The sequence below is a fragment of the Motacilla alba genome, chromosome 14, assembly GCF_015832195.1.
Source record: "Motacilla alba alba isolate MOTALB_02 chromosome 14, Motacilla_alba_V1.0_pri, whole genome shotgun sequence".
NCBI classification, from domain to species: domain Eukaryota; kingdom Metazoa; phylum Chordata; class Aves; order Passeriformes; family Motacillidae; genus Motacilla; species Motacilla alba.
Window position 1 is genome coordinate 12,329,941 of NC_052029.1, and position 119,604 is coordinate 12,449,544.

Here is a 119,604-nt window from a genome sequence, read left to right on the forward strand (position 1 = left end):
TGCTAACACACCCTTAGCTCTTGAAAGGGTTTTCTACCTCTGCTGTTTAAAAAGCAGGATTCAGTAGCCAAATGGTTGGTGGAATAGAAATAATGTCCCCATTCTCACTCAACACCCATCTTCTCCCTGGCTGTGATTCCTGTCTGACACACATCATGTTCAGAGGCAGGATTTTCCATGGCTGCCTATTTTAAAGTCTGTGGGTTGTATTTGTAACAAGATACGAGCAGAATGAGAAAGGAGATGCCTCTGGTTTCATTCAGCATGGAATCAGATACACAGAAGCATGCAAAGACTGTGGGGAAACACACACTTTTTTTGTGGTTTTCCTACTTGTCTGTGCTGCTGCCAGACCCTTCTCTGACTCTGTGGCTGTTTGGTCCCTATTCCTGTCTGAGAAGTGTCTAAATTGCCCAGACCACCAGAAGATTCTGCTCAAATAAAGCAGATAAATTCTGCTTTATTTAAACACCAGCCTGTCAGCATCCAGCCAGTGCTTTCTTGAAGAGAATGGCCACCTGCATTAATCTTTTCTAGAAGTATTTTTGCCTTTACACCTGCAGCAAATACTGTAATTGGCTCAGCATCCTCTGGTGACAGGAACACAAACCTTAAGGGATGATGCACTTGCCAAATGTCACATCTGCTTTCTTGAGAAGGCAAAGCTCAACTAAATACAGTATAAGCTGGTGTAAAAGAGCTGTGATAATCTCTGTAAGAGGCTTTACCATAGTGTTGAGAGGAGACATAAATGCCAGAGATGAATTAAATAGTTAAGGAACAGGACAGAAGAGGGCAGAAAGCATTTTGAGACGGTAAGAGAGAGCAAAGTTAACTTGTCAAGCATGTTAATTGTTAAGTCTGAAGTCACATTTCCTCTTGGAAACAATCACAGATCCCCACCTGCCACAAAACAGCTTCAGACACTCCTAATAACCACAGGAAATGCCAGAACCAAGCTGTGCCTCAGCAGCAACAGGTAACACTGCTCAGATCTGCAACTGAGACATGGTTTGGGGCAGAGGAGCACACGAGGCAGGAAACCAGTCCTTACGCAGCAGAAAGAGCTCCTCAACTTATTTATCTGAGTTGTACTCAGAACTACACTCCATTTTTTATTCCAGCATGAGTCATCTTGAAAACTGAAAGCAAGTTAATTGTCCTGGTGTTTCCCCACCATAATCAACATTTCCACATTTCCACCTGCTGCTTGTGCAGCATCCCAGGCTGTCCTCACACACGGTGGCTGGATGAGTTTGCAGTGGCCACACACACACAGACAGCAGGTCTTAGTGACATCCTCGGGGTGGACATCCACTTCAGCTGCTCTTGCCTGCAGGTAAACAAAACCCACACAGAGCTCATCCCTTCCTGGCCAAACAGGAGAACATGAGAGGCTGCAGCCCTTTGAACCCACCCAAAGTTCAAACAAAAAAGCCATCCAAAGGATGAGAGATTGAAAAGACTCTGGGAATGCAGGCAGTGATCCTGAGTTGATTATCCCCCTTTTTTTTTGTCTTGAACAGCCCAAATATACTGTTGGAAAATCCACATCACAGCTTTTTTTATTCCTGGGAATTGGGCTAAGCAGCAATTGGGATTCCTTCCTAGATTCACTATTCTTGGGAATTTAGAGCCATTACAAAACCATGGGCTGCTTGCAGCTTTCCAGGAGCTTGGCTGTCCCCTTCACTAGCCCAGCTCCCACTGCAGCTTCTGGCACTGCCTTTGTTGGATAAACCCAGAGGGAGGGAAGGGCCACTGGAGGTGGGACCAGGCAGGAGAAAAGTTGTCCCTTTGCAATTTTTCTTGCCCCAGAGGGAGGGGGCAGGGTGGATTAGCTAAGCTGAAAGAGTCCATTTTATTCCTGTAGGAAATTCTTCCCTGAGGCTCCATGCTCAGACTGAAATGAGAAGCAAGGCTGATTTCTCCCACCCACTCAATTTGAGCTCTTTATCCTTTCTGTCACTTGCCTGAAGAGAGAGCAATAGAGGAGGAAAAGAGGAGGGAGAATGGGGGGCTGTGAGAGAAGGGAGCTCCACAGGGCTGGGAATCTCCTGCCTGCTCCTCAAACACTGCAGCTCTCCCTGAGCTGAGCAGGGACAGATCCAGCTCCGTGCCTGGCACACTTGGGGACAGCCCAGGCTAATCCTGTCACTGCTGAGCAACTGGGGGCTTTGCAGATGGATCACTGGGAGCTACAGAAAGTAAAGGAGAAGAAATAGGCCACAGGAGTGTGAAAAACTGAAAAACACACACGAAAACCCCTCAACACTGGGAGCAGGGCAGACGAGATCACCTTCTACCCAGGGATGACTGGAGTACTGTGGTTCATTCCCTAAAGCATAAGGAGCAAATGTGCCAGGAGCAACCTGTTATATGCCTCATTGTGGCATTTAATATTTAAAAAGGAAATAGTCTCAGACATTTTCCTTTCATTAATTCTTTCCTAGAGCCAGCCTTCCCACTTGTTCATTTCAGCTGGGGAGGAGAAGAGCTATTCTTGGGAATAAAACACACTTTACCACAGGCATTAACAACATGATGAAACACAATTCTTCACCACTATCTGAGGAGTTTCTATAATGACACAGTTTCCTCTGGAGAGGCGTTGGTTTGCCTCTCCTGGAGATCACATTCACACAGCAGGGAATGATCTGGTGCAGTTTTCTCCTACCACCTTCAATAACAGGGCAGATAAAGTTCACATCTGACTGGAGGCAGCTCTGCCACAGTCCAAGAAGATGGGACAAGAGAAAGCTCCTGCTTTGCAGGGTCGCCAGGAGCTGTCTGAACCCACTGTCTGGCAGAGAGGACTGTGGCCAGCTGCAGCTGAGCCACCCAAGATAAATAGGTTTACCTGGCAAACACGGGGGAAGGTGTAATGGGCGTCTCTCATCCTCCACAACGAAACCTTTCTTCTCTCACCACAGAGGCTCTATGCTTGGACACAGACCGTGCTGTCCACGTGGCCAAGGCAGGAGTCAGCAGAGCTGTCTGCCTCAGAGGACATCCTCCCATTCAGCTCTGACTCTGGGATGTGCTGCGAGAACGACTCCGAGGCCGTGACCTCCTTGTCCGAGCCGCTGAGCCCCGACACCTGCAGCCAGGGCCTGTCCCTGGGGCTGGAGCTGGAGCAGGACGAGCAGCCCAGCTCCCTGCAGGAGGGGCAGGCCCAGCCCCGGCCCCCTGGGCACACCAAGGCCACGGACACCATCAAGGATTACGAGCTGTGGCTGGAGATGTGCATTGCTGCCCTGGAGAGGAACGTCTCTGAGGAGGAACTGGCTCAAGTGGACAAGACCGTGGACGCCCTGGCTAAGTGGGAAATGTTTACAGGCCAGCTGCCTGCTATGAGGAAGGACCTGCCCTTTGCTAGGGACAGCACTGGGCTACGCAAAGTTCTTGGAGACAAATTTTCCTCCTTGCGGAGGAAGCTGAGCTCCAGAAAACTGTCCAAAGGGGAATCATCCCCTCATCGCTGGCGGTGGGAGGACAATTAGGCTGGGGCTGCCTCGGGCCAGCTTTGCTCACGTCACTGGTTCCAGCCTTCCTCACCCCAAGCTGTTGCTGTCTCAGAGAAACAGCAACTTCCCCCGGGAATAAAAGGTGTTTTGTTTTCTGAGATTGCTAACACAGTTTTGATGTGATTGGTTCTTCTCTAAGGGTTTTTCCTGCGTTGGTCTAAATGACACCACCAGTCCACACCCACTTCAAGTCCCATGTAGGTGCTTTTATTTTCTTGGTCTGAAGTTGGCCAGGAAGAGGTCAGCCAGGTCCCCACTAAAGACTGAACATGCTCACACAGGAGCTTGGGCCATCTGAACAAACAGATGCAAATCAAACCAGGGCAGCTCCCCCACACAGAGCTCTTCTCTGCTTAGCACGTCAGTCCCAGGCACAGATGAGATTTCCCCCTCTCCTCTCCCCCTCACAAACGCTCAGAGTGCTCTGCTTGCTGTCCCAACAGCTGGAGGTTGTGCTGAGCACAGGAGCACAATCCAGGCTGATGGACTCTCATTGTGAGCTGGGGGAGATGGAGGAGATGGGCACAGAGTAAAGCAGAACAATCCCTGGCAGCTCTGCCCCAAAGACCAGCATTAGCCTGACTGTTGTCTCTTGGCAGACTCTCAGATGATCTCCTGAGATGCCTCAGTTCAAACAAAGCCAGGCTTGGAGCGTGAGCTGGATCTCCCCACATCCTCTGTAGATTGGCATAGGAGAGGAAACCTTTACAAACATTCACAGACTCATTGATTATTAATGTAAAAGGGGGAACCACACGTGTGCTCGTCTTCCTGCCTTGTGGAGTTACCACCCTGGCCCTTCCCTGTTCCCACTGAGCAGGACTGGGTGCTGTGCTGGCACTGAGAGAGCAGAGCCTCCCTTCCCATGGCCAGGGCATGCTGCTCCTCTCTGCTCCTCCTGGCTGTTTATAGCCAGAGCTCAGGAGGCCGATGGGTTTTTGCTCCTGCCAGGGGAAGGCTGACCCCTCTCCATCCCTGCTCCCTCAGCCCTGAGCACTGATAACGCTCCCACAGCTCATGGCAACGTGGCTGAGCTCCACATTTCTCCTGACCAGCAGGCAGGATCAGATTCAGCGCAGCTGGGAGAAAGGAGAGGATGTTTCCCTCCGAGGAGGCAGCAGCTTCGTCTTTCCGGAGCGCTTGCCCCGGGCACTTGGAGGCTCCCACCCCATCAGCGCTGCAGCAGGAGGCAAGAGGACCGCTGGAAGACACTGGAAAAACGCCGGAGATTTACACACGCAGGTGAGTAGCAAAGATGGTCTTGCAGTAAATTCAGCTGGATTCCGGAAACACAAGCGTTTCACATCCGCATGATTCATAGCGGGACAGAAAGGGAGTTTGGCTCCGGGGCTGATGACGGCAATTCCTGGAAACATTTTCCAGGCTGCGCGCCTGGAGCGGCACAGCCGCTGCTGCCGCCCTCTCCTGGCAGCCTCAAAGGTGACGGTTCTCATCCAAGGGTTCTCATCCAAGACATTCTTCCCAGCAGCAGAAACTTTCCAAACAAACCCTGCTTGAATTACAAACCCCAGTTCTGCCCCCGAACTCGCTCAGTTGTTGCCCGAACACATTTACTATTTTAAGCAAGAGATTACTCTCTGTTCAGCCTTGTTTGATTCTGTGCTGAGTTATTAGGCTGAACTTTAGAAACTTTCCAGAAGGAGGCTCAGGATGACAATCCTGCCTACAGGAACAGGGGCAGCTTCCCATCATAAAATTCCAGAGACAGCAGAGCAGTGGGGTGGCACAGAAGGGCTGGCAGAAGTCACAGATGGAGACTCCTTGTGACACCTGGCACATGTGAGTGCTGCTGTGAGAGCAGGAATTCCTGCCGAGAGCTCTTGTGACTGCAGACAGGTATTCCTGACACCATCACTGCCAGCATCAGCACTTACCTGCTCGTCTGGTCCACAAGTGCTGCAGCTAAGACATAAATGAGATGGCAACTCAGCTTTCACCTGGGCAGCTCAGCAGTGCCCACAGGCAAGAGGCAGCTTCGTAGTGAGAGGCAGAAAGTGGCTGAAAACATTTGGAAGTTCTTCAGCAGCTGGAGGAGAGGGTCCCTGCAATATTCCACTGCAGGGTTTGGTCATGTGAAGACATTACTCCTCTCCACAGCAAAAAAGTTTCCGTGCTGCAGCAGCACGTTGAGCACAGGGTCTGTGAGCAGCACTTTGCCTCAGCCCACATCAGTGAAAGGCCTGGAGGCAGCCTGGGTCACAGAGGAACAAAAACACTGGCCAAGGGTACACTGAAAATGAAGATTCTAACCAGAACTAAAGCACAAAGGCACAGTTCCTACTCCTCTCTGCATGTACCAGAGTTGCAGGGGGGCAGAAAACAGCTGGCACAGCAATAAGAAGTAGGCCAATCTGAAGGTAAGACCCTAAATGAGATTTCCTGCACGTTAAGCAGCAGAGTCCTGGGGAGATCCTTCTACTTGGAAAGGTATGGGAACACAACTTGCAGCTAATAAGCTGCTGAGTAAGCTGTGAAACAGAAATCCAGATGAGATAATTAGGAGTCACTTTAGAAGGTCAAGCTGTGGATCAACCATCAGCAAGGAGCAGGATGCTCTGTATATAAATCCAACATGCAGAAGTCACTTGCAATGCAGCAGCCAGGATTGGGGCTGGTTACAGACGGTCCAGGAACAGCTCCTCTGTGTGGCAGGCAGTGGGCAGGAGACCTGGGTGCTCCCTGTGCAGCACCTCAGCCACAGCCTGGAGAGCCTCTGGCAGAAGAGAGGCAGGGGAAGGAACTGGGCACTCAGATGGGCAGGGCCAGCAGGTCCCAGAGGGACACAGTGCCAGCAGCCTGCCCCAAGCTCCCCGGGCATGGCCCAGGGCTCTGGCTGGCAGCCCTGGAAGGCACTGCTTGTGCTCCTCTGGCTCGTGGTGACAGGCAGACGATGAATCCTGCACCTGACCCACCTTCAGGAGATCCCCCAGCAGAACCAGCACCTCCTCCCTGCAGCTGCTGTTGGTTCCCATGTAACAACCCCTAAAGCCCAACACAGACATGGCTGGTTCCCATGTAACAACCCCTAAAACCCAACACAGACCCATGTTGGACTCCTCTGGCTCAGAGCATCTCCCAAACCACACCATCCTGTGGCTACCTGCAGCACCCTCCCCACCAAAGCAGCTCAGCCACACCCTTTCTGCCCCAAGCTCAAGGACACTTGTTTTGAAGCAACTTCTAAAGCCTAATCCTGAACATAGTAAAAAGCAGTCTTTTAATAGCTTTACGAGCTCATAAAGACAAATATCTTCTCCCAAGAATAAACAGGCAGAACATTCCACTGCCACTCTGAAAACAAGGACTGGCTGTAGCTGAAGGGAGAGGGGAGACAAAGCAACTGTCCAGAGGGGAAAAAAAACAACACAACAAAAGATTCCATGCTCTTCACTAGTTAGGGGTGCAATTGCCTCCAACAGCTTGCAAGGGTGGGAGAGGAACAAGCAGCACCTTCCAAAGACATTTCATTAGCATGACCCAGCACTTTGTGATTTAACAGTGGCTGTGACCACTCTGCCCTAAAAATGGAACTTCTCACTGAAATCTGCTTCTGCTGTGCAAAACTGAGGCTTTAAGGGAAAGCTGCTTTTGGTAAAAATCCCCGAGCACTCGTCCTAATTAACTCTTCCTGCCTCAACACCATGCAGCTTCCCAAGATGCCAGTCAGCCCTGGGAAGAGTGGCAAGAAATTTGGGATTAGTAACTGAGTAAACTTCCTCCCAGGTCTGTAAGGATAATGAGACACCAGGCTGGAGCTAGAAACCACAAGGATTTATTTGATTTCTCTCCTCAAAGAGTTCTAACAAATACTTTAATGTTACTATAACCACCCCAAACCTTACACTTGAGCAAAAATACAAGCTATACTTTGCATTTTAGAGCAGCCTCTCCCTGGGGAAACAGACATGTTTTCCCTTTTATCTTCAGTGTTGGATTACAGAAAAGATACTCTGGTTCTGAACAGGGAGTTGTGCTGCTCCTGGGAAGGTAATTCCAAGATAATATTGGCAGTTTAGGCTCTCCCTGGGGCACAAGCACTCACTGGCACTGAACAGACAAACCCACCTGCAGAACCAACTGCTGCAGCTCTGCTCTTATGGAGCAACATCTGCACAGCTGAGCTAGGAAAGGGCATCTCACAGCAACACCTGGGCCCCAAAAGGGCCACTCTGCTCCAGAGCTCACCAAAGAGATCCCCTGGAGCTGCTGCTGTTGCTGAGAGCTTTTCACACTACAGCGATCACACCTGGGCACCTTCCACAGGAGCACACTGGATTTGCAAGTGCTGTTCAGCAGAGATGCTGACCACTGGCAATACACCTCCCCTGAAAGGGCTCACAGCTCCAGGACAGAGCCAGCCACCCCCAAAGAGCTGAGGCAGCTGAGGAGCTGCATTTCCAATTGTTAGTAGAAAGGACCAAAAAAGCTCCATGAAGTGTTTCAAGCTGTGCACTGGCAGTGGAATTGACTTGGGACTAACAGGTTACACAAGACACAGTCAAGACTGGCCACAAAAATCTGCCAGATGTGACCTTTGGAAGTGAGGGACTGTGAGGTAAGGTTAATGGCATTCCCAAGGACTGCAGCCCGAGTCCTGGCAGCACAGGATGGCAATGCTGTGTGCCAGGGACACTGGTGACCCTCCAAAGGTTCTGCTGTGCTCCCAGCCAGGGGCCTGGCCTCGGGGAAGGCCAGGCACAGCCCCATGGCTATTTATTACCAGATCCTCCACAGCACTGAGGAATCTCCAACAGGTGCTCCCATCTCAGGCCCAATTCTCTTCCCTTGCTGAGCCCAAAATACACCAGCAAACTCCAGCTGTGCCTCCCCTCCCACTTCCCAGCAGTGCTAATGCCCCAGCCAGCCCCAGAATGCCCCAGATGAACGAGCTCCACGTTGCACACAGGTTAATGTGTCACCAGCCTGAGCTCCTGGACACACTCAGGAAGAATGGCTCCAGCCAGGACTGGAGGAGTGGGAGATACCTAAAGGTTACAGGCTGAGATTTCATGGCATGACAGCTGCACTTCCATACAGCCCACGCTGCTGTTTGTTCAAAAGGCAACTCCCTCACAGAAAAAAAGGTAATAAATAAGAAAAGTCACCTCAAACTCTGCTGAAAGATAAAACCCATAAAGGACAGTATAACAAGTCAAGTTTTAATAGATTTATAAAATTCATATATACAAAACAGTAAACTAAGTCACCAAAGCTATAAAATACACTTTTTACACATCACAATATAATTTTATCTAGTACACAGTTTTCATAAGTTGAAACTATTACAGCAAGTAGCTGCTTCTATCACAGATGCTGTTTTGGTGCTAGAAAGACACTTGTGTGAGCAGTCTGGGACTGTGCTTTTACTTTATGCATTTTCCACCTTCTTTTAGTTTGTCACTGTTTTTAAAGTACTTTCCTGTGAATTGTTAAGAAAATTAAGGCTAAACTCAGGCCTTTCTTGCCCAATGTAGTGAACTGGTTTAAAAAAAGACTGATATTGCATAGTATGTGTGTTAATGCATAGGCACCAGAGAGCAAGTACATTGCAGAATAAAAGATAACATCACTTGGCTTCCTAAGCTACGTGGTTGTGCCACAGATAACCTGGTGTTTTGTCAGTTTGTTTTGTACATTTTGATTCCACAAACAAGACAAGTCACTAGAGCAGGAAACACCAGCACTGTTGTTCAGTGGAGTCTCCAAAAATACCTTTTAACCTGTATCATCAATTCAAGCCCATTCCACATTCCAGACAGCACAACTGCAGGAACCCTCCCTATCCTACAGAGGGTTAATGGCTCCAATGCAGACAGGACTCTGAACACTCCTCTCCAAACCTAAGTCCACCAAGCACCTTCCCAAGTCTCGTGAGCTCCCAGCAGATCCTTTCTCCCCCCAGCCCCTGCTCCCTGCCACCTCCTCTCAGCCTCTGTGCCCAACCACCTGCACTAGAGATCGGTGGCAAGTGACAGCAGAGAAGTTGTGCTACTCAAAACCTGCCACTTCCCTCAAAAGATGCTCTCTCAGGTCCTACTTATTAAAAAAATTGTTGCTCTCCATCAGTTGTAGTTGTTATTCAAAGAATGAAAACAGCCTCTTACCTTCTCATGCTCTGGTATCTTGAAGAAAGTTTAAGCAGCTGTCAGGAAGGAGTAAGATGCACTGTCTGGCCAGAGATCTGCATACTGTATTTCATCAAAATTGAGTTTTAGCACCCAGTGAAGAACAGATGAAGAGATTTACAAAGGCAGGGCCAGCCTTGCCAGCCTGCTGCTCTTAATTCACAGCCAATGGCTCTCTGGAGTCACTCAAAGCTTTTGGGTCAGTGCGGATGGCGTTTCACTTCAATACAGCCTTCAAGCACCATCAGCTTTTGGCATCTGTTCAGACACTAGTTCCCCTCTCCTGCTCCCCTCCAACATACTTTGGCTTTTTTTTTTTTTTTTTTAAACCAGAATGCCCACCTTGGAAGTTAGTGCTGCTCTTTTTCCCTCCTCTATTTTCACACCAGACAGGATCCGACCCTCAGTCACAGGCCAAGAGCTGGGCTGGGACAGCTCCTCAAGCCAGGCACAGAACCACCAGCACTGACAATCTAGAACCTCCACACTCCCCACCCAGTAAGAACACAAGCAAATCAACACACAGACAAACTTGAACACTGCTTTCCAAATGCCATTGTCAAGATAAACATGTCAAGGATCAAGCTGAACTGCCCAACCACCAAGGGGAGCAAAGAGGCAGCATCACCTGCTTAGCAGAGAGGCAGTTTCAGCTCCAAATCTCCTGGCTTTACTCATTTCCATCTATGCAAAAAAAAGATTAGTGTTAAAACAAAGAAGTGCCCACGTCACAGCACAAAGCAGAGATCACCCCAGCTAATTACAAAACAGGTATTATTAAAAAGCACTAGGTCTTGCATTACCAATTATTCCTCACTAGGCTAGACAGTCCTCACCTAGAACTGTGTGGAGTCAGCATTAACTCAGGCCAAGGCTGGCCCAGACCACGCCAGTCTTCCTGATCCATAATGGATGCTCCCTAAAAAACTGTTAAAAGCTCATTTACAAAAGCAGGCACAGATGTTTTATAGTTGCTACTGAAACACCCCACCCACCACTTTGTGTTACAGAATTACAGAGTATGAGGTAAAGAGTTGGCAGTGCTATATTAAACCCCTGACTACACCACGTGATTTTATACCAGAAAGAGAACACAGAAAGGAGGGTACTGCTAAACTTACAGTTCTCATCATGAGCTCAGTGTTTGGTTTACATGACAAACTGCACTGTGTGGAGGTGTTGTTGCATATCGTGTTTGTCTCTCAAGCTGGCACACATCAAATCATCCATCAATGCAGCAGGTACTCCTGAAAATCTGATGACAGAAGGCAAGCTAAGTCAGGTGTCAAAACTCACTGCTTGAAAATCAGAGGGGCCTTTTAGAGAAATTCTCTAGGTCCATGCACAAGAGGATTTCCCCCCAGAAATAAAGAAGTACACACATAGAAAGGACTCCAAAACATAAGTTAATATAAGTTAAAACACAGTTAATACAAAGACAGCCATCTAAAGGCAGCAGAGGACCTGTTTTCTAAAATGCTGTTCTGGAAGGCAGCTGTCTGTCACTAAAGAAAGCTGCTGGTCTCTTCAGTGGTACCACATCTGTTCTTTTAACTGCTTTAATTCTACATTTCTCTGCAGATCACAGTAACCAGGATGGGTGAATTCCCAGAGGGAATGAGGCCATGGGGATGGGGGGGCAACACACTTACAGCATGGGACCCACTCCAAATGCACCACTTTTCACACCAAATGCCACTTCAGCTGTCCTAGGGGAATCACATTTTTGTCTCCAGTGCCATGTACAAATGAGCTCTTCCTACTCCATTTCCCTATGGTTTATTTGCCATTACTTTCTCTACTCTGCCTGCTTGGCTGCAGCTCAGCTTCACCTGCCTCAGAAGGCCTGGGAATGGTCATCTTCAGGAGCTTCCTTCTTGTAACATGTAACTTCTACACCAGTAACATGCCTAGTTCTAGGCTCTACACAGCAGCAATCAAAAAAATTAAATATATTATCAAGTTAATAAGTCAAAGCAAATAATCTAGGCTGCCATATTAAATAAGATCCATTCTCTGCATGCAACTCCGAGTTGTAAAACTGAGTGGCCAGTAATCTCAATTCCATAACCACCATTAGGTAATTTTCAACATTAAGAACTATTTCATTCCTTCAAAGTGACAAGTGCCTATTGAATATGTCACTTGCAGAAAATCACTCATCCTTTTTAACTCCACCAAGTCACCTTGCAATGCATCTAAGGACTGCTGAGAGCCTGCCAGCACTGCAATCTGCAGGAGGGCTACTGACACACTCTATTAGCTTAACACTTGTTTTGAGGACAACAAACACAAAGCAGTGTTGGGAAAATGACTCCCATTTAGTTTTTCTACTTAAACTCCAGGTTTATGCAAGTCTCTGCCCCAAGCCCAGGCTGCAAGAGCTTCCTCTCTTTGTCCTCAGGAGAGACAACCCCTCTGCAACATTCTGTCACTGACCCCGGGTGTCAGAGGAGGGACAGCAAAAAGCTGGTTTTTTCTTTAAAAAAAAAAAATGTACTCGTTCAAGGTCTCCATCAGATCATCATCCTGCCTGTGACCCATTTCCTGACCAGCCAAATGAACAATAAGCCTATAAAACTAACAAAAAAAGATGTTCTCTCCAGCTGTGTTTACCTGCAAAGTTCTCCAGGATGTCACTTAAAATAAAGTTTTCTATTTGTTTCTGGTGAAAGGACTAAGCAACCGACCAGGCCTGTCCCTAGAAGTGTGAACAACCTCGTCTACCTAAGCTCTGCTTTAGTAATTCACTGATTTACCACAACATGATTTTCTGGCTTTACTATACTACAACCTTCCTTGGAAAAAACCCCAAGCCCCCTCAGCTGTGGCAAGACAAGTATTTTGCTGAGAAAACTGACAGTTCAAAAAGACCCCCACGTCCTTTTTACTCACAGGCCAGCTCCTCTGCAAACTTGGGAAGTGCTTGACTTTTGCAAGGAGAGTTTCCTGACCTGGGGTTCCTGGTGTGATCCATCACTATCCAAACCTGACAGAACTCTGAGCCCACAGAGCCAAAACATGGATTTTCTCCTGCAGCTGCAGCCCCACACACAGGCCCATTTCATCAACTAAAACAAGAAAGGCAATAATGGGCCCAAGGTGGGCAAACTGGTTCCCTAAAACTGACTTAGTGTGCAAAACTGCCATATCATACAAAAAAAAACAAAACAGCTTGAGAGCTCAGTGTGAGACCTCTCGTGCTGTTTCTTTTCTAGGTGCAGATTTTAAGTTATTTAAAATATAAGTTGCATCATTAGCTCTGTTGAGGGTAAATCCATAAGGTGACTAAGGATACAAACCCATGGATGAGTGTCAAGAGAAAAACAGAACAGAAATTCCATGCTATGCCTCCCAGGTAAAACTACAGTAGATTCAGACACCAAACTGAGGTAATTCTTGAGAAAAAATACAGTTGAAAGGGAATGTTTAACTAATTTGAGAAATCAAGCATAACATTAACTCATCTGGAAAATTCAGTGAAAGAATAACGCTCACAGCAAACTAAGAACTAAAGTCAAGTGAACCTAGAAGTCAGGTGAGCCCACAACTGCCTCCTCTTTCCCAGTGTCTTGTGTGAAGTGAAAACCACTACCAAGAACTCAGAAAACATCTGAAAGCTTTGAAAGCAGCCTCAGTCTTCAGCCATACAAATGGGCTCAGAGAAACCAACCTTATGTGATGAGTAAACTTGTTTGCATCACGCTGTGGTGAAACATTTTCCTTTTCAAATGTAATAATCTGAAGATTTTCCCCCATCTGAATATTAGTCACATAACATTCTTCCCCTTCAAGGCTAAAAATTAATAAATATTTAAAAGACAGAGTTGGTCCTGGCAAAATAAGACTTGTTACAAGGAAGCTAATTCCTGTTTGCTGAAATTTAAGTTAGGTTTTCCCATCTGCAATTTCTCAGTTGCTTCTTACGTCGATGCTGTGCCTGTTACAGGCACTGAAACAGCCACAGCTTTTCCACTCTGGAGCCTGCACAAGGAAAGCCAGGAGGCTGCTACATCAGGAAACTACACAAAAATACTGATATGAACATCTGCAAGCTTCAGAGGGGAAGAAAGATTCCAGATTTTATCCAAATTAACATGAAAGGACAACGGAACAGGACTTTTCTTTGACCACATTTCCCATGGGATCACCAGCTGAAGTAAAACTTTGCTTGTTTTGACATGCCATTACAGGCTCAAAGGGGATAAGAACTCCAGGGAATCTGCTGACTTTTTACGGGTACAAACAGCCCTTCAGGTTTTATCCTTGGATAAAAACGATGACAAAAATTGCACAGTAAACTATGTTTGAGTTACCTAAAGGAGAGCACTACAATATCTTCGGTTTGTCCGTGTACCCCACTGCAGTAGAAAAGATTCAATGTCGGTACACAGAAAAGGCACCTGGCAGAGATTGAGAGCACAAGGAAATTTGGAGTTCACACCCAAATTATTCACAGCCTCTTGCCATTTTACACCCAAACCACTGCCCAAAAGGGGCGACTCCAAACCCAACTGTGCTCTGAGTTCCATGTGCATCACTACAGGCTGAAGATCCCATTAAGACACAGATTAAAGGCTAATTTTACAGCAAGGTCTTGCTGTCCAAATCCATCAGTGCAGCTGGAAAGCTGGGATCTCCAGGGTGTTCAGTCTTCCTACAAGGTCAGCTGTTGGGAACTAATCAAGCAGCTGCTGTGCTACCAAAACCTTTGCTTAAAGAGTTTAATCAGCTTCCAAACTTTTGAGCTCAGATGAAGCCCTGTCACATGAGATACTGAACCTTCACAAATGCTGCCCACTGTGGGTGTGAGGACAGTGCTAGCTGGCCATGGAGCACATCTCCCTTGAGCAACCACTGTGCAGATACATGGCTGGGTGCTCCAGCACAGGCTGCTGCACCAAGGAAATCAGTTTTCTCATGATGTAACACCCTCCAAGCATAGTGCAAAATAAACCCTTCTCCGAATCAGCGAGGCCTCAAGTCCCCATCCCATTTACTCCAACATGAGTTTCCTCACACAGTTTTAGACTTCTCCCTCAGGAGACTCATGCAAAACCTTCAGACAAGAGCTGTGCGTCCACCTTGGGAGGTGGATTCTAGACCCCTGGCAAAGCTGAACACACACACACAAGACCTGGTTATACTCCTAAGGGTTAAGAATGGAACCTCCATTAACATTCTCCAATACAGCTGCCAATCTCATCGTGTTTAGGTTAGTTTGATCGATTCAGCACCTCCAAACTACAAAAAAAAAAAAAGGCAGTTTGTACAATTAGTGTCTCTGAAAAATGAGCGTGTTCATTTGAAACGTGTCTTCCATCCACGGTTTGTCAGAGATTTCTGTTCTCGAAGAAGGCAGACGGTGGTTGTGTCATTCAGCGTTCCAAACTCGGTACAGAACCTACCACGGCCAGGTTTCAGTAGTGTTTGAGTCCAAATGATTCAGTAGCTAACATCAACACGACTCCTCCGGCCTAGAGCTCCTCTGTTTGGACTGGCTAGTGTACAGCATTCCTGAGCCAAGGAATTCGCACGGGCCCTGCGCCGCATGCAAGGGCCATAAAGAAAGGACAAAAACTTCGATGGAACCCTCCAGCGAAATTTCAACAGAGCAGGGGCCGCTCTCCTTCACTGCAGCATGATGTCCTTGAGGTTCTCCTGCAGGATGGTGTCCTTGACGGCGTGGAACACGAAGCGGATGTTCTCCGTGTCGATGGCCGTGGTGAAGTGGTGGAAGAGGGGCTTGCTGCGGTTCCGCCTCTTCCTGTCGAAGCACTGCACCAGGTAACGCTGCACGTCCTCCAGGCGGTGAGGGTCGCCCTTGAAGTCCGAGAAATATTTCTTAATGCTGACAGTCTTTACCTTCTCCACGAGAAGGTCCATCTTGTTGAGGAATAGGATAATGGAAACGTTAAAGAAAAGCTTGTTATTGACTATTGTCTCAAAGATATTCATGGACTCCACGAGTCTGTTTGTGCGCCTGTCTTCCATGAGGACCTGGTCGTATTCACTGGAGGAGACCATGAACAAAATTGAAGTTATTCCATCAAAGCACTGGAACCATTTTTGACGCTGAGATCTCTGTCCCCCTACATCCACCATCTTGAAAGGAATTTTTTTAATGATGAAATCATGCTCTACTATCCCCTTCGTGGCTTTTCTGGCCAGCAAAATATCTTGTTTGCTGGGGAAATAGTTCTGCAAGAGAAAGGAGAGAAATGCCAAAAAAAAGTCCTTCAAAAATTCTGGCTAATGCCTGAATACTGAAGGAATGGGTAAAATCACCAAGAGCTGCTTTTAAATTTAAAAATTATCAGATGAAGAATGAATACTCAACTTTAAAACACTGGCCTCTTGACCATTTAGCTCAACACTTTGGTAAACAGCTACAGAAGATCCTGAGACATATGAGAACAGAAATAAAGGACTAATTCACTTTCATCCAGCAAACCTCTTGGTTTAAGGTTGAAGGGTATTTTTTCATCATGAAATTCTTAACTACAGTGTTACTGCCACTGAGGTAGCATTCAATAAAGCAGATCAAATCATCACTACAAGGTTTTTTTTTTTTTTTAAATCTAGCTTTTCCACATTACTCTTACAAGGACCATGTTGAAAGCTTTAGTGGAAACTCTTCTTCCAGGTTCACACTCTATGACCAGCAAGTACAGCAACAAGTTCTATCACAGGCTGTGGCCCAATCTAGTGCTGTAGAAAAATTTGGTCTTCAGAATCTTATCATTGTTACTGTTTAGGAAAATCCCCTCCCTTCTTTCTCCTCCAAGTGTCCTGACAGATGTTTTCATTACAGATTTTGAATCCTACAAGTGCTAGGAATGGTTTTTATTTTGCTAAGGTTTCATTCTTTTCATTCTGCTACCTTAAGTAGCAGCAGCCATCAGAACATCAGGAAAAGCGAATGAGGTCCAGAGACTGCACAGAAGGGCTGATAAAATATGTGCACAAAACCAATTTCCATTTGTTGTCTGTCAAAAAAGATTAAACAAATGCTAAGCTTCAGTTTCAGAAAAGAGTTTACTGTTTCTAGAGTTTACTGTTTCTACAGAAAGAACACTGAATGTAATGCGTAATTATTTTATAAACAAACAAAAAACCCCAAGCAAACCCCACTAATCACAGCACACTCGGGCTCTCCTTGTCTCTTGGAGCTTCAGAAGGAGAAGGTTTCTTACCAGCTGCCCGATCCGATCCAGGTTATCCAGGAAGTATTTCACTGATTCACCCTGTGGAAAAGGAAAGACATGGGAACTGAGCTTGTTTCTAGGACAGCAAATCCAACACAACCAAGGCTTTCTTCCCAACATGCACTGAGGTCTAACTGATTTTTCCAGACCTGGTGATATTGCTCTAAGTTGAGAAGACATTTGCACAAATGCTCAGATCTATCCAGTAAATCTCTACAATAAAAAGAAGTGTTGTTAAAGTCAGTTCTTTGACTTAAAGAATTTGGCCTTTTTCTCCTTGTAAGATAAGTGCAGTTAACTGACACTGAGTGGGAGTAAAAAATGAAACACATTTATAAGAAACCAGTGTAGTTTGTTTAAAATTCATAACAGTGAACAAAAGCATATCCTAGAAAAGTGGAAGATTTAAGTCCCCCACAATTTATGATGATTTAAGCTAGACTTGCTTGTCACAAACAAAGGAAAAAAGGAGCATTTTCAAGGACTTGCTCTTCTACAGACAGCTCCCTTTCCAGGCTCAAGACTTTTAATAATAGACTTGCTCATCTCGTAAAAAGTCCTTTAGCAAATATATTGAGAAGAAAATAGGAATGTTTACAGGGAAAATTCATTCTTGTGTGAAAATTTATTCTTGTGTAAGAGGATTTGGTCTTTTATGAAACAAGCTTGGCTGTGTGTCCCACCCAAACCAAGGGTCCCTTTGCATTAAGTGGGGACAAGAAACCCTGCAAGAAACTACTCTGGACTGAAATCCTCCAGCAATGATTCCCTTCATGAACAAGTAATTCAGTAAGTCTTCATTGTTCAGGATGTGTATTGGAGTTTTAGCCACGTCATGAGAATGATAAAGTGGAAAATCCTGCTGCCTTCTAGTGATTTTAGGCAGGAAAACCCATTCCTTATCACAGAGCAGGGCTGTCAGTCATGACCAAACGACAGTAGGTGCCCTCACCAAGGCACTAACTCAGAATGGAACTTCCTCCAAGTACTCCAGCTGCAATAGAAACTCAAACCACACATCCTCCTCTACACCATAGGCCTGAGACAGAAGAACAGAATTGCTGCCCCCAGTACATCTCTAAACAGATGAACACAACAGTTCATTGTGAGGAATCAGACTGGAGATCAGAGCATTCAGTGTTGGACAAGTACAGACTCCCAGCATAAGGCACACACAAAAGGAGCTGGAGCTTATTATTTCCTAACATTTCAAACTGGAAGTGTCTTTTCATAAAGGAGAGAGAACACACGGATTTGCAAAAAAGACTACATGTATCAACAAAAGATTTACAATGGATTGCTGGCAGAAAAAAAAACACTTATTTTTTGGGGGGGTGGGGTGGGGGAGAGGGGAAGTTTCCAAAGAACAATTGCTCTAAGAGCTTCCTTACAATCATGAATTTTCATAAGGTGAAAGTAATTTCCTGTATTTTTTGGCACTCTGTGGATCAGAAGAGATATCACAGACTGCATGAATAAGAGAAAAGGGCTTCCTGTACAGCATTAGTCATATTCAGGAGATGGGAGAGCCCAGAGAGAAAAGATCACTGAAGCCACAAAAAAACCCCTTCTCTATCTGTTGTGCTCCTTCCCACACAGCTCCTTCAGACGTGCAAAAACACTGCAAAGGGGCCATTTCTGATGGAGATTCTTCCAATTTTCTACCCAGTTGCTTCAAGAGTCCCTGCCTGTCTGTTCCCCTCCCTGGCTGGAGCAGGGAATAGCCATGTGCCTGTGAAATGCAGGGACACACAGGCAGGATCACCAGATTTACAGCTTCTGCCTCCCCTAACTCCCAGCCCACACATCCATCACTCTGACATTCTGCACACTGATAGGGAGGTAAGAAAATAAACTGATTAATGGAAAAAATACACGTTCATTTCTGCGGTGATTTAAGGAAAACAGGCTTCTCTAGATTCTTACCCAGCTCTTATTAACGTTGCAATTAAGCCACATAATTTGTTCAGGGAAATTTTAATCAGCAATGGCAAAGCACTGGGAGAGCTGGGTAACCAAGTCAGGTGGCTGGAACAGGTGTGAGCAGCATATGCATGGTCTGACAGAGCTGAGGGAATCTGAATATTCCCTTCTAGCACAGAATCCAAAGGCATCCAGTACTTAAGTCAAAATATCTGTTTCCAGCCAAAACAACAAATCCTCAACAAGCTCCAGAGGGTTTGAAGTTTAAAAACCCTCAAAACATTAAAGAACACAAACATGAAGGGAGGAAAAACGCCCACCAAAAACGTGCCAGAGTAATAAGCCCAAACCCAATGCACACACTCCAAACCTCCCGCTTTAATGACTCCCTGATTAATGATTATTTATTAAGTCCTAGGGAAGTGTGAACTCAGTTCCTGCTCCAAAGGCTTCTGGAATAACCTTGTCCTACATCTTAGTCAGATTTACAGCAAACTGGGATGTTCTGGGAAGCACATTCAGCTGCTCCAGGCAGCAGCAGACATGTGCACTGGGCATTGACTGACGTGATGAGTAACATGTAACGTATTAAATGAGGAAAATATGGAAAACTCCAGGTTTCACAACTGTTTGCAATTAGTGTTTCTAATTAGAACAATTATGCTGACTGAACATTCCTTTCCATATTCATTTTTCCTAGTCATTCAGACAGCAATATTAATTAGATCTAGAAGTCAAATTCATTGAGTTTTATATCAAGCTGCACTTCAATGGATTTTTGAATTCCACTAATAAATTATTATTTATGCAAAGCTGTCTCATGCTTTGGGTATTACACACACATACAAACAAATGCTTATGTATATAAACATATGTATATAAAAATACACACACAGTTTCTAAATCAAAGTAGATTTTCCATTCAAAGCAAGTAATTATCAAAATAAATATCAGCTGCCCCTTTTGTGTTGAATTATTTTTTTCTCTTCATGACACTGGCCATAAAGAAGCTGGTTTGGCTTTTTCAGTGCAAATATTTAGTGTTTCCCCAATATCCATCTGGCCATTCAGCTCCATTCAAAGCTGGCTTAGCAGTTCCAGTGCTCTCCTCCTCCAGATCTTAGCCAGTTATTTCAGGTCCATGACCATGCCTTCCTATAAAAGTGTCAGCAAATATTTGCAATTGATTCATCAGATACTAAAAATAACTTTATGCAGATTGATGACTTCAATTTCAGTACTTTAATGGTTCTGTTGGGGAAAAAGAAAGCTTATTTTAACATCACAATCTATTTCAAGCTATGCTCGCAAAGTAGAAATGAAAGCTGAAGTTATTTACAATATATGTATATTTATACCCTCTATGTGTATTTATACTACGTGTAACTACCTAAATATAATCACATCGTGGTGTGCTCACTTAGAAAACAAACAAAAAAAGATCCAGATCAGATCTTTCACAGGTTGATGCTGCAAGAAAAACTGTGGCAGCTCCAGAAACTTCCCCAGATCAATAGTGCTCATAGAAGGCTGCTGAGCTTCTGCCTTTCAGATTTAAAAAGACTCACGTTTTGCACTGTCCTAATAGTACACTATTTCCTTTAAAAATATTCTAACAATGTTCATAAATAACGCTTTTAAAATATGAAAGACTATTTAATTTGAAGCAGCACAATACTGAGATAGGAAGCCCTGTTCTGTCACAGTCCCAGCAGAGTTTGTCAGTGAAGCATTTAGGCACTGACATTTCTTATTTATTTTTAACTAGTGCTCGACTGGTACATTTCATATTGGAAAGTTACAAACCAGTTTGCTATTTTTAAGGATTTTCATCCTCCTTGATAATAAATCAAGATGTTTCAGTGGTGTCTCCTGCACCCACGCCCCGTGTTTTACGGGACAGCCGTGGGGGAGGGAACGGTGACCTCTGAGTTATGAATTTTATGGAGCTCAGATGATCCTTTTTTAGTGCCCCAGGGTACAGCAGTGACCATTGGTGTTCCACTCCTTGCTCCCCACACAAGAGTGACCACAAAGCTGGGCTGACTCATTCTGTCACTGCTGAGCTCCCCTCCCTCTGCAGTCCAGACCCTCTGAGTAACAGCTCTGCAACTGGGACCAAGAGAAGGAGTTGGAGATGCTGTTCCCATTGTTCAGGAGGATGAGTCACTGCACATCTGGGAACTGGGGGAATCAAGAAACACAAACAGAAGGCCTCAAATGAGCCCACAATGCAGTATCGCTATTGGATTATTTTTTTTTAAACTGTTATTCTTTTAAACTGGCCTATCTGCAGTGTAACGTTTGGTGAAGCCAGAGAAAATAGTGCAATTTGTTTAAAAAGTGACTGGTGGAAGAGAAAGGGAGGAAAGTTGAAATGTAAACATATACTCCTGCTTCCTGAAATAGTCCTCTAAAACTCTTTTTATATGCTGGATTATTTTGACCACAGCATTCTCAAGGGGCAAAAGCCACAAAATAAAAAAATTTTTAATCTACATACTTTGTGCAATGTGAATGCCATCTTAACATGAGCTCCAAATAAGTCACCACGAAAATAATGATTGAACTCAACATCCCTGTCCCCTCAGGCTACGTTCAGAGCACATAGGAAATCTCCACACAGAAATATTGTAACTAATCTGAAATCACTTCCTTTGCCATTGATAGCCTCATTTTGGGCAGGGTTCCCAAGCAGTACTTAATGCATGAAAATATTGCACAGCAATCATATGCAGATTACTTTAAATACCCCCAGAAACTCAGCAGACATGCTCTGGAAGGCCAGAATGTCTCAAGCTGTCACTGTAACCCTCAGTTATTCAGAGTGAGCCTTGGTCAGATCACAAAGGACAGTTACACATCCCATTGTCCAGCTCCTTAAAATACTGGCTCATTTCAAACTTTTCCTGCTGGAAAGCAGTTCCTCTAAATTCTGCTCTGAACTAGAAGACTTGAAAGGGGACCCTCTGTTCCAAATTGGCTTTTTTCCTTCCCTTGTCCCAAGGCCTTTTTGACATAATATTAATTTAGCCCTTCCTGATCATTCTGTCTCTGGCTGCTAAATTTAGAGTGCACAATTTAAGGTAGACCTGTCAGTCTCAGCTTGTTTCAGATGATGGATTAAACCACAGAGGAAGGAAATGTTGTACTTCAAGGAAGCATCTAACACAGATCAAACAGAAACACAAAATACAGATCTAACAGAATTCCCACACCACAGAGAACAGATACTGCAAATAACTACCATGACCTGCAGCAGAGTCTGCAAGGTGAGAGAACACTGATCCAGATAAAACACCAGTGTTGGGCACCCACCCTATGCTCAGGAGCTGGAAAACATGCAGCAGCAGGCTGAGAAACACAGAGGGAATCCAGGAGACCCTAGGAAGACGTTTGGGAATCTCCCAGCTCTGAGATCTTGGATCCATAAATGGGATGGACTGAAAGCACTGACACAATTTCATCCAAAGCTGGCCTTTATTTAAGGAACTATTCCATGAGGGCTGCTTGAGACACAGAGACAGAAAGCAAACCTGCAAGCAAAATCTTTGTTTGCAAACACTGAGATCTCCCCTTTTCCAGGTTTCCTGGGATGTCAATCACCTCTTGACTGTAAGGGGTCTGAATGTCACCACTCCAGATGTTTTAGAAAAGCAAGAGGCCCAAGGGACAAGCAAGGTTACAAAATATCCCAGTACTTGAAAATGTTCAGGAGTTAGATCAGCCAAGTTTTTGGGTACTGAAATTAGAACCAAAACCTCACCATCAAAGAGTGATACAGAAAATGCTTTCCTTAGTGAGAGGTACTGGACACAAGCAGCAGGTTGACAGCCTGCCACCACAACACAAATCCTTTGGAAGTGAAGGGGCTCAGGCTTGCACCCTGCTTCTGCCCAAGGGCTAAAACTCTCCTGAGGGACAACTACAAACAAACAACTCCTCCTCCCCGAGCCCAGGGGCTCCTTCAAGAGATAACTGCTAAATCTGCACCTCCATTCAGCCTCACTGCTAACAGGGCATGGAGTTACTGCAGCCAGAAAGGTGCTCTCTCCTCTCTGACAGCTGATGAATTCAGTATTATTTTCCAAGGAGGTGAGCAAGTCTGTGCTTGTTAAGAATTCCCCCAGAGGATGCTGAAGTAACCTAAATTGCCCTGAAATGCTGATGCCCATTGGACACTGCAATTCTGTTCTACAGATATTCTACATCCTGTCTGGGCATCGAAATTTATTGACACAAGACAAACATTACTTTTTTATTCAATCACCAGCTCCAGTGCAGAGACCAACCACTTCTCCTTATTTAAGCTGTACAGAATTCCAGCTATCAAATCTCTGCAGTGTTCTTTAACTTCCTCCTTAACAAAGACTGAGCTCCTGGCTCCCATCCAGCAACTGCAGTGCTTATCCAAGTTGCTGCTATCTGGACCCTACAAACATACCAACTACAAAAAAAGTACCATATGGTTCCAAACTTCTAAAAATTACCTCTCCTTTCTCTTGCCTGCTCACACACGGTAGATATCAGATGTTAAGGTCTGAAAAATATTTTAAAAATTCATTATTTGTCAGCCCAGTCCAAACAGACAATGGAAAAATTTGTTTGTCCACGACAGGGTGGGTTCATATTAACTCATCCTCCATGACACATGGCCTAACTCTGCTTTGCAGCATATGGAAAATAATAGGTGATAAATATTTATTTAATTCTCCAGAAAAACTTAAGGTTAATCAGAGCTTCCACATCAGTACTAAGATTTGTGGAATCCTGTGACTGAAATTCCAGCCCTGCAGCTGAGAAACACTCATACAGGAGCAGGGTTCTTTGCTGAAGGGCAACTCTTAACATGTGTTAGCTTTTTCCAGCAATCAAATACAGCAATTCTTTCTCCCAAGTGCTGCAAGGGAAAATTAGAGTTACATTTTTTCCTGAAATTCTAGATATTACTACATCAACAGGATGTAGATGAGATAAATTACTTTTGGACTAGGTTAACAATTCTGTCCAGTTGTCTCAAATATGCACACCAGCAGCAGTGCCTCCAGGAAGAAAGGAATTTTCTGTTAATAGACTAAGGCAGGCTCCAACCTACACTAAAAGCTTCAAGCAACCTTAACAAAAAACCCCTGTAATTTTGATTTTATTCATACTTACTGTCTTAATCACTGCTGTTTCTGCTTCACAGATTTGCAGTGGCTGGAAGAAAAACAGGTGCAAACAGCAGAGAAAACTGTACTGGCCACAAACAAAACACAAAGTGTAACACAAATATGCTAAATGTTAGCTTTCTAAAAAATAAATCTAGAAAAATCCTTAACCAGACAGATCAGGGATTCACCATGTCCTACCCCTCACTGACCAGCAGCTAGCAAGAGTTGAGGAGTGGATGCAAAGGGGATATAGACCAAATTCATGTGGAAGAATCACAGCTATGTTTAAACAACTAAAATAGTCCAACAACTGCATCCAACATCAGCAGCGAGCCCGGCTCAGACCTGGCACGAGAGGCTGCCAGACCTACTCCTAAGCATCCCATGGAAGGATTCCTTCCTGTTTCCCTGCCAACTGTCCAAGGGAATTCATTGTCTGCAAGTGCTGCCAGAGCCCTTTCATCTCCACTCCGGAGGTTCTCCGTGGAGCCCAGCGAGTGCACGCCAGGCTCAGCCTCTCATTCCAGGCACAGCCAGCTCAACAGCCCAAAAGCAACTGAACCAGCACTCCTGCCACAGCTGGAACCAAGTCCTGAGCTGCACAAGGAGGGATGGATCCAAGATTCTGGCCCATCACCAGCAAATTATCCCATTTATTCTCAGTGGGCAGCTGCCACGGAAAAACGGGCATTTTCAACCACCAGAGCAGAATTTAGGAGCAACTGGAGGTTTTTGCATCCCCTGGAATAGATGCACAATCCCTGACCCCAGGCCCATGCTTTGTTCCCAGCAGGTCAGAATGCAAACCCGAAACTTGCTTTGTTTACAGGAGACATCTGCAGAACTAGAACAGACACTGACAAAAAAAAAGTACCTCCTGAATTAATCTAGTCAGCAGTACTGACTATCTGATCAAGACTAAATCACAAGTTTACCAGCGAGTTTCCCTTTCAAATCTTATCAGATCAAGGGATGGGAAATAAATATCTTAGATCTTGTGGGCTGAAAAAGCAGCTAACACCAGCCATGAGAGAATGTTGAGTTTGGACTTTTCCATGGCAGGTGGCCAGCTGGAAAGCTCAGCAACTTGGATGCACTTACAAGAGGCATAACCTTGAGTATCTTGCAGAACGATGCTTCCTGCTCCACTTACACACCAAAGATTTGCTGCAGTGTCCTAATGCTCCACTTTCTGGGGAATATCAGCTCAGACATGTCATACTGAAATTTGTCTGTTGTTAAATGGTGACTTATAAGGATTGCAAAGTGTCATCCATCCCTCATACATCTCTAAAATTTTGTTCAGAATAAGATTCCCATTTTCTGTATATACACAACTGAGATGTTTTTAGATGGGCAGAATAAAACGATGGCCTTGCAAAACTCAGAAAGCTGCTCAGTATCTGAAAGTAAGGTTTTAGGTAAAACTCAACTAAAATGCAACCTAAGTCTTAGCTGCACTCAGGTGTACTATTTAACAGTTTGATTCCTATAAAATCAAGTGTGTAGAGAACAGAGTGCAGAAAGCAATTAAATTCCACCTTGCTTGCATTACTCTGAAGTTGTGCCCCATGCCCATTACCTCAGTGCTTGGCAGGCTCAACCACAGACAACACAAGGCTTGCAGGTCTGAGGGACTCCTCCAGGCAGCTTCACAGCTGAGTCTCAAAAATCATTTGCCCCAGAAACAAAAATCTCCTTTTTCAATAAAAGTTTGGTAATTTTTAATTCTAAGAGACTTAAAATCGACCAGCCCTGAGGTGAAGTTTCTACCTGTTGTTACCCTGCCTGCCTCCCCAATCAGTGCCTTTCCAATCAGTGGGAATTCTCATCCTGCATTACCTTGCAAGGTTTTTTTATCTATTCACATCAAAACATACCAACTACTCTAAATATTCTCTCCCTTTGTGACGTCTGTTTTGGCATGAGGAGAAGCAATTCCTCAAATCTGCACTTAAACCTTCCCCCTATTGATACTTCAGTATGAAGATTTCATCCAACCTGGACTACTTTCAACATAACTTCAGAATTTTTTCTCTTTCAGGTCTGGAAACAAATCCAAAGATGAAATCTGTGATTAGAAATAGGTGACAGCTTCTATCCTTAAGGCCTCAGCTACACACAGAAATTTAACAAGCCATGGTAGAAAACGAAGTGAGTTTCACAAACTTTTCCAAGCTGTTGAGCAGACTAGCCTATTAAAAAAATCCTAATTAAAGCCTCAGTCACATCCTACTGAACTGGAGAGAGGGCAGCAGTCCAGCCACGTGGATGGCCAGCTGAACTCCCTGCAACCAGGAGTGCATGTGCTGGGCTGGAAGAAAGGACAGAAAAAGAGAATACAGTAGTTATTCTTTTGTCTCCTGCCCACATCCAACACCATGACTGATCCACTGCTGTACTCTGACCAGACTGAAACCACATGGATCAAAGCCTTGAATCCAGAGGTGGAATTAAATGGGAAAGAATTCCATCAATAAACCAGTGCTTTTTCAGTTTGAGATTCTACTGAGTTTTCCAAAGTAGAATTAAGGGAGTATCAAGGAAAGCAAGTCAAATTAAGAGCTTTGGGGGCGGGGTGCAGAGCAGACCTTCTAAGGACAAACAGCAACAGTTTGTTCAGGAGCAAAGCCAAGTGAAGCACAAGTCTGCCTCAGTCTGACTGCAGGAATCTGTGTTGTATACAGAGGAGACATTTGAAAGGTGTCAATAAATTACTTCTCAGAGCAACATGTTTTCCACTTTCTCAAACAGAAAATCTTGCATGATGTTTCCAAGAAGTTTTCCTGCCCTCCCCCAAATCCTGAGTCAATGATTGAGAGAAACAGGTTTACTCCTCAGAGCTGCTTTAGGGGTAGCTGCAAACTAGAGAAGGTGGGGACCACGCTGCCTCCTGCCTTTGTGACAGGAGCTTTTCCAGCAGAGCAGCTGAGAAAGGAGAAGCGAAACACTGAGCTAAGCTGACCCTTCTCCTTCGGGAAGGGCACTCAACAGCTCTGCTCCCTCCACTAGTGTTTGCTTATCAGCTGCTTGGTTTGTAGCACTTTGGAGCACTGAGATATTTCCTGGAACAGCATCACATTCAGATGCATCTTAAGTCATCTGATCTATGAAACCCTCCCCTGTTGCACAGCTACCACTGCACATAAACCCAGAAGTCAAGAGTCAAACACTGTTTCTTCCCTTCCTCTGCCAGCCTCCTCTTCCTCCTCCACACTCAACACCTGTGAAACAGAGCCTGCATTTGAGCTGTGTGACCACTTCAGATACTCCAGTAACTCAAAGCATAAACACTGAAAAAACTGCTCTGTGAGGTGCAGGGGTCTTAGTTTGGCATCAGGAAAGGAACCACTGCTTGGGAGAAGGATCAGTGAGATAAAGACACTGTCATCACTCCTAGGCAAGCACCAGGTTAGGGCAATTTGTGCCCATTTGGGATGCCCACGGCTTGTTCCTTCCCCAGCAGCTCAGCCTGTCACCCCCTCACCTGTGCTCAGTCACCCCCAGGCTGCATCTGCCCCTTCTCCAAGAGCAGCTCCCAAAAAACCCACCCAGCATAACCAAGAGCTCAGTGCAAAGCAGAACTGCCCAAGCCACCATTTCCTACTGCTCACTGGCATCACTCTGTCCAGAGCTACAGCCCAAGGGAAGCTGAAGGCAAGAGTGGTTTGCACTCAGTGAAACTCTCCATGTTTTAAGGCAAGCCAGGCTTGTTTAGGGGACAGCAGGAGTAGGGGAAAAAACCGAAGTAGCTTAAAGACATTACAATCTTTTTGGGAAGTCATTGCAAAAAGGTCAGGATTTGCATAGGTAGCAAGGGTACAACATCACCACCTGAGCAGGTTACTGCTGCCTCACCATCCTACCTGCATTTTCCTTTTCAGCTTTCTGTCAGGTCCCATCTCTTCAAGAACATGGGCTCACTAAACATAATTCACTCTCATTGTGATAAGTAAAGAACAACTTCAAATATCTGCTAAATATAAAAACACAGAAGATATGCCAATAGGACTTTTCTCATAAAAACAGACCTAGTTTTTAATGATTTGCTTATTTGTTCATCTGTTCTTGTTACTTGTTCTTGATCCTACATAGCTTACAATAAACTAGGATATTCAGGAAAGCCTGAAAGCATTCATTACCCATTATCCTATTAAATTCAGTGGCTCCTTTGAAAAATCCAAGCCTTAACCTCTTACTGTTTTTTCTCAAGGGAACCTTTTAGAACATTTTTAAAGGAACTGAAAACACCCTTTCTCGCTGTCCCAGTTCTAGGTGAAAAGTGCAAGGTTTGGTACCAATAAAAAGCTGAATGGGTACCAAAAGCAAGCTGAATCACTACAAAGAACATATAAATGAGGTACAAAAGGCTGACTTGTAAAACTGGAACTTTCTGAAGTGCACTGTCAGCACTGCTGCTCTGAGCAGAGAGAGCCATGTCAGGGAGACAGGCTTAACAAAACCAGTCACCTCTTCTTGGGCAGTGCCTGTTTTTCCCCTCCAATTTCCTGAAACCAACCACAGGGTCAGAAAACTGCTAATAGAGCACACAGCAAGTAGCAGGAGCTCTCTCCTTCCCTTCACACAGCTAAGCCAGCCTTTGCTGGATCTTCAAGTAGGGCATGTAGCTTTCATACACCAAGAACTCTGAACTCCTGTATCACGGGAATAAAAATATAAAAGTCTCCTTTTCAATTGTATCTTTGAGACTGAATGGATGAAACCAGTCTGACAAGTGGAGTCCTTCCACTAGAAACAGCATTCTTTGTTTTTAGGCAGATAAACATTAACATATATGTCTCTGCATAATGAAGGATTTTTGTAGCAACTCAAATAAAAGTTTTCCCTGAGCTACCATGACTTTAACCTATGCAGATGCTCATTACTGAATATGTGAGTTCTCTCCTGCTTCCATCAAATTTCAGAAGGAACTCTTCATTAGACTCCCTCTGTCACCCCAAGGGTGCACCTTTAAATGTGCCTAACCTCTCAGATTTCTGGAATACATTTTCATGACTGGGAATCTCTAAGCTGATAACAGTTGCCAATTTTAAAGTCTCCTGAATGATTGAGGTCCATTAGAAACTTTCTGAGTGTGAAATTAAACAGCACAATCAAAGCTAAAGGCTGCTCACTGGGCTGGATTTGTCTCTGCCCAGACCTTTCCTGCACACTAGAAAGGGATAAAGAGATTACTCCAGTGGTTTGTAGCTGCAGTTGGGTACTGGCTCAGACAGCCTGAACTGAAAGTTTCCTTCCTTGTTTCTCACAGCATGTGCCAGCATTTCTTGATGGGAATGCAAAGATTAATTACAGCTGTACTTGCTCTGAACAAATCCTCATATTCAATACAGTCCTGCAAGATTTAGAGTAGCACTAATTAGGGCTTAGAACAACAATCCTGCAAAGACAAACATACAGAGTATTTTTTCTAATTATTTTATGCATAATAAAATTAAAGCTTCTTTCCACAACCAAGGTGGCATTTATTCTCCAGAGCTGGGAGCCAAAAGGACTTTTCCAGCCTAAGAACATTAGATTTAGTATTTCAGTGCTGTTGTTGAAGGTAAGACAGCAAACAATAACCACTTCCATATGCACACAGAAAGGTAAGGATGAGTAAATAACCTTTTGGGACACACAGACAGTTCTCCAAGGGGCCCAATTACTAAGAGGTAAAGAAAAAAAAAAGTCTGTACACTTAATAAAATACACATAAGAAAAAATAAATCTTACAACCAGAAAAATGGCAATCATTAGGCAAGAGGCAAATGCTTGCAATGAATTTTCACCATGGGAGCTGTAAATATGAAGTTGTTTCTCTTATTTATCTTAACCACACCAAAAACACAGTCAGTATATATCAGCTTCCAAGGGCCAGCAGCCAAAAGCTCTGACAGGAAGCCTTACATAGTACCAGACTTTTTAATCTGCCTTCAAGAATCTGTAAATCAAAGATAGGTCCACACCAAGTCTGAATTTCAGCTTTTTGGTACCCATAGACAGCAGAGCATTAATGAAGTGCATTAATTACACATCTTACAGACTTTGGAGATGATTTTGCCCAAAGTTTTTGATCTTTAAATAATGTAAAAATTAAAAAAATTGTTGAGTGCTGGGAATTCACTACACAGAATGCAGGACAGCCAGTAGCACAGCTCTCTTTATTCAGATCCATCTCAGCTCCCATATGGTAGGCATATCAATTTCTTGTTATCCACTTATTTATTATGTATGATCTGCTCATTACTTTCCAACTTATCCTCCCAATTCCATGCAGGCCACATTTCACCCAGCTGTTGCACTTTGTCATAACCTAAGGTCAGGAGAAATTCATGGCAAGAATCCTTCTATTTTCCCACACAGCATTTAGCACTCAATGCTTGGTTGAGGTTTCAGGTAGGTACAGTCACAAACTGCTGTTCTCCAAGACTTCTACACTTGCACTGCTTAAAAAAAAATCATAATTCATGACCTTTCTGGTTCTTCTTATTTCTTTTCAATAGCAGAAAGTATTTAAGAATGGCTAATAACTGTTTTACCCATCACAGCTTTCTTAGGTTGGTTCTGCTTCAGAGAACAGCACTTGTCACTGAGAAAAGATTTTGCAAGAGCAGATTTTGCTAGAATTCAAAGTGATTTGCAGTGATTCCCCAAATGGTTGTGAATCCAGCCTTACTTTAAATGCAAGTCCTTCTCACCTCTTGTTCAATGGCACTTAAAGCAGAACTGAGAGTACCAAGAGCAGCATTCCTTGCTGTGGGTGACAGCCAACATCTGCAGCTCTGCCTCCTGCTCAGGCTGAACCCCCGAGTGTCAAGACAAACTGGCACAGCCAAACCCTGCACTGCTCCAGGAGCTATCTGGTGGCAGCAGACCCATGAACATATCTCATTTAAACATAAATTTGCAATATTCTAAAAATGAAAGACTGAGGATTGAACTGCAGATGCAAACTGGCAAACTCTACAGCCTTAGCCATTACCCACAGAACTTTGCATGAAGGCTTCCAGCTGCGTTTTGCTTTGCTATCTCTCAATTTTTAATAAAACCTAAACTATAGCTCACTAACTTTCACCTCCTTTAACAAAATACCACTTCTGTTTGAGGGTTCTTACTTGAGACCTTGCTCTGAAAAAAAATTTTCCTATTTGGTCATAGAGGCAGGATTGGAAGCCAGGGACTCCAGCTGCTAATCCTTCCTGCTGCAGAGCAGCCACCACACTTTGCAGAATTACACTTAAACAAGCAATTAACTTCCCCTGCTGTACAAAGATGAGTCAGACTCCATAACCTGACCATAAACTTTGGAGGTCTGGGGATTTGAAACAGAACTAGAACTTAAATCTGGATCTCTGGCACTTAATTGCTGTGACACTGGCTCAGATATTTAACTAAGAAACATCTTCATAACTCTCCCTTCCATACAAGTCCAGAGTAAGTCAGTGATCTTTTGGTAAAGTCTGCAAATCAGTGATCTTTTGGGTTAATATGACATCTTGTGTCAGATAAGACCACTCTTTCAGAATTCTAACATAACAAAACTAAATTATCATTGACTATTATTGTGTTTTTTATATAAATTACAGCATTATCATTCCTTGCATGTACTAGCTGTGATTGAGACAAGCCAATTTACCCTCCACAATTAGTTTCAAAAAGAAAGAAAGAATATAATATGGTTAGATACAGATGCACTTGACTTTCAGCACTAACAGTGTGCAAATACAAAAAATTAAGGCTCGACAACAGCAAACATGAATTTCTGCTTTGTAGCTCTACTGTCAATCCCTTGTTTTGTAAAAAATGTTGTGGGTTAGAGTGGTATGTCCCATCCAGATCTAGAAAAGAAAACAAAAAACCATGTAACTTCCCAGAAATAATTTAGTTTCACAGGAGTTCTGCAAGCTAGGAAATACCCATGCAGAGCTCAAAAGTAATTTGGCAGAGTTGCTGCCTAGTCCCAATTACATGCATTAAATTGTAACAAGATTTCCCAGGCTGGCACTTTGAACAGTGTGGTTATTGCCTTTGTACATCTCACCAGCATTGGTCAAGCCTCAATGGATTTCACTGATGAAATATGAGAATTTCACAGCTCTGGGAAAAAAAAAAAATCATCCTTGCAGAATGGGCAACATTCAGAGTCTCTCGTGTAAGCTCATGTTCAAACAGTAGTTTGCAAAGAGAAGAGCTCATTTTTGTGTTACAGCCAATTGTATAAGCTGGGCTTGATTTGACACTCGGTATTTCCTCAAGTGCAAAGTGATTTACAGCGATGCCAGGCACAAGCATCCCTGCATTTCAGGGCTCTGCCATATGTGCTGAGAGAGCAAATTGCCCAGAAACATGCTTTTAGGGCTGCCTCTACTCTGCCATTGCATCTTACAGAGAAATCCTCAGTTGGAAACTTTGTGCTTCAGGAAATCTCTGTTAAAGTGCACTGAAGAATTCTGACTGAATAGAGCCCACTGCTGTAGATTTCATTGAAAATGTCACTTCAAAGTCACCTACTCCTCACGTTAAGCCAGTTTTCTGCTGCCCCATCTCTCAATTCACTTGGCTTCAGCCAAATGCTGCCACAAAATCTCCCAGTGCCTCAGGGGCTGATGTACAGCCCAACTCCTGATTACATCACTGCTGTACTGAGCATTTCTGTGCAAAAATAAAGACATTTAAGCCACAGTTTGTTCACCCTGAACCAAGAATTAGTGTGAATAACTGGTGCCTCCTCTGCACACTGGCCAGAGCACACAGCTCTGCCTGTGAGGCTCTGAAGCCATCAGCTCCTTGCACAGGGAGAAGGCAGCAACAAAGCTCTCCTGCCCCAAGGAGCAGGCTCCAGCACACTGCCTGTCCTGGCAGGCAGAATTCAACCAATTCCAGGGGCTGCTTAAACACAGCAAACCCCATAGTTAATTCTCAGAGGGGTGACCCATGTGCTATTGCAAGTATCCCCCAATTCCCCCTCACTCTCACCCAGAGAATGGAGAATGAATATAAAAGAAAGGGTCTTTAAAACATTTTCCAGAGTCTTCCCACAACCAGGGCTTCAGAGGCTCTCAGTATTTGAAGTATTAATGGAAGCGTTCCATACAATTCCCTGTGCACACAGCTAAAAATAGCTATGGACACAGTACTAAGGTTTTTGTCTATATTTGCAAGAGTCTTACTTCCCTCTCAGGAACCACAACTTCCCATTAATGCTGACATTTCTTTTTTCTTTTAAAAAGAGCTATTAAAACACCAGAAAGTCTTTTAACACAGCAGGGAACATCAGTAATAATATTAATTCATAATAACAACAATCTCAATTGATATTCTGGTGATGGATCATGAACATATTTTCTACAGCAACAATGTCAATTTTGCTCTAAGAACTGATAAAGACACATGATGGCCTTGGCAGATCTGCTCATCACTATCCATCTGTTCTGCCTGTGACAAAAATTTATCTTTTTTTTCCCTGACAAGCCCTATTTGTCCCATCTTTACCCACAATGACATCAAGCATGCCAAGCTGCAAGAAGTCAAAAGAAAGAGTATCTAACCTTGTGTCAGACTTTTTGCTCTGGGCACATTAAAGAGAAGCAAATGGCTTCTCACATTCTCACAGTAAAGACCTGAGAGGATGGAAAAAACCAAAAAACCCCCCAAACCACAAACCAAAACAGAAACTACATGACCAAAGCAATTCCCATCTTGGCCTTGGTCACCATGGTTTATAGAATAAAAGGAAATGGCACTACAGGGTGAAAAAGAGCCTGCAGATACATGCACCCAACTCCCAAATACACCCAAGCAGCTGCCATTAGGCTCAAACTGCAGAAGCTCCCAGCCCTGCAGCTAAATCCTGCAGGAAACCCCACTGCCTGCTCTCCAGGAACATTCCTAGTGGGATTTGTCTCCTCCTGGGGGATTTGCAGCCCCTTGACCAATCTACCACAGGCACCCTCCAAGAACAAACATGCCAGGACATTTGGAGACTCGTGGCCAATGTATTCCTCTCTAACACACAGACAGAAAATGGGTGGGGGGATAATGAGGGCAGGGGAGAAGGGAAAAGAATCCCATTCTGATTACAAAGGAATTCCTATTCCAGTAGTTAAAAAACGAGGACAGACGTGACAATGGAAGCAATCATACAATGGAGCTTTTGTCCCCAAAATACTTGGCTCACGTACAAGGAACAGAGGAACTTGGGTTGGTGGGGACTGGCTGGGGTAGGGGAAGAGAGAGAGGCTGATGTTTGTAAAAAGAAAGCAAAATTGGTTCGTCTGCTTTAAGAAAGGCTGGGAAGACAAAAGCAAAAAAAAAAAAAAAAAAAAAAGCAGCCTGCTATTGTAGAATCCACCCACTCACTCCTGAAATGCTCAAAGAGCCAGACAGGGATTTACAACCAGCACTTGTAGGCACTGAGTATGAAGCAGAAAACACTCAAATGCCCAGAGGCAGCTTCTGCAGTGCCAGAGCAGCAGCTTTTAGATTGCACAGGGTTATGGTCAGAGCTGTTTTCTTTCAACAAGTTTGTTACTGCTGAGTCAGTCACTGAGCTGGGCATTGCAGACCATAGGAAGACACCTGCACACTGCAATTTTCAGCTCTAGTCAACCAAGCAAGCGACCAACCACTGTGTTCTACCTTTGAACAGTGCCACAGCTTCCTGGAGAAACACAGCATTCACGAGCAGAGCAACAATCCTACAGCTCTGAAGCCAAAATAACAACAATGATTTTAAAAAAATGCTGGTGTTCAGTTGACTGCAAGATGAGGGTGAAGAAAAATGCCAGTGCTGAGTGGGGCTGTTTTTTTAAACAGTGTCAAGGCACATTCAGAAAGATCACAGTAATGTAAAGCTGCAAAATTTTGGTGATGATTTAAGAACTATTTTAAAGATAATAAATTCAGTTTAAATCAAGCATATTCCATTTAATAGCTCGCTTATACTAGGGAAGAAAGAGAGTGCTGATGCAGAGGTTTTCTTTAGCCTGAGTTAAAATCAGTTCAGAAAAGATTTATTTTCTCAGAGTCCACTATATCTGGCTTCTATTTATTTACACAAGTCTATATCCAGCAAGGGTTTAAACTAAATGAAGGTATGGGTTTATACATATCATATGCAATTACAAATTAGGCATCTCCTTAAACCACCTCTTTCTTTAAAACATTATGTAGTTTTAAACTTTTTTAAAGGAATTGTACAGTTGCTTATTCCCATATATTGAGGGAATCAGACTTCTGCTGAACTTAGAAGCAAGATATGGAAACTTGCTCAAAGTATTAAGGTGTTAATAATTTGTTTAATTGGGAAGTAGCATTTAAAAACCTTTTATGCAGCCAAGTGCTTTTTTTTAGTTACAAGTGAGGCACTTTCTGATCCCCTGGGGCTGCAGCCTGCATGATAAAATAACAGCACCCAGATTTTCATGTTGTCAGTGCCACAGGTGCAGGACTGGGATGGATCAGAGTTTTTGTGACACAGGGGACTGCAGTATTGACAGGGCAACATCCCTGGTGCCTGCAGCAGTTCCAGGTGCCCCAGTGACATCACCCAGGTGACAGCAGTGGCATCCAAAAGGATGCACCGTGGAACTGCAGCACGATGTTGAAGATGACAGCATCTCAAATGATCCCTTGCATGCCTCTCTGCTTTATTTCCGTGGGGTTTTTTTATTTTTTTGGTATTTCCTGTTTAATCCTCTAAGCCAGGGAATGCAGAGGTAGGCCTGCTACTTTTGGAACACAATTTATTCAACAAATGAGACTTTTTCCCCCCCAGTTTGATACTACTTTATTGCTAACCAGCACAGGAATAAACCTCCCACATGATCCCCATCTGAATCTCCCTCTACAAACAAAACTCATGCCTGACCATAGCATTTCCCAGGGAAAAAAACAAACAATCTTAGCAGGCTGCTGATGCAACTATTGCTCACTATACTGGATTCTCTTAGCAGTTGTTTCATGGCAAATTCAATTTCCCTGTGGCACGAACCATCTTTTTATTCCACATTTGAACAGTGCTTAGAACAGCAAAGCCTGTGTCTACAGATGCAAGGAATAACAGAACAATTAATCCATCCTCTCTCCCCCTGCACATCCTTCCCCCCATCCCCAGTGCTGTAACATGGAAATGGTTTCATTTTTAGCCTAAGGAAGTGAGGCTTAGCCCATCATCCTGTGACAGCTTTACTTCATTTCATTTATTCTTCACCTATCTGGCAGTCTCATGATACTTCAGAGACAGATTTCAAAGATATGCAACAACAAGACTCAAACAGGCATCTTATTAGTGGAGACAGATGAGTAGCTAAGGGCTGCAGCATGAGTTTAACTACAGTTCCAGACACCAGAGAACCTACACAGAGAAGCAGCATGAAGGAACAATCAGAATTTCACTGTCCAATTTCTCTAGCTCTCCTTCTCCTTCAGCTGTATCGACTTCCTTTGTAAAAGAATCTAAAGGAGACTATGCAAAGCCCTTTAACCCCTCTAATTCAACAATGACAACACAGCAGTTGTGGTACCAGGTTGTCTGGATCAGTACCTTGCTCCACAGAACAGGGAAGAAAAAGAGAAGGAAAAAAATCCTCTCCATCTTGTGCACATGAAGAAAAAGGAGTGGATTATGAACAGCTGTCAGAAACACATCCCATAGCAGAAGTGCAGCTATTTTGGCACAAGAGCATGAAGACCTAACAACAAGAAAGCAGGGAAGAGAGCACATTTTTATGCTCACTGTCATCTTTCAGTTGCTTATCCAAGTTTCACTTGCAGACGTCAGGATGAAAAGGAACAGTCAGGGAGCAGCAGCCTGAATGGGTGTTGCATTCACTTCAAAAGAGCTGCATGCAGGAAGAGTTTGCCAGTATCAATACAGTGCAAGCTGGCAGGACTGGAAAGTTACAAATTAAGTGTGCCTTCATCAGTGACCTACTATGAACAGACCTACTGAGCTGCTAAAATATTTTTAGTTCAACCAATTCCTGCCTTTTTTGGTTCCTCTTGCTCTTCCAGTTTATCCAGTCATGTGCACTTTTCCACTCCCTCTTACTGCCATGTAGTTTTTCAAGTTTGGCTCCAATTACCACTTGTTTCTGCTGCTGAAGCGCTCAGATTTACAGCACTCCTACGAACAGCTAACAGGGTGGCTCCATCTTGCACGTAGCAAGCTGTGTTTGAGCTGGAGAGAGAGTTATAGTGCAGCACTTCTCTCCTCCCACCGAGGAGCTGGATGTACTCACCAGCTGGTACTCGCTGCGGCGGCTGAAGGCTTCCTTGATCCCCGAATCCCTCCAGAGCGCGCCCAGCGCGGGGACGTAGAGCTGGAAGGTGGCAGGCTCGATGGGCATCCCAGCTTTGTTCTCAAAGGCCATCAGGAACATTCCATGCTTCTCATTCTCTGTGTACTGCCAAGGGATCCCCAGCTTGTCCCGTGCGTCAACCAGAACCCTGCAGCCCTAAGGAATGATTCAGAGAAGAAAGTCGGTGAATAAAGATTGAAGTGTAAAAGAATAGGGACTTGAAGGTGCTTGAAGATTATTTTTTTGACACTGCTCTGGTGAGACTGAACTCAGGAGAGAAGCAAGAACATTGTTTATTGCAACATGTCCAACAGAAGTAAGATAGAGCCTGCTTGTGTAAGCAATTTAGCCACAAAATATTTCCCCAGGTGGAAAAAGTATTAGTGGCAACAGCTAATGGCAACAAGCAGTGCTACCAACAGATAATGAAAGTAAACATCAGTGAGAGTATGAAAAGTGTCTGGGAATTAAGAAAAGTGTCTGGGAACTAATGTGTGATCATCACAGCTGTAGTTTTAAAAGTAACACCATGCCTGAAACCATATTCTTCCATCTTTTTCTTTGCATTTGGGTTTCTCACACCAAAAAAGACATCCCAGCTTTCTCAAGCATCAGGGAGATCAGAAGAGCACCACAGGACTGAAGACATTGCATAGATTCCAAGCTGCCAGGCTCAGGAAAGCAGATCCAGTTTTCCCTGAGAATCAGCTTACTTTTTGAACTTGCCACCCATTTGCTAAGCAATGTGGGACAGGAAGGTTTTGTTACTCTAATGCTGGAAAAGAAATCTAGAAGCAAAGAGATCTAGTTCCCAAATTCAATTCAGGATTACTGAGCTGGATCCTTTCACATTTTGCAGTTTTTATGGAAACCTAATTTCATATTCATGGCAACAAACCAAACACATGAGGTTCAAGAAATTTGAAACTTCAGTCTTGACTCTAACTTCACCTGCAATAAATAGCTTCCAGTGGCCAATATTTATTACTCAATAGTGAGCCCCATTTTAGAAATTGATAGACCTGCTAATGGTGACTCAGCATCTCAAGTACCATTGAATTCACAAGTAAAATCTCTGGGTTATACTGGATTACTTTTCTCATTATGTTGATCTTTGGTTCTAGAGACACAAAAATAAATAAAATTAAAAAATCTCCAAAAGTGAAGTTCTGTTTCCACAGCTAGTCACATAAGCCTCCACACTACTGGACTGATCTCTTTTTTTGCATACTTTAAGCTATCAAGACTGCATGTATGTTTTATTAACACTTGAACCTTTCTGCTCTCCAGTCCTTTAGCAGCACCACACAACAACAACAACAGTAACTTCCCAACAGCAACCAAGATTAGAGAGAGAAGTGAGAAGCAACTTAGTGGAGTGTCACAGAATAGGAAAAGTGAAGTGTCATGGCTGTCACTATCCACCAGTGCTCCTGAAGAGCAGCTTGCCAAAAATGTAAATATTTATGATTTTCTCCTGATTGTTACTTCTTTTCATGAAGTAGAGAATGTATCTCCACAATACCATGAAAATACTAAAATCAAATATATTTGCCAACTGATGCTTTAAATTCCAGACATAACTATTTAGTAACTGTCATACAGACTAAAAGCCAACTCTCATTCCCAGTGGCAGAGTTTATCCCTTTATTAACAGAAGTCTTTCAATGGTTATATGAAGGGCACTAGCAAACAGAAGCATGAAAAATCCACTTATAAGGCTCTGTCTCTGAATTGCAGATGCCTCCATGACATCTCACAGCTTCACACACTTTTGCAAACCATCCCTTGCACACACTCCCATCTTGGCTGCAACTGGAAGGCAGGGGCAGCTCCCCACCATGCCCAGTTAAGAACTTGGGAGAATTTTCCAGAGGATTGTGACTGAGACCAGCAGGACACGGTTATTTCCAGTGTCTCATGCCAGGTTTGTCTCTGCTCAGTGAGACCTGCTGTGTGTGAAATGGTTAACCAGTACTGTGAGTGGGACAGTGATCACCATCTCCCCATGGGCCACCACCTCCCCAGCCACTTCCATCCCCCGTGGTCACCACGTCCCCTCGCTGTCCTGGGCCCTGCACAGAGCTCCAGCCCACGCAGCTCTGACCTTTCTCCTGCCTGGGCCCTGCAGGATCTCCCCTGGCTCCAGCTCTGGGGCTGGTTTAACCCTTCTCCAGCTCACAGCCACTGCACAGCATCTCAAAGGAGTGGCTGCAGGTCTGCACAACTCCTGCTCAGATGAAAAAGCACTGGGACTGAGCTGCTCTTCTGACTTTCCCTGCTCCTGCTGGAGACACAGAGGATCTCAAGAGGCTGTTTGTTGTTAGGGAAAGTTTCATTATTTGTGTGGAGAAAACCACAGAGCAGTTTCAATCAAGGGCATACAGACTGCTGCAGTCCTGGAATAATCACTTATCTGCTGGCTGCTGCTTGTTGGAAACGCAGGTTTGACCCTCCCTGAGGGAAAAAAAAAAAAAAGGAACTAAACTTAGGTCCCACAGACCCTGTGGGAGTGGATTAAGCACTGTAAGGTCACCCATGGGGAGCACATGGCATCAGCATTGCTCTGACTGTTCCAGAGACAGATGCTGCCACCAAGTCACATGTAGAGCCCAATCTGGGACAAAGTGATTCAGTAGTGGGACACCAGCATCAGCACTGACAAACAGACACACACTGCATGAAGAAAATAAAAACACAGGATAGAGACTAGCAGGAATGCTGTCCTGTGCACACCCACAGCGCCTCTCAAAATTTTCAGAACACATCTGCTTCAACATGTGTCTCTAAAACACATCAGGAATAAAAACTTCACATAATGAGCAAAATAGTCAATGTTTCTTCCACCCAACTCTTTGCAGTCAAAAGTGTGACTCAGCAAAGTCCCCAGTAAAGTGAATCTGAGCTTAACATTTCTCCATCTCCACAAAACAGTTCCATAAATGCTACAAACAGATGTCAGAAAGATGAGGAGAAACAGAGAAACTACTAAATTTAGATCTTGTGTACTTCTTTTCTCACATCTCAGACTTACTGGTAACACTGCATTTTGCAACCTCACTGAGCATTTGATAATCCCTGCCTCATTAATCTGCAGAGCAAGTCACCATAGGAAAGGTTTCCACTTACTGGAAATACAAGCAAGACACTTTTCCTACCCCTTTCCCGACAGTTTTTCTGATTTTCTGTGACTATAGAAAATGTCAATTCACCCTTTCATTCACAAGGCTGAACACCATCAATTACCATTCTGTTTTCAAATATGGACTACAGAAAAAAAAACGAAGCAACAAGTTTAGATGGGAAACAAACTTCTGAACACTTCAACTGTAGCTTTGTGCTGCAGTTAAAGCAGGACCCAGAATAAGCATAGATAGAAAGAATTAAAATTCACAGATAAGGATAGTGTCAAGCATTAGAAAATCCAAAACCAGCAGCATAATGGAAGCACCAGCTAGGAAGGAAAAAATAGGAAATTCTCTGTTCCATTCCTTTCTTAATAATTTTTAATATATTCAAGTCACTGCATAAATCCCTGGCAATCACAAAACCTGAATGGAATCAGGGTAGAAGAAGAAAAAGGTGTAACAAGAGTGTGATGAGATCTACCTCATGAAGCAGCATATCTTATACAGAAGAAAATGCTAAGTATAGAAATCCACAGATATGAAAAGACAGCTAAGGCATAACACACAAGAAATCTAAAGAAATCTCAAACCACTTGCAGAAAGGGAATAGACAAAGACTATTTTTCTCCTTCCCCTTGCTAGACAAATATGAGTTATCAAACAGCTCAAACTCAAAACCCACACACCCCCAGCCAGCCAAATGCATTTACACAGGATGTTGGCCAAAAGCATAAATGGACTCCAAAAGCCATGAAGAAGAATAGATGGAAGCAAAGTCCAGAGAGGACTATTCGATTACATTCCAGATGCAAATCCTGGCTCAGGGAGTTTCCGAAACCAAAGGCTGCCAATAACTGGAAGAGCAGCACACCAAAGGATCACATTGCCTTGAGCTCGTACCCCATTTTGGTTGTGGGTTGTTTTTTCATGTCACAGACAAAGGCTGAGCTCCTCAGCCTGACACAGCACAGCTGTTTGGAGCACGTTTGCTACTCACCAGCAGGAAGGTTTTATGAGCATTTACACAAATGCTCATTACTAGGACTGGCTGAAATACAGTTTTTCTCCTTTATTTTTGAAAGCATTCTAGCTTTGAAAAAAATCCAGGTTCTCGTGTATTTTTAAATAATAATTAAATGAATTTGTGGGAATTATTAGAAAGGTTATCATGAGCTAATGTCACTTGAAGCCAGAGATGTTTGCAGTATTTAAAGAGCAGTGTGATTTAAGCACATCTTACATCTGTAGTTACACTGCTACATAAAACACAACACTCACTTTTTAAATTATTCATATGCTCCAGTACTTGAAGGATTCATTATCCCTAAAACCTCACACCTTTCACCAGATGGAGCAACTCAGAGGCCAAGTGAACACCCCTCAGTTAAGCACCAAACGTGAAATTGGCACAACAGCTTTGGGGAGCACTTGCTCATGGGCAAGGCCAGGTTGCTCCATGCACACACCAGCAGTCGAGTGACCAAAAAACCTGATTCAGTGTCTAGAGAGAACCTGCAAAGCTGCTCGGAGTTTGTATACAAATAGAAGAGACTCCTACAGCACATTTTATCAAAATAATTTTAGAGAACTAATATTGGGTGTGAGATCACAGACAACAGAGCAGCTGTTGCACATGAGATACTACAGCAGCTCCTTTTTACACTTTTACCATTAATACACTGCTCAGCCCCCAGCAATGCCCGAAATCTCCGGTACCTACGGATCAGTTATGGACCCTACTGTCCTGAGAGAAGTGCTGAGCACTGCCTGGGGACTCCAGGTCACAGCTAACAGGCACTGCTGTCTTCTCCTACGGCTGCAAAGTGACAGGAACACCGCAGGCACAGGGAGGTTCCAGCGTGTTCCTACTGCGTGTTTTTCCTCTCTGTTGTTGACAAGGAACTGGCAGAAGTCTGGGGATCTCATCTCACAGAGACCAATCTATATCAGAGCTACTGCCAGCAGGATTGCTCCCACCTCAGCCCACAGATATTCTCTGGAGTCAGAGGAACAATACAAGGTGATGAGGAACACAGGTCCAGCTGCACGGTTTTTAAAAATAAAGTTGTCAGTGTTAGCAAATATAATCATCTGCACTGTTTGTGAATTGCTGTCTGAGCACTGCAGAGAAGGTGACCTACTACAGAGCCACAGCAAGACAATCAGATTTTTACAGCACGCTATCATAAAAGCATTAACAGAGTTTCTCTTTGATCTATGTCCTTGGAGCATTATGGCCAAGCTGCAGCAGAGAACCCAATGCCATTCAGGATAAGGTTTCACATTACAGAACAGCCAAAAATTGAGGTACCATCAAAAGGGGCATCTTTCCTGGCAGTGGAATTCCACCCTCTTCTGTTTGTCATTTGCCTGGGCCCACAATCCAGTGAGCAAACATCACCAAGAACCTGGCTATTCATACAAAAAGTGATTTCCACTGGCTTTATTAGTTTGCTGTGAGGCGAGACACACACAAGGGTAGGGGTGGGAGCAGCACCAGTTGGCCCAGTTAGACAACAAAAAGGCTCCCCAGTTCTGCGTGTCCTTTCACCACTCACATATTCCAGTACCACCCAGGTGAGAGCAGGGTAAACAGCAAAGATGACCTACCTTCCAGGCCAGCACACAAATAAAAACGGCAACAAAGGGGAAGTGTCATTTACCTAGTCCACAGGAACACAAATATTAAAAAACATTTGGATTAGCCACCGAGTCTCTGGATTGGGAGCAGCAGTGATGTCTGCTTGTCTGGAAACTCTGAAAAGAGTCCTTGTCTTTGAGTGAACCCAGCGCAATGACGATAAATGCAGCAGAAGGAAAATACTCACTGCAAACTTTACTGGTAACCCAGCACAGGGTCTGAGAGAGATGATGACCTCAGAGATGACGTTCAGGACCTCACAAAAAGTTCTCAGTTAATGCTTTCAGACTCGTATTAGCAGCTTTCTCCTCGCCCTGAGACCATCCCACCAATATCAGTTCACAGTTAGTTCATGCTTTCAGTGCAGGAGACACAGCATCTGCAGCTGCAAAGGTATCCCTGCCAGGCTGCCCTCGTGGGCTCAGCACCCAGCACATGTGCGCATTCAATGCCAGGATGGGACCAGCTCCTGACCTTCACCAGGCTGAAAAATCCCAGGCAAGGGGTGGAAACTCATTTGGAAACTCTGCAGCCTCCAATTCCTTTCAGCTTTTTCCTTGTTGCAATTTGCATTGAACTTACTTTTCCAGACAATGTAAACCAGAGCTTGCTCCCAAGTTTTCCTGTAAACATTTTTACAGGACAATTTGCTAATTTTTGTTTTTACCAATACCGTTTCCAAGCTAATTATAAAACTACATGTATAGTTAATCAAGTGAATAAGTTGGGAGTAAGCTCCCAAATTTAGTCACTTCAGTGACTAAACTTTTGTCTGGAAGACATCAAAGTATGTGCCTGCAGTCTCCAGGGACTAAGTCATGTTCTGCAATACTAATGACTACATCACAAGAGCATTGTGAGCTCCATTTTGGAACTACTATGAATATTTATCATTTACCACTGACCATTACTCTTCTTCCAGTATCTGCTATGATGAAGAGAGATTGCTGCCTCCCAGCCCAACCAAGAGACACCCCAAATGCAAAGGGACCTCCAGAGTTGATGGAATTTACATTTAAGACATAGAAAATACACCAACTGGAAGTTAGTGAGAGGTCCATTGATGAAATGAACCTGGAACAACAAGATCAGCCAGACTCATCAGGGTTTTTAGTCTTTTCTACATAAACTAGTGAATATTGTCTTTCTTAATAAAATAAGCTCAGAGTAAAGATAATCAGAATGAAAAGACTATTCTAGTACAGAACTTGAGCATTTCTATATTGAATTTAAAGATTCTAATTAAACACAGTTCCTCTACTCTCCTTGTCATTCCTCTGAAAAGGAGCTGTTCCAGCAGAAGGAGACTGACACTGTCCTGAGACCAACTACTCCAACAGCTGGATCTCAGCTCTGAAGCAACAGATGGAGTGTGACCATCACCACCTCCTAATGGGTTTCCAAACTCATTTGCATGCAAACCCAGGGAAGTGTGGAGTCAAGACAATTTAAAGAGTAACTGGGGTTTACCTGATGTATTTCCCCTGAGTTTGTAGGCCACTAAAAGAAACATGCTTACATTATAAATGAGTAGTAACTTGGTCACTTGCAAGTGTAGCTCCCAAACAAAGTGAGGAATAATCTGTTTCCACACGCCAGAGTTTGTATGTGTACCTGGCTGCAACTTGAAAGCTGCAAAAGAGTTTTCTTGGTTTGTTTGTTGGTGACAGGAGGTACAACGAACTGACTTCAGCCACCATAAATACAATTTAGGTACATTCAGGGTACACAGAGTGCCAGCAACAGTCCAGGTTTAGTATTAATTGCAGAAGTCTAAAGTTCTTAAAGCTGCCTTCAGCACAAGCCACTTATTCTGCTCAGCTGCCACTCATATTCCTGCTGTCAAGGAGAAATGCTCTCAGGTATCCCCTCGTGTATTGCAGCTGCACTCAAAAGTCCCAAAGGACTGCTCCTCAAAGATTTTACACGTTCAGAATCTTTCCTTGTTTCTTCCCCACTCAGAGCTCACAAATGAACACGCATAATTTCCTGTGCAGGCCTTCCCTCTGCAATTCCAGGCTTTTCAATTCCTTAGTCAATCATTACACTCCAGGCCACAAACAAGGAGAAAACACTCATGGATGTACTGAAACCTTGAGCTGGTATTTCCATTCTCAACAGGAAAACTAACATTACCAAAAGAGCTCAACAGATTATACTTCAGGCTTCTAAAAGCTGAACTTTTTCTCTCTTCAGATTAAAATCTCCTAAACAAGCTGGTGCAAGTACCACTCTGGTGCTTGTAGATTGCTGTAATTATTTTCTTATGCAACTAAACCGGGTTTTTTTAAGCAGCATGATATTCACATACTTGAAACAAAAAAACATTTAGACAAGGAACATCAGAGTTGTGACCCGTTGAGCGTCTGAGCTCTTTAACTTTTATCAAAGGAAGCAAATAGAGTAGCAAGGCCAACCCATCTGTTTTGGATGGAAGGCATCATAAAATTCCTGTAGCTACAGTTGAAAAGCATCAAAATACTCTGTAATACCACCAGACTTTGCTTAGAGTTGAAACTTAAGGTACATGACAGTTTTCCAACATAGCCAGGAGTCACCTTAAAATTCAGGCCTCAGCGGCCAGACAGCCCTGTCCTGAGCACTTTCCTTTTCCAGGTGGGTGTGCTGAAGTCCTGAAGCCTGTGTACTCATACCAGAACATTAACACTACTGCTTTTCACTTCAATCATCAAAAAGTTCCAAAAAGTTACTTTGAAACTTAGCCTCGATTAACAAGCAAAACCCGAGTTAACCGATGACTATTTACCTTAAACCAAAGCAAAACTCCTGTATTTGAATACCATCCCACAAATGCCAGAAAAAGCTAGCAAGGCCCTGAACCATCACCTGTACTAAATGGAAAAGTAAATTCTGTACCATAGGTTTATTTTGCTTCAGCATTTTGTTTCTGACTAGGGCTTCCCCAAAATGGGAGATGAGAACCAGAGAGAACAGGGTAAGCAAAGAACTCAGCATCAAGAAGATATCAGAAAGGCAAGAAGGTGAAAACTCAAAATAAACTGGAAGCTGACACTAATGTCAATTCATACTTAGCACTGTTATTTTCAGAGAGGTTTCACATTGTGTTCTCTGAAGCAGTTTCTTCATTCTCCATAAGCTGTACAGTTGCCTAAACACTACTGCAACAAGCATTTCAGAAATATCCAGCCCTGTTACAAGAGTAGGAATGCTCCTCCTTCAGAGAGGAGTTTAGTCATGGCTGGAAAATGAAAATTGACCATTTAATCCCAGAGATTTACACTGCATTTCTAACTCAGATCTCAGTGCTGCAGAAGCTTAGGAGGACCATTGTCTGACCACGCTGAGGACTGTGTGGAAAACCGGGCTAAGGTTGCTGCAGCTGTACTTGACAATGTCACACAGATTTAAATGCTATTTGAGAGGATCATTTCCACTTCATTGTCCACATAGAGTACTAAAAATTCATCTGAGATCTTTTATTGCCTGTTAAACACATGGGGATCTTGGCTTCATTAAGTCTTAGCCAGTGATCACTGAACTTCCTGAAAAAGTGAAAAGGACCTGTAGTCTAAACACCCTGTTACAGAAAGAGCAGCAATCACGTGCACCTGACAATTTACACTGTCAAAGAAGCTAAATAAGTTTACTTTAAACACTGGATGTCTATCCACGTTTAATGCAAAAGAGTATTACACAAGTCCCCTAAAACAGAAGCACTGACAGACAATCACTCTATTTTGAAAGCTGTTATTCTGTCCTGGTATTTGATTTCTTCCTGATGATTATGGCAGAATATCGAGGTGTTATCAGGTTTCTCTCTGATGAGCAAAAATGCAAACAAAACATCTACTGCCTTCCCACCAGAAAACTCTTCTAGCTCTCTTTGTTTGCTCTTCCTCCTTCTGCCTACTTTTTCCAGAGTGGCTATTCCCAAGCCTTTCCCCAAAAACATATGGGGGGAGTATAAATTGTATTCTTGTATACAAGAGCCACCTATGTTATCTGGAGAAGCAAGGGAAGGAAGAGTCTGACACGTACCCAAAGGAGAACCCTAACTTAACACTCCCAAATCACCATCTGCAAGGCCAAAACGGCAATCAATCTGCTGAACCATATTATAATACCCACTTTAAAGTTACTTCCAAATTTTATTTTCAGGATCAGCAAAGTTTAAAAGGTTCAACTGACATAGTCCAAGAAGTGCTGTTAACTATCAGAACGCCTGACTGCTACCTTGAGGACCAGGATTCTACTTTGAATTCTGCAAATCTACTCAGAGCCATCCAGCAAACAAGTGTTTCAAGTGTGTGACTCTGCCTCCCCTACTACAAGGAGGAGACACTTTTCTTTCCACAGCACACCAAGTTCTACTGCTGAAAGCTCTACACCTTCTGCATAAATAAAATATTACATCATTTTACCAGAACTGCTGCTGCTTAGACAATTTAAAGAGGAAGGAGTCTCAGATTTTTCCGTTTTCACAAACTGCTTCCCTAAAAGCTTCTCCTACTACTTGAAATTAGCAGCAGCAAAAAAATAAATCACTGACAGGACCACAATAAGCATTAAGAGCTAAAATAAGACTCCTTATTTCTAGGCATACAGATTTAAAAAATCGTAACACTCTTTGCTCACATAACTACAATCAGAGAGAAGCTTCTGAATTTCAGCTTTCTTGCAGTTAATGGCTCCAGCCTGAAAATGAACAAAAAAAAAGGAAAAGAAAATTAGACAGCAATTTTCCTGTTCATTAATAGAAGTGAAAGCCCTTTATGGAATAGCAGCATTCTAAAAGCAAGAGTCATTGTATGCATGCACTTATTAAATGCACATAAAGCTTCTATTTAAACAAGAATCTGGAAACTCAAAAGTAACTCGTTATCTTTAACTTGCACAGTTCCCTTTTCTTTAACTTTCTATGAAATCTCACAAAGCCTCACAAATCCAGGCCCACAAAAGAATGGTGGCAGTCCTACAGAAAAATATGGGCAGGAAAGCAGCATTTCTTTTAGGGAAAGATGATGAAGAGAGAAACACTCCTGAGTGAGCTTTTTATGTATCTTCAGGTATTTTCTAAAATGTGATCACTTCTACCTGCACAGGGCATCAAGGCTTGTATCCTTGAAAGGAACAGTATTAGTCAAGGTTGGTTTTCCCTAGTTAGAGAAATATTAGTCTGTAGACCAAAGGTTCTACCAGCAGCTTTTACAGTCTCCAGTCAATAGAGTAACACACTGCCAGCACTATAAAACCTGCACACACACTGAAAGAAAACTTTCCTGCAAAGGCACCAAAGCGGAGTGATTTCCATTTCAGCTCCAGGTTTGGTAACACCCCATACGCCCAACTCTGCGGGCCTACAGCCCCGCATTTCTAAAGATGCACCGAGTAACAACCACTTGCAGCCATAACATCTGTCCGAGGACCCCTTTCTTGTCCCATCTCGAGGTGCACAGACTGGGGACTCTTTGCAAAAGCAGAGAAATTCCCCCTCGCTTCTTCAAGCCTTGAAGTTTCTCCGATTCCGACTTCGAGGATGCTCTCATAATGTTTTTTCCAGAAGGCAGGCCACACCTATATCCTCTTTCCTCTGCGTTTCTACAAAGCTTTTCTCAATCCTCTCTGCAGGGAAATTTCCTTTGAGCCTTTTTCCCGGAAGCCTTCAGCCGGGAAACGCCGGAACCCACATTCCCCGGGCACAAAGGTGCCCGCCCTCCCGAACACCTGCCCGAGACCCCTTCCCGGGAGCGGCGAGCACCGAGAGCCGCGGCGGGGCAAGCGGGGGGCGCCGCCGCCGCCCCGGCCGAGCTCTCACATCCTTTTCCGACGGCGACTCCGGGCACGGCCCGAGCTCCCGGCGCCGCGGGACGCGCCGGCCTCCAACCCCCCTCGGCCGCCCCTCACCTTGAGGATGTTCTCGTAGATGGTGGCCCGGAACTCCAGCAGCGCCTTCTGGTCGAACTCGCGGCCGTGGATGATCCGCATCTGCTTGAGGAAGGTGGACTTGCCGCTCTCGCCGGCGCCCAGCAGCAGGATCTTGACGAGGCGGCGCACGGCGCGCCGCTCCCGGGCCAGCATCGCGTCGATCTCCCGGCTGCGCCGCCGCGCCTCCCGCTCGGCATCGCGGCTCCGCTCCTTGCCGTCCCTGCGCGGCTGCTCCCCGGCGCGGCCCGCGGCCTCGGCCGGCAGCAGGCAGCGGCTCAGGGTGCGCACCACGCCGGACATGGCGGCGGCGGCCCGGCCGGAGCGCTCACAACGCCGCCGCCGAGACCCCGAGCTCCGCCAGCATCGGGCGGAGGCCGCCGAGACGCCGCGACCGGGAGGAGGAGCAGCCGCAAGCCGGGGGCTACGGGCCGGGACCGCCCATTCCTCGCTCCGGCTCGGCGGAGGGAGGGAGCGGCCGGCCGGGGGAGGGGTGCGGGCGGCGGGGCGCGGCCCGCAGGCCCTGCCCGGGGAGGGGGCGCGGCCGCTCCGAGGGGGCTGCGCGGGCCCGGGGGCGGCGGGAGGCGCCCGGAGCCCTCGGCGCGGGGTCGCGGCGGTGCCGCGGCGGGCGGGGGACACGCGGCCCCGGCCCCTTGCCCTGAGCGCCGCCGCCCGCGCGGGGAGGAGCCCGCGCCGCCCTCATTGGGCGACAGCGCTGTCGCTCAAAAGATCTGTTCTCCAATTGGATGAACCGGCATGCGGGGCGGGACCAAGCGGGCGACGCGGCTCAGGGCAAGGCAGGGCGGGCAGTGCCGGGAGGGGGCGGGGACAGGGACGCGAGGACCAATCAGCAGTGAGGGGGCGCGGCCTCTCTATCGGGGGCGGGACCTGGTTGGCTTAACGAGAAGGCGGGCGCACCGTCCGTGGCGTGACGTCACGCCAACAACACGGGACAGCGCGTGACGTCAACACCGTATGACGTCACGGTGCATCCGGGATGACGTCAGGCGGAGCCGCTGCGGCGGGTCCCGAGCCGGCGGTAGCCGGGCGCCGTTGGGAACGTGTGGGTCAGAACCCAGGGGGGTTTGTTCTCACCAGAGAACATGCGGTGACGTAAAGAAACGTGTCATTGCTGACGTCATCAGGGGACACACGTCCATAGCACTGCAGCATCCGTAGATCCTTGCTCAGCCCGATGAAACGTGCAGGGATTTGTCTCCCCACAGCCCCGGCTGCCCCAGGCGCTGATCCCAGTGGATCCGGCCTCCTCTGGCACCCACCGCAGCGCCAGGGTGAGCGCACGGCCCTGGGCGCCGCAGGCCCGGCTGGCATCGGCTGTAACTCCTCACAAACACCGCAGCAATCCAGTGCCGGGCTGCTGCGAGGTGGGGATTAAAGTATCAAAGCACACGTTTGAAAGAAAATCCCCCTCGGTCTCGTGATTAGGTACTGGAGGGAAAAAAACATTTTGGGAAGCAGCTGGTGTGTGATCACTGTGCAGTGGCTGGGATCCCAGACCTTCTGGCTGCAGAATGAAATCATAAAAGACAGGCACATGTCCTCAGTTCTATGAGATTATTTGTCCTTTCTGCATTACTTCTGTCTGGGCTTCCAAGTATTTACGGCATAAACATCTATTCCAGTTTAAGTTTCAGATTGTTTATCCTCCCCAGGCCTGTTCCAAACATGGCACACAAGTATAGAGAGCTGAGGGAAACTACTAGAATGATTGGGATTTCATAAATATGAAGGATGCTAAGAGTCCCAGGCTGGTTTGGGTTGGAAAGGACCTTAAAGCACATCTTGTTCCACCCCCTGCCCTGGGCAGGGACACCTTCCACTATGCCCAGGTTGCTCCAAGCCTCGTCTAATCTGACCTTGGACACTTTCAGGGCTGGAGCAGCCACAGCTTCTCTGGGCAGCCTGTGCCAGGGCCTCCCCACCCTCACAGGGAAGAATTTCTTCCTAATATCCAATTTAAATCCACCTCTCTTCAGTTTAAGGCCATTCCCCCTTGTCCTGTCACCACCCTGTCAAAAGTTCCTCTCCAGCCTCCTTGTAGGCATTGAGACATCTCAGAAGGTCAGGGAATCACAGATTTTAAACAAAAATAATTAAAGAAAACTTTTCATGGCAGCGAAAAACCTGTGTGAGGATTAATCCCACTGAGATGTCAACTCTTCCCCAAGAACAAGTGTTTTTCTCCCTGGCAAGAAGAGACATTCCAAACCACATTTAGATATTCGAGATTTCAGGAGACCAGCCCAAAACTCTTAGTCCTGAGCCATTCGCTACAGAAGCTGTCTTGAGCAGTTTCCCTTCCACGGTCTTACCCTTCGGTTGCAGTTTGAGCCTCGGGAGCGGCTCATTCCCCCCATAAGAAGCTGCTGTAGTTCAGGAGTTTCCCACTGGATGTCATGATTGCCCCGCCAGAACCCAGCCACAGCGGTGGGATGGAGACAAACAAGCCAACCCCGAGCCCCCGTCCTCTGATTTTCGCAACAGCTGAGCGCTCAGGGCTCCCGCTGGCACCCACAGATGTTCAACTGCCTGGAAATCAGGAACTGTGCAGGGCCCAGATCGGCCTTCTCTGATTAGCTCGGTTTCTCCTGCCCCCCTGGCTTTGTCTGTGCCCTACTTGAGATCCTCTGCAGACTTCTGAGGTGCTGAGGGGTTTTGGCAGAGTTCAGGAACTGCCAAGTCCCACTCCATTGACAGATCTGCTTCATCTGGGAGAGGGAACTTGCGGTATACAATAAACTAATCAAATAAATCAGTTGCCAGACGTCCTTAGTTCTCCATGCATTCATCCATGAAAGCAGCTTTCAACAGCTCCCATCTAATTGCCAAAAGGAAAAGGCCCAGCCCTGCCTCCATCCCCCGCAGCCCTGTGGTTCCCCATGGAATCCCTGGGAAGCTGCTCCCGGAGCAGCACAAAGCAGAATTCTGTTTGCTCCTGCAGCAGCCGGGGCTGGGGCTGTGCCCAGGGCCAGGCAGGGCTCACAGCCATGTGACAATCCCTATTGACAGCCCTGCAGAGGCTTTGTCATGAGCCTAGGCAGGAGGGGAAAGTGTTCCTGGTGAGAGTCAGGTTTGATCTCAGCCTCAGCAGTTCCCTTTCCCCTTTTCTTGTTACCTGTCCAGCTCCATGCTTCAGAATTTCCAGTTCATCTGAAATTAAAACAACTTGTGTTGATGCAAAATAAAACAAAGCAATATCAATTACTTCATTTTTCTATTCTTTTACCTTCTCAGTTTTCCTTTTTAATTTTTTTCCCTATTTCTACTCTGTTTTCCTCTTTCCCATCTCTGTTTCTTCCTATAACTCCTGTTCTCTTTCTGCTGATTGTGCAGCTGCTTCTATTCCTTCTTCTTTAATCTCCCATAGAGAGAGGGAAAAGACTAAAAGATGGAAGAGAACAGTGAACTGTAGGACAGAAAGAAAGGGCCAATGAGGGAAGCATAATTGCCATTCCCCCTCTTGGCTGTGAAGCAACTGAATTATGGGCAGAAAGATGGGGGCTCTTGGGGGAAAGGCTGGGGAATAAACTTTGGGGCTCTGGCCCTGAGAACACGTGCAGATGAAAGCTGGAAAGGTGTCTGGCAGCTGGAGGAGGCAGTGGGCTGCTTGTGCATGAGGACCTGGCTGCAGATGGGAGTGACAGCAGGAGGCCCAGGGGAAGGAGCTGCTGCCATTCTAGCTGAGGGTGCAGCTGATGGACCCTGCATTAAAAACGGACTGTTTGCCACACCTGGGACATGGCTGCTGTGCCCCTGAGTGCCACCACGCACCGGCACTGCCACAGAGAGCATTTTGCTCCGTGAAACTGGGAAGCAAATTAGCCACAAGGAGGATTTGCTCCTGTTGCAGTAGTAGCACATTGCAGCAATGCCAGAGCTGCTGCAAATGCAATCAAAACTCCAGAGTTTAGGCACAGATCTGAGGATCTTAACAGCATGGCAAGGAAAGGTGTGCAGTGATGGAATCACCCAAAGGATAAATCACCCACCCCGTGCTGGTGAGCAAACTGAGTCAGAAAATTGAGCTGTTGCTCCCACAGGGCAGGTGAACTCCTGGCTTAGCCTGGGTGATTTGAAGATATCTGGGCCCTTGAATTGCTCATTGTGCATTCAGGCAGCAAAGCCTGTAGTTCTGAAGAGCATTTATGATCTAAACTCCTTTTGCTGCTTCTCTGTTGAGACTGTGACTCTCTTTGCCTGAGGAGGTGCTGGAGTTTATGTGCACTTCAAGCCTTACCTAAGCTGGTAGTTTTGTCGTGTTAAAAGTGCCATGTTCTGCTTATTGCATTCTCGAGGTTTTATATGGCTTTTTCAATGGCCTTCTCTCTGCACACTCCCCATGGCAGAATGAAAAAGTGCAGAGAGGCAAAGGGAATAACATTCTCCTGCACAGGAATGAACAAGAGCAGTTCAAACAGATCAACCATTTTCTAGCAACATCATTAAGTATATGGGAACCTTCTGGTACTAAAGTATTAGTTTTTTGCTGCAGGTATTGAACCCTTGGCTGGTTGTTATCTGCAAGACTTTATGATCCCTATTCTATTCTCTTTCTGAGAGATCCCAATTTTTTGAAGTGCTTGCAGTCTTAACACTTGTGCAGCCAAAGAAAACGGAAGTAGTTTGGCATCTCTCAAGAAAAAAAACCCCACTTATTAGTGAATTTGTATCTCAGTATTTGCCTTGTCCCTTTTAATGCCACTGGAAGGGCTGAGAGAATGGGGTTTGTTCAGCCTGCAGAAAAGGTTGAGGGGAGACCTTATCTATCTCAGTATTTCAAGGATGGCTGCAAAGAAGATGGAGTCTCCCTCTTTACCAGGAGTCACATGCAAAGGACAGGGGGAATGGGTACAAGTTATTCCTGGGGAGATTCTGACTGGACACAAGAGGAAAATTTTTCACAATGAGAACAATTTGTCATTGGAATAATCTCCCCAGAGAAGTGTTGGATTCCCTAATATTGGACACTTTTAAGGTTCAGCTGGGTGAACCTTAAAAGGGTGCTGGGACATCGTGTCTAGACCAGTTTTTTGCCAAGAAAGGCTTGACTGGATGATCCTTCCAGCATGGTGAGGAACTCTATGATTTCAGTGTATTCTGATTTTTAGTTATATTTTCTTTCCCCTTTGATAGCTCTGTCAATACAGAGGCTGCAGAACCTTTGGTTCGTACTGTCTGGGAGTTCTCTTGCAATGGATTCTCTTGCAGTGGCCCAGCCCAGCTGCCACTAAGCAGTCAAAACTCCAAATTATGTCAAAGCAATTACTCCTGCTTCTCTTATTAAATTGGCAGCCACTATTTTTTCTTTTCCATGTGGTATTTTCATCTTCTGTCCCACAGAAGACACATTACTCATATACATAAAATATGTGAGTCGTGACACTTCATGGAGTTAATTTTCACTATTTTCAGACTGCTTGACAGCAGCCTGTTCTCCTTCATTAAACACCAGCCAGTGAGTGGATTAGTTTACTTTCAAAACACAAAACCTCATATTAATCCACAAACAATTAATTATTGAGAGAAGACAAGCATATTTTGAACCCAGCCTGTGACTTTCCTACTTATTTCATGCAACGAGGCATGATCTGTGTAATTCCAGGCATGTCCTGCCAAGCATCCTGCAGTTCTTAGTGAAGATTGGATATTAGGAAACAATCCTTTCCTGTGAGGCCCTGGCACAGTTTCCCAGAGAAGCTGTGGCTGCCCCGTCTCTGGAAGTGTTCCAGGCCAGGCTGACAGGGCTTGGAGCAACCTGGGATAGGGGAAGGTGTCCCTGCCCAGGGCAGGGGGTTGGAACCCAATGGTCTTTAAGGTCCCTTCCAACCCAAACCCTTCTGGGATTCTGTGAAGTTACTGTGATTACCCCTCAGTATGATGAACCTTGGTTCTGAGAGTGAAGAAAGATCAGAAGTTGAGGTTCTGCTCCAAGGTGTTTCTTCAGAGGGCCTGGGGCTGTGGGACCTCAGTGGGGCTTTCTCAGGTTCTGAGTTTGAAATCTGGGGACACGTTCCTGCAGCAAAAGGGGCAGAACAGGCTCGTGCTGGCTCGAGTGCTCTTGGGGTCCAGAAAAACTTGGCATTGCAGAAACAACTTGAAAGCAGAGCTAAGTTCTGAAAGTATTTGGACCTCTGGTTTTGAGTACAAAAGGCTCCAGCAATAAGTAGCTTTGTCAGTTTAGGTGCATTTTGTTTAGTCATCTATGTCATAAAAAGTCATCAGAAAACAAGAGGAGTGACATTAAGAGGGGAAAAAAAGGGCACAAATCTATAAATTGCACAAACAAAGCCAAAGCCCTGGGAGCAGAACCTCACACATTTGCTGCCAAGCTATGTCCATTTTTTCTGCATTGTTTTAAAAATGACTTTTCATCTGGTGATGCAGAGCCAAATATCTGCACTGGTAGCATGTATCTCCCCAAACTCGTCAGAAATTAGCAAGCCTTAATAAAATTTATGCATGGCTTGCTATTGCAGTTCCACATCTAAAGGGAAAACAGATGTTCTCTTTAGTTATTCTCTTCATGTCTGAAGGAAAGCTGTTGGTTACAGTTTGTGTTTAAAAATCTGGTGCTGAAAAGGTTACAAATGATGCAATTTTTGCAATCCTACTCCAAGGCTCTCCGTGAACCTGAATTGCTGAGGTGACACTTGCAGATGCCTGTCACCCACTTACCAGCCTCATATTTCTTAACACCTCCACTTCAGGATGAATAAATGGAACAGAGTTCCCGGGATTTGCCTGAGATCACTAACAGGGTGGCTGGCCAGGCTCCGAGCCCTGGCTGCATCCACGGGGAGGTTCCTCAGCCTGGGCTGCTTTCAGAGGTGAGGCAGAAGGGATGGATGGTGTATCTGAAAGGTGTCATTAGACATGTCACTGAATGGGCCTCTCAAGGCTTCAGCAGGAAGAAGGGAAGCCTCGATTCTTCACCTCCCTTCACTGAGCACATGTGCACGCTGCCCACAGAGTTCCCCACTCACATTGCAGATGGGCAATCTCTCTCTTTCCATTTTTACACAAATATTTCCAAGATGTACAAAAAATGTTGGCACTTACAGTGAGTGTTTGCCCTCTGAAAGAGTTTGCCCCTGCAAACATGGATGCACGCGTGCACATCCATCTGAAATTCATATTTTACTTTGCAGATGCGTGTCAAACACAGAGCCTTTCAAAATGCTAATATTTGTTTGTTTCTACAACATATTTATTCACTGCTCCCTGAACGAAGGATCCCAAGCCTTCTTTATTCCTCTGCAGCTACCAAGTGGACATTGGTATAAAAAGCTGCTCCCTATCCACAAAAAATGTCCCAAAAGAACAGCAAATGCAGTAAATTGTAGACATTGGTTTAATACCCTTTCTAAGCGTTTATTCAAACAATCCTTTTTAGCCTGTGAATATTCATGGTCTTACAATTAATATGAAAGATAAACACTCACTCCACACCTAAATGCAACAACCAGCTAATTTAGGAATTATTGCTCTCCCAAAAATGGAGAAGGAATAGGCTCTGTCACTTAAAGAAACGATAGCAAATGATGCAAAACCCAGGTGGCAGGAATGCAGAGAAGAGCTGGCAGGAGCTAACCAGATGAGTGATCAGCATTTTATTCAGACAGTGTTTCAGCGTCCACCCAGAGGAGATTAAGTATCCTGTCCTCTCAGCGCAGAGAAGGAGAAATAAATCAGGTTTTACCACAAGTAGGGTGGCAGGGAGTTAATTAGGAATGGAAAAAATATATTTCAGTTTGAAAAGGAATAAAAAAATGGTCAAAAGAAGGAACAAAAATACACTGAAAACATGTTGGAACCCACCTGGGAGGCTGACTGAGAATCCTGCCCGGGGATCTGCAGCCACAGGGGACTGACACAACAGGTGATGCCGACAGCTCTCTGAAAGCTGCAGTCCAGCAGCCAAATGCTGCTGCTCTGAGATGTTATATGAAAGCAGACATTTCCCATAGCCTGTCTCATGTCATAGTCTCTCCAACCACAAAGTGTATAAAAAAGGCAAGGTTGCATAAAGAAATAAAAGAATCTTCATTTTCTCCTTACTGTAGTTTTTAAAAACCACAACCCTCCTGAAAGTCAACAGGAATTTGCTCCACATCTCTTCTAATTTGCCTCCCAGGATTTGTGCAAAACTAGAAGATGACAGATTCTGCTATTAGAGCAAGCAAAACTACACCAGAAAATTAGCAGAAGCCATAAGCAGCAGAACAGTGGCGAAACCACCTTATTGCCTCATGTTCAGTGATTTCCATTAATGATTTAACAGCAAAGGTCAATTAAATGAGTGGTGGATACTGATACCCGCTGGCTGGGGCTCTGCTCTGTGCACATGGACACAGATATGGCAAAGCAGGAGAAGCTTCCAAGGGCAGTGCACCATTCTCCCCAGCCTGATCCGAGGTTAGATGTGCCTGGGGCATTTCCTCTGCTCCTAACCAGGATCAGTTCCAGACTAAGGCTGCCAGTCCCTTTCTGTCAGCTGAAGGACAGTGTTTCTAGGAGGGGTAAAGGCTTCTGTATCCCTCCGGGATTAGACCTGGCTGCCAGGGGTTTGGGGCAATGCTGCCTTGCAGGAGGCAAAGTCCTAGCTGACAGCTGAGGGGTGCCACTCACCTCTGTGGAAAATGGCACAGGGCCTGCTCCGTGCCATTCCAGAGCCCTTCATGCCAGGAATGCCGTGGGCTGCAGGTCACTGCTCAAGAGGAAAGGCTTGGATGTGAATGAATGCATGAACATGGCTTCTGGCTGAAATATTTAATCAATGTGCAAGTGACTTTGTGCCACCAGTGAATATCAGCATTCCTCATTTTGGGTAAAAGCTGGGAGTCACATTCCAACAATATATTCAGAAAGCATCAATATATTCAGATTGCATCCGCTGATGCAGGAGCACAGGCTGTGGTCAATCACCATCCTGGTAATTTAGGAGAGTGCAGAAGAAGGAGTGCTGGCTTTTGAGTGTCTCCATGTTTGTTATTTATACACCATGTCATCTGGAGCTGGTTGTTTGCTTGTAGCTTTGGGCTGACAGTTCCCTGATTCCAAAGGCAATCCAGCCCCTGACATAAAGCAGAGGAACAATGCAGAGTTCCTGTAAAACAACAGTGCTCCCCCCACTGCTGTCAGAATGCAGGGATTAGATGCAGAATAATGCAGTCCCTGATCAAACCTGCAGCTGTAATTCAACCTCTGGACAGTGCTGATGCCATAAATTTGGGAAGAAAGTGCAGCTCAAGCGATTTGTGAACAAGAGCTGATGAGTCCAATTGAATTACAGTTGTGGGAGCAGCCGGGATCCCCCTGCACCGAATCATTACTAATGAGAGCCAGGGAGTGATTACTTACAACTTTAATGAAATTGAATTTCAATTTATACCTTGGCTAGAAGAAGGAAGAAACACACACTGAATATTTGGGGGTGACAGGCAAAAGTACAAACAGAAACCCAAAATACACGGATGGACAATGCATTCTCCTGGAAGAGACAAGATAAAATTTTATCTTCAAAAATAAATTCATATTTAAGGAAACAGTTGTGATATAGTGAGGACTGAATAAAGCTATTCTATATCACAGTTCTGATGACGAAAAAGCTCAGAAAGAAAATGTTTGTATGTGTTTTCTCTAAACCATTTACCATGTTCAGAAGAAGGGGAACTGTTTAGCTGATTCTCAAGCCATCACTGCCCATTCTGTTGGCATGAAATCAGGAGAATGGTAACCACAAACACCACTGACATATTCCAATCAAATAATCCCATGGAACCCTTTCTGAGCAAGTCTTCCAATTCCAGCAGTCATTCACCACTGGAAGGGAAAACATAATTAACATTAAATACTGGTTTCAATAGAATTTCTCGGCGCTTCCCATCACTCTGGAGGTATCACTCTGCTATTTTAATACCTTTTTTAATATTGCACCTTTTCTGCTGGTGCTACAGTAAGGCCTAGGGAGGTTAAGAAAAGTGGTTTATGAAGTTCGCTTCAGATATGGAAATGTGAGGAGAGAGAGAGGAAAAATGGAAAACTTGAGTGAGGAACACAAAATGGATGAGTAAGGGAGCATTTGTGGCTTACAACACAGATAACACAAGTTTTGCAACTCAGAATATGAATCTGCAATTGGAAGATGATTAGGAAGGTGTGGGGTGTGGAGTGGAAGGTCTGAGCCATGGGGCTTGCAGCCAGGGTCACACCAATCAGGCAGAGTATGGAGAGGTGCTGAAAAATGCTCCGACTTTTGACTTTACATTCATTTTACAGAAGGTAAATCAATATCTCTTCACCCCAGTGCACTTGTGTCATATGGCTTTCTGTTACAAGGTGACCAGGGCTCGGACATGTCTCTTCTGAACTGAAAACAGCTTAATCCAAAGGGATTTTTTTTCCTGCAAAATGTCTAAAGCACTTTATTACCTCATGCCATGGGGTGATGGGATCCAGCCCAGTATTTCATGTGCAACTTGACAATCAGCAATAGGAACTATTACTACTGCAACAGTAAAAGAGGCAAATTGAGTGGGAATTCCGTGCTATTGGCACATAGTAAACTATTTTGTTAAAGGGGTAGTATTAAAAGGAGATTTTCCAGACAAGAGAAGATTTTCAAAGACACTGGGGGTTCTACTGGGAGCAATGTTATAAGAAGAGGTGGCTAATAGCAAAGGGTCTTCAAAATCCTTCAAAAATTATTTCCCATCGAAGTCTATTGTGGTGCACACTCATTTTCCCAGCCTCACATGCCCTCCTTGATTTAGGGAGCCAAAGCTGTTTCCTGCCACCACTGGAGGGAGACCTTATTCCTTCAAAGAGCTGTAAAACTTCTGCTGCCAGTCTGCACTTCAGAAAGGAAGAGTGCAAAATAATCTGGAGAAATACAGCTGCTGAATTTGATCCAGGCTGGACACGGTAAATCACAGGTTCTAATAACAATAATAATGCAGCACGAATGAAACAGTGCCAGATTAAGAGTTTAATGTTTCCACTCTGATCAATACTGCTCAAGTGAGTCTGCTCCAGGTGTCTGAACTCAGTCCTGGTTAAATCTACCACCAATGCCTGTACATTCCCCTCCATCCTTCCTCACCCCCTCCCCGCCCTCTCAGGATGTGCTGGCAGAAGCCATTGGTGATGTTAAATTCTCAGGCTGATATTTCCTAACCCTTTATCTCACTGTGACCTTAAATGTGACCAAAAAATATTCCCATCCATGGCATTATTTTCATTTTTACTTAACCCCTATTGGCCCAGTGGCCTATTTTACAATCATTCAATTACCCCCACTGATGCTGAAAAAAAAAACAGGGAGAAAATAATGATTTGGTGCAGCTCAAGGTCATTGACAACAGGAGGACAGGGAGCCATCAAGCAAGGTCCAAGTCACTGAGGCACTGTTGGCCCAGTGACAAGTGCGTGGATGTACTTCAGAGAGGGGCCAGGACATACAGCTCAGCTCTAAAACCCCAAAGCTTCTGCTGGTGGAACAAAAGAAGCAGTTCTGCTAGGAAAAAAAAAAAAAAAAAGAAAAAAGGAAAAAAAAAGAGCAATTCTCCCCAATGTCATGTGGCATGCTCCCACAAAGGATAATGCTGCACATGTCTGCACAGACTCATTCTGCTGGGTGGTGACACAGGCATGTGTTTGCACATGTACACACTCACCCACTCTGCCCAAGTTACGAAACAGTTTCTCAGCAAGATAAAACTCGTGATAAGAAAGAAATTCCTGTCTGAAGGACTCTCACGTTTCCAGTAAGAGTGAAGAGCCCACGGAAGCTTTCAGCTCAGCTGACTGTCTGTGGTTTGTGTTTTGAACTTTATTAATGCCACGTGCTACCACCTGAGAGCTGCCTCCTCACTCCTCAACTAGGCTAATTCTAAAATTAGTGTAGAAAACAAAGCCTTTGTTAAACATATATTCTCATCACCTCCCCACGCAACTGCATCTGACACCTACAGCTGCAGCCAACCATGAGTTTCCTGTGGTACTCACTGAATGGGGCAATTTCAGAGTAAATATAGTTCAAACACTTATAAATCTCTAGAGTGAAATCCCTGCTGTGCTGAAAATAGGAGCTTTGCCACAGATTTTTATAGTTTTTCAGTCAGTTTTAAAGTTGCTTTTGGTTCTCAGTGAGCCCTGGTAGTGGCAAGGGGATGATTAATGTGATCTTACAGCGTGTGCCACCCTGTGTCTTCCTGCTGACCCACACGTCAGCTTCCATAAAGCACCACGCACCTCCTGACAGGAATCATCTGCTCAGCCCTCATGGCTTAGATGTGCTGGCTGGACTCTGCGAGATCCAGCTTGTGAACAGTGACCTAAGACAGAGAAGAGAGGAAGGAGCAGGGGAAAAACCCATCATCACCATCAGCTCCATTAATTTTACTGCAGGACAAAAGCTCCCTCTGGTACGAGCTGCTCGTCCCAGCCTGAGGCAGGTGCCTGTTCTGTACCTTCCAGCTGCTTCAGCTCCAGCTCAGCTCTTGCCAGTGCTGAGCATTTGTAAGGTGTCATCTTGGAGAGATAATTTGTGCTCAGTATCCATGACTCTCATGGATTTCCCTAGGACTCCACCTGCAGGACTTCACACACTGGTGGAGTCTCATTATCACAGCATTTCCATATGCTGTTTTATAGCAGAGAAGGTCATGGCTTAGTTGCTGGAAGAACCCATTGTTCTGACTATCACCACAGAAATAGAGCTAAAGAGAAGAGAAATTCAAATCCCTACCCCTACTGCACAGTGCAGTTCAATCTTCCTGAGGCACACAAAGTAAATAGTAGTAATAAAATGTGATAGGAAAATCAATTGGAACAAATGAAGCACTGGCTGTGCTGTATTCCAGCTCCTCTGTCCCATTGTTACTGCTCTGATTAATAAACAGCAATCTGATAATGAGCAAATCACCTCAGCACCAGGATATGGGGAAGCAAATGCTGCAGACAGGCTGCAATGACAAAGCTGAATATTCCCAGTGTGTTTGGAAGGTGCTGGGCTGGTCCAGGAGGCTGGGTCAGAGACACCATGAGCACCACAGGACGGCTCAGAGGGCAGAGCTCTTTGGGAGAGGAGCTGCTGTAAGGCACTGGATTTGATGTTATATTTATAAATGTGCACTCAGAACCAGGCAGCAATTTTTCACATTCATTTAATAGAAGTTTACCCCACTAGCTTTCTCTAGGGTGCAAAAATGGAGGCAACAGCCCAAAATTGGCTCTTAAAAGAGTATTTTAACAATACAGTAATGTTAGGATAAAGAACTCCAACTAGGTCAGAGTCGATATCCAGCTTAGCTTCTTTCTGGTGTGTATTTAGATGGAACTGAAAGTTAATGGAATTGTGTCCATTTCTGCCAGGAATAAATCAGTTTAATTATGAGTTATTCTTTATTTCTTACTGTGTTTGTTTCTTTCCTGGTCTTTCCAAATGTTCCCATGATCATGGTTGGAGAGTGCCTTGTGCAGCCCTTCCTGAGCAGTGTCCTGATGTGCCCTGGTGCCTCCCTAGACTCTCTGTTAGGAATTCTCTGACTGCTGCTGTTTGAGCAGGGGGCTGAACTTCAGCAAGTGTCAGTGCCCGTTTCTGTCTCCTTGCTGTTTTGCTAATGCCTTGGTAGATGCAATCACTGCAGGCTGTGCCAGAGATCCTTGTTGGTTCCCCACCTCTGTGAGCAAAAATTATCAGATTCACTGACATTTCAGACACAGAGATGAGGAGCAGTGTACATAATTGACGTGAGACCACTGGTTGCAGGGAATTTAAATCAGAAGTAAGGAGCTGTTGTCCAAAGAACTGGATGAACCCAACTCTTGTCATCAAGAAATAGTTCCAAGAGCCAACTGCTGACCACGAGGAGGCTTTTCTACCAATGTGTGAAAAAGAAATTAATGGGACAAGGGATAAAGGAGAAATCTCAGTTCTAAAGTGGAATTATTCCAGATGTTAAGGTGTTAAAATGGCTATTTTGGCAGTGCCCTGAAAAGTCAGGATGGCTGCTGTATCCACGGGAGAGACAGAAGGACTGGTAGCTATTACTGCTCAGATTACTTTGCAGTAATTAATTCACATATCCTCTAAAAACAAGGGAAGCAAGCTACATGCCCTGTCTCTTCCACCTTCCATCCCAGCTCCACTACTTTGCTCTGCTTCCCATTCTCCCTGGTGGAAGCAGCCTGGTCCTGCCCCAGCCCCAGCCCCAGTTCCTCATCCCTGGGAGGTGCCCTCCATTCTGCACAGGCTCCTGACAAGGCTGCAGTGGATCTCTCCTGTGGTTCCCTCCAGAACCTCTCACCTGCAGGCTGCTCCTGCCCTGCTGATGGGACTGGGGGCTGCAGGTCCTTTCCTGCCTTGTCTTTGCCAGGCATAATGGGGATCCTCTGAAAACGCCACCTCTCCATCTGTGTCTTTCTGCATCTGCACTTTGGAAGAAAATCAATATTGCTGTTTGTTGCTAAATTATCAGACAGCTTTTGATGCTAATATCTGATGAAGCAGACATGCTGTTGTAGATAGTTACTCTCAGGCAGGTTCTCTATCATCTACCATCTGCTTTTAAAAGGTCTTTTTTTCCCTTTTTCCCAGTGACTAATGGTGCATTTAACCCCGGAGAGCCTCTGATCTGAACATCAGACAGTTTCTGCAGCAGAGGAACAGAAAAAAGGAGGTGGGGGAGGGAGGGTGGATGAGCTTCCTGTTGTTCTAACTTGGCTTACTGGTAGGGTTCTCAAATCAAACTAGAAATCTCACCACTTAAGGCAAGCCCCACTCAAACCCTTGATCCAGCTGCCAGCTGGCACCACCCCCCGTGCAGAGCCTTGAGACAGAGCAGTGCAGCCCAGAGGGAGCCAGGCTGTGCCACTGGCCCGTGTGGACAGGTGCCCTCAGCTCTCTGTCACCTCCTGCATCCGTACAGAGACAGTGACAGCACCTTCTTAAAGAAACATCAGATCTACAGGTGAAATCTGCAGGGATGCCAGGCTTTCTGTTTGCTTCTGCAGCCTCAACATTTACATTCATTTACAAGGAATCAATGAAAAGTCTGTAAGAACGGCACAGATTCCTCAGAGTTTGGGTCTGGGATTGTCCCTGAGGGTCAGACAGAGTTTTACAGAGATAGCAAGTGTGATTTCTGGGAGCATGGCAGAATTCTGCCGTGCCTGAAATACATGGATGAAATCTCATGCCACGGTCTTTCAGCACTGCCTTGGCTGGATCAGGTTTTCTTCTGGGGCAGAATGCTCACCCCAGTAGCTGCAGGTACTGTGTGGGCAGGACTGGCACGGCAGGGTCACTGTCACTCCTGCTATACCTGGAGGGTGTCCCAGACAATGACTGTACTGCCACCCCAGCTGCCAGCACTCAAGAGCCCCTATTCACTGTGCCTGAACCAAAATTCACGCTGGATTTGGTCTCCAAAACCAAAGGCACATGACCTTGATCCATGGGAGAGCCTCCTTTTTCTTCTACAGATGAGACTGGAAAAGCAGGTTTTCCTGGAATTACTGCTTCGATTGACAGCCATCCCTGAATCTGGTGGTGCCCTGGTGAGGGACCTCAGGGCTGCACACTCGGAATCAGCCCCTGTGGGACACAGGGTGCAGAGCAAGCAACTCTGGAAACTGAGCAAGCTAAGGAGAAAGGGGGGAGACAAAGTCCCTTACAAAAGCAGTGAATCACAATCTCCTGTTTGATATTGTGTGTCTCTTTGTGAGCTACTGTTCAATTCTCAGAGCTGAACAAGAGCAAAGGAGATGGAAACAGCACCAAAGGGGAACACATTGTCACGGTCTAAGCTGATTAAGGCTGAATGACTTGGAATACACAATACAAATAACTGCAAAATCCTAGAATGTTGCTCTCCCAGAAGCCCAAAACTCCTGTGTCTTGCTTTTCCAGTCTCCAGGGAACAGTTTAACAAGTGTTGCTTAGGCAGCCCAGCCCAGGCAGGGCTGAAGAAGCTGCGAGCAGCTCCAGGGCTCAGCAGTGCCCAACTGCAGCCTTGTACTGAGCTCTCAAACCCTGGGCCATGAAAATAGCTTGGCACAAAGAATACAGAAACCTCTAACAGGTTTACAGGCATTTTTCCAGCTTTGGCATCTATCCCCACTTTAAGTTTGTAGGCACAAGTCTGCTTTGTGTGTGTTCCTACCCCCCTGCAAATTGTGCTGCCAGAGCTGTCTGTGCTGCAGCCGGACCGATTGACAGCTTTGCCTCCAGCCAGAATTCTGATTCAAAGGAATATCCAATTCTGTGTAATAAAGTTTGCATGAAATTTTTACCTGCAACAATTCCCCAATGTGCTGAACTGCATGATACTGACTTATACAATACATCATTTTAGCAGCAGAGTTAAACAAAACGCAAAGCCAGACTCAGTTGGATTTTTCTCTTGTGATCACAGGTATTATACCACATGTGAGAGCTGTAAGCCATTACTTCCATTATTTTGTAATATGTAAACATCAAATACAAGTGTTTCAATAAAATCAAATGTTTAAATGTAGATTTTAAAAAATATTTCACCTAAAAAATTAAAAATTAACCCAAAAATGTTTTCAGATAAAAGATTAAAAGTATGTGAAATATTGAAAATTACTGTTTCAATATTATTGAAATACTTTAAATTTTTTAAAAAATGAAATATTAGAATGAAAGAATTTCCATAGACATTTAATTTAGATGAAAACATATTTTCTAACAGAACAATATTCCATTGAAAAATTTTCCAATTGCATTTTCTAGTGGGCAATTTTTCAATGACATTTTCAGAAGAACAATTTGCATGTGAAAAATTTTCCAACAATCTCTTGTGAGCTCTTAAAGGCAAGAAGTAGTTTTCAAATAATCCATTTTGAAAGGCAGTTATTATTCTATGTTTTCCACCTCTCACAGTAAAAGCAGCAGACCAAACACAGGGCAATTTCCAGGCTTTCTGTTACCTCCTTTCTAACTTAAAATACAAATTGCTGAGAAATGTTCCCAGACTTCAATTAAAAACCATGAGTGATTTTAAAATGGGTTGTGCTGTGAATGTTGCTTACCTCAGGTAGGGATCCACCCCTGGGATTCACACATGGTGGCTGGGCCTGAGCTCTGGTGTCCAAGCACGGCCTCCAGTTCCAAATCAGGTCTGCAGCTTGAATTTCCCTCTTTAGATTGAATTAGAGAATGTATTGAATTTTGGTGATACCTGCAAGTCCAGTTATTGACCCCAATATAGTTATTGACCCAATTATCAAGTGCTGTCTAAAATACAGAAACAACCAAAGAAAAAATCAACATCAAAATTGTCCCATTCTAACCATTTGATGAGATCAGGTGGAGAATCTCCTTGAGATTCCATTGTGACACTGTTTACAGGGAACATTTACAACATTTCCAATTCCCATTTTGTTTTCTTAATTGTTATTCCCAGTTTTTTGACCACACAACCCCTCCTGAAGCTTGCTGTGCCTGCTGGGCTTTTGTGCATGTGCTGAGCCCAGGTTTGTGTAACTGGGATGTGCATGTGAGGAGGGATGTGGCCTAAGGTGATGCCTCACAAGGGAGATTTAGCAGAATGGAAAATACCACAATGATCTACGGCCCAAATTCCAAGTCTGCACTTCAAATCTGCTGGTTCAGAACTTGGAAACCACACTGATTCAAGCACTCTGACATTCAGGGAAATTCATGGCCTCTTTTCAAGATCTGAATGTGTTTCCAAAGGTGCAGGGGTAATTTCCTTCAGTTGAGAGGGACAGCTCTTGGCTCCAGAGCAGAGGCACCTCCCAGCCAGTGTAAATGACAGTGGCCCCTTTTGCTCCGTGGCTGCTTTGCAGCTCCACTCCAGCTACAGATCTGCTCTTGGAGTTCACACTCAGAAGTCAAGAGGGGACAGAGTTTTCAGTCCTCCTCCACCAAGTCACAGAGAGATGAGGCTTGTGCAGGGTACAGCACACAGCTGTGCCATGAACTGCACTGGACAGGGTCTGGCTGTTTTGCATCACTCGAGCAGACAACCACAATGAGTCTGCAGAGCTGGGAATTTACAGATGCACTTGGATATGAGAAGAAAGGTCTGCTCCATGTATCCATTCCTCTCTTGTTTCACAGAAATAATTACGTCTCTTGTTCTCTGCCTCAATCTCTACTTCCACTTTTCCCATAAGGTGGTTTAGCTGCCCTAAATTACAGACCAAAGAGCTAAATGCTAAAGGCCAGGCTAATTCTCTGGTTTCTTGCTGTAGTCTATGAAAACCCCAGACAGTTCAGAGGGCAATTCATCTCACCCTTAGATAGCCATCTCCAGTAAGTCAAAGAAACAGCTCTTTGGAGGTGAATCTCTTCTCACTGCAAAGAAACCTCCTCCAGAGTTTGGCATATGCCTTTCCTGTGCTGAAAGTGGAGCGGGACAAATCACATCTGCGGCTTTGTCCATGCAAGGAGACATAAAGCTGTGGGGAGAGGAGATCACTGCAGAAACAACCATGGCATTGTGAGACAGTCCATCCCCTCTGCCCCACCTGCCATCTGTTGCAGCCATTCCAGCAGATGGTCGCGATCCCCGTGGCACAGCCGGTGGCACACGGGCATCCTCCGCGCGCTGGCCGCTCGGCACTCAGCTGCTGGCTCCTGGAGGCATCCGACGCTGACCTGGCTGAACTTTTTGCTGAAGCAGCTGAGAAATGTTCCTGCAGTCCCTCCCATTGCTCAGCTGCGGACTCAAAAGCTTTCACAAGAGGGGCAGGAACAAACCACAGGCAGCTGTTACACGAGGCTGCATTATCAGGACATTAGGAATGAATGCAAAATGCTCCTGGAAGGCTTAGTTCTTCCAACTGATGCTTTCTTATTTCTGCTTGAGCTACAGAGGATCTCTGAAGAATCATCCAATTTGTTCTATATATACCCCGACTGGTTGTTATTCTTTGCCCTGGAGGGAGTTGCAAATTGTGTGTGCAGCCTGTCCTTTTTGTAAAGAGATTGCACATGGAAGTATCCCCCTGCTTGCACAGTCCAAGCAGATGGCACTGGGCAGGTAAAAAGCTATTCTCTGAGAAGTGCTAGCTATGAACATTCTTTCAAACATTAATAACTTGAGAAACACAGCAGCAGCAATTAGATGTAAAGTGACATAAATTACTTCTTGAAGAGTCCATTAGTTAAAAAATGATGTGCATAAAAGAGAAGAGCATAAAAGAAAAGCCCATTCCCACAAGCCAACATGAGCTGACCCAGTCTACCTGAGACACCCACAGCAGAAGTTTGTTGCAAAGACAAGGGAGCAGCTAATCTAGTGAAGGCAAGCAGGCCAGATGTTCTGTTTAGATTCCGATTGGGTTTTTATTGCCTGCTACTGCACATCAGCCTACAGCACCGAGATGGGGGACTGAGGATGAATGCAGAAGGAAAAGAAATTTGTTATTTAATGCATCTTAAAAGGGAGGGATATGGCAAGGAATGAAGGATCTAAGGACAATGGGATGGACCACTCTTCATCTGTAGGTCAATTTTTATTGCATTTCAGATCAGCAATTGCGCGAGTCATTATTATCAGGTCAGTTTTATTGGATCAATTTGGCAATCTCAGTACAGTGTCTAATGTTGAGAGGAAAGATTTCAAAGACTGAAGAGATTTAGGAGTATAAGTCACACTCATGAGCAGTGGAACTTAAACTCTCTGAGGACTTAAGTGCTTTTGAAAATGGAACATGGTCTCCTCAGCCCTACACACACTTGTGGAAGCATTATCCCACTTGGCCACAGCACAGTGTGGTGCCTGCCGGGCTCCTCGCTGTCACTCATGGCACACAGGTCAAGGACTGAGTGGTTCACAGCAATTACTGGCTTATGAAATTCTCCTTTTCTTCTTCTAAGAATAGTCCCTCCTGTTGAGAGTGGGCATGTTGGCAGGCAATGATGTTGTAGAGAAATATTTCAGTAAAGAAACAGAGAAACCTGTTGTCTGAAAAAAGCACCGTGGTATTTTCCGTGAGTAAAAAAATATTAAAAACTGAGAGATGTACAAATGAATACAATGCAGAGGCAGGGATAAACGAAATGAAATGTTGGCAGATGTGGAAAGATCTGATGTGCCACTGGGACAGTGAAGTCTGTTTTCCTGTAAGCGCCAGGACTACAAAGGAAACCTGCAAAACTGTTAAATAAAACTGGGGTTTCAAAAGGAAGAGAAAATTTTCATTTTAGTTAATGCCAGGAGGAATAGCTATTTTCTTCTCTCTTGATTAAAATGGCTGAAAATGGCTGTGGAGAACCAGGGCTACAGAGCTGCTCTGGCCATCAGCAGTTGTGTTGCTGCTGTTCCCAACCAACCTTCAGCTTCCTCAGCTGGGTATTGTCAGAATATCACCTTAGGGGAGTGTGGAGCACATCTCAATTCCACATCCTGCAGCCCAATCCCCATGCCTTATCCCTTTCAGATTCCACTTATTTGTTCTCATCAGAAATTTTGAATGAGACCAAAGAGATCCATATTTCGAGCATAATAAATTACCCCAAGCTCCCTCTCAAGACCTTTGTCCTCATGTGTTAAACAGGTGCTATCCCTTAAGAAATGCCAGTGGATCAGAAATTGTGGCGGCGGCCCCACAGCCTGGATCCCAGCATCTGAGACTCCGGCTCTTCAACACAGCTCCAGTCCTGTTCCAGACATGCATCCTGCCAGCAGGAAGTGCCCCGCCAGCAAGGGTGAAACAGGAGCGAGCTCTGGGCACCTAACCAGAGAATTCTGAGAAGCCCTGCTCCACCTGGATGTGTCCTTTCCTCACCAAAGAGCTCCGTGTTACTGAGGGCTTTTATAGCTGATCCTCATCTATCCAGATGGTTTTCCGCTGCTCTTCCCCGATCCTGTCCTTTATTGTCCGGATAAGATCCTCGATGCTGCTCCATGCCTCTGCCTCCACAGAGGCATAAAGGCAAGGCAGAGCTTCCAGTTCTTTCTCCTTCAGGCGGCACATCCGTAAAAACTCATCCTCGGTCTCCGGCTTCGGCAGCAGTTTCCTGTATCAAATGAGCAGACCAAAAATAAATGTCTTGGATTTTAAGTTAATCCTGTAGTCCCAGCTGTCCCATCAAGAATTTATTTTCTCCTAACTACTTACAAGCAATAAAAGCAGTGAAGAATGCAGCTACTGCAGGTCTACCATCCCCTTACCTCCATGCTGCCCCCAAGGAGAAATATTTGCTATGGGGAAACAATTTCAGAGGATTGAATGCAGGGAGAGTGCAAGTGTTTACGAGCTCTCCTCTTCCAGCTTGCATTACCTTAAGAAATGCTGTGGGAGTGCTGAGCATGGAGAAAACCACATTTTCTTCGGTCTCATCCTCCCACAATGCTCATTGCCACCAGTGACAGTGAAAGAGTGCCAGATTTGGGGAATTCCTGCTTTCTCCAGTTGTAAGATTTCAGGGAGGAGTCACGGGAGGAAATAGTGCACATAGATATACCAGATGAGGGTCTTTATTTCTCTCAGTGAGAACATTATTGGACTCAAGAATTATTCACTGAATAAGATGGAATAGCAAATATGCAAAAGGTTTGACATGTTACCTGAACCTCTTGATGTTTTTCTCTGAGACTCTTATAAAGAGAACAATAGGATATATCTTGGCTTTGATTAAATCCTTCGTGCAGCTTATTCCAGCTTCCAGGAGACAATGCTTGTTCTAAAAACAAAGTCATAACAGTGTCACAAAGGAAAATTCACTGCTGTGGAATCTCAAGGTAATGATATCTATCCCTTATGGGGTGATTTGGAAAGCTCTCTATTTACCATTGTAGTGATTTAAAACCTTTTAATCAAATATGCATTTAAAGTCCAGCTCCTCCTACTGGTTTAAAACTAGTCAGTCAAATAACAGCTGAGCTTAACAGCTTTCTAGAAAGGTTTAAACTGGAAATGGAATGCTCTAAAGATGAAAAGTATGATAAAATACCAGTTTTACATACAGACCCAAACACACAGACTTGCTTTTTGTTCAGAAAGAGCATCTACTGCAACTACTTGTGAGACAAAAAACCATCACTTTAATTCTCCTTTTTTTCCATGCTGTGCATCAAATCTACTCTACTTGACATCAGATCTCTGTCTTGGGCATTGTTATCTTTGTTCTGTACATCCCTGTGTCTGGGTTTCAGGCCTCTCTTTCCTTTGTCTAGGTCCTTGTATCTCTTACTCTCTCGTGTATTCATATATACTTATGATATGAAAAGGAAATGAATAAAGGATGGAGCACAGAAAATGAAAGGATATTTAGCTGCATCTATGTGGGTCATCACAGGGAATGAGGGAGAATATAAAAGCATATGGCTGAGGATGGGAAAGACAAGGAAAAGTAAGAGCACAAATAAAAGCCATTTGGGGGAATAAATAAAAATCTGAGATTGAAGGAGGGCAGGAGAGAGAATGTGCTACTGTAAATTGGTCAGTCTGATATCCAGGACATTGCAGAGAGGTTCCCAGAGAGCCCAGAGAAGGAACACAGAGCACTGTGAGCACCTTGGCAGCAACAGCTTCAATGTTGGCAGGTACAATACATTCATATGTGTTCAGATTCTTTTCCCTGCTGAAGATGACAGTCTCTGTCCTTTGCTTCCTTAAGAACTCTTCCTTTGTTACAATATCTAGGAAGAAAGGTGGATGGGGACAGAATCAAATTTACAGCAGCAGAACACGTAGAAAGGTATCCAGTAGTACTTCACATGGGATGTGAGGATGTTCAGGGAAGGAGGATGAGCAATGAATTGTCTTAACAGCTGCCTCATTTCTCCCATTGAATTCAATTAAAGCTTAATCTGATCACAGCTGAGCATCTCAGCTATATCCTGCACCAATGAGTCCTTGGGCAATTACTACAACACTATGAAGGCATTAAATTAAAACAGTAAATACAAATCCAGCACCTAATGTTATATAGTAGCAGTTCAGGGATGGAGGATGCTGAGAAGAGCTAAAAAAAAGGTGGTCTCTTCAGCACAGGATCCTAAAACAAGGATTTAGTGTTCCAACATTTGTGTTTAAAGTTTCAAAAAAATTTGGCTTAGGTTGCAATGTGTGATTCTGGCCCCCTTGTGAATTGCAGCTCTACATCAAAGCTTTTGTTTTATGTTGCAAGACAGGGGATATTTATTATAATACTTAACTTCTCAGTTTCTCTGTCTGGATGACTGTAAGGCTGCATACTATGCTGTGGGTATTCAATATTAGTGTAAAAATGAAACGTCAGCTCTGTTTAATGCTGGGTTGTATACAATCCTGCCCTGCAGCCATCACGGCACTGCGTACTGCTTTAATAGTAAATACTTAGCATGGAAGAAAATCAGTCTTTCCAGTAGATCAAATGCACAATCTTCACAGCTTGGATGAGACAGAAACCTAAAGTCGCTCTAGGGAAGATATTCCTCATAATAGCAAATACTAGAAACAAATTAATCAAAATTTCACATTGCCTAGATATGCAGTATGCAAACAGTATGCAAACAGAAAGAGCACTCACAGCATTTCAGTCTCTGAGGGGCAGCCTAGCAACCACACAGCATACACATGGATAATATTTATAGACACAGAATCTCATAACCATGTGTACTGGCTGTCTCAAAAACATTCAAATATCCCAGATAGTCTCAAAAAGCAGGATTTACAGCTACACATCACTCTGATGTGACTTGAAGTACCTCAAGCAACTCTCACATGTGCATTCCCCTACGTGTGCACGCATATATATGTTCATATTTCCAACACTGAGAGCTGGCAGTCATGGCCCTCTCTTATCCCATTACCTGGCTTGCATATGTTGAATTCCAGGGCACCTCCAGAGTTGAGAAGTTTCTGCACCAAGGGCTTGGCCAGCATGGTGGGGGTGAACAGCACGGGGCGCCTGCGCTCGCAGTGGATGGGTCTCACCAAGCTATAAGGGATCAGACTGAACTTCTTATCCAGTTCATTCTCGGAATCCAAATCTGAGCAAAGAACAAGACATTTATCCTCCGGGTTCCTCTCCATCAATATTTGGAAAAAAAAAAAGGAGATACACATGAACCAGAAATGACATGGTTAGTCATACTGGTCCTCCTTCCCTTGTACTGGGGTTGTCTTTAATGTACTCACAGCACTATGATGTCCAATCTAATACTAAATAATTCAACTGCCTTTTGCTTTCAAGAGATTATTTCTTAACCTCTTCAACACAACACTTGCTTGGAGACTCTCTGCTTGTTAGCTTGACTTTAGGCTCCAAGTTAAATGTTTTGGAGCAAAAGGCAAGAAAGCACCTAGGAAGAACTGCCAGCCAAACAGGACATTTCAGTGTCCTAAAGCTGCCTGTGGAGGCTCAGTGCCCCAAGCTCTTTGAGCAAAATCAGTTTTGGTCACAGTTGTTGTTGAACTTTTGCAGAGTAGACCACAAATGCAAGACCTGTGATACATTTCACAGCCATGCTGTTCTGTGGATGTTTATGTAGGTCTTTGTGTCAGTGCTATGTGTGTAAAGGCTATTTTAGATTTTTACCTTCCAGTTTATCAGGCAGCTGCTTCTTCCCTTCGGATGAGCTCAGTGCCAGGCCTGAGGACCGGCCTGTGACGATGCGGACCCGCTCGTTGCTGTTCATTCGTTTGTATTTGTTCTCAGACCTACTGACAAACTAAAAAGGTGAACCAAAAAAAGAGAGATTTGAGCCTCATTTCTTGCATTATTTACCCTCCCATGTGTTCATCAGCCAACACTCGTTACCTACGAGATCTGAATCACTTGTGTCTATCAAAGACAGGACTCCATGGATCTGTGGATTGAATTCTAAGACTCTTTAAATATCATAGATCTGTTTCAGAGCCTGTGTTAATCCCCTCTGGGATTTGTTGTTTTGTTCTCTGCTCTTAAGAGGCATGTTTTCCCTTCACAAAGCTCCTTGCTATCACCAGTACAAGCACTGATGTGTACATCATACACAGAGTATATGCACAAATGTATCACAGGCTATACCCAAACTGCCTCTTCTTTGCTCTACCAGAGAGACTTAAATACTCCCAAATGGCATCTTTTTACAGTCATTTTACATGAGAAATAGGCTTCATGCTTTCCTTCCTCATCCACCCGCCTATTCCTCTATCCAAACATTAACTCCTCCTCCTGTGTATTTGCTAACCTTTCCCAATCATCTTCCTTCACAAGGCTTTATCTTTCACCCACACAGTCTCTGTCATGCTCAGAGTCACTGGTCCACAATTGAAGGAGTATTTTCTGTTGGAGCCCTATCTCAGAGACTTGGAGATTTGATCCAGCCCATTGGATTTGTCCTTATGGAACAAACAAAGCACATTTCAGCTTCTGGTGGAAGATGTGTGGGATTGCTCAAGGCACATCCGTAGTGGAAGCCATGCTCTTGAAAACAAACACCCCACATCACAACAGAAAACACAACCCATCCTTCTCCTTCATGCATTAAATCTGTTTTTGATAGGAATAAATTCCAATACAACCTCTAGACCTGAGCTGGGATTTCTGGGCGAATTAGGATAGCCTGAGAATATCTACTGTTCAGATTCACTATTTCAGACATTGCACTGAGGATTTGAACTTTATTACCTGCAAAATCTGGCCCAAAAGGAAGCTTGCTCTGGATAGGCGAGGGCTGGTTTTGGGGTCATTCTGCAGGGCAGGCTCCTCTGGCTGCAATGTATTCTAGTAAAAAATAACACAGGAGGTTTTCTCAGCCCCGTTCTTTTTTGGTTTTTAATCATAACATTTGAGAAACAAAAGACACCAAACCATATATTTTCTATTTCCAATAAAAGGGATAGTGATTGATACCTATCCCAAATACAATGTTCTAAACAAACAGTGGGCATAGCACGGCCTGTGCTGACAAGCACTGCTTTTTCACTGCTCTTCACATTCCTTTGTTCACAGACTGTTTTCCAAACCTTAGAAAGAGATAATTTCTGCACCAAGAAAGAGCATGCACAGCTTTTGCTTTCACAAGCACCTCTGCCAGTGATCTCTGTCCCTTTGATCAGTGGGGCCGTGAGCACAGAAGGAATGTGTGACACTTAACCTTGACTGAAATCAAGCACAAGAACTGTCTACCTGTCTCTGTAAAACTCAGAAGCATGAATGTCTCCCAGACTCGAAAAATAACTTATAGTAATTAACACACCAGGAAGGCAGTTTTGATTATGTAAAAATGGAATTTTTTTTTGTTTTTTGGAATTTAAAAATGCTTTTAGTGATGGAAAAGGGAAAATTCGAAAGGCTGTTGTGTGTGAAGGCCTGATAATCCCAATTGTCTCCACAGCATCCAGGCTGGAAGAGACAGGTCTTTCTAAAGTGGGACAACAGACTCTATGCTTTAGAGGCTTATTCACAATAGGAATAATTCTGATTATTAACTGCAAGGACACAGCTTCTTCCTCATGTGTACATGAAGATGCATTAAATGTTTACAGGTAGGGAAGCATGAAAAGGGTAACTAACACACAGAACAGAGTTTGGACTTTTAAAGTGTAGTCCCTCCTAGCTGGAAGGGTTAGTAGTGAGCCAGAGTGGGTTCATTCCCAGGGACAATATTATTTAAAGCAAACAGGAGGTGCCCATTGCCTGACACAATCAAAACCTACAGAGAGTGTAAACAGGAATTTCTGTAAAATGATGATGAAAAATGAAAAATGAAAAACCAGTAGCAGAGGAGTATGAGGTGTTAAAAGGACTTTCTTTGTAGATACTTACCCGCAGGGCCCGAAGGGTGTTGTAGGAGTTTTCTGTCTCATCTTTGCTTCCTCTGTGCATCAACCGCTGCAGCTTCACCAAAAGGAGTTGCTGGGCTCTGAAAGAAAGGATGAAATCACACAGATCAAGATATTTTTGAACCACTCAGAAGAAAGCTGGATTGCAACGGGTCTGTGCCTACAGAAAAGATTAAATAGAAATAGCAGTGAGGACTGACTGAACCATGCAGTAAAGGCAGGAACAAAACAATACGAAGAACTGCAGTTCAATTAAAGACTAAAGAATATCCATGGAATATTTGCATATGATACTTTTTGAGGGACTCTCTTCATTCCAGGTAACATCTGGAATCTCTGTTCTCAAGTTTTATAGCTCATACTACAGTTTTACATCAGACCTTTTCTCAAAATTTAAGTCACAGACACGTCTCTCCTTACAGCAGTAATTAAGTTCTCTGATTCTAGATCCCTGCTTTCAGGGATGGTCACTCAGTATCACTCTCACCTGCTGTAGCTGGGAATGGTCCCCATCTCCAGGTCCCTGTCAGTGAAGGGATCCACCCTGGCACACAGCCACTCACACCTGCCCTGGTACATGGTGTCCAGAATGTGGACGATCTCATCACATTTCACCGACAGGGAGCAGCAGTCCAGCTGGCTGGAGATGTTCAGGTTCAGGCGGATGTGAAATGAGTCCCCCGAGGTGATGAGCCCTTCCTCCAGCTCCGACAGCAGCTTGCGGTACCCTGCAGCAGGGAGGGAAGGGGTGAGGCAGGATCTGCCACTCTGCTGCTGCTGCATTCCCTCTGGGAGAAGCCACAGCACAAACTCCTGAGGTTCCTCGGAGTGAGGTTTGTATTTCCAGAGTGCTGCTTGCAGTAGTTCCAGCAAGATCATGGGCCTGCACCTCAGAGACACTGATGGGGCACTGGCTCAGGGACAGCCCATGCTGCTGCTGTCAGCTCTGTGGGAATATTCTCACTATAATGCTACTTCTGGGTAACTCCATTCTCAGTACTCCCCACATGAGCTGTGGAACAAAGAACTTCTCAGCAAAGACACAGACACAGCTATAGCTCTGCCCTCCAAGTACCATGTGAGTTCTGCCACCAATTTTAATGACAAGCTATTCTCCTTATTATTAGCTCTAATTGGCACTCCCAGAATCTATAACATGCTTTATCTGCAGTTAAGTGATGCTCAAAAAATTGCAATAGTCTTTCCTACAATTGAAAACATCAAAGAAAATCAAAGGCATCACTTCCTGCATGATCTATGCAGCTGCAATTCTCTAACCAGCATAAAAAACATGAATGCCCATTTATACACACCAGTAAAGAATGGATTTTGGAATGTAATTTTTTATCCATAACCTGAAATTATCATTACAGAACCTGAACACTAAAATCAAATTCTATTCGCCACACATGAACTCCAGCTGTTAAAGATAAGATAAAGCCACAAAGGAAATAAACAGGGCAACTCCATCAGGTAAATGCTAAATCGACCAGCTGGATAAAGATCACTCAGCTCACCGCATCGTATTGCAGAAAACTGTACATAAAAATAAGCTTGAGTGTGTTTCATGAGTCATGTTGCTATTGGCCACCATGTAAATTTTTCAGACCCCTGTTGACAAGCACATGTTGTTTTTTTTCTCAGACAGCAGGCTAAAAGCTGATACAGTCCCACAGAGGGGCTGTAATTAACACCAATGGCATGCTCCAGATTTATCCCAATACAAAGAATATGCTGATCCTGTCACTCTCTTCCAGACAAGTTGCTATAAAAGCCCTGGGACTACTTGAGATAAGAAATACTTTTGGTCTTACCTTCATGATTTGATTTATACTGGAGTGTTACTGGACCACTGCACCTCTGAATTGTCCAGTGAACTTCTTCCTTTGTGCAAGTATCCAAAGGAACACTTTGATTTTCCCCTTTAATGCAGCCTTCCAACTAGATATGAAAGAAATATTACTCTTCAGTGCAAGTTCAATCTCTGAGTCAATTAAACCAATTTTTTTAAAGTGCCGTGACCTTTTTCTTATTAAACAATGCAGACACTTTGTTACCAGAATGTAGATTATGTCCTAATTATATAATTTTTTTCTCTCAAATTAGGAATGCTAGCAGTCAACAGAGCTGCAGCATTTGCACAACCTCAGGCTTCCCTGGGAGTAAGAAATGCAGGATTATAAACTGTGGGGATTTTTTTTCCCCCCTTGGAGGCATTTGAACAGGGAAATGGTTTGGGAACATTGGGAATGGAGGGAAAACTAAGTAAAGAGAAAGTTGGCAGAAGCATTGTTGAACTTGTGCTTGTGGGATGCCAGGGACAGCATAGGCGGGTGGGCAGACACCCAGGGCTGCTTGGTGACGATGTCATGCTCACCAGGAGGATCTGGTGTCCCTCCCGAAGGCCAGCTTTCTCTGCAAGGGAGCCTGTCTTGACAGAGCTGACGAAGCTGCCTTTGTCATTGCCCCCGAGCAGGGTGATCTCTGAGTTGAGGCTGTCCCCGTTGAGCGTCACGCGCTGGACCGTGTGACACGAGCTCCTGATGCGGCCCACGGACGTGACAGAGGGACGGAAGGGTCTGTGTCCAGGAGAGGAAGGGACAACAGGTTATCTCACTCTGAGTTAAATGAATGCGTGAGAAATGAGAGATATACAAATAAACTTCTAGCATTATCAAGCACTAGGATCTAAGGACTAAATCTTCCTCGTTACTGCACAAGTTCTGGAGAAGAGCATCTCTGAAAACTCAGTGTAAAACAGCTCTCCACTCAGCAAGCTCTTGCAGCAAGATAGCAAGATCACAAGGAGAAGTTGAAGCCTTTAGAACATTTTGTCTGCCTTGAAGTTTTTGAATTTTCAAGATGACCTTCATGGGTTTACAGAACACGAAAGGGCTCCAAGGTAGCGTTATACTGCTGCCACCATAATCACTCCTGCTGTTATAACTTCGGCAACTAATAAATAAGTAGAGAGTTTCTACCACAGCACCCTTTCCTCTCAGTCTCTAAGGTAAGTAAACTGGCATCTCAAATACCTTTCCAGAGAGAACTTTCTAAATATGGAGTTGACATGCTCAAGCTCATAGGCATCCAGGCCTTCTGACTGATGAGAAGAAGAGGAGGAGTGCACTGAAGGAGCTCCATGTGAATGCCTGTCGTGACTGTCATCTGGAAAGAGTAACAAGAATGATAATGAGTCCTAGATAAAGTGACAAAGATGGAAAAAGGGAAAATGAATTTTAATTGATCCCAGCCAAAGCTGAAGTAGGAAATTCTTCATGCAGAGATGTGATTCATATCCACAGAACATGGCACAAGGAATGGCACTCTCATAGAACAGGAAGTGGGAAGGGACCTCTGGAGACTGTCTGGTCAAAGGTCAGTGCAGGGTCAGCTCAAGGAGATTGCTCAGGACTTTGTCCAGCTGGGTTTTGATATCTCCAAGCATGAAGAGTTTGGCTAAAACAACCCTGTTCCGGTGTTTGACTACTCTTGTGGTAACAAAACTAAGCCCTTTCCCTCTTAGTTTTTCAGGAATGACTGTTTTTCCCTTCTCACCACTGGCAGACCCTTTGTTTCCTTGATTTACTCGCAGGCTGTGTGTCCTGTTTACTTAGAGCAGGGCTGGTTATGTGACAGTCTCTGTAGCTGGGGAGCTGATCACATATTAGCTCATATTTCAATTATAGATGATATCCTCTTGCTTACCATCCATCTCCAAAGCATCACAGCCAAAGCTGTCATTGTCCTCTTCAACCAGGCTGGAATTAAAAACAAAGCATGAGATAATGGAAGAGAAAGCTGAACACTTTCAAGCTTTCAGCACATTTCCAGCTTCAGTAGATTTCATTAAGTTCTGAAGGAGGAACTTTAGTGAAAAAGGAAGATGTTGCAGATGTTGCATCAGGCAATAGTGCAGCTGCAAAAAAATAAGCAAATAACATCCTTGAGGGTCCAGGGAAGATACAGAAAAGGGCAGGAGACAACATGTGTCAGCCAGCATGGGAAACATGAAACATCAAGAAGGTTCAGAAGGAAGAACTGCTAACAGCAGTGAGGGAATGAAGATTTTGCTGAGGACAACAGGAAGCTGCTGGCTGATGGTCTGGTGTGTGACTCACACCACACTTGGCTCAGCACAGAGATAAAGGGCTGCACCATGCCTGCTGTGCATGCACTGCACCATGGGGGTTTTCCACAATACAGCGAAAAGACAGAAGTTCACTGATGGACAGAGTGAATGCAAGGGAAGTTACTGAGGTGCAGCAGAAGAGGAATAATTTATCTGCTTGATTTAAAATACTTGAAGCATTTTATAGCAGTTTCAGGGTAGCTCTCCTAGCTACTCAGGTACCTGCAGTACAGAATGGCAAAGTGCTCCAGGCTGCTGCACAGGAACTGCCACAGCTCTGGTCCCAGCCCAGCTCCCAGTGACACTGCCATTCCTGCAAAGGTGACTGGGTTGGCTGGCCTTAAAGCCACTCTAAGTTCACTAAAATTTTGCTCTTAGAGGGGTGTTGGGGCTGTCCAGCCAAGTGAGTGATCTGTCAGCTTCACTAGAAGGACTTCATTAAAGCATGTCCTTTGGTTGCAAAGCTGTTTAAATAACAGCTTGTTGTTTTTCCCATTCAAAATGATTTGTAGGTCTCCTGTGGAGCTGATATTTCTCATATTTGGCTTCAGCTGAAGGGTGAATTTTTGCAGCCAGGCTGCAGAGAATCAGCTATTTTTACTCCATGCATAAGCAGGGAAATAATGTACCTTTTCCTACCTTAAATGATGATCTCACCTTTTTTTTTTTCCACACAAATTAAGAAGAGATGAACTGTGAAACCTGCAACTTGGCTTGCAAATAGCAATTATTCTGGATTATGTTCACAAATAAGTTCCAAAAATTTATCATGCTAATTATAAAGTTATAAACTACACTGAACTTTTGGGCAGGCTCTTGAGATACTTGACTTCAGTGATTATCAGCTCAACACAGTAAGTCCCTATTCAGACCTTGTGTTCCAGGGTACCTGTTCTTTCCACATGAAGAATATCTAATATGAGGGAAAAAATTCAGATTTCAGTACAACTCAGTCTTCCAATGCCTTAACACACGGAAAAGAATTCAGTCAGAGTTACAGTGAAATAAATCCACAAGATGAACAATCTCCATGTAATCTCCACTATGTTTTGTAATTCACTGCAAATATTGAAAAGTTCAGGCATGCCAAAGGCTTCTCAAGCACCTGAAGCACAAAACAATCAAATAATTAATAAAAAAAACCCCTTTTCTCCATCTTGAATTGATGCAACACACTTTAAAAAGGGACTTGGAGGGCAATGAAGGAGAAGATAAGGGAGACTAAAATAAACACTGCTTAAATCCTCAGCAGCCTAGAAAATTATGTGGGAGAAGCAGCTGAGGATGCCCTCAGTGGAAAGCTGTCTTGCAAAGCTGTCCAGAGAGAGAGGCAGAAGTGGCAGTCTGCCCAAGATCAGATTGTTTGGAAAAACATAAAAATCTGAATAAAGTTTTAATAAATATTAGCTATTAAAACCAGATCTAATAAAGATCTAAACCCTCCACATATATTGTTTTCTTCTAAATTGGTCTGCTCTGTTCTTTTCTCCTTTTGCTTGCTACCTTTAGGGAATGTATTTGTGTCTCCTGGTATTTCTGATGCAGACACTGATGCTATTGACACCAGACCAACACAGCATGTCTGAGTATCACATTGCAGAAAACCTTTTAGAAAAGGGGTCAGTGCCCTTTAGGGAACTGTGAGGCTGGAGAGGTCTCTTTCCTTCCTGCCACCAACTTCCCACTCACCAGCTGATGTGATTTCACTGCTGGGGAACTCCAGGGGCTCTGACCTGACAGAAGTGGAAGCTGCAGCAGAAGGTGAAGCCAAGGGCAAAGCCTCTCTCCCTTCTCTGCTGAGAAACAAACCCTGAGACTCACAAAACCCAGCTCCCTCCTCCGCTTCTCCCCTCACTCCTCACAGACGTGCAAGCAGCTCTGCTCTACTTCTGCAGCTTCCAGAGAGAAGGGGGGGCTTTGAGAGAAGGGGACAGAACAGGGACATGTAGGCAGCAGGGAGCTGAGGGGCAAAAACTGAAGCTGGATCAGTGGGCAAAGATAGGGAGAGCACTCTCTCCACCAGCATCAATGCCAAGGCATTCCAGTCCTGCTTGTGTTTCTGTCCATTACAGTCAGTGCTGCAGTGCTGCCACTGTGTCATTCCTCCCAGCTGAACTTCAGACATTCCTGAGTGCTTTGGACAAAATGTGGGATGAAGGGCTGAGCCTTGAGAAGTTTAGGTTAATCCTATGCCTTAGAGACAGAACCAGAGGACACAGTCTCAAGCTGCGCCAAGGGAAATTAAGGTTGGATATTAGGAAAAAGATTTTTACAGAAAGGGTGATAAAGTTCTGGAATGGTCTGCCCAGGGAGGAGGTGGAGTCACCATCCCTGGATGTGTTTAAAAGAAGACTGGATGTGGCACTGGGTGCCAGGGTTTAGTTGAGGTGTCAGGGTGTAGGTTGGACTCGATGATCTTTAAGGTCTCTTCCAACCTGGTCATTCTGTGAATTCTGTGAATTTTATAGAGGCTCTCCAACCAGAGGCAGACACGAGGAGCTCCAGAGCCCCTTTTCCCCTGTCCCTGTGGCAGCAGGCTCAGGGCAGGTGTCCCACCTGCAGTGAGGGGTGTCCTCCTTGCAGCGCCGCACGATGGAGTCGTTCCCGGGAGGCTCAGGGGTGGTTGACATGATGCTGTCATTGCGGTTCCGCAGGGTTTGCTTTGAAGGAGAAACCAAAAGGTGTCAGAAAGGTTATCTGGCTGAAATGTGCTCTCACTTCTAACTCACAGCAGCATTAGCAAGGGTGCTGTGCACTGGCTGTACTCTGCACTGAGAAGCACACATAGAAAAAGAAGAGAAGTTGATTCTAGCTGTGCAGAATCCAAGAGCACTCATATATCCCAGCTTTTAGCACAATGCACAGCTTGTGTGCTGGCACTGCACCTTCTCCTGTGACCACACAACTGCCTGATTTACTGAGCCATTGTGACTTTACTTCTGTATGTGGCACAGCTGACATAGGAGGAGGGGGATGAAAAGCAGTATGTGTACTTATATAAATATATATATATAGTTGGAATGAGGAGGAAAAATACAGATCTCTATATATTAAATAATTAATCTTCCAGTGCACTGGAAACTAAACCCTGAATTGCACTAGAAGGAAAACAGTATAAGTCATCTAAACATCCAACAGATATTCAAAAAATATTCCTAACCCAGCTAAGCTTATTACGAGTGGCAGCAAGTTCTTTCCTGGCTATTCTTGAGTATAATTTTAATTTCCTGGGGGCAGCATTTTTCACGGTGTTCTAGAAAGATGTTTTGTTCTTTGTTATTAACACTCTGCAAGAGCACTCTCTCTATCTGCCTGTCCTGCTGTGTCAGTGCTCACATATGTATAATGGAATATCTACCTTGGAAGATTATGGGGATACAGCAAGCAGGGAAGAAATGGTTTGACTATGGTATGCAGGAATTTCCAACTGTGATCTGCACCCCTTTCCTCACTCACTGTTACTTATAGACAGGAAAAGCATTATAGAACTCAAAAAACCCTTAAAATTTTCTGAGATAAGTTACAAAGCAGCTTTTAAAGCAAATCTCTTTTTTCTAACAGTAAATGTTAAATGGCAAAAGGAGACAGCAAGAGGTCATAAATACTTCTGAAATATCTTTAAATAAACATAAACCAATTCTGTGATTTTGGGAAAGGCTAATAACATAGTTCTAACAAAGTGCTGGTAAAAGGATTAAGGGAGCTTCTGACAAGGGCCTTGAATGGGATCACAGCTGGGATGCTGGGGTAGAGCTAATACTGAGTTGTGCAAGCTCTGAACCACGTTAGGAGAGATGACTGCAGGCAGGCAAGGGGCATCCTTACAATCTTGGTGACTTCACAGCTGCTGATGGAGTTACTGATGGACACAGAGGAGCTCGTGTCCGTGCGGCCGGTGCTGCCCTCAGCCCCATCTTCATCCTGTGCTCTGGCTGCTGCACTCACGGGGACAAGGGAAGCACACAGAGAAAACACACCAGAGAGAAAGAAGCATGTCAGAGCACTTCCAATGCAGAGCCTGTCACAGATGTACCACTGCACTTACGTTCCCTTTGCATTTCAGCTAGTCTTGTCCTGGACAGGGGCCCTGGGCACGCTCCTGTCCTGCAGCTCTGGCTCCCATTGCCCAGCAGTTCCCAGGAAAGCACAGAAATTCCCACCCTCTGCACACACTACTGCCCACTTTTTCTCTCAGCTCTGTCCTGGGTGTTTTTAATAGATCTGTGAATGCTATTTGACAAATTAAAGGATTGTTTCATGAATTAATGTTTTAATTTCCACCTAAATCTGGCAATTTTCAAGGTTGGCTCATTGAATTACACTTTGTTACAACAAAGAATTTACAACAAGGACCAAGAAGCCTGAGATCCCTCAGCAGTCCCAGGTAACACAGAGTGAGTGTGGACTCCTTCCCTTCCTCAGCACCTCTGATTGGTACCAATGTTGTACACTGCCTGACAGCAAAGCTGCTGTTTAACTCCTTGGAGCAGGAGCTGTGTTTCCCAGGATATTTTATCCAACAGGGCCACATGCAAGTACTGAAGGAAGCGCTGCCTCTGATGGTGTTTGGTGTTTCAGGGGAAGTGGTACACAAACAAGAGGAATTAGGAGTAGCTCAAACATGAGTGTACAGCGACAAATTTGGTAACTTAGCAGCTGGCTGGGGCATGGGTCAATCCCCCTCTCCCAGCATTTGCAATGCTTTAGATTTAAAATTAATTCCCTTTTGCTGAAGGACAAAGGAACTCATTAGACAATCACTAGATAAGGGCCTTTTCAGCTTGAATGATTTTTCCAACAGCGAAAGGAGAATGGTATAATGATTTTTAGTACAGATGTTACTATACAACTTTTGTAAACTAAATGGAAAACTGAGTAAACAGAAAATTTAGGAAAGCTATGGGATGCACATCGTGTGCCTGGGGAGGTACCTTTGGATGGAGAGGACAATGAAGTAGAGCTCTTGACCACTTTTAATCATTACATTTGTAACTGTGAGAGAAACTGTTTTGGTTTTTTTTACTGACTTGGACTTAGTTAAGAATTTCCCTGGTTGGCATATTTGTTTAAACAACTTAAAGAGATTAAGTGAAAGAGACAAAGCAATGGAAAAGGAATAAGGACATGGGTGCTCTTTCTGACCTTGAAACTCTGATGTTTTGTTCATGCTGACAGGAGATTTAGCTCTTGGACTTATCTGAAAGAAAGAGGACAAAAATCAGCACAAATGCAGAGTATTTACCACACACTGTAAACCAGATATTTTCACCACCTTTTTTCACTGTTATGTTGTAATATACTTGCCCTCCTTTAAATAACAGGACCCAAAATTTAGAAGATATTTAGGTATCTAAATACAACAGCAGTGATGGAGTGTGAGCAACCTGGCTACTTTTGAATGCCTGGCCCAAATGCATTGCAATTTCCAGATTCTGCTGAAGAAAAAAAGAGACAAAAGGTGAAGTGGGTGCCTTGGGACTGGTTTCAGGCAGCTGTTAATACAACAGGCATCCTTTTGGAGTGTGCAATGTGAAAAATGCAGCTCTATTGCCATAAGTAATAACGGCAGTCAGAGCTCAGAAAGGTTATGAAGGGCAGGGAGAATTCAAGTGCAGATGAAAGGGAGGAGAACCTCAAAAGCCCAAATGTTAGATTTTTGTGGGTTTTTTTACAGATCATGAATCCAGCATCAGATAATAGCCATGAGAATGCAGCTAGTTGGGGAAAGCATGAACCTAACTCATGCTACCCCCTTCCTGTTAGGGGTGAGGAAATTGCCATAATTTAATTCTAAATTAGATAGTTAATTTTGTTCTAGATTGTGTCCATTTCTTCCTATTTTTCCTTCCAGCTGCTGAGAGCTTTTCCACCAATGCTTTGTTTTTCACCTTCAGTGTGTGTTGGACCTCAGGCATTATGTAATTTTTTTTCCCCACTAATGTTAAGGAGGCAAAGAATCAATTTATTGACAACGCTCCAAGAATGTGAATGAACAGCAGAAGCAAGAAGAAAACAGAAAATGGGGAGAAGGGACAGAAAACAGTCTATGAAGCCTGATTAGATCTGCTCCTCAAGATGCAAATCACCACAGGGCAAAAACTATCACAGACAGCTCACTATCATACACAGATCTATTCTTATCTTTACAGAAGTTTCAGAGGCACAGCCACAACATGTGTTATGTCTGATAATTCTCAAAGTCTCTGCTCTGCGTTATTCCAGCCTCAGATTCAGACACACCTGGATCCCCTTTAGGTTCACTCTTCTCTTGAGGCGAACTTGATCAGGCAAGAAGAATTTGTTGTCTTCTGGAGAGTCCTCAGAAGTGGAGGAGTCATCGGCTTCCTGACCGTTGGCTTTTGGGCCAGAACTCTCAAAGGCCTGGGAGATAACGGTAATGGGAAGATTCCGTGGCAAACTCTAAAGATCACAAGGGAACAATTTATTTCTGAGACCAGTTTGGTACAGCAAACTCCTGACCTTCCTTTAGAGTAATCTAATTGAACCTATTGCAACTCTAGTTGTGGAGTGCTTCAGAAGCTCACACAGAATGTGACTCCAGACCCAAGCAGTAATTTGGGCTGAGATTTGTGGGGATATCTGTTCACAGACTGAATTCTTTTTCACCCACATTCCTAAAAATACTTGTGTTTTCTATCCCAATGTAGAAAATAATTATTTTTCTGCATTTCCCCCCTTCCATTTAAAGTCAAGCTGTGGAACAGCAGCCTTTGGGAAGCCGTGTACATAACAGACAGCTTGAAAAACACTATAGCAAAGAATTCACAACACTGACATTTAGTAGGAGATTATTTTTTTCAGTTAATTCATGGAAAGAATTAGAAAAGTCCTCTCTCCCTTCCAGACCAAAACGTTTGTAAAAGCAAGTCTTAACAAGTCTCTTCCTTATCACTCTCTACAACTTCCTGAAAGGTGGTTGTAGTCAGGTGGGGGTGGTCTCTTTCACCAGGCAGAACCAGAAGACACAGTTTCAAGCTGCATCAAGGGACATATAGGTTGGATATTAGAAAAAAGTTCTTTACAGAAAGGGTGATAAAGTTCTGGAATTGTCTGTCTGGGGATGTGGTGGAGTCACCAGCCCTGGGTGTGTTTAAAAGAAGACTGGATGTGGCACTGGGTGCCAGGGTTTAGTTGAGGTGTTAGGGCATGGGTTGGACTTGTTGATCTTTAAGGTCTCTTCCAACCTGGTCATTCTGTGAATTCTGTGAACAAAAGAGATGGTGTCTGTCTTGCTCAGCCGTACCTGGTCGAGGAAGTTGCTGTCCTTGGAGAGGCGCCGCAGTTTGCACTCCAGGTTGACGATGCACGCTTCCTTGCGCACCACCTCGATTCGCAGCTCGTCGTTCCTCTCCTCCAGCTCCCGGATCTGCTTCCTGTATTTGTCCTTCTCAATCAGACAGTGCGAGTACTGGGTCTGAGCCTCGTCGCGCGAGCGGAACGCCTGCAGCGGGGCAGGAAACCTCCTTGGCACCTGGGCAGCAGATCCTCCTCCTGCTGCTTTTGTTTGTGAGGTGTTGGCAACGGGGACTTCAGAAGTGGTACCCAGTCACCCATTAACCCAGCAATCAGGACCGGGATGTGCCACAGTAGCACCATTAAAAATTATGATGATGAGGGTGGTTCATTTACAGCTCCCTCTGGATTGGTGGGAAAATGTCCCAGAGTGCAAATGGGGTGACTTGACACTGATGTAAAGCCTTGCAGGAGCTGCTGTAAAGATCCTGGTCCTGCCTGCCAGATGCTACACTGTGGAAACAACCCAATATTACCCTGTGTTTAATTGCCATAATGCAAATCCCAACAAGTAATTCTTTTAACTGCTTATTTTATAATGGTATTTTGGGCCCAATTACCTACAATTCCCCAAAGTGACACAGAGCAGAAAGAGGCTTTTGCTACTGATATTCCCCTACTTTAACTGTGAGATACCTGGTCCCGCTCCTTTTCCACCTCTTCCAGCTGTATCATCACAGTGTTCATGCGGTGCTTGTACATCTCACAGTCTTTTCCTAGTGTTGAGCACTTTAACTCCAAATCTTCTTTCTCCTCAAGATACTGGAAATGACAAACTGTTAGGCACCACTGCTCTCAGAGGTGTTTTGGGCACCAGCCTGAGATATTCCATCCCTCTACCCTTCCATTCCTCACCTTGTCTCTCAAGTCCTCCACATGACGAATCTCCTCTTGGAGATTGAAGATCTTGTTGACCAGCTCATGGCGATCCTCCAGTGCCTCCTTACGGTCGTGTTCCAGAATATCCAAAATGGCTTTGTCTGAATCTGGCAAACCCCTCTTGTCAGCCTGAGAAAAGATATTTTTTAGAGACAGGCCAGGAAAACAGAAAATAGTGTTGCAGGGAGAGAAGTATCAGAGACAGTAACAAGCAAGAGGAATAGCAAATGAACAAGGTGCTGCAATGGAAAAGCAGGAGAAAAGATGGACATTTGTTCATATTTTAAAGCAGTGTCAGAAAAGATGAATAAAATCTGTCTTGCTGTCAGACTAGTCTGATGAAGGAACTGTTTTACTGGTCTATTGTACCGGCTATAATTTGATCCAGTTTGGATGCAGTGACAATTCTTCACTCCAAGCCCTGCATTCAAAAGCCTTTTCTATTAATCAGCTCTCACTGAGCACAAAAATCACCCTTTTCCAAAGAGCAGGACCTAAGAAAATATTCAGGAGAATTTTTAAGGCAGGCACAGGCTTTGCAGGGCTGTGCTCAGAGAATATTAAACATGCCTGGAGTACCTTGTACCACTGCTTAATTTTCTACACCATCCAGGAATATAATTTCTTGTAGATTTAAAATGAACAAGATTACCAAAGCAGGTTCCAACACATAATTGCCACCCAAAATTAACCATAAATGGAAGATGAAAAAAGCATAAAATGCTAGCAAGGAATATGCACATTTATTTTTGAAATATCTAGACTGAGTTGGAGATTTCAGGGACATTTAGGTTACCCAGTATTTCTAAGGATACCTAAGCATTTCTAAACCAAACTGGTTTGAATTTATTTATACTTTCACTTAGGAGAATTTAAATCCTATTTTTAGCTATTTCTCTCTTTCTTTAAGTGTTGTAAGACCATTTCAATTAATATAAGAGACCTACATGGACCAGAACTCCCAGAATCTTCTATTCTACACTCTTTTTCAACCTTTGAATTGGATTTGTGTTAGAACTAAGAATTGTTAGGCACTGCTAGAGGCCACAGCCATTTCTGAAAGGCCTTCTACTGATAATTTAAAATGCCACAAGCCTTTTCTAACAAAGTGCTAAGTAATCTCACGTATATCCCTATATTTGGCTAAGTTGTTCACAGAGGATTCCTAAATGTGCTGCACATCAACTGTTTTCCCTGCCTGCCCAAACAGAGGTTGGTGAAGCTCCCTGTGCAGGTTACAGCAGGGTTCTGCAGGACACCCTGGTGCTTAGTGACCACTCAGGTACAGGAACCTTGATCATCCTCTGCTTCATTAACACATTTTGGCAAAGAAATGACAACAGCCTAACACAGGGTACCCAGAGCCACTGTCAGAAATTTCTGTGCTGGCTGTTAAACACAGATTTGTAGTGACAGGCTGGTACAATGTTCAGCAATTAAACAGTGCACTCTTGGAAGAGCCAATTTCTCATGTACACTTGATTTTTTCAGAGGACTATTTTTGTAGAACTCCTCCTCATGCATGTGTCTGTACAGGGAGCACTCCAGGCAGCTGGGAGCTGTACAAGTAGCCTTCTGTCTGTCCAAACTTTGCACTTCTGCTGGTTGCAGCTTTGCAGGCAGAGGTTTCAGCCAACACCTCCTGCACTGTAACTGGAGTATGTGTGAGTTTGGATTTTAAAGGCAACAATCTGCTTTTATACCTGAATGATGGACTGCAACTCCTGGATTTTAGTCTTCATCATCTCATTTTCCCGCTCCAGCTCCAGAATCTGTTCCTTTTTGGGTCGGTTTTCAATATCATTTTTCAGCTTCAAGGACTGGTTTCTCTCCAGCTTGCACTCCTCTTCCACCTTGTTCAAGCGATGCTTCAGCTGGTCAATCTAGAGGGAGCAGAGGAAATGAGAAAGAGGAGAGGAAGGGAATCCTCCCTAGCTCTGACATTTAATGTTCTGAAAAAACTCACTTTCAGGTGGAAAACATACACAGGAAAATAGCTTAAACTGTAAATGCTAATGAGAGGTTGATAATTGGGTGCTGAATGTCCACAACTTAACTGGTGAAGTCTCAAGTACAAACCTGCTACTTGCCAGCTACAACTCATGTGAGCTGGTTGTGAAATTTTAGAATACCTGGACTAAAAAAAAGCGGCACATTCTCAATCCTCCAATAAATAAAGAGATATGAAACAGAATGAACACATAAGAGGCTGACCACTCATAGTGCTTTTTGCACATGGACTATTAGGATCAGGAAAAACAGGAGAAAATTCAGGATATCTTTCTGAATAAATCCCCAGCAGCTGTAGTGCTGCTGGATAACTGTACCAAGATATTACTGAGTCTAAAAAAGCCAAAATTAAGTTTTTAGCAAGCAATTATGTTTTACATTTTATTTTTATTTGCATTCTATTCTGTTTATTCATTATCTGCCAGTAATACACCTCACTGCAGTTGGCATTTCTGTACAGTGATGCCTTCAGTCATCTGGATAAGCAAAGCAAATGAGAGCTCCACATCATTCTGCTGTCAGAGAAAGTCTCATTTTCCCAGATGCCACTGGCACCCTCCATTGCTGCCCAGAGCATTTGTCTCACCTCCAGCTGCAGGTCCCGGCTCCTTATCACAGCCATGCTCTTCTCGTCACTCAGCTGGGCATATCTCATGGCCAGATTGTAGTTCTCATCTTTCACCTTGACCAGCTCATCATTGTAGTTATTCCTCTCCTCCTTCATCTTGTTGTATCTCTCCTGGAAGGTCAGCAGCTCTATCTTGTTCAGCTTTAGCTGCTTTCTCTCATCCTCCAGCTGGCGGGACTTGGCCAGGAGCTCACAGCGCTGCACGTCTTTTGTCTTCACCTGCTGCTGGAGCTTGATGATCTCATTCATTAGGAAATGGGTAAGGCCTTCGTGTCCCTCCTCCACTGAAAATGTTTGAACAGCTTATCAATGTCTGGTAAAGTACCTTATTTAAGTTACTTTATTAATAAGGTAATATGTAGGATCAGCAGAATGATGCAAGAAACAAAAGGCCCAGAATATGTAGAGAGGTGCAGAATTTACACAAATTCACACACATCTGTATGTCTAACTGGAAACAGTACAAATATTACACAGTACACTGGTATCAGTATCACAATACACAGACATGCAGCTTGTCTGGAGAGAAGATGAAGCCTTTACAATTGTCTTGTTTCAGCTGAGCCTGTGGAAATAGCACAACCGTTGTACAACGAATCTGTGCAAGTACAATTAATCTAAATGCTTCAAATGTGCTGCACATGTGAAAGCTGTCAGTGTAATTTAGTCCACTGTTCCAATATAGCTTCTCTTGAGAATTCTGGTAATGCCTATCATTCCATTTGAAGCCCTTCAGCTTCATTCAGACAGCTGGGATGTCCCTTTGCTTTATACATCACCTACCACATTTTGCTTTGAAGGGGACTGAAAAGCATTCTACACCAAGATTAGCTTTTATTTCCTCTTCTTGCCTGAAAAAAACCAAGCCAGTCTTCCAGAGAGTCCTTACTTCAACAAACTCCTTTGTGATTGATTCTACTCACCAACAATAGTGGAAAATCTCCGTGTAGGCTCTTTTCCTGTCACCAGTTTGTAGAGTTCAGGGTAGTAAAACTCCAGGCTCTCTAGGAACACCACGTAGCCCCTCTGGCCCTTGGTGTGGAGGATGTCCAGCAGCCGGCCTGGGTACAGACAGCAGAGGTGACACATCAGCCCCATGAGCAGCACGAGCAAATATCACATCCCTGATGTTCCTGAGCTCAGGAACGAGCTGTGCAAAATCCAGCTGATTAACTGAGTTCAGCTGAACCCATAAAGTAATGCCAGCAATTCTGTATGTTTGTGCTGATCGTTATTCTGAGGGAGTGTGGGCAAATTGGTCTCTGGAACAGAAATTTCAAAGTGCGGTGCAGCCTTTACCAGGCAGGGATGGCAGATCTTCCAGTGACAAATCAGAAAGTACTGCAAGACAGCTGAAAAGCTGCTCCTGGAATGGCACTGACTGCTGCTTGTGTTAACTGAAATATTTGCCAAGGCTTTGATGGGAATTTGAACCCCACGAGCTCCAGTCTGCACAGCACTGGAAAGAGTCTTTGTTCTCAGAATAGCAGCAGAATCCCCCTATACTTTAAACCTCCTGTAAATAAGATAAAAGAGTTTCTTTCTGATAATCTGTAACTTGATTCAGGCTCTCTCCAGACTTACTAGAGCAAAGCTTTCAGACAGAGATGCAGATGGAGCCACTGATCAGATAATTACCTGCTCTGTTAATTTTGGAGGGCAGCATGAGTGAGTTGAGCACCTCATCCTCATCCTGCTCGTCGATGACTTTGCACTGCCGTAAGTAGGGGGTCAGTTTGGCTGGGTTGATGTAGCGGCTCAGCATGTGCCGGTTGCACTCCACATTCTCCCACAAAGCCTCCTCCTCATCTTTCAGGGTCTCCAGGCAGTCATCCATCTCTGGCTCTGCTCCTGAGCAAGGGACACAAGTGGCAAATGAACTCCAAGCAGGACAGCTGCAATCCTGGTACTTTTTTGTACTTCCATGTCATATGGGATGAGCTCAGAACCACTTTTGACTAATGCTGAATTTGCCCAATATTGAGGCTGTTTGAAGTGCAGCCTGTCCACAGCTCGTCTGGGAAATGACAGTTCCCAGAAGTGCTATCTGGAGTCTGTGAACTGCTGCTCATCGCTCTCCAGTGATGAATCTGCAGTCAGCCAACTCCACCGAGCTCTTTACAAGTCAGAGGACGCCTCTGCTCCAGAGAGGCAATGGCAAAGGGCACGGTGCAAGGCAAGAAGGGAATGAACCTGCAGGGCTCAGAGCGAAGACAAATACTGGCTGCAGGCAATGAAGGCTTTCATCCTCACCTCCTTTGCTCCTGCAAGCTGTACTGATGTGAACCTGCACAGATGTGATGAGCCAGCACCTGTAAGTGGCTGCACACAAGAATAGTTAAGGCAGGTCTGTGTCTGCAGCTGTGGATGCACTGAGGGCTGTGAGTGCAGGTACCTGGGAGCTCAGACCTTGCCTTTCCCTGCAGGAGGGGGCAGGTAACAGCACTGTGTCACTGCAGTCTGAAAATGTTCTTGACTCATGCAAATGTTGTCACACGGTTTCTGAGTGCTTGTGAAGCAATTTCCTGCCAGCTCCTAATTTGTACCCAGCTCATTAGAGAAGGTTACATGGCAGGCTACAGCGAGGCAAGAAAACTCGTCCTGAAGTTAAAAGTAAAGAAACTTTGTAAAAAAACAAACAAACAAACACCTTTCATTCTTTATTTTGTGATAAATATTAACCTTTCAACTAGTACTATTTTTGCATTCTAGCTTTCATAGGGCCTTGTGATCCAGGTGGCATGTGGAACATGAGCTTTTATTTCAAGTACAGCGACCCTGGTGGAAGAAGAATATGCAGTTCTTGTACCCTACGAGACGAGAGCTCTGCTTTATGAGGCTTTGCTGGTAATCAGTAACTAAAGACCTCAAAAGCAACATGCTGTTTTTCTCAGCTTCCAGCTTTAGGAACTGGGGAGCAGCCTGTGTTACACCGAGCATCCCTGAGCAAAAACAGCTCATGAACTGCATAGCCAAGGGGTATTAATTCCTCATTTTGAAAACTAAAGCCAAAAGTGCTAATCTGCTAAATAATGTGTTTGTCAGTGTTCTCATATAATGAAATACAGAATATTCCTACAAAAACAATGAATGCTCTCTGCTTGATGCTTTTAGAAGCTTCTCCAATTTGTCAAAAGTCCTAGTCTGGGTTTCAATATCTCTATGAGAAAAATTTGGATGGTTTTTCACAGTATGGACAAGTTAAGGGAGTACTGGCAGGGGCTTTGTTCTCCTGTGCTCCAGCAGAATTTTCTCTGCAGTTTCACATCCCAGGAGCCACTTATTCCACATTTGCTTTGATGCTTGCATGGGGATTACATATTCTGGGGGAGACAGCAGTCCCCAGAGGGCCAGGAAGACCAGGGCAGTTCAATGGGATGCAAAATCATGAGGCAAGGCTGTAGCTAGGGGCAAAATCTTCCTGATCTTATGAACTTCACACTGGTTGGGTGAAATTCTCCCTGAATGTCAGTATTTATGTGTAGCAAAAATGAGACTGAAGCAACGAGCACAATAAAGGTAAAACAATAGAGAAAAATCTTTACAAAGCAGGTTGTAGTGGGAGGAATGCTAAAGGTGAAAGAGCTTCATCTGAAGTCTTCACACATTCTCATGAACCTTACTCTCCACCATTATTCTGGAAGTAACTGTATTTCACTTCAAAGGTGAACTTAACAAATGCTACATAATTGGAGAAGCTGGACTTTGGGGAGTAGAAGGCGGTGAAGCAGAAGGTCACACAGTGCCTCAGTCAGCTCACAGCCACAGCATCCACTGCAGCTGGAAAAAGGAAAGTCACAGGCCCTTTAATTTCTGGGAGCGTACCAGGGAGCTCAGGGATGGATCTCAGAGTGCAAAAGAAGCACTTGCCTGAATTTCATAAAATGCAAGATATCTTGTAATCTGCTGCGCTGAACCAGAAATTATTGCACACTGTCAGCAGTTCCCTCAGGACATTAGTAAGGGATTTCTCCACTAAATGATTCAAAGAAGAGTTCACTCATCAGCGTAATTCTCAACATGAACACTCTTTTTTTTTTTACCTGACATTAAAAAAAATCTTTATCAAATAGTCCCTTGTGTATGGGCATAATACATCCATACTGTTATTTTGGGGACATAATGTTTAATGGGAAATTAATAAGTATATTGGATGAGTGGCTAAGAATTTTTAAAAGATTTCTGGCAGCAAACTCCTGCTAAACACAGCCCATTATGAGGTTCAAGCCCTGAGAAATAACATTTAGTGGAGTGGTCCTTCACTGCCATGTAGGAATGTCACACTCTCCCTTTTGTTTCCTTCTTTGGAATTCCACCTTGGAAATGCCCTGCAGAATCACAGCTCAGCTCTGGCCTAACAGCCTGGGCTGCCCATCAGCTCCCGGGGATGTGTCCCAGGGATCACTCCTCCCCTCCCTGGAGCTTGAGGCTTTGCCTTTGTTGTGAGGCTTTGGCCAGGCTGCTCTGAGAGCACAACCCCCACGGAGCTGTTGCAGAGAAAATAGCAATGTTCAGCTGATATTAGTGCAGAACCCCTCCTACTAAGCAAATAATTATTTGATTTAGTATTTAATATAGTGTTCAATAGGAAACAAAATGCTTGCCATTGGTTGAAATTTTGGTGTGCTGGTCAAAAACCCAGATGTAACAACTGAAACTCAGTGGGACACTAATAAAGGTCTTGTATTACTGGCTTTAATTTTAGAAGTTTTTTAGCAGTACATGCATTTTATAGGCATTTTACAGCCCTTGTTCCCTGCTTCTGTCCTTCCTTCCTATGATGATATTGCAGAAAAGTTGGTTTTCACTTATAAAATTAAAAATGACAGATTTAAAATGTTTTCAGACGTGTAATCACTTATTTAATCTGATCTTTATTACCATTATCTAATTTGTGATTCCAACACCTCTTGAGCAGTAAACTAACACATCCAGGAGTTGTGATATGTCATAGAAATACTGTGGCATCCGTTACAAATCACAGGTGTGAACTCACAGACTTGGACTGACTTCAACAGACATTAAGCAAAAAGAAATCAGAAATCACCACAGCAGTTAAAAAATTGCTCTCCTGCTGCTCCTTTCAGTAGTTAGTATACAAAATAGCTTTTAACTGCAGGAAAGCTTAATCCAGTCATAATCTCAGCTAGTTCCATCTATTTCAAAGGTCTCTGTAGATGCAGACAAATAAAAGAGAGAATCCCTTTTTACATTAAAAGGAACACTCTGCTCCCCTTGTCTCCTTTTCTCTCTCAGGGACTATCCTTCTGCTGGCTGTTACACACAAATGAATCGTTCTGGATGTTTGCTGGTTTTTCTGTGGTGTATTTTTCAGCTGAACAAATCACCTTGCAGTTAAAGCTGCTCTCTGTTCTCACTCAGACTCCACACTCTCATATGTCAGTGACACTCTCCACTGATCAAGGGAATAAAGCCTGCAGGCTTCAGACCCAGGGGTTCTATAAAGTGCTCATCATCAGGTCACATCTAAAGCTTCATTTTTGTTTTTTGTGCTTTGTTTGATGATGGTGCAGAAATTAACCCTTCAGCTGTTTAATTATTTGCATCCCCGTGCTCTCAATTCCTGCAAGCCTGTCAATACTCAGGAACTGCCATGTAGCAAATGCAGCTTTCAGCTCAGGTTTCTGATTTCCTGATATTCTCTTTGTGAAATATGAAAAAAGGGTTTTCTCTTTGTATTGAGAAGCAGAAAAAAGTTTATTTTGGAAGAGGTAATCTATTATTTTATATATCTATCTATTGTTATGTTTTGGATTTCTGTATTTGCCACAGATGTTTGCAGACTGGCAGTATTTAAAAAGAAACCACAGTACACAAAATGTTTTGCATATTATAAGTTAATAAGAACAGAATTTTATGTTAAATGCTGAGTATGAAAGAATTACATATAAATCACCATATTTTAAACCAAAAATAAAGATGAAAACAACACTCTAAAATTGTGTATATAATTATTCTCAGCATTTTGAGGGTGTTGTTCTACATTCTCTTTCTCTGCACATCTCCAGAGTCTGTGGGGCAATGTCTTTTCTCCCTGCAGTGTGTACAGCACCTCACATGACAAAGTGTAACAACTGGGTGATTTTCTCAAAAGCTGCTTGTCTGGATATGTGCAGATTTGCAATATCAGAGAACCACAAAACCACAAAGGGATTTAGAGCTATTTTTACTTTTAGAGGAAAGTCACAGTTTAAAGTGTGATAAGGAAATTATATTCCTTTGCTTAAGGACAGGAGGGCTCCGTGTGCCCTCCAGGCTTTCTGAAATGCTGAATACCAGTAGTTTCCAATTATGTCGGCTGCTCTCTGGATGCTCTGTGGCACTGAAAACCACTTTTAAAAGGTTTAAACATTGATAAAGATGACAAAATTTGCTTACCTATCCCTGCAATTTTTTCGATACAGATGTCTAAATCCAGACTCCCAAAGGAAACGAGGCAGTGTCTTCATCTGCCTTTAAGAATTTGCACTTTATATCCTTCCTTTCTCCCTCAGTGTCCCCATCTGAAAACAAGGCTGGCATTGGGTATGTTTGTGACAAGGTAGGACTTGTTAATTAGTGACTGCAAAGCACAAGGAACCACTGAGATGGAAAGCCCTGAGAAAAATATTTATTATTAGTGCAGATTTATTACTTCAGACTCTGCAGACCTCAGAACACTTTCTGAAGGCAGCAGCTCTGCTGGCTGGGCTGGGTTGTATTTCTGTTTTGGGTCATAGTGAACCACATGAAAAGAACCATTCTGTGTATCTCAGAACCCCTTCTTTATACAAGAGATTCAACCATCTTACTTATTTCTCCAAAATAGAAAAGAAAAAAAATAGAATAAAAGATACCAAAGTAATAGAAGAGCAAGAAGCTTTAAACACAAAATAGGATTATTTTTGCACAAAAAATGTCTTACTCAATTCAATTGAGTCAATCTTCCCATTCCACACAGCCTACAAAAGAAACCCCAAACACCAGCAGGCTACAGGGAGGTAAAGCTAGATCTTCAGCAGCGAACATGAGTAGTACTCCCATTTTCTGAACAGAAGAGAGGGAGAAGGAAGCAAAACAAATTCCCTGACCGGTTCAGAAAGCTCTGGAAGCATCTTCATCTGGCTTCTGAAGAGAGAAAGAAAATTCCCTTCATTTTTGTAACTATAAGCTCAAAACCCAAGTGAAACAAAAAGAAATGAAGAATTCTATCATGTTACTCTCCCTTCTTTACTTCAGTACTTCTGTACTGTGATTCAGTACTTCTCCCTCCTGAAAACCCGAACAAACCAAGTAATTGAATAAATCAGAGATTTATCTCTAATCACTATTCCTGTCCTAACAGAAGGGGTCAGAAGAATTAATACTCTGGGAACTCTCTTTAATTATCGCTTTCTGTCTTTATTTACTTTCCTAAGAACAGATCCATATAAAACCCCATCTCAGAAAAAAGAAGGGTAGCTCATACATAAAGCACAGATCAATTATTGGTGTTGTCAGTCAGGACACTGAACAGTTTGCTTAGAACCATCTAAACCTGAAAACACCATGTGCAACAAAGATAGACAAGTTTTCAATGCTGCAGGATAACATTGCCCAAGAGCTGAACAATGAATGAACTGAATTCCACGCTTACTACATTGAGCTTTTGTGTGTTTTGAAATTGCAAATGAAATTCTATACAATTGCTATTGCTTTCTGGAGGAAAACACCATTTACATATTAGGAACATTGTTTTGCCCAATGCAATATTGTTGCAAAGACCCCAATCAATGCAGCAATGCTCCTTAGGATCCTGTAATGATTTCTGTTTCAGAAAAGGCTGAGATTGGAGCTTTCCCACCTCACACCCCACCTGCTGGCAGTATCTGCTCTACCTCTTCCTCAAGTCTGGCAGCTTTAGAGCCCCTGAGCTCCCATCACCTGATCTCTCAGGAAGGAAATGACTCATTTTGCTCAATGGCCAAGTGAGAGCAGGTTGTGCTGCCTCCAACATGCTACAGGCAGCATCCAATCAGCTTTGGTGGTAGCACACACATTATTGATCATAAACAAAGACAATGGAAAAATCCTCCTCTGCAAATAGCTGAAACGATGTTTTGACAACTGTCAGTTCTCCGTGTGTCACTATTTCCTACAAACAATTAACCTGCTTCCAGCTCTGGCAGTAGCACACCATTTCAACACTACTGAGAGAGGAGCAAATTTTAGGGGTGGATACATCTCACCATTTTGAATTAGGCATGAATTTAGAATCCAGTTCTTCTCTAGTGAATGGAAAAAGCTCTTTTCAAAACTCTTCATTCCACCATTTTGTACTTCCACCTTAGAATGTTCTCCAAAGATTGGTTTCCAGCCCCCCCAAATCACTTGGGTTCCCTCTGGGGTCCATGGAGAGGGATTTGTCCACTTGATGCCAATATCTACACAGGTGATTAGATGGGTATTATTCTGTTTTCACATATTTGAGAATCTGATATTGAGGTTTCAGAAACTGTCATACTCCCTTCATTGAATGCTAGTATGTGTAAAAGTAAATGAGAGATCTGAACAATGAGAGATGCAGGGGAAAAAAGTGAAGAGGGGAGAGAAAAACGAGAATTGAGGGTGAAAAATGGTGAGGTTAGGGGAAAAGGAAATATTAAATACGGAACAGGAAAACAAAAAGAAAGTTAGAGAAAGAGGAACTCAACAGAATGAAAGTGAGGAGCAAAAGTGAGACAGAGATAAGAATAGGAAAGGCCTTACTAAAGGCAAAGGCAAGGAATGTGGGAATAAATAGGGAAGGATCTATGGCAGATCCTGAAACATTAGGAATCAGTGTTACTTCTGAGCATGCAAATCAAGATAATGGCAGAGTAATTAAAATAAATAATTTACCACAGGACTTCAGTGCATCTATTTTAAAGGATTTGCAAAGTAGCAGTGGAGAGCTGGGTGCCTGACATTTAATAAATGCTTTCATCTACACATGCTCCGTCTTGTTCTGCATGGTGATGAGGAGGGCAGCAGAAATCGCTGTGCTAACGTAGTACAAATATGTTTCTATAGCTGCCCTTCGGTTCTGGAGCATCAGCTACTGACACAAGCATTTCCTTTCAACTAATGTGTGCTAAAAGCCAAGATCTAAGAAAGAAGCTGCCGAGGCTCATGAGAATGCTGGTCCAACAAAGCCTCAGAAGTCATTACTAGGTACCAGGTTAATTTTTTCTTTAGACTGACTCACTTTGTTTTTACAATTGATAATGAGATTCTTGCCAGCACAGGAGGAGGTGGAGGCACAGCTGGGGGCAAGTCCTGTGTGTTTAGGAGGAGCCTTGAATTAAAAATTCAAGTTGCTCAAAGATGCAAATGGTTTGATGACAGTAGGTTAGGTCCCAGTAAATGTGTGCTCGAATTACAAAACCCAGCACAGTCTTTGGTGCAGAGAGCCAGTGTTTGTGAGGAACCTCCACAGGCTGAGCTATACAGAAACCTGGTAAGGACAAAGGTTCATTAACTGGTACATATGAAACCCGAACAACCCTGGCACAGACAGATTCTTATCAGTGCTGTTAACATTTTACTTCTATTAATACAAGTCACATCAGGAAGGGAGAAAGAATTGTAGCTCTGCCAAACAAAACTCCTACTTAGTCTGTTTCTTGAAAAAATTGTCACTTTCTACAAACTCTTACATTACAGAAGTTTAAAAAAATAACAGAGAGAAGAACACTTTCCATCTAGTCAGATAATGACCCTCTGTAGGTGATACTCTCATCTCCAGGCAGTCACAGGATAACACAGAATGCATTCGAGGAGAGGACTGCACTCACTTGAACAATCTCCAAATTCGGAAACAACTGACAGTAAATGTGTAGGACATTCTTCAAACAGAAAAGGTCACACTCGATTCTTGAATACTGTCAGATAATCTCACTGTAATTCACCATGGACCAGGAAAGTTTGAAAATAGTATTTCATATAGTAGGCTTTATAACATGGTAGGAAAATAAGACAGAAACATATATGGAGAATCATAGAATCATGGAATCTTCTGAGTTGGAAGGGTCCCACAAGGGTCAGCCAGTCCACTTCCTGGCCCTGCACAGACACCCCAACAATCCCACCCTGTGCAGCCCTGGGAACATTGTCCAAAGCTCCTGCAGCCCTGGCAGCCTTGGGGCCATGACCATGCCCTGGGGAGCCTGGTCAGTGCCTGACCAACACCTGGGCAAAGAACCTTTTCCTGATGCCCAATTTAAACCTCCCCTGACACAGCTCCAGCAGTTAAAAATCCCACAGCTAGTAAAAACACACAAAATATAAAGAAAGAATACATAAGAAGCCAACTCTGATAACCATCCTTTTAAGATCAACCTTGACAAACTGCTCCAAACACATGAAAAACAACCCCCATGCAAACTGTTTACTGCTTTACAAGAGCAGCATGCACTGATTGTGATGAGAATATTATTTAGTTAAATATCTTAAATACTCTGCAAAGGTATAACAGCTCCCATTCATCTCTGTGAAAACTTACCCATTTGTGTTCAGCTTCTAATTTCCAACAATATGTCCTGTTGGATCAAACACTGGCCAGTCTCCCAGAGGTGATGACTCCCATGGTTCACACATACATTTTGCTCATTTTATGTAAATGCATAGGTTATGTAGATAGAGCAGGTATCTACACCTTATTACTTTCTGTGACCTCTTTGTAATCATTACTTTAAAATAGACTCTAATTTAAAAGAGCAGGCTGCTCTCCTGTAGCTCCACTGCAGCTGGAACAATGTCATACATACCTTACACAACCAACACCTCACTGCAAGAGGTGAGCTCCACTCCTAGCCACAGTCTGCCACAGTCCTGGTTGCTCTACTCATTGGCCAAATCCTTGCACCTTGCTCAGAGCTGCAGGAATATCTCAGCCAGCAGCACAGAACACCCACACAGGACAACTGGATGCCATTTGATGAGAAAAAGCCTACAATAAATCACAGCAGCCTGGTCTAGGAAGGGTAAACCCTCACCAGGAGTCAAAAGCAGCTTGATATTTTACTCCTGGTACATGGAAATGGTTGTGCTTGTTTTATGAATAGATCTTCCCTGCTTGTGCTTTCTGGTCACCTCCTCTTGCTCTGCGCCCTCTCTTTTTTCACCAGTGTCGTGGGACTGTGACATGCAGCTCCGGAAACCTCCACCCACCACCCTCCCTCTCAGACTTACAGCCTATATATAGCAGGCAGAGAGGTGCTGGGGGCTGCCTTACTTCCCTTTTCTTCTGAACAGAGCTTGTGGGCAACTTTCAAATGTGACACCGCTGCTGAGGGAAGTCTTAGAGGAAGTGCTCTCACAGCCACGGGGAGCTGGGGGCTCTGAATGGAACAGCAAGGGCCTGAGCAGGACCTCAAACAGGTCCTTTCTTCCTGCAGAGATCCCAGCTGGCTTTTCTTAGCCATCCCCTGTCACCAAAGGCCTGCAATTAGGAGCAGGAAAGCAATCTCTGCAGAACAGAGAGACAACTCGCTCTCCGTCTTGCAGAAGGGCTCCTGTGAGTCACTTCTGTAGCAATCTAAAGGAAAAATGGTCTGTTTGTACATTGTCTGTCCATTATTTCTGTAGTGGTAATGTCTCCATGACCTTGTCTTGCTGTCTTGGGGAAGAGATAATGCCAAATACTTGGCAATTCTATATTTTCTATGTTCAAAGCACTGCAAGGAGGAATTAAGCATCTTCTGTTGCTCTCTCCATAACTAAGCCCATTGCTCTGATGATAGGGAATAAAATACTGTAAAGCTTTCATGTGGAAAATTTATCCCCAAAGAACTAACTAACCATGGGAAGAGACTAAACTCTGGTCTCATCAGGCAACTCTGTCCGGTTCAGTTCATGGTTAATCTGTATTTTTTTTTCAAAGACCAAAGATACAAAGTACTAAAATAGCAATAAATCTGACTATTTGTTTTCACCTAGTGTGGTTCTTGACCATGAGTCAAGCTAGAAGAAGTATGAGAATTGTATTGAATTCTCTGCTGACTGTGGAAATAAATATTTGTGAAAATAACAACCGTAAAGTGATGCCAGAATCACATTCCATCTGTGAGCATCCCAGCCTTTAAGGATGGGCAGCTGCTGTTAAAACATCATCTACAAAAACAAGATTTGCAGGATTATTTGCACCCAAACCCTGATTTTTAGATATTTAACAGTACAAAGGGTGGTAACCAATGCAAAATCAGGGGAAGTTTGTTTTATTCTTTAACTTATTCTTCTAACTTGGTTTTATTCTTCTAACTTGAAGCACAACAATTCCTTAGCACAGGCTGACACCAAAATCATTTGCAGAATGTGCAAAAAAGGCTTTGTTTTAAACGCAGCGTTGCATTTGTGGCTGAGGTGAGGTTACACACAAGATGAGCACAAGCAAACGGCTCCCACGCGTGAGGATTGATTTCCCCTATTTCTCATTCCTGCTCTAGGGCACAGCTCATAATTAGGGTCAGATTTTCTAAGAGCACAGGTGGTATTTAGGCATCAAAATAAATGGCCAGATTTTTGCCAGCCTTGCCTCAGAGTGTGGGATAAGGTGGTGTTCTGAATCACAGGGCTGCTGGGCGTTAAGCACTTTTTAAAATCAGGGTTTCTGTACACACTTAAATTAAAGTTGAATGCTTTCAAAAAATCTTCTCACAACTGGAACATTCTTCAAACTCTAGGTATTGGAAAAATGGGCCTTTAAAGCTTTGTGAGGTGCTAATTTTTACATGAATAGGGAACTGCTCCCTATAGCACCTATAAATCTGGCTGGCAGCAGTATTTAAGTAGTTCTGGTTCTCTAGTGTTGTATAAACTCTGCAGCCGTGCACATTCCATGGGGAAGAGGGCAGATGCTGTGTGCCAGTGCTTACCTGTGTTAATTCTAAGCTGTGAAATAAATATTTTGCTAGCTAACAGGTGATGACAAACACTGCAGATGCATCCATCTCTTTTCAGCATATTGTCTCCAGCCACAACTGAGATTTTAAGAATTAAATGGAATTTTAAGCTTTGAACCCTCTGAAACATAATAAAAGAAGGGTTCTTTCTACATGACTTTCTATGAGGAACCAAAACAAATTTATTTTTCTTATGCTCAAAAGCTAATTCAGTGTAGAAACTGTATGAGGTTTTAGATTAGACTCTCCTTTCATCATTAGTTGCTCTATTTATCTTTTTTTTCAAAGCCGGTGAGTTCAGCCTTGCAGAATCCATGCTGCTGACTCAGCTAACTGAGCCAAAACTCATAAAAATCTATTTAAAAAAGGTCCAATGATTTTATTTTCTAATCGTAAATATGAAATTTAATTAGCATCTCATTGCTAACGAAGTCACCATGGAAGACAAGACTGAGGAATTAGGCACAGGAGTGGAACATCAAGCATAAGACAAAGCAACTCTTATAGAGGAGCCAGTTTAACTCCTGCTTTTCTCCACTAATGTTTCAGAATTTTTAAGAATGATGGGCTGTTTTCACAGGTTTCCTTCTCTGACAGTGAGGCCCTTCTATCCTCTCTGTGGCAGTAATGACTCCATCGTGATACCCCATCATGCGAAATACCAAGTAACAACTGATAAGGTTCACTCTGGATTAGAAAAGGAAGCAAGGCAGAGCAAGTTGGATCTGAATTCAAAATCCTGTTTTGTCATAAGCTACTCAGGTCAGCAAGTGTTTCAAATCCTGTAAAAGCAATAGACTCATCAAATGAGAAAAGAACTCTCATTATTCTCCAGGGTACTGCAAACATCAGAAAGATTAAAGGAATGTTTTTAAATGAAGCATATAGAGAATTAAAAAAGCCTCTTCAAGTAGGAATGTGTCCAGCCTTTTCATTACTAGCAATTTTAGAAGCCATGTCCCAGGCTGACATCAGCACTGAGGTCAGCATTATTGGGTGGAATTTTGTCAACTGGGAGTGTCCTCTGCCACCTTCTCCCTCCTGAGAGGTCGGGAGCTCTTGCTCTGGCTTCACCCTCCCAGGTGGGAGTTCCATGAGTACCTGTCCCTGCAGAGCAGCACAGCCACCTGAGCTGAAGGCTGGGACAAGTGCCCTCCTGGTGCCTCCCTGGGTGCCTCGGTGGGGGAGCACAGAGCACAGAACATCATAGGAGAGGGGACCACATGGGCAAACGCTGTGGGACAGCTCTGCAAGGGCTGGGGAACTGCAGTAACCACAAAGCTGCATGTGCTTTCTCCCCACACTCACACTGAAATTGTTCACAGCAATCAGTGTGGGAGGAAGTGTTTACAGGACCTTTCCTGAGAGCGACTAATCATTAATAATTCCTGGATTGCTAGAAGAGCTTCAGCAGTAACTGTGTGAGTGGGCAAGTCCCTTGGGTGCTCTCAATGACAACATTCTCTGGGGTAAAAAGCAGTTGATTAGCGGTGGTCCTGGTTACTTACATACATCAGGACAGTTTCATATCACTTACACAATCAGTCACTTGTAATAGCCAAGAGCCACACCCAGACTTGTTATCACCAAGACTGACTGGGGTATCACTGCCCATTTTATCAGCAGTGCTGGGGCTGAGGTCAGTGGTGGAGTTGAGGTGAACTGAGCCAGGACCAACAGCTTTCTTCAAACAACTGAGGCACAGTCCCTGCTATCTTCAGTGGAGCGATGATGGAAGTCTCTGTAAATGAGACTTATCCCAGTTCAAATTCCTGAAATAACTCTGTTTCTTTCTAGTATTTATGATGCCATTTATTCTAGCAAGGAAAAAAGAAGGAATGAAACTTTCTCATTCCACAGTTAGAGGGTTGAAATAGATAATTCTGGTAAAGTATATTTTTAAAGAACAGGGCAAGTTTAAAGCAATGGCCATATGCTCCTTTTGGATTCTTATATGCAAACTTTTAGCACTTAGCAAAAAATGTTGCTGTTCCTTTTCAGGACAGAATGGTCCAGCTGGCGGCTCAGAATCCACATTCAACCATTCACTGGTTTTTCTCCGGAGGAAATAGGGATTACTGGTTTGGGCAGCAGAGGCTTTTCAGTTTCTCTTGGGCTTGTGTAAGGCCAAATTAAAGGTAGAGCAAATTTCTGGTCTGAGGTTACAGAGTTTGCTGCCTCCACATGAGGAGCGATGAGAGGTGGGCAGGAACCACTTCTAGACACAGACAACATATTGCAGAATGCCAGGATGTGGCATTGCCCAGCCCACAGAAGCTGGTGCTCTGAGCTGCCACCCAGCACAGCAACCCGAATAACCTGGATTACTACAGCCAGCTCTGTGTGTGCAGCATTCTTCGCATGAGAAAAGAACTGGAAGACTATCCCAAATGAAAATCTGACTTTGTTTAGTGAGTTTAGAGCTTGCTAAAGCCCAGTGGCCTGTCTGTTTCCAGGCAGGTTTGTTTTCATTTGCTGTGCTTTGCGCATTGCTTCACCTCCCCCTGTCACAAACTGGAGGTGAGCAATGCTTTCAGCTCTAACATCTGCTGGACACAGAGGAGTTTGCCAGATGCCTTCTCTCACTTGATGGGACTCCCGTGCATGGGCTGGGAATCAGAATCAGAGGGGAGGAGGAAAGGAGATATTAAACAAGACAAGTGAGGGGAGTCCGACTAACAGGTCAGGCTGAGGGGAGGAAGGACTTAGGATGTTCTGTGAGGACCAAAGGAGCAGTAACAAACCACCCTCAGCCTTTTCTCATGCTCTTTCCTCACCATATTTGAATGTTCAAATAATCCTTTCTACTGTTCAGTGCCTTTGTGCAGACTCTACTTGAAGTGCTGACAGCATTGGCTATTTAACAGCCAAAATTTCTAAATGCATTCAAGATCTCTAATACTATCCTGCTCAAGTAGCTTTGGATTTCTGCACTATTATCATGTTGCAATGATGCAGTTGCAATGAGTTTACATTTTTCTGCATTGCAGCATATACTACAAGGTATCAGGAGCTTGTCACTGAATCCACAGCCTTCAAAGGGGCATTCAAATTCTGATCACTTCTGCTTCAGACCAAGCATTTTCCAGTTGCTCCTTGCAGGTGGAATATTCTTCCTGATATTGTATTCTCACATAGCTTCTAAGGCCAATCTGGAGGCAGCCCCGCTCTCCCAGGTGTGCAGCCTTGCTGGGCAGTGATTCAGTGAAGGTGCTGCTGTCAATAGTGTTTAATCCAGCAAAACTGCCTGGATGCTGCTCTCAGTATGGATATGGATGAGTCACAAAAACACCATTCTGCAGTGTAACACTCCATATGAAAATATTCAAGTATCACTTTTCCTTCAGGCCACAGACTTGCGGATTAAAAAACCCAACAGATTCAGCCTTTCCAGCCTTTCGGGAAATGTAAAATTCCTTCACTTTTTTTTAACAACTGAAGCAAGAGAAAAACACATTGTTTTCCATCCTGACACAAAAGTTTAAACATTTTTTGTTTCATCCTACCCTGGTATCTTTTATGGCATAAATTGCTAAAAAAAGAGAGAATAAAAGACAGAAGGAAATTAAACCTTCTAAAATAAAACTTGCCAGTCTTGGATCTTTCTGAAAAATAAGTATCTGGAAATACAGGAATATGTTATTGGAAGGATGAAGCCCCCACAAAAGATTCTTAAAGAATTACATTTTGGGACTTATCCTGACTTCCTTCAGCAGGAGCTGTGAAGGAAGACTAGCAGTGTAGGAGCAGGGAAGAATCTTACCTTTAGCTTGTTTTTCTTCCCTCAGGAAAAAATCAGCTCAGCAATACTAAAGAAGGTGGGAAAAATTGATGGAATTTTCTATTTTGAGTCACTGCAAATCATTAGTGAAAAGAGTTTGATGATCTCACTAACTACCTCATTATAAACTCCAAAAACCATATGGAATGTAAACTACCTTCACATGGTGCTCAGAGACATGATTTAGTGCTGCACTTGGCAGTGCTGGGTTAACAGTTGGACTCAATGACCTTAAAGGTCTTATCCAACCTAAATAATTCTGTGATTCAGAAAAAGCCAAGCAATGAGATGCAGGAAGCAGATGCTGGATAGACACTGTGACTTGTTCATGAAACTGCCACCAGGGAGGAAAGGTTCTTTTAAACACAGACTCCGTGCACTGGACCAGTTTGGTCAGCGAGTACTGCAGGTCACTGGTATTTGCATTGAGTTGTTAAAAGCCAAAAGCCTTCAAATGATCTTACAAATGTGAAAATTTTTCAGTTCATGATCAAAGTTTCAATCACCATTTTCACTGTAGTTTGGAAATGTACTTGGTGTAAAAAGACTTGAAACACTCTTTGGGTGTTTTCCCAGTTTCATGAGGATTCAGAATCCTCAGAGGGAAATATTTGATAGCTGTCTTTATTAATGTTTCAAATCTTGGAAGAACTTAGTTTTGTGCTCAAATGTATTAAACGTATGTAACAACCTATTAAGTACACTCAGACTGATTTCAAGTATGGGCACAGCCAGACTGGAGATGTTTCTACAAGTTTAGAGCTATAAAAATGAAGTGGAAACAATTCTTCAGCTGCTAATGACAACCATATATGTACTGCTACCATACAGCTTCTTCTGCATGCAGATGGAAAAAAAAAATCCTTATCCCACTTTAAACTGAAACCTTATACTAGAATTGAGCATCTCAATTACAACCTGAGGAAAAATTTCCAGCAAACACCCAGTGCTCAGAGGGAATCCTTTCCTTGGCTACACTGAAGCTGATCCCTCCCCTGAACTCCAAAAACCAGGGCTGACTTGGGCAAATACCAAGTACCTGTGTGTAAGGCCAAGCTGGCCTCAGGGACCAGAACAAACACATCCCTTAATGCAACACCAAGTTACTTCACACAGAGAAATTCACTGAGGCAACAATTACTACAAATAACATCACACACAGAGCTGTATATACATTTATCCTTTTGACAAAACCAGAATGTTACAGCATTTCATTTGACATTTCTGATAGATTTCCAGTGAGATTTGGCAAATTTCTCCCTCCTTTTGAGCTGCTAAACAGATTCACTGAAGTAGACAGCATTAGAAAGTAATGGCCCTTCTAGCCCTGAAGATAAAATAGGTTTTGCAGGACTAACATAACAGGAATATTCTCCTCACCACATGTTCAGCACTGGGAGCAGACAGTGAACAACATGTTGCCAGTTTTGGGTGCTATTAGTAATGTGTGTTTGCTTTTTCTATATGAAAGCAGAAAGTTCTTACTTATGGAAGAAGTTTTACAGTGCCTTCTGTGAGTCAGAAGTTTGATAAGAGGATCCATGTTTACCCCTGAAAGAATTTTCTACCAAGGTTGTTGACATAGAAACCAAGAAAGAAAGAAGGATAAATAAGAGAAACCTGCAACTGCCTATTCCAATAAGCACTTTGTCTCTCGTGACCAATGAGTAAAGTAAAAACTTATGAGTTTTGTAAGAATGTATAAAAAGCATGCATGCTATAATAAAGAGTTTGAAACCTTCTGAAAATGGAGTGTGTTGCTCTGTATTGTCTCCGTTTCAACTACAACACTCACCGGTAAAATGTTACATGTAGATCACTAAGCCTGGGAGTCCATGTTGCTCACAAACTACTGCCCTTCCTAGAGCCCAAATATTTGGCAGAAGGTTATGAAGGGACGTGTTTGAAATCAAAGTTCAGAGGAGGCTGTGCTCGACTCAGTCAGTGTGCAAACCTCAGCCAAGGGAATCCACTGCCCAGAGTTGGGACACTCCGTGACAGGGAATCTGGCAGAGCTGCTTTCTGTCTAACTGCACTTTAAACAGCCTGGCACTGCATTCTCCTCCTGCCTGAGAGGAGCAGAAGTGAGAGGGTGATATAGGGAGAGAATACAGACTGAAACAGCAGAGACAACGAAGCTTTTATCACTCATTGGATGTGTGCCACCGACACCAATTATATACATTTGACAGCAACCATTATAATTCCAGAGTCCTTGAACAAATCACAAGCAGAAAGGTTACCTTCCTGAAAATGTTCATTGCCATTAAATAAGTGACCCAGACTAGAGGATGAAGGCAGCACTTAAGAAAAAAATTTGGGGAAAGGGTAGAGATGGAGAATATTATTAGATGTAGACTTGTAAAACCCCATCATTTGTTCTGGAAAAGGAATTGCAGATTCACTGCAGATACTGGATTGTAGTGTTCACTGCAGATACTGGATTACAGTGTTCTGCAAGTGCAAATTCTACAGACAGCAGTGGCAAAACAGACAAGAGACAAAGAATTTTTCTCTCATATCAATGGTGAGAATTGATCAAACTTGGTGGAGTTTATGGTTTTACCCTTCAGTTTGAAAATCACAAGGCATACTTCCATATTTCTTTTAAAGTTTAGATTGCTGTGGAGGCTACTGCCAAAGAAAGCTGCCACAGGTCAAACTCCATCATCAGTTACACAACTTAATGACCATATCTAAGTGAAAGATTTGTATTTCATGAAAGATGCATTTCAATATCAAAGAGAGAGTTGAGCCATCTGCTAACAAGTGGGTAGCTAAGGATCTCTATAAATTTCATCCTCTGTGAGCAATCATCCTATATATCTATCAGATGAAAACTTTTACCAAGCAACTGTACAGAAACCAAGGTCATTTGGTGTATGGCATTCTGGTATCTTCAGCATATCCAGTTACTTGGGATTCACCCTTCAAGAGAAGGTCCAAATTGACTTTAATTGTAAAAGATACAGGCAGTCAGATGGCTCTTCCTTCTCCCCCACATTGAAAGTTTATTAAGAAAGTTTATTACTAAAGTTTATTTAACTCTTAATTAAGAGTTAAATCTAATTGGAAGTAACTATTTGCATAAAAACAGGGAGTCAAACACATGATTCTGAATTTCTATTCTGGGGTTGGCTCTCTTGAAACAGCAATTTCCTGAGGAGGATAGAAAGTTTCCAGGCTCTTTCCTGCTGAAGTTTCTCCTCTGCCAGACATATGATTCACAAAACTGGACACATGCACACACAAAAATAAAATTTCTGTCTCCAGGTCCCCTTGCAAGTGTCACAACACACCTTTGAAAATGTCCATTTTTAACTCAACACACAAACTATATGAAGCAAAAGAAAAAGGAGGGAGGGAGAGAGAAAGAAGAGAAATTGTCTCAGTCAATTTATTTATGGGAGCCTTTACAAAAAGAACCAGTAATAGGGGCAAAAAATACTGATGAAACGAGGCACAAAATCCAAAAGTTTTGTAGAATGACTCAAAGGAATACAAATGCTGTTCCCATCACAAGATGAGTTGCAACAGAGTAAGAAAGAGTCATAATAGACCTGAATGTATAAAATGAGCATCTCTTATTTTATTGTTCTAGGCGCGTGGACTTTTTGCAAGATCCAAAAGGCAAAGATATTTTAATGTACCTGTTTCAGTATTCAGAAGAGAATGCTCACAGCTCAAAGGCCACAGTTTTCTAGCTCTGAATCAGAAAGGATATCTTATAATTGCAAACATAAAAATTTAAGCTCCTTTCACTCATAAGGAGATAGACAATTTCAGAGAGCCAGACAGATTGCTAAGAGAATTCTCCCACATAATAATTCTCTTATTAATTCAGCTGAGTTTAATAAGTGAACCTTATTCAGTTCCCAAAAGACCACACCAGAACATCCATAGAAATAAATCTTCAGTCTCAATAGTCCTGCTCAAGAAGGTGAGGGTAAAAAGCTTCATCAAAGAAATGCACTTATTTGTCATATCTGATTCAAAGCATACAAATTTAAGCAAGGAATAATACCAGATATTGTCCTTGGATGCAGTTTTTAGCCATGTCTGATCTTGGTGACTCACCAGTATGTCTGGTATAAAAGACATGAGCTGTTTCCAGATCCTAGAAGCAAAGTTAACTGCCACTGCAGCATTGGAGATGCTTCTACCTTTGGGACTTGGAGTCCCATAGGAATCAAAAGGACAAAAACTATGCCAGTGTCAGATGAGAAACTCTGCTGTGGGGCAGGAATTCCAGAAGTTTATTAAGTTTAGCAAAAAGATTTACGAACAACTAGAACGAATTTTTACAGTTTTCCAAAGGCATTGTGCAATGTGCTCTCCCATTTTTTCATCTACCTTCAGTCCCATCACTAAGCTCTTTCTCTGCTCTGCTTGCATATTCTGAAGAGGAAAGAGGAGCTGAGAGACTGCAATACTTCCTCTGGTTCCCCCGCAGGCTGGCAGCAGGGATCCTAAGGCAGCAGTGCAAGCCCAGCTGCATCAGCAGTTCCTCTCAGTTTGAATGCAATATGAAGATAAAAACAGACAGAGAAACCTGGTGGAGAGTTGTGGTAAAGAGGTAGGAAGGAGTGGGATGGCAGAAAGAGAAGGGATAGAATACCCAAAGTCAGGGCAGGCTTTATTTGAGAGTGGAGAGGAAGACAAAGGGGTTGCAGGTGTTAGAAAATGCTGTTTCTGAGACAGAAGGAAACAGAGAGACAGGATGACAGTGGTTATTTGTTGTGAATGACTAAATATGAGTCTCAGCATTGGAAGGAAGCTATGGAAGTGTGAAAGTCTCCTTTTTTGGGATGCATCCCCAAAACTTTAAATATGCAAATCCTGCACATGTCCATGGAAGGGAATGCCAGGACTAAGAGACATGTGTATGCAAATGGAGAGGCAGCAGCTCTCACAAAAGGATCTTGCCAGGGCAGCAAACACAGGAGAGAGGGGATGGAGCAGGGAGCAGGAGTGCATGCGTGAAGCTGGAGGAACAACGGGAAAGGGGAACACAAGAGCAAGAAGGAGCTGACAGAGGGGAGGGAGGGAGAGATTAAGAACTTGAGGGAGGATGTACAGTCTATTGCACAGGCACGAAAGAAGGCAGAGGGAAAGGAAAGGAATGAAGAAGGGAAATATTTGTCACACAGAAAATACTCTTGATGGCATAAAAAGGCATAAAAAGATGGTGAAAAAGATAATAAGAAATAGAGATGATTGAGAATAGAAAAAAGGAAGTGAGAAGAACAAATAAAAAGAGGAAGAAAACCAAATAAGAAAGATTTTAGAAGTTAACAGAAAGCATAAATCTCAGTGAAGAGATTTAAAGAAAGGGCTAGAGCACAACACACTAACAGAAATACCCTGGAGACCAGTGCTGATGATCAGTCCTTCATCTCCCCTCTCCAGACCTCCATATGAACTCTTTTTCCCAGTGCACATTTGCACCTCCAGCTACAGCCTCTTTGCTTCCCTCAACCCTGGGCTCCAAGGGTTGTCGCATGCTGAGTACCAGACGTGAGGAGGGCAAAGAAAGCACAAATGGAACCATTTTCAAAGAACCTTTTGAATATCAACGCAAAAAAGGTGAAAGTGGAACTTTCAGTGATCAGAGCTGTGGTAGGCAGCAGGGAGCTGAGCTGCTCTGCCAGCTGCTCTCCTTACCTTGGGTGCTCATGAGTGACCGGCTGTCTGGCTGCAGCTGCTGCAGGCTGCACTCTCTACGTCGCCTCCATGCAGTTGTCAGTGTCTCCCCAGGAGTCCTGGAGAGGTTACTTGTGCTCTGCAGCTGTTGAAAAGTAAAGAAAACACAAGGAGTAAAACACCCCCTAGCCCCGAAAGTACAAAAGTTTCTGGAGAATCAGGAATCAAGGAGGCTGGGGCGTTGGGGGCAGAACGAGCAAAAAGCCACACAGAAAGTAAGAAAAAGTGTGTCAGAGACTGGGAGGGGCGGAGAAGGAAAATGCAAAGATCTGACAGGAAACCAGACTATAAATCTGCTATGGGTTGAAAAAAACACATTCTGCTCCCCAGCAATAGGACCTGTTTGCAAATGACTCTGCAGGCAGGTGACAGCAGAGCCCTGTGGCACCAGGCAAGCAAATCAGGAGGCACTGCTGCCCCTTCCCCAGCAGGAGCAGTGGGCAGAGGTGGCAGCACAAATGCCTGGCTCAGGCACGAGAAGCAGCCTGTCTCCACTGCCTCACTTCCAGCAGCACACACTTCCAGGGCATGTTTTCCTGGGGCACAAGGGAATGTGCTTAATGCTAGCCTGGCTGGTGCTGTGCCTCTCCCAGCACAGGGCAGCAGCCCTGGTGTCTCAGTGCACTTGCTGGTAGAAAGCAGGTGGGAGAGAAAAAAGAATGAAGGAACTGAAGAAAACAGAGTTTCAAGAACAACAGTTCCAGGTAGAAGGAGTTGTGGGTTTTCCCAAGATTTCAAAGGTTTTTCATTAAAGCATCTATTTTATTAATAGCTCATTTTACTAAAAATGTAGTCAACAAGGTTTGCTTTATGCATCAGATTATTTTACAGTTGAAGGATGCTTTAAAGAACATGTTTTCCCAAGGAAGTCTTTGCTGACACAAAGAAGCTGCATATCTTGCATTGCTTCAATGCTGGGTTCCAGGCTTGAGGCCAACATGCAAAGCCAGGCCCTGGTGGGTTTCACAGAGGACATTTACCTCTTGCTGCAACCAGGAGCCTCCCTGCAGCCAAACCCACCAGAGCAAAGTCACCCAGTCCCGGCCCTTGCTGTTCTCCTGCAGGACCAGGAGTCACCATCACTTCTAGAAACATCCTTCAGTGCTCTGCCACGCTGCTGAGGGATCCTGAGCCTGAAGCCCTTGTGTAATGTGCTGGTTCTTGTACAAGGCACAGGTACAGCTCTACTCCTCACACCCGAGGTTTTACCTTTACACCGGGCAGACGTGCACAGGTGAAGCCACACCGGAGTCAGGTCCTGGATGTGTGAGGGACACAGAGAAGAACCCTTAAAGAAAGGATGAGTGTAATAAGGAAGCCAATGTGCAAGGGTGACTGTGAAGGTCACCGGTCCAGGTATAAGTGCAAACACATCAAATTACAGGAACAACAACAGGGGTTTCAGCATAGTCACTCACAGGTTTTGCTGCCTGGAATACCTTCTGCTACCTCATGATTTTTGCAAGGTTCAGTTTTTCTTTGAGAGTGACTAGAAAAAAAAACAACTCTGTATATATGGGCATGGATATGTGTTTATTTCCTGAGACAAAATAACAGAAATAAAATCAGAAGCACTAGAAAAATAAGCATAAACGACCGATGATAGATAATTTAGGAATGTGTGTGGGGGAAAGCATGATGACAGTAGTGGAGAGAGAAAATAAGAAAGGAAAAAGCATTTGGTAGAGAATAAAGAAAAACATAACAAATGGAAAGTAAGTACAAAAGAACAGTGGAAAAACTGTCAAAGGATAGAGCGGCGTCAAAGAGCAGAATAGAGGAAGTGAGGTGATACCGTGAAAAGAAGAAATGTAAAAAAAAATAGAGAAAACACATGGCTCAAAGTCTTGCTACAATAACACATAAAGTGTTCTTACCAAACTGAAAATTTGAAGCCTGCAAAAATTGTAAGGGTGCTCTGCTAAAATCCTCCCTTATTTTTTCACTAATTTCACATGTTTGTAACTGTACCTGGACTGGTGAGGGTCTAAGTTTATCCATAAGGATTATTCAGAAAGGGATTCTGGAAGCAATTCTAGTTCTCTACATTAAGAGCTCAAAGATAAAGGAAGGCAGGAATTTCTGTCTCCTGCTGAGCAATAGCAGAACTTGCTACCCCCCCTACCATTTTTTTCCCCATGAGGACTATATCGTGATGTGTTACTTATATTCTTGTGCAACTTTACCAAAATTCACTGCTGAACAAACTTGGAGCTGCATGGGATAAGGTGCAGGAAAACATCCTGCTTTGAGCAGCCAAAAATCTCTCCATGCAACAACTGCACAGGTGAGGTTCTGCAGTTTCTGACCGGGGGAAAGTCTGTGAAACTTTGGGTGAAAACTGTGAAATAGAGCTATAAGAATCATGGCTTACAATTCTTCCATCAAAACCAATACAAGCCACTTTTGAGTTGAGCTTTCTGCTGCTTTCACAGAGGAAGCTGATTTGTGCATGCAACAGAGGAACCATTTTAAGCACAACCAGAGAAACCAACTCTGCTGGCAGGAGGCTTTGTGGCTTCACTTCAATTTTAAAATCACAGATCTTCCACACATAGTTCCTAACCTGAAAGGAAAAACATGCTAAAAATTCAAATTAAAACTCACAAAGTCTCATTACAGCTTTCTCCTTCTGTCCTTGATTTCTTCAGCAAATAGGGTATCAGGCAGCACACTCTGAAACTGCCCTAAAAGCAAGGGGTTAGGTATCATTTGTTATTTGTTCCTGTTCCTGCTTTTGCTTTGTTTAATGCTGTAGATTACAAACAGATCAAAAACTACAGAAACTATTTTTTTTTCTCTGTGTTTAAAGTGACACCATAGAGATGAAGCAATTATCCAGCAAAGCCTGAGCAGCTTTAAGGAATCTATCAGAAAAATCAAAGAACCTAAAATTCTCATAGTCATAAAGGGTTTACTGGCAAACTGAGATTAGCTGAGCAGGATACAGTCATCAATCACAAAGCCACATGTAACTGAGTACCAACTTTCTTTTAAAAGAATTTACAATCTTAATCCCAGTTTTCAGGTGTAAAAAATTCTCTCAAGCTATAAAAAAGTGTTATAGTGAGGCTGCAGTTCCTTGAGGCTGGCAGACTGAAGTTATGTGTTTCACATAATGTAAGTGTAGAAAATAATTATGTTCTATTAGGCAACCAGAAAACATGAAAAACTCAGATGCATCACCTAAAATACAGCAAAAAGCTGCAGAGTTTGAACCAGGGCCTTTCCTGGCCCAAATGCAGGATCTAGGAGCCTGACTGGTAGAGTTCTAAGCAAGAAATATTCCTTTTTTATTTTTTGGAGGGGATGAGAAAACTGAATTGCATCAAAAAAATACCTGTCTCTGTCCTCTGAATCTTTTTTTTATAATAATGGTAATTTAAAAAAATTCCACTGGAAGCTTCAGTTTAACAAGCTGTCCAGTTAAGAGGTAACAATAAACAATACTTTTTTGTTATTGGTGTTGGCTATGGCTTCTCAGATTTCTTTCATTAAACTTGGTGCAGGAAACAATAAATTGCACCTCTGCTTTCAAAGGAGCTCCTCTCATCTGAAAACCCCCTGGAAGGACACACCTGCTATGTTTGCTGTCTCCCTCTTTTCCATTTCTTCAGAAAAAAAAAAAGGGTATATTTAGTTCCTTCCAGTTGGTCTAATTCTGCATGATCTGAGCCCTGGTGGTACAACCCGAACAAGGTTGCATTTAAAGCCTTTGGTGGTGCTGCACCTTCCCTTCCATTGCTTTTACTTTGGGTTCCTTGCATAAAAAAGCCAGCAAAATTTCAAGGTTATTCTATTAGATGATCAAGCAGTGAAGAAGATTTAGAATTTTGGATATTCCTTCCTATTTTTGCTGGCATCCTACGCATTTTGCCCATGGGTGACTTTCATACCAGAACATCGTTATTGGTGTCTACAGGAAAGTTTCTCTCCTTTCTCCTTCTGTCTGTCCCCAGGAATCCCATATACTTCCTATGGGAATATACTTCCCTTGGTGTAAGGTTCTCCTTGTACATCACAACTTCCTACAGGAGGCCTTTTTAAAGAGGTGATTCATCAGCTCTAAGACAGAGCTGAATCTGCTGCAGAGCTTCAAATATCTGCAAACTGAAGAGTTAAAAAAAAAATAAAATCAGCATTTGGAAGTAAAGAAACACTAAAATGTCCAGCTCTTAATCTGCTCCTCCTTTTCTTCTGTTCCCTTCTTCTCCCAAGAGAGCCATCCCAGCCCATGAGGAGACTGCCCTTGACTCCTTATCAGTGTAACAGTCCTGAAAATCCCTGGATACCAGAAACGCATTTCACAAACTACTGATTTGAGAACTAATATATTGCATTTCTCCTGCATGCCTGAGCACAGCAGCACCGTATATATTGTTAACACAACCCTTCCAACTCCTTAGAGCAGAGAAACAGAAGTATTAAATATTTTCCCCGTTTTACATATTTTATGTTATCAGCCTTGCTCAACTATCCTTAGAGACTATCACTCTTACTTAAGGATGCTCGCAATTTATCATTTTTCTCTGGAGATCTGACTTCCAGAACAGAAGTATTTCCCTATTCAATTCACCAGCCTGTGCATAAGCAGCTGTTAGTGTTCATCTGCCTTTTCTAGGCATTAGCATCAAAAATGCCCCTTGATCTTAAAAAGTGACACACAGCGTGGTTTCTTTAACACCTTTGGGGGTAATGGTTTAAATCCAGCAGGGAAATGTTCTCATCTATAGGTTTATGATACACATTTAAACAGTGTTTCAATTGCCTCAACTATGAAATAGGATGACAGCCAAACATATATCAGAGGGGAACAGAGAGCATAAAATTCCCTCTTTCATTTGACAGTGGTGGGGCTTACATGGTTTTGCACAAAATGTACAGTCCCTGTCAAGTTTGACAGTATTATGGGATCTATCCCAGTCACCTGTTAGCATATTCAGCCAGTGTGGAAAATTTGGGCTCAAATCCATCCTGGGATCTGGGTTCACAATCCATGGCATAAAAGACCAGCCCTCCACCGAAGCAAAGAACCCCGACCTGGGTTTTTGATAGGAAAAAGGGGAATAGCTTTAAGCTGAAAGAGGGTAGATTTAGATGGGATATTGGGAAGAAATCCCTCTCTCTGAGGGTGGGGAGACCCTGGCTCAGGTTGTCCAGAGAAGCTGTGTCTGCCTTATCCCTGGAATTACTCCAGACCATGTTGGGCAGGGCTTAGAGCAGTCTGGGATAGTGGGAGATATCTCTGACCATGGCAGGGGGTGGAACAAGATGCGCCTTAAGGTCCCCTCCAACCCAAAGCAGTCTGGGATTCTACAGCTCTGGGATTCCATGACAGATTCTGCCCCTTCTTGAGGCCAAAGGGAGGGAAGCTCCAGACTCTGATGCTCTCTCCAGAAGAGTCAGAGTTAATGTAGTTGTTATTCCACCTGTTCTCTTTCCCTTACACTTACATGATTCATCAAAATTTGGCGTGAGCCATAGCTCAGGTGCTTGTGCTTTTCCGTATGTTCCTAATTACATGTCCACAGGGCTTAAAATCCAAGGATCTTTAAACCTTCCAGACAAATGATTTAGTTTCACAGCAACCAATGAGTTATATATTCATATCCATCCTTAGTGGATGATGAGACAAAGTATTGGAGAGGTTAACAGGGAATTCCTCTCCCTTACAAGTGGTAAAAATAGTTCTTTCACATAGTTCAATATTTTGGTCTATTAAAAAAAAAAAAAACAACAATAAACCAACAATGCCACAACAAATGAAAAAACTTGAAATCAAGGCAGACACTTCTACACCAATGTTTTTTTTTCTTAAAATAATGAGGGACAGGAATAAATCCAATCACTATTATTAAAAAAAAACATTGATAGAATTCAGATCATGGTCACCAGAACAAATACTGGAAAAAATTATTTTAGTTCAACAACTTTTGTTAATTTTTTTTTCTAAATAAATTAATCAGTCTCATATCTCACCTTTTGCTTAAAGCACAAAGTCATCTTTCCCCATTTATATGATAGTAGCACTGTCAATATCTATTCTGAATATTAGACTGAAGGATTTAACATATCTGGAATCTAAAGGATAATCTATCAAACTTGAAATTTAATAGATGCCAGGAGAGGTGAATTACTTATTTTTGTTTGCTTGTTTGTTTTGAATTGGAAATGTTTCTTGTCTTCTTTATAGGTCAGCATTTATTCCAATTAAAACTATGCATATTTTAATAGAGACAAATTGAAAATAACTGCACAACTTTAATGGCTCACATTCTTCAACGTTTTATCTTTTTGAATCTATACAGATTCTTCAAAAGGTCAGGAGGAGGAAAACTTGTGCTGGGAGCACTAAGATACCACACAGAAATAGCAATGATAGGGTTAATTAATAATATGAACTATGTAATTTCTAAACCAAGAGTTATATATTAATCCACTTAGTTTGAATGGCAAGGGGACATTTCCACAGTTCAAATATCTAGGGAATGCAACAGAGACCTGGAAGTTAAGGATTTTTACCTT

General features: G+C 43.7%; 3 protein-coding genes across 5 annotated transcripts in view; 1 reads left to right on the top strand and 2 right to left on the bottom strand.

The window, feature by feature from the left end:
- AMZ1 (archaelysin family metallopeptidase 1) overlaps positions 1–3,628 on the top strand; it is a 16,058-nt gene extending 12,430 nt beyond the window's left edge. Inside the window, exon 7 of the mRNA XM_038150995.1 lies at positions 2,934–3,628. Within this exon, the coding sequence (XP_038006923.1) occupies positions 2,934–3,503 (570 nt within the window). The 3' untranslated portion in view covers positions 3,504–3,628. The remainder of the gene's footprint in view (positions 1–2,933) is intronic.
- An 11,265-nt stretch (positions 3,629–14,893) lies between these two features.
- GNA12 (G protein subunit alpha 12) lies at positions 14,894–49,516 on the bottom strand. Its single transcript, XM_038150997.1, has 4 exons — positions 48,917–49,516; positions 37,202–37,417; positions 16,870–16,920; positions 14,894–15,874 (listed from the first exon to the last, which is right to left on the bottom strand). Exons 1-4 carry the CDS (start codon positions 49,235–49,237, stop codon positions 15,305–15,307), a joined length of 1,158 nt encoding a protein of 385 aa, XP_038006925.1. The 5' UTR covers positions 49,238–49,516; the 3' UTR covers positions 14,894–15,304.
- Positions 49,517–68,438: 18,922 nt separating this feature from the next.
- Positions 68,439–113,371, bottom strand: CARD11 (caspase recruitment domain family member 11). 3 transcript variants are annotated; one of them, XM_038151445.1, is made up of 24 exons: positions 113,041–113,371; positions 92,314–92,526; positions 91,599–91,736; positions 90,634–90,959; positions 89,741–89,920; positions 88,014–88,166; positions 87,795–87,920; positions 87,109–87,306; positions 86,085–86,225; positions 84,987–85,041; positions 83,670–83,779; positions 82,401–82,504; positions 79,421–79,473; positions 78,748–78,880; positions 78,090–78,291; positions 77,527–77,653; positions 76,200–76,440; positions 75,696–75,792; positions 74,556–74,651; positions 73,482–73,614; positions 72,754–72,933; positions 71,474–71,598; positions 70,525–70,640; positions 68,439–69,974 (listed from the first exon to the last, which is right to left on the bottom strand). In XM_038151445.1, the coding sequence occupies exons 1-24, from the start codon at positions 113,051–113,053 to the stop codon at positions 69,770–69,772; spliced, it is 3,465 nt and encodes a 1,154-aa protein (XP_038007373.1). In that variant the 5' UTR covers positions 113,054–113,371; the 3' UTR covers positions 68,439–69,769. The 3 variants fall into 3 exon arrangements, with proteins under 3 accessions (XP_038007373.1, XP_038007371.1, XP_038007372.1); XM_038151443.1 differs by having other exon boundaries at positions 86,085–86,264; positions 113,041–113,348; XM_038151444.1 differs by lacking the exon at positions 113,041–113,371 and adding an exon at positions 101,463–103,064 and having other exon boundaries at positions 86,085–86,264.
- Positions 113,372–119,604: the final 6,233 nt, after the last annotated feature.

Excerpts from the sequence above, each read along its gene's own strand:
- CARD11 (XM_038151443.1), bottom strand. Across the intron at positions 87,921-88,013 it reads TGGAGGACTTGAGAGACAAG|TATCTTGAGGAGAAAGAAGA; the intron begins GTGAGGAATGGA and ends TGTCATTTCCAG. Across the intron at positions 86,265-87,108 it reads ACAGCAACTTCCTCGACCAG|AGTTTGCCACGGAATCTTCC; the intron begins GTACGGCTGAGC and ends TGTGATCTTTAG.
- GNA12 (XM_038150997.1), bottom strand. The coding sequence starts at position 49,237 with ATGTCCGGCGTGGTGCGCACCCTGAGCCGCTGCCTGCTGCCGGCCGAG. Across the intron at positions 37,418-48,916 it reads TCTACGAGAACATCCTCAAG|GGCTGCAGGGTTCTGGTTGA; the intron begins GTGAGGGGCGGC and ends ATCATTCCTTAG. Across the intron at positions 16,921-37,201 it reads GCCGCAGCGAGTACCAGCTG|GGTGAATCAGTGAAATACTT; the intron begins GTGAGTACATCC and ends CCTTTTCCACAG.